The sequence below is a fragment of the Nycticebus coucang genome, chromosome 7 (genome assembly GCF_027406575.1).
Source record: "Nycticebus coucang isolate mNycCou1 chromosome 7, mNycCou1.pri, whole genome shotgun sequence".
Classification (NCBI taxonomy): domain Eukaryota; kingdom Metazoa; phylum Chordata; class Mammalia; order Primates; family Lorisidae; genus Nycticebus; species Nycticebus coucang.
Window position 1 is genome coordinate 83828212 of NC_069786.1, and position 144179 is coordinate 83972390.

Consider the following 144179-nt stretch of genomic DNA (forward strand, 5'->3'; position numbering starts at 1 on the left):
TTCAACTCTGAATTATCATTGGTATACCCTATATGTGAAAGCTCATTATTGAGTAAAATTAACTCATCCCAATTTTTAAAAATTTCCATAAAGGCAAATATATGAAATGCTTTTCCCTTTCTCTTGGGGGAAAAATGAAACCAAGTTACTTTATTTTTTATTCTTTACTATTCAACGTGGAAGCAACACTGGGACCCAAACCCCATAAACAAGTTGAAAGAACCATAATAGCCACATTAGCTTTAGTAAAAATGTAGATAAATGTACAATGAAAGACAACAGTTTTTTTCCCTAAGATGGTAGACTTCAGCAACTTTTCCACTAACCACTTCTGAAACATGTCTCATCAGGTAATTCTCCTACCTTTCTATATTAACCCAAAGAACATAAAGACCTAGGTGAAACATTTGCTATGTATTGCCCCAATTCATAGAAAAAAATAAACATTTTATGTAATATCTAGGCTTGTTATTATTTGAGTAGTGATAAGGCTCATAATTAAAGGAGACTTCTTACTGGTCTTAAACAAAAAGATACATCAAAAGCAGCATGTATGAAAATGATTTGGAAAAGGTTCAAAAGTTAGTGCTCTGCTAAAGTGCCTTTGACCTAGACCTGCATTATTAGAGGGATATAACAACATCTTAAGTGTGCTTTTTCTGTTAGCTAAATTACACAGATGTGCAGTTTTACTAGTGAATAAATAAAGACACAGTGTTTCATGTTGGAACAATGAATTTTGCATGTAAGTAACATTTCTCTCTTCCTTTTGTGTGTTTAATCCTTTTCTGAATACAGTATATATTGATAAATTATTTATGTTGGCTTGAGTTAGAAACTATATAGCAAAATGTGTACCTCCTTAATATTTTAAGTGTATATGTTTTCCCATCTTTAAATAAAAACGTTTCAGCTTGGTAATGAAATACATCTATTGGTATAAGGGTATCTCATTTTATCATTTAGGTATGGCACTTATTTTATTTATTTTTGTGTAAGGGAAAATGAGACTATGTATCCCAATATCCCAAGGGCTTTTTTAGAACTACTTGTCTGGTTTAAGACTAAGACTTTTTTTTCCCTTAACACTGCACATGCTGTTGTCAATTGGGAATTATAGGCGATTTCTCTTGTCTAATAATCAAAACTTATTTGTGAGTAGTTCACAAATTTCCTATTAAAAAGCTGAAGCCATCTTCTTTTAACCCAAGTGATAATAAACCAACAATATTCGCAACTTTGTTACATTTTTAAATTGAAAGCCAACACAATTTTTCTGCAAATGTAAATCTAGATAATTTTGGTCACAGATTATGAACATTTGTGGATCCTTTGTATATACTTTGGATATATTGTAAAGGCAAAATTGTCTCAACTAACTGATGAATTCATTTACTAAAGCACAGCTATATGTATTTTTGAGTACATACTATGATCTTGAGACTTTATAAAATCAATTTTTATGACTTACGCAGTTGTATAGGGATTATACCCTTTTATAATACATAGTATGCCATGAAGATCACAAAAGTTGGGGACGAAAGGCACTTCTTTGCTTTGGCAATCATCTTCGGATCACTTCTCATGTGTTTGAATTCCCTGGCATCAATATATATCATAGGATTTTTGAGATCTGTGGGTCAAATAACATCCTTCAAAACTGCTCAGAAAGATGGAGCTAAAAGTTAAACATTCATTTATAAGGTATGAGTTACTCATCTCCACATGTACCAGCACTGAAAAGGAATTCAACTGTATTTGTTTCTATTTCAGATCTAGAGTTCACATTTGCCCCGTTTCCAAGTGTTTCTATCTTTTGTATTCTTTCAGAGAAATCTCATATTTCAATGTATTTATTGCTGTTACTACTATATTTACTGCTGAAAACTGTAACAATCTGAAGATTTGTAAAATGTTAAACATAGTTCATTAAAAATAATAAAGTAAACCTAAAATGTTCTTGTTGCATTATTTACTTTTGGGTAAACTATAAAACATTCCTCTCTAAATTATCATTTAATTTAGTAAATATTCAATTATTATTACTTTTTATTCATTATGCTCCCTACAGTAAAATAAACCCTTTGTTTATATATCTTTATGCTTCATATCTTTGATGTTCATATTTGTACTATTAAAACTGAGCATAGACAAATTGTTTTCCACTCAGGACATTTATTAAGATAATCTGATAGAATGTAAAATAAACTACAATTTCCAAAACATCTTAGAAAGAAAATGATACAATATTCCCTTCACTCTCTTTCAAAATACTCTTTGGACTTTAAGCCTTAAATGATAACACGGGGCCTGTTTGGATTTAAAGTGTTAGATCTCCAAGAGCCTTTCTGCTTGGTCAATTGAACTATATTTAAGTTCAGGCAGTTTGTATTTGGGAGCTTTAGAACGCTTTTTAGAGTCATCATAGCTGCCATGTTTTTAAACACTTCTTATAACTTTTCTAAACTAATATGGTACTTGAAATAGCTTTGATCAGTTCTGATGAGAATTTGGCTCTGAATCCACTCACAAATGCAGCAGAGTTTATGACCCCCAACATTGATGGGCATGATAGATGTTTCCATTTGGAGCTCCAAAGGTGCCAGCCAAGCCCTTTGTTCTGGGGCCTGGTCTCTATCTAAGAGAGTCTTAGAGTGTCCTCAGAAATGACAGTCCCTGGAGGAGTCACAGGAGACTCAAACTCTCAAGGAACTGGCTTGTAACAAAACATTTCATCAATCAGAAACATAACTGCCAAACATACAATGTTCATGTGCTGGTCATCACTTTCTCATTTCAGAAGGCAAACTAATATGGAAAATCTCAGATGTAAGATCATGGGAAAGGTAACTGGATGGTGTTATGTTTTTTAAATCAATTTTTCAAAAGTGACTCACCTATTGGTACTTAATTGTGTCAGATACTCTGGGCCCTTCCCTTGAACTACACATTGGAAAAATCTTTATACCACAGGGTTGCTTTATCTGGACTCCATAAAATCACCTTTTCATCCTTTTATAGATGTATTTCTTGATAGGTAGATACAAAGTGAGTCTACTCAGTTTCATTAGTAAGCACTCTCTAAATCAGTTGGAGGGCTAATTTCTTCTGAGGAAACTGCCCTGTTGTCTTAGATTTGAATTTGTTTGCTTCAGCAAGATAAAGCAAGTCTTTCTTTGACTTTTTTTCCTTCTTTTTATTTTGAGCCTCAACTTGTTTTGGAACTATAGATTTCTGTTTGTTGAATTAAGATTTTTTTGCATAAAAATATCATTAGAGTTTGACTAAATAGAATTAGTCTAGAAATAAATCATAATTTATAATTTTAAATACCCCAATGTTAATAAACCCAAGCACAAATGATGGAAAAACGTTTTCAAACGTACATGGCAAATTACTTAAGTAAAAAAATGACAGTAACTATTTTCTTTACAAGATAACTAAGCTTAAAGATAACATCTTGTTTCTATTTGTCATGTCCATCAAAACACTGCAATAACTAACCTTCCTCTGCGTTGTTACCTAAAGTAGATGAATATCTTCCTATTTCTTTCAGGAAAGCTACCACCTGGAGAAGTATATGCTATTTGGTTTTCTTGGTTGCTGTTGGTGTTCTTTTTTTGTGACAAAACCTTTTTTAGTTGAACGCCATGTTTCCTGGTTTTCAAGCCTACACCTGCTATAGTTGTAACATTTCATAGTCCTGTGGGGATAGCACAGTTTCCCATATGAGTTGATCTTTTTTTCTTCTGTTCTTCGGGTTGACTAGAGATTTCATAATTCATATGTTGACTAGTTCTAATCCTTGTAGACCTTATTAAAATACTAGACTAACTGCAGACAGACTGATTCAAAACAAACTAGATAATTACATTCCCGGAAGTCTTTGGGCTCATTACACTTGAATGTCTTAGTTAAAAACCTTTCCTAAATACGATACTGAAAAGCATAATTGTGCCTATTAAGCAACATGTAGTGAGTATCTTAGAATTATTTTATGTATTTTCCTAATTTCAGTCCAGACAGTATAGATTTTTGTTTCACATAGAAGGTACTTTATAAAATAACTATTCAGTTTAAATTTATCTCTAATACATGATTGCAAGAGGGACTTTACCTAACAATTGCAATCAGTGTAACTGGCTTATTGTAGGCTTATTGTACCCTCAATGAATCCCCAACAATAAAAAAAAAAATAAAAAAATAAATAAATAAATTTATCTCTAATATCCAACATTTTGCATAAATACTATTTAGAAACCCCAATTTCTAATTATATAACTTGTGAAACATACGTCCCTTAAATCAGAAAAATTTAATTATTAACATGTACTTTTACAGATATTTTCTCATTGTTCCTTTTTGAAATTTAGTATTTATTTCTTATTTTTAAAAAGTGAGTTGCTAGTCATTCCATGGATTTTTTTTTTTTTAACAAAACACTTAATTTGAATCCTAGCCATTTAAGAGGTTGTTAATGACAAGTAGATGAGGTTTATAGTTTAAGAGTTTACCGTTTACTTCTAGGGAGTGCTTACATTTATAAAATAAAAAGAAAAATTACTTCCCTGGCCAGTACTATTTTTTTCTTAATGTTTAGATACGATGGCAAGAAAAGGATCTCAAAAATGAATTTTATGGTAATGATTGTTAAAAAATACCTGTGTTTGGAAACCTTGGTTTTTCAAAAAGTGATCCTTGCTAATGATCTATTATTTTCTTTTTCCATGATAAAATATAAGAACAAGCTGTAATAAGTTATAAAGAGAACTATTCTTGATATTGGAAACTATTCTTGCCTTTTTTAAGTAGTAAAGGCAAGATTTGAACTATTAAAATTAGTCTTTGTAAAGCAACTTAAATTTGAATTAGAGCATTTCTGAAATTTTGTCTGCTCTAAGATGGGCTCCTCGATGCACTTCTAAAGAAAAGAATGTCTGTTAATCATGTACAAGGTTGAACAATTAAGTTCACAAACTTATCCTAGAAAATGTGCTACATTACCTCATTGCTGCATATCACTATGGTCACTATGAAGTACTCCCCTTGGGAAGCTAGGTACCCATGCTAGCACCTAGTCCAACCTTCAAAGCAATTTTGGAACTTGTTTTTCTGAAATGGCCATTAGAACTGTTGTCATATGAGGTCTGACAATAAGTTTGTGAACTCATCCTAGGAAAAGTGCTACATACTTTACTTTTTTTTGACTTAATTTTTATTAAATCATAACTGTATACATTTATGGGGTAGAATGTGATGATTTGATATACAATGTGGAATGCTTAAATCAAACTAATTAACATAATCATCACATTATTTTTTGTGGTAAGACATTTATAATATACTTTTAGTTGTTTTGAAATGTACCCTTGCATTGTGCACATTAGGTGAGATCCTGCCAAATACTCTCCTTCCACTTGCCCTCCCCCACCCCTCTTTCTTTCTGGACTATATGTGTGTTTTATCATTTGTATGAATGTGTAAGTGTTTATATATTTGTTTCATAATAATTCTGAGTACATTGGATACTTTTTTACCCATTCTTGAGATACTTTACTAACAAGACTATGTTGCATCTCCATTCAGGTAAACATAAAAGATGTAAAGTCACCGTCTTTTTTATGGCTGCATAGTATTCCATGGTTTACATATATCACAATTTGTTTATCCATTCATGGGTTGACGGGCACTTGGGCTGCTTCCACAACTTGGCTATTATGAACCTGGCTGCAATAAACATTCTGGTATTTGTTGTAAAAATTTTTTTTGTTCATCTGGGTAGATACTTAGCAATGACATTCAGGATCAAATGGTACGTCAACTTTTAGATCCTTGAGAATTCTCCATACTTCTTTCTGCAAAGGCAGTATTAGTTTGCAATCCCACCAGTAGCGTAGAAGTGTTCCCTTCTCTTCTCATCCATACCAACATCTGCAGTTTTGGGATATTGTGATGTGGGCTAATTTTACTGGAGTTAGTTGATACCTCAAAGTGGTTTTGATTTGCATTTCTCTGATGATTAAATATGATGAGCATTTTTTCATGTGTTTGTTGGCCATTTGCCTGGCATCATCAGAGAAGTTTCTGTTCAAGTCTCTTGCCCACAAAGAAATGGGGTTGTTTGTTCTTTGCTTATTGATTAATTTGAGTTCTCTGTAGATTCTAGTTACCAGACCTTTGTCAGAAACATAACCTGAAAAATCTTCTCCCATTCTGAGGACTGTCTGTTTGCTCTACTCACATTGCCTTTAGCTTGCAGAAGCTTTTTAGCTTGATAAGATCCCAGTAAAATATTTTTGGTGTTCCTTCTACTGCCAGGGGGGTGTCCTCCTCATAAAATATTTTCCTAGGCCAATTTCTTCAAGCGTTTTCCCTGCATTCTCTTCTAGTATTTTATAGTTTCATGTCTTAAGTTTAAATCTTTTATCCAGTGAGAGTCTATCTTAGTTAATGGTGAAAGGTGGGGGCCCAGTTTCAGTCTTCTACAAGTCTCTAGCCAGTTCACCCAGCACCATTTGTTAAATAGGGAATCTTTTCCCCAATATATGTTTTTTGTTTGGCCTATCAAAGATCAGATGATGATATGTGGCTGGGTTCATCTCGAGGTTCTCTATTCTGTTCCATATATCTACATCTCTATTTTTGTGCCAGTACTATGCTGTTTTGATCACTATAGATTTATAGTATAATCTGAAGTCTGATAACATAATGCCTCATGATTTGTTTTTATTTCTAAGTAATGAATTGGCTATTCAAGTTTTCTTCTGATTCCAGGTAAAACAAAGTACTATTTTCTGAAGTTCTTTAAAATATAACATTGGTGCTTTGATAAGGATTGCATTGAATCTCTGTATTGCTTTGGGTAGTATGGGTATTTTAACAATGTTGATTCTTCCCAGACATGAGCATGGCATATTTTTCCATTTGTTAACATCTTCAGCTATTTCTTTTCTCAGGGTTTCAAAATTCTTATCATAGAGAGAGATCTTTCACTTCTTGTTAGAGAAATTCCCAGGTATTTCACCTTCTTTGGCACTACTGTAAAAGGAATAGAGTTCTTGACTATATTTTTGGCTTGACTATTGTTGGCATATATAAAACTACTGATTTGTAAGTATTGATTTTGTAATCTGAGACTCTGCTATATTCTTTGATCACTTCTAAGAGCTTTGTTGTTGAGTCTCTGAGGTTTTCCAGGTATAAGATCATGTTATCCATGAAGAGTGAGAATTTGATCTCCTCTGACCCTATTTGGATACCCGTGATCACCTTCTCTTGCCTGATTGCGATAGCTAGGACTTCCATTACTATGTTGAACAGCAGTGGTGACACTGGCATCCTTTTCTAGTTCCAGATCTGAGTGGAAACATTTTCAGTTTTACTCCAATCAACATGATATTGGCTGTGGGTTTGCTGTAGATAGCCTCTAGCAGTTTAAGAAAGGCCCCATCCAAGACTATTAAGCGTTGTAATCAGGAAAGTATGCTGGATATTATCAAAAGCTTTTTCTGCATCAATTGATAGAATCATATGGTCTTTATTTTTTATTTTATTTATGTGGTGTATTACATTTATAGATTTACGTAGGTTGAACCAACCTTGTAATCCTAGCATAAAACCAACTTGATCGTGGTATATAACATACTTTACTATTGAATATCATTAAAGTTACTAGATGGCCAAGGGGAGTGCTTTGAAGGTGACTATAATGATATTCAGCAATGAGTATCTTTTGTAGCACTTTTTCTTGGATGAGTTCATGAACTTAATTGTCTGACCTCATATGTTTTGCCTATGGCATGTACTAAATTGCTATATTGAACTGATACTTACGCATCTTACTTATGTTCATCTCCTTGGATCATGAGATCTTTTTGGATAGAAACCATGCTTTATATCCCTGTAATTTCCAAAGAAAACTTTGTTTTGGTGTGTGTTCAATAACTACTATTTAATGGAGTTATGAATTGAGTGAATGATACTGGATTTTGTTTAATGGAAAAATATCTCAAATGCTTTAAGAAATAGGAAGAGTGACATCAGTAGGATGGCAGAATAGCAGCTTCCCTGCACGTATATCCCCATAACAACAATAATTTTTCATCCAATTACAGACACATTCTGGGATTCAGATAGGAGGTTATGAAACTCTAGTGGAGATCAAGACATAGCAGGGCCATTTATAGAGGGAAGAACTGCACTCAAGTGCAGGTTGTAGACTGTGGTCCTGGTAGTATCCTCAGAAGTGGTTGTATTCTCCCATGGACTCAACTGCCCATGTTTGGCCTTGATTCTATTATCAGCATCATCTACCAAAAAACCTAAGAGGAGTCATGTCCGCTTGTGTATTGGATGATAGTCTGATAATCTTGGTCCTAGCTTTGGCCCCTGAAATGGGCATATGACTCACCTTTAGTCCCTTTCAGGAGTGGACTGAGAGAGAGTCTGTCTTCAGTGAGAGACTGAGGGGAAGACATGCTTATTTGAACCCCCATAAGCAGACCTGCAGACCTTGGTCTTAGTGGAACCTGAATCATCCCTGTGACTCAGTTTCAGCCCTTTTTACACATGGACAGGGGTCAATAATGGGTGCCCAGGGATTTACCCTATGAACAAGTGGGAGCCCTCCCAGAGACCCAAAGGAATCCATGCTAGTCTGCATATTTAGTGAAAAGCCAGTCATTTGAAGACCCTCAAAAAGACCCTCATCTCAGTGCCAGCCCTACTACCAACGTGCTAGTGGCAGCCTAGTCCATGCAGGGACCAGATAGATTCTATACCCAATTAGCCTCTGGTAACATAATTACCAACTATGGACCTAACAACAGCCATGTGTGATCCAGTTCCAATCCTACTTGACCACAATCCTCTATGTAATATCATCATCCTGGGGACTCAACAGAAAGACTGTTCCACATCAATGTAAGGTCACACAGATAATGAAGAATAAGGCAAACATGACATCATTAAAGGGAATCAATAAAGCTAAAAGAAATAACCAATCCCAAAGAAAGGGAAATCTACACATTGATTGAAAAGAGAATTAAAATGATCATCTTAAAGCTCAATGAGAAGCAAGAAAACAGAGACAAACGAAATTAGGAAAACAACGAATGTGGGGACAAAGAAAGAGAAACCATAAAAAGACTAAATAAATTCTAGAGCTAAAGAAGACAGTGACAAAACTGAAAAATTCAATGAAGAACTTAACCATCAGATTCAATGATGCAAAAGATATAATGAATGCAAAGAAAAGTCATTTGAATTAGCCAACTAGAAGAACAAACACAAAAAAGAATGAAAAAAGCAAAGAAAGCATCAGGGACTTATGGGACTCCATCAAGTGTACAAATATATTAATTATGGGAGTTTCAGAAGGACAAGAGAGATGGAAAAGGGCAAAAGATTATTTAAAAACTTGCTAAAAATCTTCCCATATATTGGAAGGGATATAGACATCCAGACTCAGGGGAGCTCAAAGAACTCTAAGCAAAATTGACCCAAAGAGGAATATTCTGAGACACTTTGGCAGCAAGAGAAAAGTGACTCATCATATACAAAGAAACCTCAATAAGGCTATCAGTGAATGTCTCAAGAGAAATCTTATAAGCCAGCAGTGTATGGAATGACACTTTCAAAAGGGGCTGAAAGAAGGAAAAGAAGGGTCTTCAAAGAATTCTATACCCAGTAAACCTGTCCTGCATAAATGAAAGACAAAAACTTTCCCAGACAAACAAAAACAAAGAATTTATCACCTCTGGACCTGCCTTATAAGAAATGATCAAGTTCTTTGAGTCAAAAGAAAAAAATGCTAAATAACATGAAAACCCATAAAATATATTGATAGATGCCCCTCAATTCATGATGGAGTTATATCCTGAAAATACCATTGTAGAATCAAAAAATCATAAGTCAAATCATTGTAATTTGGGGACTATCTGTATAAACTTCACTGGTAAAAGTAAATACTTAGTCAAATTCAGGCTGTTCTAATAGTGTATTGATGGTATATAAATCACTTTTAAATCTAGTACAAAAGTTAGAAGATCATAGTCTTAAAAATAAATGTAGCTAAAATGATTGTATAATGGTTAAACAAAAAGATGTAAAGTGTAACATCAGTACCATAAAAATGGTAGTAGAAAGGGAAGCAAAAATAGAGTTTTGTATGCTATTGAACTTAAGTTATTAGCTTTAAGTAGAATATTATGTTTCATGTGAGTCCCATGGTAATCACAAAGAAAACAACCTCTAGTAGTTACACAAAAGATACAGGAAAAGGAATTAAATTATAGAAGTACAAAAATTTAGGCCAAGCACAATAGCTCACACTTGTAATCCCTATTTGGGAGGCCAAGGATCAGCCTGGGCAACATAGTGAGACCCTGTCTCTTAAAAAACAAACAAAAATAAATTAACAAATCACATAGGTAAGTAGAAAGATTGGAAGAAAGTAGAAAAGGAATAACAACACAATCAGTAGCAGCTAAAAAAAATGGCTAAGGTAGTTACATACCAATCATTGCTTTAAATGCAAATGAATAAATTTTCTAATCAAAGGACACAGAGTGGATGAATGGATTGAAATAAGAATCTAACAATTTATTGATTTACACACCTAGAGCTATAGAATTAAAAGGTTAGTAAGAGACTACTATGGCCAATTATATGCCAATAAGTTGGATAACCTACAAGGAATGGATAGATCTCTGAACACATACAAGCTACCAAGACTGCATCACAAAGAAAGAGAAACTACAAACAGACAAACAACAAGCAAAGAGATTGAATCAGTAATAAAACAAAAACAAAATCTATCATAATGAAAAGCCCAGGAACTGATGGCTTCACTGCTGAATTCTACCACACATTAAAGCACAATTACTACCAATTCTTCTGAAACTTTTCTAAAAAATTGAAGAAAAGGAAATACTTCCAAATGCATTTTATGAAGCCAACATTACCCTGATATTAAAGCCAGACAAGGACACTACAAGAAAGAAAATTATATAAAATAATACCCCTGATGAACATAGATGCAAAAATTCTCACCAAAACACCAGCAACTCAAATTTAACAGCATATTAAAAGAATCATTCACCATAATCAAGAAGAATTTATTTATCCATGGGATGCAAGGGTGGTTCAACATGTGTAAATCAATAAATGTGATATGCCACATTAACAGAATGTAGGACAGAAATCACATGATCATCTCAAGGGATACAGAAAAAGCATTTCACAAAATATGACATTCTTTCATACTAAAAACTCTCAATAAATTAGGCATATAAGGAACATATCTCAACACAATGAAGTCCATCTATGATAAGCCCAAAGCTAACATCATACTGAACAGTGAAGACAAAAGACTTTCCTCTAAGATCAGGAGCAAGACAAGGATGCTCTCATTATTGCTTACTTCTATTCAACATAGTAGTAGAAGTCCTAGCCAGAGCAATTAGGCAAGAGAAAGAAACAAAAGACATCCACATTAGAAAGGAAGAAGTTAAATTGTCCTTGTTTGCAGATGAGATATATATATATATATATATCCTAACTACTTCACCCCCAAACTGTTATAAGTAATAAACAAATTAAGTAAGGTTTCAGGACATAAATCAGTATACAAAAGTCAGTAGTGTTTTAATATACTAACAATGAAATATTTTTGGATGAAATTGAGAAAATAATCCCATTTACAATAATTAAAAAATAATACTTAGGAATAAATTTAACCAAGGAGATAAAAGACCTGTACACATCAAACTATGAAGGAAAGTGAAGACACAAGTAAAAGATATCCTACATCCATGAATTGAAAGAACATTGTTAAAATGTCCATATTACTCAAAGTGATGTCTAGATTCAATGCAATCCCTATTAAATTTCAATTATTTTTTCACACAACAAAAAAATTCTAGAATTTTTATGGAAACAATACTGCAAATAGCCACAGCAATTTTCGCAAAGAGACAAAGCTAGAGTCAACAAACCACTAAATCTCTAAATATATCACAAAGCTACAGTAATCAAAAAAGCATAGTAAGAGCATAAAAACATGTATATATCTGTCAAATAAACAAAACGAAGAACCAGAAATAAAATCAAGCATTTGTGATCAACTGATTTTTGACAAAGTCACCAAGAACACACAAGAGGGAAAGGACAATCCCTTAAGTAAATATTATTGGGATGGGTGTTAGCCACATGCAGCAGAATGAAATTAGACTCAAATCTGATACAAAAATAAACTCAAATGGATTAAAGATAGAAATTTAAAACTTGAAAGTATAAAACTACTAGAAAAAGACATAGGGGAAAATCTCTGTGCCGTGGGTCTGGGTAATGATTTTGGGGTATGGGTTGTGATTCCAAAAGCACAGACTCCAAAAGCAAAAGTAGACCAATCACTCCCATGGTGGTGGTGAAAGAAGAACTTTACTGGTACTTTATTTGCATAACCTGAGAATTTATTGCCACTGCTGCCCCAGACATATTTAATTCACATTTGCATTTTAACAAGATTCTCCAGGTGATTTGTAAGCAGGATACATTTAGTGAAGTATAGCCCTAACAGTCTGTCTCTGCTGAGCAGTACCTTTGAGTATCTGAACTCCATGCCAAGGGAACTTGATTAACTATCGGGAAACAGCACTGCCTTTCTACCTGAACTCCATGGTCCTTTCTTTTCTTGGCCCAAATGAAAATCTATCATTCTGCCATTATTCCCTTCACTGAAATACTTTTCTAGGCTCAGTTCTTGAAACATCCAAGACTTTTCTTGCCTTGAAATGTTACATTTGCCCTTCCCTCTCTTGCAATGCCCTTGCCTATTTCTGGCCTTTCCTAGGCTCCTCAGACCTTCTTGCTCTGTCTAAATTGGTGTCTGGCCCTCAATCCCCAGGGACTTCCAAACATACTATTTGCCATTATTCTTTCTATTCTCTTTCACTATCTAAAATTATCTAGGTTGCTTTCTTGTTTCCCTTCTTCAGTAGATCATAAGTTCATTGAGGATAAAGACCCTCTCTGTCTTTCAGAATAGAAGTTTAAACTTTCTGAAATGATATGGTTCTAATCACAACAAAGATTTTGTAAAATTAAAACTAAAATAACCTATGACAATCCATGTTGTAAAGAAACAAAACCTGTGAAGCTCTTGTATACAAAGAAAGCTGATTTGTAGTGTCTCGTGTGGAAATTGGAATTTGGAATTATATAGCCAAATGCCCATATAATACATTAAAGATATAGTTTTTAAATCATTGGTCACTTTCTCCTCTACACATTTTTAAACTGTTATATAATTTTTATTAAATTGTAGGACTTTCTGGCTCCTAGTTAATCAGGTACTAACATTTTTGTGTTTTCCTATATAATAATGAAAGCATTTAGATAGCTAGAGAATACCAGTAGATATGATGGATTTCAGATTTAATTTTAAAACATGTTAAACACTGGATAAAACACTAGTTATCCAGAGAAAATTTGGGTTAATGTTATACACTTTATTATATAAAGTAATATAATCTAAAACTTCTTATTATCAAATTATTAATTAAAAAATATTACAATTGAGAATTATCACTATCATACTCCAGTTTTGTTTATATTTTTGTTCACAATTCCTTAGCACTCTATAGTTTATAATAAAATCATAAACTGAAATTTTTTTTTTTTTATTGTTGGGTATTCATTCAGGGTACAATAAGCCAGGTTACACTGATTGCAATTGTTAGGTAAAGTCCCTCTTGCAATCATGTCTTGCCCCCATAAAGTGTGACACACACCAAGGCCATAAACTGGAATTTTTAAAAGTTATATTTTTGAAAGGAATTTTTTTCTGAATGAAAGTTTACAAATCAGTGCTGGTTACCTATTTTCTTTATAATTGTTTTAATATGTAAATTAAAAACATATAAATATATATTTTGATCCAGATTATGTCAATAAATTTGTAATACTATTTTAATAATATGCATTGTTCTTTGAAATAATTTATTTTATGAAATTATGCATTTGAAAACTATTATCATTAGATTCTTATCTATTTCTTCTACAATGGATCTTTAGTATCTTAGCATCTTTAAATCCTTGGTTATGCATCTTAATGAAGAAAATCTTGTAAGAATAAAATTTTTATTTTAAAGGATCAGTGAAATGGGTAATGTAAAATTTTGGGAAATTATTATATTTTAGTGACTTTATAATGTATAAAAGGAACCTATTTTATTATTTTTAAATGGTACGTTTTTTTCTAAAGTTATATAAGTAAAAGTCTTAACTCAATGGAAGGAAGAACTTTTTTGTCAGTCTTGATTACCTAATTCATTATTAAAATATCACTGAAACATACCTGTAGTACATTATTGACAATTTTTAAATAAACACAACAAGACCAGACATAGTGACTCTCACCTGTAATCCTAGCACTCTGGGAGGCCGAGGCCGGTGGATTTCTTGAGCTCACGAATTTGAGACCAGCTTAAGCCAGAGTAAGACCTCATCTCTAGAAAAATAACTGGGCGGGTACCTGTAGTCCCAGCTATTTGGGAGGCTGAGGCAAGAGGATTGTTTAAGCCCCAGAGTTTGAGGTTGCTGTGAGCTGTGATGCTATGGCACTCTACCCAGGGCCACTGAGGGAGACTGTCTCAAAAAATAAATAAATCAATAAACACAACAGTTTAATTAAATACATCATTTTTAAAATATACTGATGTCACAGAAAACAAAAACAAGGAGGTTATGCAAGATGTGGTTTTGAGATTCATTTTAGCCCTAAGCCCTTTAGCCTTAGATTCTATCAAGCTAGGAGACTTGAAATGAGCACTGTACTCTGTACATAATTATATTAACCTGCTAAAAGCAAAAACAAATAAATAAACACAACTGCTTAAAATATTTAAATTTTCTTTGTTCTTTTGCTCCTTTGTACTGTAAGAATATACTGGCATGTAACAACTAACAAATTACATCTGTGGTTCAATTTGATTTTTAGTGTTGTATCTTCCAGTCCTTACTCTTAGGGTTTTAAATGTTTGAACAAGCAAACATCTTGAAAACATGTTTCAATTATAAAACAGCCATGAAACAATAAGGTTTATTTGTAAACTGAAATTAAACTTCCAAACATTGAGCCTCTCTAGTGATTTATACTTCTGGGATTATGCCCAATTGTCTTTTATGTGAATTAATGTTTTCTATTTGTGGCTTGAAAAATGCTCCCTCCACCCCTTCCCACTCACCCAATAATAATGACATCTTATAAAAATTCATGATCCTCCTCAAAGAACACATTAAAAGTAGAAATTGTTTCACAGTAGTCATCACTTTAAAAAAATAAAAAAGCAGTTCCATTAGTATTAAATCCTTTAATTGCTTTTGGAAATGTTCCTGCAAACATTACCTCTAAATATTTCATTAGAATGTCTTCTTTGAATAAAATATTTATTACCATATGTACAAGCAATGCACATTATATATGTAGTAATTAATCATGACAATAGCCATGAAGATATTTGCCAAGTATAATACTGACTATGAGTTAACTACACCCCATGTTAAAAACTATTTTTTGCCTTTATCAGCTTCATTCTCTAGTAAAATTCTCAACAAAAGATTAGTTTAAAATGGGATTATAGATACACCCCTGATTTAAAAGCTGAGTCAGACTAGGTGTAAGGAAATGTGAATTTTTTTCTGTAGTTTTGGGCTCCGTCCTGCTGTGTGGCCAGGGGTGAGAAGTTAGCACACTTCAAACCTCATTTTCTTCCTAAAGATAACAGAAAAATTCTTTTTTGTTTTGTTTTGAGAGAGAGTCTCACTCTGTCCCCTTGAGTTTCCTTATGTTCTCACCTGCCATTCTCTCTTCAACAGAATCCAATCCTGCCTTTCCTCCTATTATTTCTTACTGTCCTACAATGACTGATGTCTTCCTATTGCTAAAGCAAACTGCGTCCTTCAGTCCCAAATAAGAACATTGCTTACACTTTCTCAGCCTCCTTTGGTGGTATCTTCTAAGTCTTAAACATTGGAGTTCTTCAGATCTCTAGTGCCTCTCTATTTATTCAGGATACACTCCTTGGCTGCTATCATCTATTCACACAGCTTTTGTCTATGTGCCTGTGACCCCTAAATTTATGTTTGCATCCAAAACCCCTCCTCTGAGCACCCGACTTATATGTCCCTGCTTACCCCAAGGATGCAGGCTAATGGAGGCTCCACTATTTTATTGACATACCATCTTGAATATGTGGTGCCCCCAATCACTGTGGCTGGGGAAGAAAGACTGGATCATACAACAGCTTTTCATTGTCTCTGGCTGGAGAAGTGAAGTAACATTTTTCACTCTCTCCTGTGTTTCATTGGTCAAAGCTAGTCATAGGTCCAAAGCTAGTCATAGGCCCAACTCCAGTGGTGCTGGGAAATGTAGCATTTCATTGCCACAATCTAAGTGGATGTAATAATCCATAGAAAGGAAAATAATTCATCAAAGAGAGTGCCACTAGGACCAGAATAGATGGGGCTACAACAAGGGTATTCTACTTATCTTGCACCATCATAGGAAATCTGGGATAAATAATCAGGAGACCAAGTGCCAAGTTGCGAGGTAACATGTAATAGTTTTCAGACTGAGGACACGCTACTGACTGCAGAAGCAGCCAATCCTGAGTAGGAAGAAAACTGCAATACCATAGTAAACATACTGAGAAATGATTTCCCACTTCTTCCCCAAAAGTCATTTACTTGGTAACTGATCCAGTAACCAACCATCCTGATTTGCTCAGAATTGAGGGGCTTCATGGATCATGGGGCTTTTGTGAGCATACTGAGGTGAGTTAGTCACCTTAGTTCTGTGCATTTGGAAAAGGGGCAGAGTCAAACATTTTCAGGACTGTTTGATGACGTCTGAATTGACATTCGTCATACCCCTAAACCTGAAGCATTGTTATGGCCTTTCTATTAGAATAAAGGCCTACAGAGACTAGGTTATAAATACAGTCCTGAGAAACAGCTGACTTCTTAGGGGCCCACTGGTTCTTCAGATCTGTTAAGCGGTTACTTCCCCAGTCCCTGAAAGCATAATTGAGAATAACACACAAAATAATTGGTGCAAGCCTCAACATTGGGTTGTTGGCCTGTGAGATAAAAGTAATCATATTATATAGAGGGGGGCAAGTAGAAGCATCTGAAACTGTTCCCCAAAGTCATCCAAGACAATAAATCAACGACAATATTATGATATATCCCAAAGCAGATGGCGAAAATCAGTGCCACTCCCTTCAGAATTTAGCCGATGCACGGGTATTAGATCATATCAAATCTCCATCTAATTCATCTGTATGGCCCTTGCAAAAATTGGAAGGATCTTGGAAGAAAAGAGGAGACCACTGCAAATTCAGTGAAGCAGAACTCCAATTGCAGCCATAGCCCATGTTTTATTTTTGCTAGAGATCAACATATCCTCAAGTACATGATAAAATGCCATTAACATGGTCAGACAGAAAAGCGTTCTAATTCACATAGAGTAGGCCATCTCATACATGCTCAGTTTTGCTCTAGGACTTGGCTAACTCTCCTGTTCTATGGACCATTTGAGCATCGTACCCATCATCACATTGATTCACTTCGATACTGTTACATTAATTGAGCCAGCCGAGCAAAGAGTTGCTATCTTTCTCCTTGGTAAGACAAATGTGCTCAAGAGAGCAGAAGATAAATCCTGCAAAGATTCAGGGGCCTTTACATTATTAAAATTGGGGGATTCTTATGGATACTAGGATATGCACTTCAAAATAAAAGACAAATTATTACATTTTACACTTCTCATCACAAGGAAGGAAGCTCAATCAAGGAAGGTAGATATCTTTGTGTTACAGAGGCAGGGTATTCTACTATTCTGTACTTGGAAATATTGCTGTGGTCCATATGCTGAATGATACCAATGGCTGCCAGCTTTGGGAGGATGCAGAACAGGAAAAGTTTTGCCATAGGTCTAGACCAATGTTTTTCAACCATTTTTTTTTTTTTTAATCTCCTGGCACACTCGAACCAATAGGTAAGCTTCTACAGCACACTTGAATTATGTTGATCAAAAAAGAGAGTAAAAACAAGAATATACTTACTGTGTTTTGAACTTCTTTTGAAAATAATTTAATTAATGATCTTTAAAATTTTTCACAGCACATCTCAGGTCCTCTTATGGCACACCAGTTGAAAATCACCAGTCTGGACAGCAATATAAACAGCTCTGCTGTTTGGGCCATATAATATGGTAGATCCTATGGTTATTGATGGTAGGTAAAGATAATCTGTGGAGCTCTTGGCAAGCCCAAGTGGGAGAAATCACACACCTGTCCCTGAGGTTTTGAAACAAAGCCATGCAATTTACCTTTGAAAAACAAGTCATGGCATCCCCCTGGTAGAAATGGAGCACCTGATGATGGGATACCAGTTGATTGATCATTTTTCATAAATGCTCATGATGAGCAGGGTCTTTCAAATCTGTTGTTATCATGAACCTGGTTGAGCCTAGCATCAATCTATCATAACATAGAATGGGTAAATTCAGACTTGACCATGAACACTATCAGAAGTTAAGCTGTTTGAACAGAAAGCCAGCTCCCCATGTTATCCACCAATGTTGGGCATAGCCTCTTTTTAGGCTCAAACCTATGACTGGCTGATAAAGAAAGAAAAAACCTGAACTTGGTTTCTGAATGGGTCAGCTGAGTATGTGAATACAAACTGAAAATGGATGGTAATTGTTCTCTGTTACTAGGAGTGGCCTTAAAAGGGAGTGGTGATAAAGAATTTTCCCAATGGACAAAGCAGTGCCCTTATCCATATGTCTATGCACATGACTTTACCCAAGACCTACTTCTCTAAATCTTTCAATCTTTCTTCTTCTAGGCTCTGAGCAGCCCGCTCATTTACCACTGCCCTGAGTCTGTCTGTTTTATGCTGATCTGAAGCCATTTTTCTGTCCTTACAAATAAGATGGAATTTAATCTTAGAAAGCAGACCCTAATAACAAACTAAAAAGTGTTTAACTTTCTGTCTCTGAGTCATCTAATTCATATACCCAACTGGGGGCAAAGCTTGCTTCTGCAGGCAAGGGATTGTTAGGATTGTTAGTGTAACAGTGAACTTCTACTGTCCTTTTGTACAGTATGGGTATTTTATGGATAGTATATTACTGTAATATTAAAACTAAAGTAATAAATAACTGCAGAATGATCATTGACAAGTTTGACTCACATATGAATAGTGTCAATATTATCTTTCTTATAACTAAAGAATGAGTTTTACAGCATCATTGTTTTTCTTAACTAGCATCCCAATTTCTTACTGTTTTTGTTTGCTTGTTTTCAGTTTTTGGCCTGGGCTGGGTTTGAACCCACCACCTCCAACGTATGGAGCTGGTGCCCTACTCCTTTGAGCCATAGGTGCTGCCCTATCTTCTTACTGGTCTTTTATAGCTCTTTTATATGTTTTCTTTTCTAAAATATTTTTATCCTTCTTTTTTTGAAAGATAATTTTTTAAAGGATATTACAGTATCTATGAGAACATAAATAATATTTGATTAATTGGATAATTATTTTGCAGTTTCCTTAACTCTATCTTTCAAGACAAATAGGCTGATAATATTCTGGATTATTGAACACATACACTGGCCATCCATTAATACATCAAAAATATGTCAAACATGTATTCAACTTGTAAATGCAGCTTGTGTTTTAATTAAGTCTCGGTTACTATTTCTGAATCACATTTGGTAATTACTTTCTGTTTGTGATTGACCTCTAATTAATCATTTCTTTAAATTCAAAAGTAATTTTCAAAGAACATTTCTTGATATTTTAAAGATTGATTTCATAGAACTGTATATTCCATTACCACCATGACAAAAAATGTGAAATTTTTACCTTGTTATAGATAATAAAAATCGATATTATCAATGTTTTAGAACATAATATTTCAAAGGCTACTGAGCCATAGCATTTAAAAATAAACAACATAAGGTTAAGTGTAGTGGCTCATACCTGAAAGCTCAGAACTTTGGGCAGCCAAGGTGTGAGGATCCCTTGAGGCCAGGAGTTAAAGAGCAGCCTAGGCAACATAGTGAGACCTTGTCTTTACACAAAAGAAAAAAAAAATTAGCATCATGTGGTGGTACATGCCTGTAGTCCCAGCTACTTAGGAGACTGAGGAGGATTTCTTGAGCCCAGTGAGCTGTGATTATACAATTGCACTGTAGTATGGGCGACAGAGATCTTGTCTCTGTAAAAAAATAAAAATAAAAAAAAATAAGTGTTTAAGGGTTATATTTTTTTCTTTTTCTATTAGAGACAGAGTCTCACTTTGTCACCTTTGGTAGCATACCATGGCATGACAGCTCACAGCAACCTCCAGCTCTTGAGCTTAGGTGATTCTCTTGCTTCAGCCTCCTGAGAAGCTGGGACTATAGGCACCCACCACAATGCCCAGCTATTTTTTTGTTTTTGTTGCAATTTGACCAGGGCCAGGTTCAAACCCACCACCCTCAGCATATGGGGCTGGCACCCTACTCACTGAGCCACAGGTGTTACCCAGGGTTATATTTTTTTCAAATGAACATTTTGGAAGCAATGGTTAATTATTTTGAAAATAAAGCAGGCTTTGAAAAACAGATCCTTTAAGGGTGATTGCATCAAGAAATTTGGTAGTACTTATAAAATATAAGTTTCTTAAAAATAAAACAGTAAAACCATTATAAATGTGGCATAGCTTATAGTATTATATTTTAATTTCATGTATAAGAACTCCTTTAAGAGAATAAAATGGAAAAGAAAACCACTGTCTAGATTTTCCCATCAATTTGAGATAATTACAGGTGCAAGGAAAATGCAAAAAATATACAAATATTTTGAAATAATTGTGGCATGTTAAATATTATCAAGCAACATATTTGAAAACAGTGACTCGAAACAGGCAAAATCTATTTCCTTAAGTTTACAATGTAAAAATATCAGTGAAAAATAAGATACTAGAGCTGTAAAATTATTCATAATTTATAACGTCTTGAACATACTTATTAAGACACCCATGTTTTAGATTTTACAAGTAATGGGGATACTTCCTTAAAGTGTAGTAAATTACTCATAAACAAGCAGGCAAATGACAACAGAGAATTTTATATACATTTTTAGAGAATGTATATATGCTTTTATGTTCTACATATAATTTTCTACATTTTTAATATTTAATATTCAAATATTTTATGATAGTAATCAAAAATACTTTTTCACAACTGAACTCCTTCTAACAGTAAAGATAGCTCTGTACTTTTTTCATTTAAAGAGTGAGATCCAGGTTGTCTTGATAGCTGACTCCTTTTTTGTCTAATTTTTCCTATATAATTATTATATCTTTTAGACAAACAAAGTTTAGTTGTACCATAAATGACAGGAAGATTTAAATCCTCTGAAAGTAAAGTATTTGATCTCTTGTTGTCTTCTATTATTTTCATATCCAGAGTCTTTTTTGGATTGTGGTTAATACGTTTACAGACTTTAGTCATCTTCTGGATTTGACCAGTTTGGTGTTTTTCCCTGGTATGTGAGCTTTCCATTCCAGTGAGACATAAAATATTCTTATAACCAATAGGAGGAAGTAATGTTTGAGATGAAGTTTTCCCAAATGATCTAGTGGGTAAATCTTGAAAATACCTTGGGAAATGTTGACTAATTTTATATTTATAAATTAATTTTCTTGAATCTGAATCATCTAATTGGATAGAGCATAGATCGTCTACTGTTACATCCTGACAGGTATTTGTTGGAATCTGAGGTTTATTCAGTTTCTTGGAATTATGTTGAGATATGCTGGGCAAAATTCCAGGTTTATTTTGTTTTAAGATTAATCCAGTGCCAGGAATAAAAAGTTCTGATTCTTCCTGCTTTGATGAATGAGTGATATCTATGTTCAAAACAGACTGTTGGTTTTGTCCATTCTTTGTTTTATTTTTCCATATTAAAGGGTTATATATAACTTGCCCATCAATAGGACATGAATTGCACTTGTGGAATAACCAATTGTCAATACATTTCCTATGAAACTTAAAAAAATTAGAAGTTAATCAGAACTATTATATAATATCTTATTTGTAACATATATCATTTATATAATTTTTCCCCAGTTTCATAATTGTGTGATTATTAAAACTAGCAAAAATGAAAGATAATATTTTAAAGAAGTTCACTTCCAAACAGAATTGTTTATGAACTGATCTCCATTTTTAATATTAAAATGCAAAGCACTTTTATGGATATCACTTTTGTAATTTTAACTAATGACTTAATTAAGCTATTAATTTCATTGCTAATTATTTCTGAGTAAAAATTATTAAAAATTTAAAAAGCCATAACTAACTAGAGTTGCAAATGAATTTGATGACAGTAAGATAGAAAATAACAAATAATATATTTGGAAATAAAACAAGCAGTCATTTTAAATAAGGGTGACTCTAAAGCTATAAATGCTTATTTATTGAAACATCTTCATTTCCGAAAAAAGTTTGTTATAGATCAATTTTAGACTGCTTCTAGTTAGTTCGTATGACATAATAAACTAGTATGCCAATTGAGGCATTTCTATTTCCTCTAAAGAATCATAAAACACACAGAAAAACATTAGTATTTTATAAGCTTTTTCTCTCCACAGATAACTAAAGAACATGAAAGAATCTAATTTAAAGTGCCATTTTATCTTTCCTAGGCAGTTATATGTAGAGAAATGAGTCCTAATCAATAGGAGCGCAGAAAATGCCTTCTCAATAGTCTCTTCAGCAATGCTTTTGCCTACATTGTGCAATTTGAACATCTCTGTACATAGTATAACTAAAAAGTAAAGAAAGAGTCCTCAGTTCTCACTTCATTTGTTTAAACTGACCCTACAAGGAAAGTCAAACTAAAATGATGTGACTTTTACCTTGTGGGTACATGGTAGCCATCTTACATATTGACCAAGATGAAATGCCTTCAAACAAAGTCGACACTGGTAGCCTGGAGCAAGCAGCCTACTATTCTTGGTAATCAGCCTGAAAGGCAGTGACTTTACAACATGTTTTGGTGTGTAAACCTGGCTGAATGAGAACAAGCAGTGAGACAGGAATGTTTATATGTTACCAGGATATATTCAATAGCAAAGGCAAATAACCTTTACATAAATAATGTAACTGAACCCAAGTTTTTCTTGAACCAAAGATAATAAATATCATACATTATAAAGTTTAAAAATCTACTCTATTGATCCTGAGCAAAATGGATCAAACTTCACAAAGAACAAAATTTTAGTCATAGCAAATAAAACTACAAACCTGAAATTTTCTATTTGTACTTTAATGTCAATAAAACTAGACAAAATTTTGAAGGAGAACCACATCCTCAACTTATTTCAGACTAAGGCAATATTTAGGCATGTATTTAGAGAAATACCACCCAATTTACTCTGTCATCTGCTAGGAAATGAAGTATATAGTAAGCCACATTAAATATCTCAGGCTACTATGGTAAATTGGCAGATCATAATCTCAGAGGAAGTTCATTTTCCAGTGGGATATGGACTTGCAACTTCAATATTATTAGACTATACTAATATAACTCTAAAAGTACCAACCCACTTTTGCATCAAAAGTACTGACCAACATAACTAAGATGACAGAGTGTGCATTAATCGCTATTTAATGCCATTAGCAACTGGTAAAACAGATAAAACAAATATTAAAAACAAAAGCTTGGTTTAAAGTCAGATGTATTCCGATTACACGTGTACAAAAGTAATTCAAAACAAAGTACAGATATATTTTTCAGATAAGTTCATTCCTCTTGTTATTCTACAACTATATTCTAATTTCAATTAAAAATGTGTATTTTTAGGATTCATTTAAGGTTGTTATCCTTTTTTTTTAATCTTGAAACTCTCTCCTTTATTTATTCCATTTTCTATGCCTAGAATTTCCTACTTCCCCCAATGTTCTCCTTCCCAATTCCTTGCTAACATCTCTGTAAGGAGAGGATGGACACAGAGAAGTAAGACAGTCTTATGCAGAAAAACTTAGGAGGGGCCTTAAACCTGGGTCAAAAGGCAGCTTCCCTTACAATCTGGCGGCTTATGTAGCCTTGCTGAGGCAGGAAAGCACACTTGGGGCAGAGTTTGGGACCTATCTGGGAGATTTCGGAGAAATGGCCCTTACCCTACACATCAAAACTCAAGTACTATGAAGAGAGCCCCACATTGTGCTCCATCCCACAGTAGCCTGTCACCTTCAGTCTCTTAAATCTAATACGTAGTTATTAATTTATCATTCCAATAGGATGAAGTGTAATACCCAGCCAGGAAAAATGGAGTTTTAGAGGCTTTGTATAGGTTCATTTTATGCCCACAAATGCTATGATCTGCATTATGTGCAGAGTATCCTTAGGGCATGGGTTAAATATCCAATGAGGTTTGGATAGAAACTTACATATATGTGTGTATGCATAGGTATGTGTGGGGTGTGGATGTGGGTGCATTATGGATACCCATATTTGTTTAGTGAGAACAAGCACAATTTTTGTTTAGGTAATTCACTAATTTTTTTTGTTTCAAATTTATCCCGTTCTTTTAAAATGGAATCTTTTTCATATGTTTTATAAAGCACCTAATCTTTTAATAATACATAGCATGTTTAATTTTCTTTAATTGAAAAGGAGGGCATACAGCAAGAGGCCTGGAGGCCTATCCACTTTAGTAAGCAGTTCAATCAATGTTATGCAATAGGACCTGTCTGCCTTCACTCTTTCTCCTGAGGAGTGGGGAGTAGGAGATAGAAGGAGAGGGGAAAATGAAGCAGAAAAAGACTTACTTCCTCCAGAGATAATTATTACAAAGCACATCTCAAATCTCCCTCTTTTTTATATGTGTATAACTTATGTCAGTTTCAATTTCAGATTTATTTAGATGATTATTTGATTACTGAGGAAACTGCTATATCCTCTATTACCTAGTACAATCTCTGGTAAAACTAATAGTAATAACAGATAACATTATTTGACTCATTTCACACTCATAAAATTCCTATGAGGTTGATTTTATAAGTATCCCCATCTTAAAGATGAGGAAAAAGTGGCAGTTGTGGCAAAGAGAAATGAAATAATTAGCTAAAAAGTCAACATGTGGTTGAACTAGGATTGGATTCAGGCAGTCAGACTCCAGAGCCTTGCTTTTCACTTGCATACTGGACCCAAGGATGTGGATATATTCAATAAATATTTACTGAATGAAGAAATGAATAAAACTTATTAAAAGTGAAAAGTTATCCAAAGGTCCCAGGTCATAAAAGAAATAGAAATTCTTCTGAAAATCTCACCCTTGCTTTTCTTGAAAATGTGGCATCTTTTCTTCTATCTCATTTTCAGTATCTACATATTTTACAATTTCATCTGATCTTTTTTCCAGTAATCTCCATCTTTGGTTTCTCTTCTGTAAAATGTAAAAAGTAGATGCAACATTGAAAATCATAGAATTTTTATTCTATGGGTTAAAATTAATAGGCTGCATAACAAAACATAATATGATTAGTATTTATTTTTAACATGCCTATTATTTGTTTTTACTATGTTAAAATATTTACAAATTATTAGTCTCATATACTGCATAGGTATTATAATGGCATTATTTTTTAAGGTAAAAATATTAATGATAATTATGGATTTAAAATTTTATCTTGTATGGTAAGAAGAAAGTAGCATTATTATTTAGCTTCAGGAGATATTTTTTAAGTGTACACTTCAAATGATCTCAATGAAATTCTATGTTTAATTATTGTTGATTTCAAGAGAAAACCATAAATGTTTTGATATGTTCTAACAAGCTGATTCATAATGTTGAGAGCTTTTTAAAACTGATTTTAAAGTTTGATGGCTATATAATTCCTGTTCTTAAGATTTATTTATACTGTCATCAGATGTTTTTTACTGCACTGGATTTTATAAATTACTCATATAATAACTGATTGCCTTTGTATATCCCTATGAGAAAGAGTTCTCCTAAAAATATGGTTTTAGAGGCCAGACACGGTGGCTCACACCTATAATTCTAGCACTCTGGAATGTTGAGGCAGGAGGATTGCTTGAGCTTAGGAATTTGAGACCAACCTGAACAAGAGTAAGACCCCATCTCTACTAAAAAGTAGGAAAAACTAGCTGGGTGTTGAGGCAAGCACCTGTAGTCCCAGCCGCTGGGGAGGCTGAAGCAAGGGGATACTTGAGCCCAAGAGTTTGAGATTGCTGTGAGCTATGACACCAGGGCACTCTACCCAGCGTGACAGAGATACTCTGTCTCAAAAAAGAAAAATGTTTTTTAATTAATAACCAATCAGGTTTGTTCCAGTGTGTCATCTATTCTATTTTTAGATTTACCTATCTTTACAGTAGGACAAATATAAACACCATACTAGATTCAAAATGGATACTATACCTCCCGAAATGTAAATGTGTGAGAAAGATGGCAGCTGCCTTGAAAACATTGCTGGCATAAGTGATACTCTATACATTCGGTGCACCTGAAAATGCAAAACATCAAAACATGCAAGAGAAAAATCCAATTATTGTAATGGTTTTGGGTGATAATTCTGACCAAAGTTATCTAGGAACTATCCAAACACAAGCCTCATTTCAAATTACACTGTGTATTAGTTTCCTAATGCTACTGTAAAATATTACCACAGATTTATAAGATTAAACAACAAAAAATTATTATCTTACACTTCTGTAGGCTAGAAATCTGCCATGGGACTAAAACCAAGGGGTTGATAGGGCTGTATAACTTTTTGGAGGCTCTAAGGGAGAATCTATTTCCTTGTTGTCCTTTCTACCTGGCTAAATTTCTAAGCTTGTGGTCCTTTCCTCCACTTTTAAAGCAAAGAATATAGCATCTCTCTGCCTTTTTTCCATAGCCACATTCCCCTCTGACAGTCTTGCTCCTCTTTTCCACTTTTACGACTCCTTGTGATTGCACTGGGTCTATCCAAGCAATCCAAGATAACATCTTTATTTAAAGATCAGCTGATTAGAAACCTTAATTTCATCTGCAATCTTACATCCAGGTTCTGGACCTAAGCACGTGGATATGTTAGGGAGACCCATTATTTTGCTCATCACATACCCCTTCCATGATGCTTTCTCAGACTAGCTTGTCTTTTATTTATCTTTTCTCTAAATTCCTATAGGACCTATAGCTTATTATATATTCTGTCATTGATTATTCAGTGTTGCTTTCCAATTGTTTCGCAAATGCTAGAGGGTTTAGCAGTATACTTCTTGAAAACAGAAATTATATTTTCACTACTTCCCCACAGAATGGAAAAACAGTAAATACACAAAATGTCTCAATAAAAGCTATTGATAAGTTACAAAAAAGCACTTTCCAGAAAAGCATTTTCTCTGTCAAGCTTACATCATTTATATAAATTTTGCCACAAGCAGAGAATTTTAATTCAATTGCAGCAAAGTTTACCAAACAATATTCTGAGCACTAGTCAAATAAACTTATTTTCTTATTCAAGTTATCAAAGATTTAGAAGGCTATTTCCAAGAGAAATTTGAGAAAATATGTCCTTCAGACATCTTAGAAGAGGCAAGTGCTAATTTATTCATCATTATTATTTATACATAGAAGGAAGTTTCTTAATAATTAACATCAATGAGTTAGTGCAGTGGTGCAATTTATTCAATTTAGGACACCAGAGTATGGTAGGCTAGAAAAAGTCAAACATCTCCCTACATGAGGCTGTCCATAAAGTACCCAGCTAGGTATGTCTCTGTTTTTCATGGCACATGGCTGGATACTTTCCAGACAGCCCTAATATAATCTAATTTTTTTGGAATTAACCTTTGAAAAGATGAAGTAGCTAACTTATGAAACTCTAATGAAAAAGAACTGAAGCCAGGCATAGTGCTTATGCTTGTAACCCCAGTGACTCAGAAGGCTGAGGTGGGAGGATCTCTTGAACTTAGGAGTCTGAGGTTGTAATGAGCTGTGATCCTACCACTGAACTCTAGCCAAGGCAACAGAGAAACAGTTACCTCTAAAAAAAAGGAATAATAACTTAGAAGCTCCCTAGTTTATCTTGTCTCTTATTCAATCTATTCCTAAATTATTGGAAATAGTTTTCAGGCTGATTGTTGACTGTAATGCCAGTATTCAAGGGAATAGAGGAAAATGGAGTCATAAATGTTGAAAATGCATTATTTAATTTGTAAAAGAGGGTGAGACAGAGATGTGTAATTGTTAGCCAAATCCACAGAGGAGAAGTTATGAAAGAGAAGATATTCTCAAATGAGAATGTAGAGCAGTAGACAGGGAGCACAATAGTAGAGAATGTATTTACTTTGAGATGTCTGGAAGAATACTCCACCAAGGCAGAGAGAGCAGTGCCAGAGGAGTGTGCTGTCATCAACAAAGTCCTTAACAGCTAGATCTGACCATCTCTAAGATGATACACTGAAGCCATATTAAACGTTGGAGGAATATACTACTGTAAGGACTGAGAATTTTACACTGTGGCCCTTGAATGCCCTGTCCTTCACAGCTATTCCTCCTAGCTCCTCCTTTAACATGAGACCTTAGCCCCTTACTGTTCCTATCTACTTCTCTTGAGAACACTTAAATTGCTTTTTTTCTTTAATGATGGCTGCTGATACAAAAGATCAAGTCCTTCCTTTTCCTAGAACCCTTTAACTGACATTCCTAAAACTAGCTGAACACGTCCTGCTAGCACATCTATAGAAATCCTGCTTTTTTTCCTCTAGTTAAAATTCTCCTTTGGAGCCTTCTCAGGCTGTCCATTTCTTACTAAAGCCTGTCCTTAACAATTTTCTTTTGTGTAACTCACATAGGAAACAAGAGTAAATTCAAAGGAGAAAGTATAATTTGCTTTTGGAGGCAATAAAAAAGTTTTATGGTTTTATGAGGGAGTTTTACAAATATATATATAAAACTTAATTTTGGCTCATCATAATGTAATTTCAGAAAGATTAAAAGTAAACATACATTTTAGAAAAAATTTTTAAAAGACATCGAAGCAAGATATTTTCTTTTTAATGTACTGTTAACTTAAAATTTTAACTAGGAAAATACAATTTCCCAAAAATAGAAATTAATTAATACTTTATTGTGGAAATTGTGGTAAAGTTTGGAGGTTACTCATGAAAATTGTTTGCTCTAATAATTATCTTCTTTCTGTTGTTGTTGTTGAGGTATTAGACATGAAAGAAAACAAAACCCACACTCATGGAAATTTGAAGTAGGGGGTGGAGAATTGTGGGAAGATGGCTGACTAGAAGCAGCTTTCACCAGAGGCTCGTGCTCAAAGGGAGACATATTGGACTGAAGTGGATGGAAGCCAAATGAGAGGGGCTCTGCACTGAGAGGACTGCATGGGGTACATATCACCCAGGTTGAAACAAGTGATAGAAACAAGAAAGTGGAAGAAAAACAAGAGGTATGAGCCTAGCTCCCAAAGGAAGGGAGACTCGCTCCCCCCAAATGGGAGGTCTCCTGGTGGGGGACCATTCAGGCAGCAAACTGGGTTCAAAAGTCTCCTCACCTTATACCACAGGAGAGCAGTTGCTAAGTTCCAGTCCTCCTTCATTACTTGAGGTCCCACCACTGAGTCTAGGCCCCATTCTTTCTGGCACAAAAGACCAAATATTTTTCCTGCAATCCTGAGCACCCAGATGGCCCTTCCCCCACCTGCTGGAAGGAATGCCCCCTGTAGAGTCTGCAGTATTTGACAAGCTCACTGGGAAGCTCAGAAAGTCTGCTGGCCACCAAGCTGCAGCATGAGAACAGTAGCATGGCAGTCCAAGCTTTTGTGGGGAAAGGGTGAACTCCCCATCTCCAGCTCCTCAGGAATTCTCAGGCAGCTCTGTTTTGTACCCTTCAGGACAACTTCCGAGCTCCATTGGGTAGGCAAGGCCAGTGCTTAAATGACTTTGACTTATGACTGAACTTTGGACCTGACCCCTCCGGCAAGCCCGGCTCTCTGAGCTTGATTGGATGGGCAGGTAGGTGTCCAACTGACTTTGGACTGAACTTTGGACCTCTGGCCTCTGCCAGGCAAGGTTTTCTGAACTTGATTGGGGAGGCAGAGCTGGGTAAAAGTGACTTTGGACTAAACTTTTAGCCTTGGGCCTCCACCAGGCGGGGCTCTCTGAGCTCAATTGGATGGGCAGGGCTGGGTATAAGTGATTTTGAACTGAACTTTGGGCCTCTGGCCTCCACCAGGTAGGGCTCTGTGAACCCAACTGGGTGGGTGGGGCCATGGTTTAAGTGACTTTGGACTGAATTTTGAATTAGCACTCTCCACTCGGTGGAGGCTCTCTGAGCTCAATTGGGAAGGCTGTGCCTGAGTGACTCTTATGATCTTTAGACCTGTGCTCCCTGCTGGGCAGCAGCCCCCTGAACTTGACTGGGCAGGTGGCACTCAATTCCTGAGCAACACTGTCTCATCTCTGGGCCTATCCTGTCCACAGAGCTGCAGCCCTCAATGCGTGATTAGTAGGGTAGTGCCCAGTGCATAAGCATCTCTTCTGAACTCTGGGCCAGTGCTGTCAGATAGGCAGCCTCATGAACTTGATTTGGTAGATGGAACCAGGACTGGCAGAGTGACTTTGATTGGAACTCTGGACCAGTACTGCCTACTGATTCTTTTTCCCCTGCGCACACTGTTTGGGTCTGTGGATTTACCACTTGTCTGCCTTTCTTAGTACAGCAGTGGCACTGCAACAGTAAAGAGTGAACTCATCAGGGACAACCTATCAACTTGTGGGGTGACAGAGCTCCCCACATGAAGCACGTGAAGTGAGCCTGGTAAGGGTTAATTGGCTTTTGCTAACACAGAAGCAGTTCTGCAAACAACAAAAAGGCTGGACAGAGGGCTGGGCTCCCCTGAAACAAACATAAGGCTTGTTACCATGGAAACGAAAAATTCCAGGAACAATGGCTCTGAAGTCATGCATTCCCTCAGACATGGAGGTGGCAGGTGTTACAGCCTCACTCCTAGAATCACGGATCAGAGGTTGACAAATGTGAAAACATTATGTCGTAAGAAGCCTATAGATCTCTGTGCTGTGGAGAAACAAAGCCATAAATCTATCCTGGGTAAACTGAATGTGCTTATGAGGAGTTTCACTTCCTCATTTCCCTTGCAGTTTCTGTGTTATGTTTAACCAGATTTGTAGTTAGAGTTACCTGTAGTTAGAGTTGACACATGTCTGAGAGGAATGTAAAAAACAGAAGAAATTGTGTTAATGTGGAGATTTGATATTTACCCACAAGTTAATTTTAGATAGAGTAAGTTAGGTAAGATTTAGGTAATAGTAAAGTTTATAGATTAAATTTCTATGTGACCACCAATGTATATAAGGTGGCACAAAATAAAGTTTCTTTGCTACATGCCATCTCTTGTGTGTGTAGTCAATCATTCCTGGGCCCATCAACATTGCAGGTGCGAGCTCACACCTGTAGCAAAGCTGCTGATTCTCTCACGTCTCCAATCACACAACACAACTAAAAAAGTATAATTAACATACTAAAAAAGAGAAAAAGAGGAAGATGCTGAAAATACTCATGAGGAGGAATCAGCTGAAGAACTCTGTCAACGTGAAAAATCAGAGCAGATCAACACTTCCTGGAGTCATCAAAGAAAATACACCAGAGAATTCCATCCACAGAGAAATTGCTGAAATGTCAGAAATAGAATTTAGAATATGGATGGCAAATGAGATAATTGGAATAGAGGAAAAGATGGAAACAGAGAACCAAAAACAGTTCAGAAGTTATCTCAAGAAATTAATGAATTCAAAGACAAAGTCACCAAGGATATGGACATAATAAGGAAAGATGTCGCAGAGCTTAAGAATTTAAAAAGGTATTTGAGGAGCTTCAAAATACAGTAGAGTCCCTCAGAAATAGAGTTGAGCAGTGCAAAGAAAGAATCTCAGACAAAGACGACAAGACTTTTAAATTATCCCAAGCATTCAAAGAGGCAGAAAAATGGAGAAAAAGAATAGAACTTTCCCTGAGAGAGGTATAGGATCATTCCAAGAAACCAAACATCTGAATTATAGGGAAACCTTAAGGAGAAGAAGATGGTCCCAAAGGCACAAATCTCTGCTCCAAGGCATTATGGCAGAGAATTTCATAAGTATTGCAAGAGACACAGAAATTCAGATGGTAGACAGTTTAAGAACCCCAGCATGACTCAGTCCAAACAAAGCATCTCCTAGACACATTGTAATTAATTTTGCCAATGTTAATATGAAGGAGAAAGTTCTGCAAGCAGCCTGGCATAAGAAAAGTATTACTTACAAAGAGATAAATATAAGGATGACTGCAGATCTTTCAGTTGAAACTTTCCAAGCCAGAAAAGGATGGTCATCAACCTTCAACCTTCTTAAACAGAACAATTTCCAGCCCAGGATCCTATACCCTGCTAAACTGAGTTTAATTTGTGATGGAGAAATCGAATACTTCACTGACATACATTCTTCTCATTAGCCCATGGATCATCTCCCATAATCTACCATATCTTAATACTATTTAGCCATTAAAAAAAATGGAGACTTTACATCCTTTGTATTAACCTGGATGGAAGTGGAAGACATTATTCTTAGTAAAGCATCACAAGAATGGAGAAGCATGAATCCTATGTACTCAATTTTGATATGAGGACAATTAATGATAATTAAGGTCACAGTGGGCGTTGGGGAAGAGGATAGCAGAGAGAGAAAGAAGGAGGGAGGTGTGGGGAAAGGAAGAGCAGAGAGAGGAAAGGAAGAGCAGAGAGAGGAAAGGAGGGAGGGGGTTGGGGCCTTGGTGTGTGCCACACTTTTTGGGGGCAAGACATGATTGCAAGAGGTAAAGAGGGACTTTACCTAACAAATGCAATCAGTATAACCTGGTTTATTGTACCCCCAATGAATCCCCAACAATAATAAAATAAAAAAAAAAAAGAAATTATCCCCTGTATCTTCTCAGACCATTATAGAATAAAAGTTGAACTCAACAGCAACAGAAATTTTCATACTCAAATAAAATCATGGAAAGTAAATAATCTCATGCTGAATGGTAGTTTGGTCACAGACAAGATCAAGAAGGAGATCATTAGATTTTTGGGATAAAATGACAATGAAGCCACAAACTATCAAAACCTGTGGGATAGTGTAAAGGCAGTCCTTAGAGGGAAATTTATAACATTAAATGCCTTCATCAAGAAAACAGAAAGAGAGCAAGTTGACAACCTAATGGGCCATCTCCAGCAACCGGAAAAAGAAGAACAATCTAATCTCAAACCCAGCAGAAGAAAAGAAATAACCAAAATTAAAGCAGAATTAAATGAAATTGAAAATGATAGAATTATTCAGAAGATCAGCAAAACAAAAAATTGAGTCTTTCGAAAGATTAATAAAATTGATAAACCCTTGGCTAGCCTAACCAGAAACAGAAAAACAAGATCTCTAACTACAATCAGAAACGATAAAGGGGAAATAACAACAGATGCCACATAAATACAAAAGATTCTCAACAATTACTACAAAAAACTTTATTCCCAGAAATATGAAAATGTAGAGGAGATGGACCAATATCTAGAAGCACAATATTTCCAAAACTCAACCAGAAAGGTTTAGAAATCTTAAATAGACCAATATCAACTACTAAAATAGCATCAATTATACAAAATATCCCCCCAAAGAAAATCCCTGGACCTGATGGTTTCACACCAGAATTCTATCAAACCTTCAAAGAGGAACTAGTTTTTATAATGCATGAACTTTTCTAAAATATAGAGAAAGAAGTAATCCTCCTCAACACATTCTATGAAGCAAATATCATCATGATCCCCAAACAAGGAAAGGACCCAACAAAAAGAGAAAACTATAGACCAATATCAGTAATGAATATTGATGGAAAAATATTCAACAAGATATTAGCAAACAGAATACAACAACACATTAAAAGGGTTATACACCATGATGAAGTGGGTTTTAACCCAGAGACACAAGGTTGGTTCAACATATACAAATCTATAAATATAATATACCACATAGAATAAAAACCAAATATAATTCTTTCAACTGATGCAGAAAAGGCTTTTGACAATATCCAGCATCCTTTTATGATAAAAACATTCAAGAAAATAGGCTTAGAAGGAAGATTCCTTAAGCTTATAGAGGCTATCTACAGCAAACACACAGCCAATATCATATGGAATGGAGTAAAACTGAAAGCATTTCCATTCAAATCTGGAACCAGGGAAGGATGCCCACTATCTCCTCTGCTATTAGTGTTGGAAGTTCTAGCCACTGCAATCAGGCAAAAGAAGGAGATCAAAGGAATCCAAATAGGGACAGAGGAGGTTATACTGTCCCTCTTTGCAAATGAAATGCTCTCACACCGGAAAACCCTAGGGACTCAATTACAAAGCTCTTAGAAGTGATCAAGGAATACAGCAATGTCTCAGGTTCAAAATCAATACACACAAGCCAGTAGCCTTCTTACATGCCAACAATTGTCAAGTCAAGAACAAAATCAAAGACACCATTCCTTTTACAATAGCATCAAAGAAGATGAATTACCTGGGAATATATCTACAAAAGACATGAAAGATCTCTATACAGAGACTTACGAAACATTGAAAAGGAAATAGCAGATGTCAACAAATGAGCCTGAACATACCATTCTCATGGCTGGGAAGAATCAACATTATTAAAATGTTCATACTACCCAAAGCAATCTGTAGATTTAATGCAAACCCCATCAAAGCACCAATGTCATACTTTAAAGGTCTTGAAAAAATAGTGTTTTGATTCATATGGAACTAAAAAAAACCTCAAATAGCAAAGACAGTTCTTAGAAATAAAAACAAATCTGAAGGCATCACGCTGCCAGACTTCAGGTTATATTACAAGGCTATAGTGATCAAAACAGCATGGTATTGGCACAAAAATAGAGACATCTATGGAATAGGATAGAAAATCTAGAGATGAACTCAGTTGCATATTGTTATTTAATCTTTGATAAGCCTAACAAAAACAGGAATTGGGGAAAAGAATACTTATTTAACAAATTGTGCTGGAAGAACTGGTTATCCACATGCAGAAGACTGAAACTGAACTTGCACCTTTCACCATTGACAAAAATTGACTCGTGTTGGATAAAAGATTTAAATTTAAGACATGAAACTATAAAAATTCTAGAAAAAGAGCGTAGGGAAAATGCTTGAAGATATTTGCCTGGGAAAAACTTCATGAGGAAGACCCCCACATAGCAATTGCAGCAATACCAAAAATAAGTAACTGGTACTTGATCAAGCTATAAAGCTTTTGCACAAACAGAGCCAACAGACAGCCCTTGGAATGGGAGAAGATTTTTGCATGTTATGAATCTGACAAAGGCCTGATAACTAGAATATAAAAAGAACTGAAACTAAATAGTAAGAAAAGTGCAAGCAATACTCTGTATAAGTGGGAAAGAGATTTGAACAGAAACTTCTCTGAGGATGACAGATGAAAAAAAATAAACTTCTCTGAGGATGACAGACAAAAAAAACAAACACATGAAAAAATGCTCATCATCTTTAATCATCAGAGAAATGCAAATCAAAACCACTCTAAAATATTGCCTAACCCCAGCAACATTAGCCCACATCACAAAGTCCCAAAACACCAAATGCTGGCATGGATGTGGAAAGAAGGGAAGACCTCTACACTGCTGGTAGGATTGCAAACTAATACATCCTTTTTGGAGAGAAGTATGGAGAATCCTCAAAAGACCTTTCATTTGGCCCTGCAATCCCATTACTAGGTATCTACCCAGAAGAACAAAAATCATTTTACCACAAAGACATTTACATTAGAATGTTTATTGTGACTTAATTCATAATTGCCAAGTCGTGGAAGCAAGCTAAGTGACCATCAACTCATGAATGGATCAACAAACTTGTGGTGTATCTAACCATGGAATATTATTCAGCCATTAAAAAAGATGCAGACTTTACATCTTTTACATTTACCTGGATGGAGATGAAATACATTCTTCTTAGTAAAGTATCTCAAGAATGGAATAATAAATATCCAATGTATTCCACACTAATATGAAATAAACATATAAACAATTACATGTCCATAGGAACAATAAAACACTATTATAGTCCAGTTCAGGGGTAGAAGGAAGTGGGAATGGAAGGGGGAAGGACATATGATAGGAGGGAGGGCATGAAGCAGGATCTCACACATTGTGGGGGTATATAGCACACCCCCCGGGTGAGGGGCTCTTCTACAAATAAAACTTTACCCTGGAAGTGAGAACAATATAACCTAAATATTATACCCTCATATTAATTTTAATAAAGTTTAAAAAGAATTGAAGTAAAAAAAATTGAACTTGATTAAATATTCATTCAATCTAGTCAATATTCCTTGGGCTCAATCTTAGCAGCTCCTGGCTGTAACCTCATTGGTGGTTTGAAGAAATTTATAGGGCATGAGAGAGCAAGCAGGGCTCAGAGATTGGAAATTCTAGGCCAACGCAACAAAGCCTATGTCCAGAGGTTCTAGAAAGGATGCTACTTCAGACTCAACTTAGACCAAGTGCATAGCCAATCCCCTTGCACAAGTAAAGAAAATATAATGATGAGGTTCTTGAGAAACTGGACTTCTATAGATCACCACTCTGGTAGTGGTATTAAAGCAGTCATCACATAAGTTGAATACAATATATGTAGGAAGAGCCAGGATAAAGGACAGGTATCCTAATGCTCAGTTTCCTAATGTAAAAAAAATGTTTTTAATTTTACTTATAGCACTTACTTATAACATTTTCCCTCAATCGGAAACTGTTTACAGTTATTACAGGGAATTCCAAGGTGTTTGTCCAGTTTCTCTTTCTCAGCTGTAGCCACAAGTTTGCCTGAGTTTTTCAATTCTTCCAAAATAAGTTTGAATGGTGCAAACTCTTTCCTGCACAGAGGACATCTCAACATGGAAGTGTTTGATGTCATATTCTGATAATTAGCTAAGATCATCATGCATTTTATATGAAAATTATTGCCACAGCCAAACCTATTGGAAATAAAATTCAAGTTTACAACTTGTATACAGCAAAGTTTTATATATACAAACACTGTATACATTATACATATTTATATAAATAAAATTTCTTATGCTATTACCTTTATTCCCCAAAGATAGACTCTGAACTGCTTTTCCAGATATAGCTTAATTACACACATACAGACACAATCTACCAATTTGTCATCTTTAATACATCAGAATTCCAAACATTAGTGTTCCCCCATTTCAATGAAATGGTGAAATATTTTTCATCATTAAAATATTTTTCATTTGTAAAGTGAGAATGAATATAAACATAAAAGAAAATTATAAGGAGAACTATTTATTATTGCTCTTTAAATAAAATGCTTCAGTGAGAGTAGGGTGTTGCCTTATTTTCCTAGACATCACACATTACATGGTATGGTGGTACCTAAGTAATATCTGCTAAGAGAAACAATGTTTTGGGAAGTGGTTAATAATTTTACAATATACGATACAAAAAGACACATGAAAAACTAAAATGTGGATCAAAATTTTGTCAAATGATCAAGAGAAAAAAGAATAAAAAATTTCAGTAGCAAATGATTGCTTACATTTTCTAAGTCTAATTTTGTAGTGAAGAATAGTATGAATATAAGACTGTCAATAAATATTTGTGCACAGGAAAAATTCTGAATTATGTAGGTTTAAAGATAGAATTTTGAAAAACTAAAAATAATTCTTATAATTTCCAGTAAGATAATCTTTTTACTAGAAAACTCTTGGAAACTATAATGAGCCATGCCATTTATTCACGTGTGTAAAATAAAAACATGAAAATTATCTTCCATTACTTAAAAGTGGAGAGACGAATAATTTTGGAATTCTGTGTTAATTTTCACTGTTAAAGTGTAGCTCAGAATTGTTTAGAGTTAAGAACAGAACTTCTCACAACATGTGTGTTAGGAAACAAAAGAATGCTGATTTTGATAAATACAAATTGACTGTTGGTAAAGCTATTTTTTTCTATCAACAAATCTCATAAGGTAATCAATTACAAACACGTAGAATTTGAATTTTTCATCAGTTTCAAGAAGATGAAGGAAAAGTAAATCACCTGCAAAAGGTGACAGGAAGCTTTTTCTCTAAAAGTACCTCTTGACAAATAGAGCAGATATCCTCGGAGCCAATTTCCTTCTGTTTAATGTACTCATCTTCTTTAACATGTGCAGTTGCATCATTTGTTTCCGTTTGGGCAGTCTGAACTTGATGTATCCCCCGCAGCAAATCATTTATTTCTCCTTCTACAAGACCCAACTGGAAAGCAGCTAGTGAAAAATCCCAAAGTATTAAAATTAGTGGCAAAACTGGAGACACAGAGATGGAAAACTTATGCTGAAAGTTAGAATTTTCTTTCCTATATCAGAAACAGTTTGGGTTGAATTATTACACTGACACTGACTCCTTCTTTGTAATCCTTTTAGGGACAAAAAGTCAGATAAGAGTCACTTTTAAAAAGAATGAAAATTATCTTTTTTCCTTGTTACTGAAAAGGGTCAGTGAAAACAATGCATTAGAAGGGTTTTGGATGTGGTAGTGTTCATCCTTAGATTGGGATAATACTCATGTCTTACATTTTGATTTGTTCATTTGTACATAAACAAATATTTTATCAGTATAGAGTACTAAAATAAATAGGGCACAAATACATACAGAGGAAACAGGGATAATGAGTGTTTGTTAGATGAATAAACAAGTGAATGAGTAATAGAAGAACAAGACTTAATGATTGTTGTCTATTTTCCTGTTTTAATTTTGTGTTCCTATGAAAGAGTGTCTCAGTAGCCATGTCCATCACAGATTTGGTCAGTGTTCCTCAGGACAATCTATTAGTAACTATAATGCCTGTACCATTGGCATGTCATTCTTTGAATTCTTAATTTTCTTCATCTTGTTGTTCTTACAAGAAATTCTGTTCTAAGCTTCTAGAGTTTTGACCAGGGCATCTTAGATTCTTTATTCTCTGGTGCATCCCTACACTCCTTCCCTTCCTTTTTCCTTTTCCTTAATATATATAATTTAAATGCTGCCTGTTATTTGTTCCCTGGGTTCTAGTCATTGTAAGCATTCTTTAATATATATATAGATTAAAATTATTTTCAGGACAATGAAAAGCTCGATTTACCTGGAAAGATCCCCATTTAAATATTAAATATACTGAAAACATCACAAGTTACATTTAAATACAGAAACTTCTGTTTCTGTCTAAGGTGTTGTGGCAGGTGGACGGTGGGAAGGTCTCATACTTCGATTAATCATTACTTTGGAGGAGAGGGCTATTTCTCACAGATACTCAGTAACATCTACTCTCTAAAAAAGAGAGAGGAAAATAAAGAAAAAAGATTGTGCATTTGGGAAAGAAGATTCTCTGGGGCAGCAGAAATACTGAAGAATAAAATTTCATAAAAGGAGCTGGCCATAAACTGTTCTGTGGGCGGCGCCTGTGGCTCAAGGAGTAGGGCGCTGGTCCCATATGCCGGAGGTGACGGGTTCAAACCCAGCCCCGGCCAAAAAAAAAAAACCACAAAAAAAAAAAAAATAAATAAATAAACTGTTCTGTGTGGTATAGTATTAATTGAAAAATAAAAGGATTAAAAAAAACTTCTGAAATTAGTTTGGAAAGATTCATGTATGCGATTATATAAGAATATTTTTACAGAAAAGAGCAAGGCTTGTTAACATTTGACATCACACTATGTCAGAGAAATAATAAACATAATATACAAGAACGCTCTATTTAACAATCATTATTAAACAAAGAGAAAAAGAAGGGCTATTTAGTAAGTTACTAAGATAACTGCATAGCAATATGGAGAAAACTGAGAGCAAATATGAACCTCCAACTTATACCAACACAACTATATGTGGATGCTACAAGGAAGGACAAAAATAACAATTAAAAAGTGGAAAAAAACTCCAAAAGACTAAATACTATGAAAGAAAGACAAATTTTAAAGTTTGTTTTTTAAAGTTTGTCTCTACATACAAAGAAAAGATGGTCAGATTTAAAAACACAAAAGTGTATATATACAACAAAATTTAATAAAGCCATAGAGAATAAAGAAAAGATTTACAACAGATTTGAGAAACATTTGCAGAAAGGAATAATCTCTATAATATTTAGAGAGCTTTTGCAGTTTTATCCCAATAAATAGCCAAAGTAGAGTTCAAATGAAGAAGTACAATTAGTAAACAAGGCAATGGAAGATGTTTAATTTAATTGGCGTCAAAGAAAAGTGAGTTAAAGTAAGAATGAATCATAGACATTGAATAAAACCTACTGAATAACAATAATAAATAAAATTTTATGCCTTATTTTTCTTACGTTATTTCTTTTGTATTAAAAAAAGTTATTTGGAGGAATTTTAGATCTGCAGAAAATGTTAGATGTAGTGGAATTTGGAAACTATTTTCTCATTTAATTTATTAGGAGTGAACAGATTACCATGAAACTTGCATCTGGCATTCTTTCTGACTTCTAAGTATTTCTATATATTTTAATTATATATATATATTTCTATATATGTTAATTTTCTTTAGAGTCTTAAATATGCTGTTAATATCTTTTTTTGTATGCTTATGTACTATGGCCAAAATGTGCATAAAACATGAATCCAGAAAAGAAAACTTGAAGAAATTGATATATTATTGAAATCACTGCAAGTCAGAAAAAATATTTTGAAGTCCAATTTGGTAATACATGTGAGAAGCAGACATAAAAATATTGACACTTCTACTCCAAAATCCAATTAATGAGACTTTAGGCTAAAAAAATAATTGGAAAGAAGAAAAGGCTGCATGTACAAAGAATATAATAAGTAGTTAGAAATAAATGAAAGTTAGAATGCCTTAATGGAAGAATGTTAAATTACGTATGGTACAAAATATTGAGTGGAATATTAGCCATTGATGACTTTAATTAAACAGATTACATAGCATAAAAATATAACATTATGGGATAAAAGCAGAATGCGGAATTTCAATAGTCATATGTATACGCACACGCACACACACAAATGCAGAGAGTAGAACCTCTAGAGTTGACTACCTCGTGACATTGGTCATCTCCTTAAGTTGACCTCATTTTCATAGACTGGACATGTGCCACATATATGTATCAGTACAATAGGCCTAGTTCCTTATGTTGACTACCTCTGTATGTTGACCAGTTTGTTATAGTTCCTTGGGTGGTTAATGTACAGAGATTCTACTGCATACAAAATCCTAAAAGAAAAGTAGAAAATAGAAAATATCTTTGTGGTGAGAATTTAGGAAAAAGTTCTTTTGTGTGTTTTTATTTATCTATTTATGTCTTTATTTATTTACTTTTTGAGACAGAGTCTCACTATGTCACCCTCGGTAAAGTGCCACGGCATCACAGCTCACAGACACACCAAACTCTTGGGCTCAAATGATTCTTTTGCTTCAGCTGCTTAAGTAGTTGGGACTACTTATTGTTGTTTAGCAGGCCTGGGCTGGGTTTGAACCTACTCTCCTCAGTGTATGTAGCTGGCGGCATAATCACTGTACTATGGGCGCTGAGCCATGTTTTTAATTTTATTCATACATATTTCATTGACAAAAGGAACAGATGATATTTACTAGTCATTGTATTTAAAAGAAAGGATACGATGATAAATCTAGGTTTTGTTGGGAAAATATTGGTGAGAAAAAGAATATTCTGTGTTTAAAAACTGATATTTCTCATAATAAAATTCCCACAAAATAATCTTTAGCTCCTCAAAAAAAGAGAGGGTTTCAGAAATAATTGTTTCTAGATTTCTTTTAGAAAAGAATCTATGAATTATGTTCAATACACTCCTCCTTCATTACAAGTAACCATTCCCTCCATGCTTATTTACAAACATTATATGATCCTAATGAACCATTGCTTATTGCTTTCTTTAAATTACTTTCATTTTCAGTATGTTTGTTCTTTCATATAAATAATAAATTTCAAGATCATTAAGACTTCTATTTTGTTTGAATATCTCTATACTGCAGTGATATTAAACCAGTGTGCCCCAGCACTCTGGTGTGCCATGAGAGGGTCTTAGGTGTGCCATAAGAATTTTTAAAGATCATTAATCAAATTATTTTTGAAAGAAGTCCAAATCATAGTAAGTATATTCTGTTTTACTCTTTATCTTGATTAATAAAGTGTGCCACTGAGGTTTAACTATAGGTTCAAGTGTGCCATGAGGTAAAAAATGTCAAAAAATACTGCTATCCTGTCTAGTTTTATATTTTGCACATGAGATTTTCTCAATGTTAACTAAATAGAACTTATTTTAAATATAAAAGATATGAAAAATCTTTATTTTATAAAGAAATATAGATTTTCAAAATATTAAACATTAACTATGTGCCTATTGTAGATTGAATGGTTTCAAAAAATGCAAAGAATAATATGTCATAAAATATCAGATTGATTCATATAAAATTGCTGTTTGATTGATCTATATGAAATCATTCATATGATTCATTTGTAAAAATCATGCAGCAGAGCTCCTGGCTAATATGCAGTACAAGAAATACTTGTCTGTAATTGGGAGAGTTGCACTCTCCAATGTAGTAGCCATTTGCCACATGTAGTTATTGTGCACTAGTAATTTGGCTAATATGACTGAAACACTGATTTTTTAATTTTGACAGGATAATATTTTGATGTATTGGGCTAAGTTAAAATATATTATTAAAATTATTTCCCCATTTCTTTTTACTTCTTGTAATGTGGCTACTTACATAGCTCACATATGTCTCTATTGGACAGCCCTTAGTACAGAGGTTTGTGAAAATAATATGGAAAAGGGGCAGAGAATAACACAAGACTGGAGAGGAGGTCAACATTTAATTTAGGTGGATAAAATGGAAAAGCAACAAAGAAAACAATATGTATGGAATCATACAACCTAGTTATCACACAAGAACAGATTGGGACAAAGGATTTAGGAGAGGATGACATTTTAGAAAGAAGCTTTTGTTTTGTCTAGAGTATGAATGAGGAAGTACAAAGTGCAGGCACTGGAAACCAGAAGTCCGCACAGAATGGTATTAAGGACAGAGGAAGGTTGAATAAAAATGAGAAGGAGGATGTTGAAATGGAAACATTTGAGAGATTGGTAGCATGTAAAATAAGCAGGATTTTTTTACTATAGAAGGAGCAGATACATGGAAAAAGGAGATGAGAGGAAAAAAATAAGGAGAATCCCAAGGTTTATAGCTTTGGAGAGGAAATAAAAAGGAAAGCTAATATGTGAGGTAGGGAATATAAGAAGGGAGCATAGATGAGGGAAATTTGGTGTTTAAAATGCTTGTGGGGGAGGTGAGAGCAAGATGGTGGCTGATTAACAGCTTCCCTGCAACTGGGCACCATGAGTCTGGGGAGATAAGACTCCACGCATCTCTGGCTGGTGGTATCTGCCTATAGTCATCCCTTTGAGGATACTGGGAATTAGCGAGAGACTTCTGGACCTCAAGAGGAGGACAAAAACAGTGGAAAACTGGCAAGTGGTTTGCATGTGTTTGATAGGTCTAATCTCGCAGGCAGCTGTAAGTACAGTAGCAGTGAGACTGCAAACTGGAAAGGCCTTACCTGTGAACTGTTCTGGTGTTTTTGGACTTGGCACTCAGTTGAACTGCTTTGGGGAGAACTTGGGCAGGAATGCAGACAACTTTGGGCATTGTCTAGAGCCCCAGACTGAGCCGCTGAGCCGGACAGAGCTAATAGGGTTTGGCTGTGGGCCGCAGGGAGCCGTTGTGAGAGAACTGCCCTGGCAAGCTCTGCCCTCAGGGTCACAGAGCAAGGATAGGGTGGGCACTAGTAATCTAGTGACCGAGCAGCCTAAAGGTGGAGACTGAGCCGCCTTACAGCCTTAACCCTCAGGGGCAGAGTGAGACCAGTTGTGGCACACTGGGTAAGTGGAGAGCCACTTCAGCAGTGATCCCAGAAACAAGCACTTTCCTGGGAAAGCTTCTGCTTAGCCAAGTTTAGAAGTTTAAAGTGCCTTTTAAGAGAGCTGAAGAGACATTTAGGGTCTCCAACCTGTGGGGTTTGAGAAATCAGTGGAGGCTTCCAGTTGTATCAGCATTGTGATTAACATCTCATACCCCAGAAGACCACCTGTTGCCCAGACAATATTCAACAAGATATATATACTGCTTTTTTTTGTATGTTTGTTTTTTGATTATTTTTTGTTGTTGTTTTGTTTTGAATTTCAGCCTTTTCCCTACAGATTTTTTCTTTTCTTTTTTTTCCCTTTCTTTTCTTTCTCCATTTTTCTAGTTTAAATACAATTTCCCATTGCAGCCTTTTTCAATAATTAGAACTTCATTTTTGCTAGTGTTTCTACCCCTATTATTTGTTTTTTTTACCCAATTTTATCCTGCAATTTTTTTTTTTTTTTTTTTTTTGTAGAGACAGAGTCTCACTGTACCGCCCTCTGCTAGAGTGCCGTGGCATCAGATGGCTCACAGAAACCTCTAACTCTTAGGCTTACGCGATTCTCTTGCCTCAGCCTCCCAAGCAGCTGGGACTACAGGTGCCCGCCACAACACCCGGCTATTTTTTTTTTGTTGTTGTTGTTGCAGTTTGGCTGGGGCTGGGTTTGAGCCCGCCACCCTCCGAATATGGGGCCGGCACCCTACTCAATGAGCCACAGGCGCCAACCTCCTGCAATGTTTTCTGTTTGCTTGTTTTGGTTTGATTTATAGCATTTTTGTCTTTCCTCTCTACTTGGTGGAGGTGGAGTACTGTGTATGATCAGGCCAGCAAAGAGCTGCTGATGTCAAGGGAACCACCCAACCTGGCACCCCCACAGGTTGGGGTTTCTTTCAGGTTGTGTAAGTACCCTACTGTGCACCTATGTTGCTCTGTCTCCTTCTTTCTGTGACTCTCTTCTTTTTGTCAATATTCTCTTTTACTCCTTCCTTCCTTCCTTCCTTTCTTCCTTCCTTCCTTTCTTTCTTTGTCTTTCTTTTATCCCTTCTTGCTCTTCAACCTTCTCATCCTTTTGGTCCTGTACCAAAAGGACTCATCGAAATCCTAGTCCACAGGCACAGAAACTTAAAGAGCAAGAGGAAGGGAAAGGAAAATTAGGGCAAGGAAACAGATAAAAGAAATCACTCATGTGGAAGAATCAGCAGAAAGCTCCTGGTAACATGAAGAACCAGTCCAGAGCAACCCCTCCAAGGGACCATGAGGTAGCTACTGCAGAGGATTCCACCTATAAAAAATGTTAGGAATGACAGAAAGGGAATTTAGAATACATATGATGAAAATTAGGAAGGAAATGATGGAAACAATGAAGGAAACTGCTAATAAAGTGGAAAAAAAAACAGAAGGAAATCCAAAAACAGAATTAAATGAGATGAATGATATGAAGAATATAGAAAGGATATAGCAAAGCTGAAGGAACTGAAGCAATTAGGGAACTGAAAGATGCAATGGAAAGTATCAGCAACAGGTTAAACCATGCAGAAGAAAGAATTTCAGAGGTAGAGGACAAAGTTCTTGAGATAACTCAGATAGTTAAAGAGGCAGAAAAGAAGAGAGAGCAAGCAGAATGATCACTGTCAGAATTATGGGACTTTATGAACCGTTCCAACATACGAGCTATAGGAATCCCAGAAGGGGAAGAAGAATGCCCCTGAGGAATGGAAGCCATACTAGAGAATATTATAAAAGAAAATTTCCCAAATATCACCAAAGATTCTGACATACTCCTTTCAGAGGGATATTGGACCAAAGGTTACCACAACTCTAACCGAGCTTCTCCAAGACACATTGTGATGAACCTGTCCAAAGTCAAGACAAAAGAAAAGAATCTGCAAGCTGCCAGGAGTAAGCGCCAGTTGACCTACAGGGGCAAATCCATCAGAGTGACTGCAGACTTCTCTAATGAAACTTTCCAAGCAAGAAGACAATAGTCATCTACCTTTAATCTACTTAAAAAGAACAATTTCCAGCCCAGAATTCTATACCCTGCTAAACTAAGCTTTAAAATTGACAGAGAAATAAAATCATTTACAGATATACAAACATTGAGGAAATTCGCCACAACAAGATCAGCTCTACAGGAAATACTTCAACCTATTCTACACATTGACCATCACAATGGATCAGCAGCAAAGTAAGAACTCAGAAATTAAAGGACAGAACCTAACTTCCACACTGATGCAAAAGATAAAACTAAGCAATGGACTCTCGCAAAATAAGATGAATAGAATACTACCACACTTATCAATTATCTCAATAAATGTTAATGGCTTGAATTCCCCACTGAAGAGACATAGATTGGCTGACTGGATTAAAAAACACAAGCCATCCATTTGCTATCTGCAAGAAACACACTTGGCTTCAAAAGACAAATTAAAACTCTAAGTCAAGGGTTGGAAGACAATTTTTCAGGCAAATGGAATTCAGAAGAAAAGAGGAGTTGTAATCTTATTTTCAGATACATTTGGATTTAAAGCAACTAAAGTCAAAAAATACAAAGATGGTCACTTTATATTGGTCAAGGGAAAAATACAAGAAGACATTTCAATTATAAATATTTATGCACTCAATTTAAATGCTCTTAGTTTTTTGAAACAGACCTTACTCAGTCTGAGCAATATGATATCTGATAATACCATAATAACAGGGGACTTTAATACTCCTCTTACAGAGCTGGACAGATCCTCTAAACAGAAATTAAACAAAGATCTAAGAGATTTAAATGAGACCCTAGAACAACTGTGCTTGATAGACGCATATAGAACACTCCATCCCAAAGATAAAGAATATACATTCTTCTCATCACCCCATGGAACATTCTCCAAAATTGATCATATCCTGGGACACAAAACAAATATCAACAGAATCAAAAGAATTGAAATTTTACCTTGTATCTTTTCAGACCATAAGGCACTAAAGGTGGAACTCAACTCTAACAAAAATGTTCGACTCCACACAAAGGCATGGAAATTAAACAACCTTCCATTGAATGACAGATGGGTGCAGAAAGAAATAAAACAGGAAATCATGAACTTCCTCGAGCATAACAACAATTAATACACAAGCTATCAAAACCTGTGGGATACTGCAAAAGCAGTTTTGAGAGGAAAATTTATTGCTTTAGATGCCTACATTCGAAAAACAGAAAGAGAGCACATCAACAAACTCACAAGCCATCTTATGGAATTAGAAAAAGAAGAACAATCTAAGCCTAAATCCAGTAGAAGAAAAGAAATATTCAAAATCAAATCAGAGATCAATGAAATTAAAAACAAAAGAATCATACAGAAAATTAATGAAACAAGGAGTTGGTTTTTTGAAAAAATAAATAAAATAGATAAACCATTGGCCAGACTAACTAGAAATAGAAAAGTAAAATCTGTAGTAACCTCAATCAGAAATGATAAAGGGGAAATAACAACTGATCTCACAGAGATACAAGAGATCATCTCTGAATACTACCAGAAACTCTATGCACAGAAATTTAACAATGTGAAGGAAATGTATCAATATTGGAATCACACCCTCTCTCTAGACTTACCCAGGAAGAAATAGAGCTCCTGAACAGACCAATTTCAAGCACTGAGATCAAAGAAACAATAAAAAAGCTTCCAACCAAAAAATGCCCTGGTCCAGATGGCTTCACTCCAGAATTCTATCAAACCTTCAAGGAAGAGCTTATTCCTGTACTGCAGAAATTATTCCAAAAAATTGAGGAAGAAGGAATCTTCCCCAACACATTCTATAAAGCAAACATCACCCTGATACCAAAACCAGGAAAAGACCCAAACAAAAAGGAGAATTTCAGACCAATCTCACTCATGAATGTAGATGCAAAAATTCTCAACAAAATCCTAGCCAATAGATTACAGCTTATCATCAAAAAAGTCATTCATCATGATCAAGTAGGCTTCATCCCAGGGAGGCAAGGCTGGTTTAACATACACAAGTCCATAAACGTTATCCACTTTAGTAACAGAGGCAAAAATAAAGATCATATGATCCTCTCAATAGATGCAGAAAAAGCATTTGATAAAATCCAGCATCCGTTTCTAATTAGAACACTGAAGAGTATAGGCATAAGTGGTACATTTCTGAAACTTATTGAAGCTATCTATGACAAACCCACAGCTAATATTTTACTGAATGGAGTAAAACTGAAAGCTTTCCTCTTAGAACTGCAACCAGACAAGGTTGTCCTCTGTCATCTTTACTATTCAACACAGTGCTAGAAATTTTAGCCAATACAATTAGACAAGACAAGGAAATAAAGGGAATCCAAATGGGAGCAGAGGAGGTCAACCTCTCCCTCTTTGCTGACAACATGATCTTATACTTAGAGAATCTCAAAGACTCAACCACAAAACTCCTGTAAGTCATCAAAAAATATAGTAATGTCTCAGGATATAAAATCAATGTCCACAAGTCAGTAGCCTTTGTATATGCCAGTAACAGTCAAGATGAGAAGCTAATTAAGGACACAACTCCCTTCACCATAGTCTCAAAGAAAATGAAATACCTAGGAATATACCTAACGAAGGAGGTGAAGGACCTCTATAAAGAAAATTATGAAATCCTCAGAAAGGAAATAGCAGAGGATATTAACAAATGAAAGAACATACCATGCTCATGGATGGGAAGAATCAACATTGTTAAAATGTCTATACTTCCCAAAGCAATCTACCTATTCAATGCCATTCCTATTAAAATACCAACATCATACTTTGAAGATTTGGAAAAATTATTCTGCGTTATGTACGGAACCAGAAAAAAACCCCGTATAGCTATGGCAGTTCTTAGTAATAAAAATAAAGCTGGGGGCATCAGCATACCAGATTTTAGTCTGTACTACAAAACCATAGTTGTCAAGACAGCATGTATTGGCACAAAAATAGAGACATAGACACTTGGAATCAAATAGAAAACTAGGAAATGAAACTAACATCTTACAACCACCTAATCTTTGATAAACCAAATAAGAACATACCTGGGGGGAAAGACTCCCTGTTCAATAAGTGGTGTTGGGAGAACTGTATATCCACATGTAAAAGACTGAAACTAGACCCACACCTTTCTCCACTCACAAAAATTGATTCAAGATGGATAAAGGACTTAAATTTAAGGCATGAAACAATAAAAATCCTCAAAGTAAGTATAGGAAAAGCACTGGAAGATATTGGCCTGGGGAAAGACTTCATGAAGAAGACTGCCATGGCAATTGCAACAACAAAATTAAACAAATGGGACTTCATTAAACTGAAAAGCTTCTGTACAGCTAAGGAGACAACAACCAAAGCAAATAGACAACCTACACAATGGGAAAGGATATTTGCATATTTTGAATCAGACAAAAGCTTGATAATTAGGGTCTAGAGAGAACTCAAATTAATACACATGAAAAAAGCCGACAATCCCATTCTCTAAAGACGACAGATGAATGGCTAACAAACATATTAAAAAATATTCATCATCCCTATCTATTAGAGAAATGCAAATCAAAACCACCCCGAGATACCATCTAACCCCAGCGAGAATGGCCCACATCACAAAATCTCAAAATTGCAGATGCTGGAGTGGATGTGGAGAGAAGGAATCAGTTTTACACTGATGGTGGGACTGCAAACTAGTACAACCTTTTTGGAAGGAAGTATAGAGAAACCTTAAAGAACTCAAGCCAGAAGGAAAAAAATCGTTTTATCCTAAGGACACTTGTACTAGACTGTTTATTGCAGCTCAATTTCCAATCGCCAAAATGTGGAAACAGCCTAAATGCCCACCAACCTAGGAATGGATTAACAAGCTGTGGTATATGTACACCATGGGATACTATTCAGCCATTAAAAAAAAATGGAGACTTTATATCCTTTGTATTAACCTGGATGGAAGTGGAAGACATTGTTTTTAGTAAAGCATCACAAGAATGGAGAAGCATGAATTCTATGTACTCAATTTTGATATGAGGGCAATTAATAACAATTAAGGTCACGGTGGGGATGGGGGAAGGAAAAGCAGAGAGAGGGAAGGTCGGAGGGGGTGAGGCCTTGGTGTGTGCCATACCTTTTGGGGGCAAGACCTGATTGCAAGAGGAACTTTACCTAATAAATGCCATCAGTATAACCTGGCTTATTGTACCCTCAATGAATCCCCAACAACAACAATAACAACAACAACAACAACAACAAAAATAAAATGCTTGTGGGATCTTCCAATAGTGGTCTATTGATAAGATGTGGGAATTACTGATAGAGCATTAGCAGTTGGAGACATTGAAAATGAGAGATCTTTCCAAAAGCATATGCAGATATAAAAAAGAGAACAAAAGAAAAATCCCTGTGAAATATTAATACAAATTTTTTATCTGGTATAAGTATTTAAATATTAGGCATATTTAAAAAGGAGTTGTGACCCACCAGTTGCCTAATGTGAGAGTTGGAGTAAAATGAACCTGCCTAAACAAAACCAATATTCCTTGAATTGAAAAAAATTGAAAACTGCTTATCACTTTAATTCTTTATGAATATTACAAACATTTATTAATATATTTAAAAATAAAGTTCTTAGGTAGGTCTAGTATAGGTCAAACAACTTCTCAAGTATAGGTAACACTTGCATAATGACAGTATCTTTATTATAAAATGTATAAATTTAAGTGACCCACGATAAGATTATTTTTCTTTCTGTTCTAATTTAGGGACTTTGGAATTATAAACTTATACAACAATATGCCTGACCTTAAACTCAATGTAAGTACTGACCTAAAAAATAGTTTTTATGCTACAAACATTTTTCTTTGAAAAAAATTTGTCAACATTTTTGAATGAAATCATGTGCTGTGCCAACTGTCTATTTCTGAGATCTGAGATATGACATTTGTAATTTTTCTCACAATTAAAATAATTTAGTTGCAGAGACCACTTTAACCTTGTCTTAGAATACATAAGAAAAATAATTTTCTACTTAATAGCTAGCCATTAGTTAATTCTCAATTTTATTAAGTGCCTTTGAGTTACAAAATGACATAGAGCAGTGGTTCTCAACCTTCCTAATGCCTCCTAATGCTGCGACCCTTTAATAAAGTTTCTCATGTTGTAGTGATCCCTAACCATAAAATTATTTTTGTTGCTACTTCATAACTTTAATTTTGCTACTGTTATGAACCGTAATGTAAATATCTGATATGCAGGATGCATTTTCATTGTTACAAAGAGGTCGTGACCCACCGGTTGAGAACCGCTGACATAGTTACATTTTTTATTAATGAAAAAAAAAGGTTCCAGGTGTCTCAAGAGTAAAAAGCAGTGCTATGAATAGCTACTAGATTTTTTTTTAAGAAAATAAACATCTAAATTTATAATATATTTAAATAAAGCAGTCTTATATTTGTTAACTTCAAATTAGTTAAAAACCCGTAAAACTTACATTCATGATTTCTTGGAAGCTTGAACTTTTTCAATAATATCCTAACATGCACAAGTAGAAAAAAATAAAAACATTATTTTTGACATAACCTTAAAATACATTTTTTTTTAACTTTTAGAATAGGAATAGAATTATAGGATTTTCATTGCTCAAAGTGTTATGCATAAACTTAAAATTCATCAATTTTCTGTTGCAACTGCAGTTAAACTTGTATTTTCAAATTAGCATATGTGAAAAAAAGTATGATTAGTGAAATAGAGGATGTTTGTGGCAACGAGATCTGTCACAGAGAGTTTGTATATCTCTAATGACATATAGTCATTTATAGGGAGAAGATAATTAAGGTATGTGGTGTTAATAGTTCTTCCTAGAAACAGAATAATTTTCCAGATAGAGTGTCAAATAACTATTTTCTGACATATATCACTTTAATGTATGGTAGAAAAAATAATTTCATAAATCTCACTTTTTAAAAAAGTTATATGCCATTTTAATTAATGAGATTTGAAATTATTTAAATATATAAAAAGTATATTATAAACCATTGATTTGTTTTAGAAAGTAAGAAATAGACTTTAAATAATCAGTGTTATGTTAATAGCTAAAAAGAAAACACAGATTGATGGACAATGAGGTTATTATCTTACAGGTCCGGAAACCAGAGATGTGAAAAGTAAAACATCTCATCAAAATCTTCTTACCAAACCCAACACAAATGTCAAGGAACAGAGGGAGGAACTCACCTTGAGTTTTAAAATCCAAACTAGGGTCATTCTTGTCACAGAGGAAAAGTCCTCAGGAGGACTCATGTTGAGTAAATTTAGGGGTAGAATATAAACATGGCTTTTCTTTTTCAAGATTAACACAAGAACACATTTTTCTGCCCTATCTTTATTAATATGCATGTGTTCAATCTTACTCTTATAAATAAACATCTTAAAAATAGCCAACAGCTTTTTAGCGAAAGATGTTTAATCACATGGTGGAGGAATCTTAGGGAAAATCCAGAGACTAAATCCAATTTATTCCAAGAAAAAGGACAGGAAATCAAACTACTAAACAAAATCACTATTTTGTATCTGAAATTCTATTGGTTTTGCACATACTTTGCTCACTGGTGATACAGACATGTGTCCTGAAGATTAACGCAAAATTTTCTACCTGGTCTTACTACAGTATATTTGTTTTGAGAGGGAAAAATTTTACTTTGCCAGATTCTAGAAAATCCACATTATATTTCAATGTCTTCAATATGTGCAATTTTCTAAAGCATAATTATAGAGCATAAAACTGAGATATGAAGACTTCTCACAGCCCCTTCAATGACCCAATTATTTATTATGAGTTAAATTGGAAGATTATAAAAGAGCAATAGAGGGCTGGTGTCACTTGTTGATTGTTTAATAATAGGTTTGATTTTACTGTAGGCTCCACTTAAATCTTATTTCCTTTTCTAATAAAATAATGCCCATTTCTCCAACACCAAAAATAAATAAATAAATATATAAAGTATAACTGACTATATTAAACATTTGGATTATATTTCATTTAGTTCATGGTTAAAATTCTGTACAAAATAAGTTATATCACACAATAATTAGAACAGAATATCACTGCCTTGACATAAAATAAAAATGGAAAAAACCATTTTAAGTGTAATCAAAATACCAAATTGCAATTTTTGAAAGGACCATATTTTTATCTTTGTGTCAACTTTAGTAACTTTATGTCAATATGGTTTAGTAGATGCTTGATAAAGGTTGATCAAAATAAAACAGTAAGAAATTTAGTAAGTAAAAGCATTAGAAATAAGTTATATAGTATATTGGTTTTTATCTGTAAAGAAAAGCACAAGAACAATAATATACATGCTCTTTTCTTAGTTTATCACTTTATTTTCACTCAAATGTCATTTATAAATTATTTAAAATAATATGTTAACAATTTGTTGGTATGATTATAGGTAAGCAAAACAAAATGAGTTGAGTTGGGTTTAAACCAAATGGAGAGAATTTTTTTTTTCATTTCTGAGGATTACTTTACAAACAGATTCTGACATTGTAGGAAGAATTTCAGACTCTATAGACATTATCTTCAATGGAGTTAGTTCTACTTCCATCTTGAAAGATTCATAGTCAAATGTTCATTGAAAAGAAAAATTTTGACCAACATAGGCTAGTATGGAAAAGATGAACTCTTTCAATTCCTATGTCAGAATAAAATGAAATATTGAAAAATTTATTGGTAAGCCATGACCATTTTAATTTACATTCCCCCAGTACCAAATTTCTTTAATTTTGATGTGCTCAAACCACAAAAAAGACAAAATATGTTACACATCAAGATGTTCCTTGATGGAAGATCTTCATTAAAAAATCACTTACCAGCATATATGCTTGCAAAGTTCTCTTCCTTTCAGAAATGTGGGACAGTTACAAACATGAGGATTTCCTAGAAAAACCTTTAATAAGAAAAATGTACACTTTAAAATAAGTTCAGTTAATTTTTAGAGACAGTAAAACTCAGTTGACACATAATTGGTTTAAAAAAAACTTGAAGAGGTAATTTGGCTGATCCCAAAAGGTTAAATAAAATCCACTAGGCAATTTTAACTCTTTGTTAGCAGGCAGACTTCATACTCTCTAGGCTGATTTTTCTCTTCCTTATTCTTTGCCTTGGGTAACAACTTGCATTATCAATTAAGATAGATTTTAAGGGACCCGATCTCAGGCAGATGAAATAAATCAACTTTTAAAAGGTAAAACAAACAAAAAAGCCCCCAAACTATAAATTTCTCACTACAGAGAAATTCTACTCTGGTGTGGAACTAAACCCCTTTGCAAGGCAGCTCATTTGGATTTTTATTTATTTTATTTTTTATTTTTTTGTTATATAACAAAACAATTTATTAAAATGGGTGAGAACAATGTAGACTAGGCGTCACGTGGGTGAATTTTTATTTTTGTGCATTTGAATTGATGAATTTACCTTAAATCTAATCTTATGTAAGAGGGCAGATTGTATTCACACTAGACTATGTTGGTTAAAAAATTTATTAAATACAAGTTAAGTGTTGTAAGTAACCAAGTTTAAAAAGTGGGAGGGGTGTTTTAAGTAAGCACAGACTAGTAAATTATATTCAGGTCTTAAAATGCATGACCCAATTTTCTATGTTAACTCCCAGGAGATAGTGCGGTGGCTGATTTTTGGGTGGTGAGGATAAGCTATGTATATATTTGCTGTCTTTAATTTCTATTCATTTAGACCTTTTCAAGGTATTGCTATTTAAACCATCTTGTTAAAGGCCCTCAATATAGCTTCTGCGTGACTGAAGAGTAAAGGGAAACTAATTTTATTAAGTTAGCACATATTTACAGTGTGTAAGTGGAGTGTAGTATTTTCATTTCGTCTCACAGGGCTAGTGACTGCTAACCACGGATCCAAGAACGTTCATGTAAACCAAATATTCATATAAAGCCTCTGACATTTTCAAGCCTACATATCAAAAGCCATCATCTTACGGGAGATGGATGCAATTTGAGGTTCTAACTTCCAAAAGATTTTCTATTAAATAAATACTATTTCCTTCTGCAATTTGCGTGGCTTTCGCTTCTGGAACACTGAACGGAAAACGCCTTTGGGCCAGGGTAGCAAGTACCTGCAGGGATTGTCAGGGGGGCTAAATATCCCGGGTGGGCTTCGGGGGACCCACGGGCAGGCGGGGCTAGGGGCGGAGGCGCAGGGGGCAGTAGTTACTCGGATTTCTCGGTTTTCTGGCTCCTCCTCCCGCAGCAGGAAGCCGGTGGGGCCCATCTCTCGCAGCAGGTAGATGCTGCTGCTCAGCGCCTGTTCTTGTCGCCAGCTGAGGATGTTGGTCAAGTGTCGTCGCCTTTCAGAGGCCTTATTGCCTCGGCGAAGCATCCTAGCTGAGTGCGGGCCCAGGCGGCTGGTCACCTAGACTCTGGCAGGCGCCTGTCAGCGTCCATGACAACGGCGTGCCGTCTGGTTGCCATGGTGACGAGGGTTGGGCGCCGCGGTGTCCCGGCGTGCCTTGCGCCAAGCTCCAGCCCGCGACGAAGGCGCTGGCGGGCGTGGATTGTGAGGCTGGCGTCAGTCTCCCCTCCTTTCCCAGGTGATGCTTCCCACTCGGCTCGTGAGTGTTTCCGACAATTAACCTGCGGATTGGGAAGCTGGCGGCCGAGGGCATCGTTGTCAATTCTCTTTCCTTTCTTCTGCTAGTTCTTTCCAGGCAGGGATGGTGAAATCTGCATGTTAGAACCCTGGCAATGATAATTTTAATAGCAAAATTATCCTGTGGTGATTCGTCTTTATCGAAAGCCCAGAATGATAGTAGACGTTCAACAACATTCCACAGACATTTCCCAATTGCTCAGTGTGCGTACGCTGGACGAGTTGCTGGAGGAAGATGTAGGAGACAGGTCTAACTCCTAGAAGCCTCGATTCTTAAATCAGGGTATCTGTGTGTAGGGAGGAGGATGGTTTTAAAGCAAAGGAATGCTTCTTAATTGTGTAAGTGGGGGTTGAGTATCGAGGCTGGTGGCACGGAATTCATCCACTCTACCTGTATGTGAACCCTAAATGTACAAATCTCTGTTCTAAGGAAAAAGATTTTCAAGGTGCGCAATAGTCATAGCTTCAGTAATTAAAATTGTCCCTAAGCTTTGTTATCACTTTCTAGAGAAGAGCTGTAAAAAGTATGAGTCAACATTTTGAGCCATAATTATTTTAAAAAAGAAGCCATATTACTGGAATCTCTCTCAGAAATTGAAAGCAGGAGATAGTACCACTTGGGGGCCCGAGAACTTTGGCTTTGATAGAGAAGGAGAGATTTGTCCTGTTATATCATTGGAGGGAGCCACAATTAGGTTATGTCAAAAGCAGAAGAGAAACTGGCAAAGGCCACGATGTGAAAGAAGATAATGATACTGGCACTTTTCATATGTGAGATATCTGGATAAACACATCCAACCCTAGTTCTAAGGTTTTAATTTACTAAATTTTATTTCTACTCTCCTAATGCTTGTTAATAACAATTAAAATACATACTACCATATTCCCAGCATTAGCATTAATTTAATGGTGCTAGATGTTAGAGTAAAACATTACGTATTAGGGAAAAAACTTTCACATGGAGAGCAAAAGAAACTATAAATTGAATGAACTCATTTTATGTATTAATACTTAAATGATTTTAAAAACTAATGACAACCCTTTTTTTTGTATAACAAGATGATTTGGGTTTCAGAATGAAGGTGTTTTATTCAATCATTGTTTCTCTCTCCATGTGTATGTGTAATATATATGGTTATTAAATAATTTTGGAAAAAACAGCAAATAATTGTTAAAGTCGTGTTTTATTGCTAATTAGTGATACTTCATGAGTAACGATAAACATCATTTTTAAAACGTTACATCCTTAAGACACACCAGTCATTATGTCAATTGAATATAGGTTCATAAATCCATTTGGGGGATGGTAAAAGTAACAGTATTCATGCTTTCATGAAGTTAAAAAGAGAAAGCACAGATTGCTAGACAGAACTTCAGTTTAGCTGTAAGACATTTGTTTTTGTGTCTGTCAGTTAAGACTTCAAAAACATTTTTATGGCCGGGTAACTATCCCATATGCTTGCTTAATATCTTAAGAATACATAACAGGGGTAATATTTTGCAAATATTAAATTGGAGAATTTTAATTATTCCCTGCAATTAAGTGTTCCCTTCCAAGGTACATTTTGTGGCATATTGTCCCTAGTAAGAGGGGAATGGTTACTACTAGAAACAATTTATCTGAGTATCATGGATCAATAAATGTTAGTTTCATGAATTATTTTTTAACCTTTCTCGTAATACTATTGTAATGAAAGACAAGTATTAATAAATTAGAGTTGCTTCAGTTGAAGGTATAAAAAGCAGAACCTAGAGTATTAGACCACAGAATTGTGTGGAAGAGATGGCTCTAGCTCAGTGATTTTCAACCCACGTGCCATGAGAGGAACAAGGTATGCTTCAAAAATTTTAAAGATCATTGATTAAACTGTTTTCAAAAGAATTTCAGAGCACCGTGTTTTTTAGTCTTTTTGATTAACACAATTTAAGTGTGCCGTGGAAATTTAACGATAGCTGTGAGATAAAAATGGTTAAAAAACACAGCTGTAGGTAGTGGTAAAAAGAGTGACACTGTCAGTGGAAGAAGTAAGCTGGTAGTCTTAGCATGAGTGTGTTGGGGTGAGGTGAAGTGATGAACCGAACATTGAATGAGTTTGGGATAACAGAGAATACCTGGGGCAGGTGTGTATATGGAACATACTTTTGTAATGATTCTAGGGAGGTGCAGGCTGCTAGGAAACTTCAGATTTTGCCATGTGTAACACCTGGTGGATGAGCAATATGCAGAGGTGCCAGTTGAAGAAAGGTAAGTGACCTGGTTCTCAAGGATTAAAAACATGCTATGAATTCAGGAGTTTGTGTAGTCGTGGAATACAATTAGCACATACAGATAATCTAATCACATTGACCAACCTCCTCCCTAATAGTCTTCCACTACTTTTCCACTAGATTACTTTAAAAACTGACACCTTTTGTTTCAGTGTAATCTAGTTCAACCTCTCTCCCATATTGCAAGAGTCTTTAATAAAATCTTTTCTTGTTTAATTCCATCCAGTGCATTTTTTGACAATAAACAACACTTTTCTAAGAAGACTGTTTAGTTATGAAGTCAGACTAAATTATATTTCACTAATTTTTTCCCCTTGTGATCAAGGTGATTGAGATCTACCAAAGGTGATAAAATATACTCAACTTTTTTTTGTACATACAAGTATAATATAAATTTGGAACCCACTATGGGTTTGATTGAGATTTCTAGTTTAAGATGAAAGACTAAGCAGATAATGTCAGTTTCTCTTCCATCTGAAGAGCAGAATAATTAGAATATTAAAAATGTTCCAATCTCTTACAATGAAGAAAATTAGAGGGCTGAAGTAGGCAGAATTCTGAAAATGCCCCAATGACTCCTGCCTTTTATGAGTTCTCCTTCTGTGAATATGTAGTGTTATATGGTGAAAGAAATTTTTCAAATGTAATTAAGGTCACTAATCAGTTGACTTTGGACTAATTAAAAAGTTCGCCTAATGTAATCTTAGGAGCCCTTTCAAGGCAGTTTTCTTTGACAGGTGGCAGAAGAAGTCATAATGGAAGAATTTTTTGGTTGGCTTTGAAGATGGAAGGGACTATATGACAAGCAATTCTGTAAAAAGAAAGTGGCCTATGGCTGACCATCAGCAAGTAAATGGGGTCCTTAGATCCATATCAGCAAGGAACTGGATTTTTGCCAGCAGCTTGAATGGGCTTGTAAGCAGACTCTTCAGGAGCATATCCTGGCTGACACGTTGATTTCAACTTTGTGAGACACTGAGCATCGAACTCAGCTAACTTTGCCTGGACTTCTTATCTACTGACTTGTTAGCTGGTAAATGGGTACTGGTTTAAGTCACTTAGTTTGTGGTAATTTCTTATGTAGAAATAGAAATTGAATGTGAGGCCATAGACTGTTTAGTTATAAAATCAGACTAAATTATATTTCACTAAGTATTTTTTTCTTGTGATCAAGGTGAGTGAAATCTACCAAGTTTGCCTGGACTTCTGACCTACTGACTTGTTAGCTAGTAAATGGGTATTGGTTTAAGTCACTTACATTTGTGGTAATTTCTTATGCAGCAATAGAAAATTAATGTCAGGGCATATTAATAACTTCAACAAACTACTAACAGAACAAATATGGATGGAAAAATGCTGACTGATAAAAGGAAGAATAATTGAAGGTATGAACATGGAATAGTTTACTTCCTGTTATCTGCCAGCATTGGGTTGGACAGTAGACTCACTTTAGCTAGTTTTAAGCATAAAGGAATTTATTATATAAATTATAAATTATTATTATTTATATAATTTTTTTTTTTTTTTTTTTTTTGTGGTTTTTGGCTGGGGCTAGGTTTGAACCTGCCACCTCCGGCATATGGGACTGGCGCCCTACTCCTTGAGCCACAGGCGCCGCCTATTATTTATATAATTTATAAATTATAATTATAAATTAGCTTTCAGGGTGCCTAGAAGGGCACATAATTAAGCTTTGATCTCATTCTGAAGTGAAACGCTCAAATTGTTTACTCATATCATGAGAATTTTTTTATGGTGGAAATCCCTCTGAGTCATTAAAAAAGCTGGATACTAGACTGTTGTTGCTGCAGAAAAAAAGGACTTCATACTGAGATGGTTATTTGGGCTGCATGGTCTTCTGAACTCCTTCCTTTTAAGTCTTTGCAGAAGCTAGTCAGTTGTTTAAAATCTGGAGGATATATAAGATAAAATTTAAAAAAGGAACATGGAAAGGCAGTATAAAAAAATCGGAGAGCTACCAAAATGGATAAAGGAGCAGGAATGCTGAAACAATATGGCAAGCCACAAGGCCAAAATTTTAAAAGAACAATTGGAATAAGAAAGGCCTTTTTTGTTTTAGAAATGATTGTACAACGAAAAAAAGTCAATGGAAATGTTGAAAGATGAAGTCAATGATCCAGATATAGAGCAAAAAGAAGTACAAGTATTCAAAGAGGCTGGATGCAGTGGCTCATGCCTGTAATCCTAGCACTTTGGGAGACTGAGGCAGGAGGATTACATGAGCCCAGGAGTTTGCATCTAGCCTGCGCAATAGCCTGTGCCCACCTCTATAAAAAAAAGTAAAATAAAAAAAAATTGAAAATTAGCCCGGTGTGGTGGCACACACCTACCCACTCAGGAGGCTGAGGCAAGAATTAGACAGGAATTGGACACTACAGTGAAATATGGTGACACTACTGCACTCCAGCCTGGGGGATGGAGTAAGACTCTGTCCTAAAAAAAAAACAAAAAAGGAAAGAAAGAGAGAAAGTGAGTTAATCTAAGATTTCGGAAAGGCCAAATGAACGTAAGGCAGTTATCAAATATATAATAGAAAAAACTCCTAGAATAATGGAAGGAACTCTACCTTCAAATGGAAAAGGCATATCAAAAGCTGAGCAGTGATAATGATTGAATAATGATTGAAGACTAAAAATGAATAAAGACTGAATAATGATTCATACCTAGGTATGTGGCTGAGACATTGAAGATAAAAAGAGAAAAACCGAACCATTTACTGAATAAAAAAATAGTTTTAAAATAGACGAACATCAGATTTTTTATTAGCATCGGGGATATTAAAAGACTTGTAGAAATTCTGAAGGAAAAATGACAAGGACACTAGAATTTTATTTCTAGCTAATTTATCAAACAAATATGAGTACAAAATAATGTTCAGACATGTAGAATTCAGAAGGCTTATTTCCCATGTTGATTAATGAGTAAGGCACCAAAGGATATATACTAGAAAAACCAGGTTGTTTCATTTTAGTTTTTTGTTTAACTGATTCTTGTTATCACCACCTGTGCTTTTATATCATAGATTCTCCATTTTATTTATTTAGCTTATTCATTTCTTGGTTGGTTTGAATGACTGCTTGATAATTTTTCCAAGGAAAGAATGAGTAGTAATATACTTTCTTTTTTTTTTTTGTAGAGACAGAGTTTCACTTTATCGCTGTCAGTAGAGTGCCTGGAGTCACACAGCTCACAGCAACCTCCAACTCCTGGGCTTAGGCGATTCTCCTGCCTCAGCCTCCCGAGTAGCTGGGACTACAGGCGCCCGCCACAACGCCCAGCTATTTTTTTGTTGCAGTTTGGCCGGGGCTGGGTTTGAACCCGCCACCCTTGGTATATGGGGCCGGCGCTCTGCTCACTGAGCCACAGGTGCCGCCCATAGTCCTAAATTATCTTAAATTTGCTTTCCCAGGTGAATGACATGAAATACTTGGATTAAAACTTTCCTCTCAGAACTTTAAAGACGTTGCTACATATTTTGCAAGTGACTCATGAAATACAAGGTCTAATGCTGGTCAAAATTTTCATTTTTTATATGTTGGCAGCATGCTTCTTTCTGAAAGCTTTGAAATTCTGTGTATTTAGGACTTTAACCAGGATGATTTTACAGATTGTTTTCCATTAATCTTTCCTGGCACTTGGTCAACCCATTGTCTTAGTCTGTAATGTTATTGATTGTTGCTTCTGTTCTATTGCTTCAGATTCCTTTTAAGGAACCTAAATTGTCTTTTGTACCTGATTTATTTGCTTGTTTGTGGTTATCATTATCTATTATTTTATCTTTGCTTGTTTTTTTCTCAACTTTTCTTCTGCTTTCTAGAAGAATCTTTCATATTTTTTTCTCTCACTGTAATGAATTGAAAATTACATTATTGCATGTTTATTTCACAAGACTTAAAGAAAATTGTTTGGTTGCTATTTTTGCTTACTTTTGTTTCTTCTTTTTTAAACCTCAGCCACTTTTTTTTTTTTTTTTTTGTAGGGACAGAGTCTCACTTTATCGCCCTCGGTAGATGCCGTGGCATCACACAGATCACAGCAACCTCCAAATCCTTGGGCTTAGGCGATTCCCTTGACTCAGCCTCCCAAGTAGCTGGGACTACAGGCACCTGCCACAATGAGGGCTATTTTTTTTTTTTTTTTTGTAGAGACAGAGTTTCACTTTGTTGCCCTGGGTAGAGTGCCGTGGCATCACACAGCTCACAGCAACCTTCAACTCCTGGGCTTCCGCAATTCTCCTGCCTCAGCCTCCCGAGTAGCTGGGACTACAGGCGCCCGCCACAACACCCAGCTATTTTTTTGTTGCAGTTTGGCCAGGGCCGGGTTTGAATCCGCCACCCTCGGCATATGGGGCCAGCGCCCTACCCACTGAGCCACAGGCGCCGCCCCACTTCTTCTTTTATTGAAGACATTTATTATATCACCCTTTTTAATTGAGACCATGTTTTAGTGAATTTTACTAAGCATATAAAACAGATATGCTATCTAATATATAATTTCTTTCATAAAAGCATGTTTTTTCTACCTCTCGAGGGTTATGCCTTTTTGTTGTTGTTATAGGATCTCTTCTTAGTTGCACCTTTCTTTTTATTCACTTTTAGTGTGCTAGCATCTTATAGCCTTGGCATTTGTGCCTAAAAGGGGGTAAATGGATTCTTCTTTTCTGGTCCATTTCTACTTGGGAATGTTAGAATCCTCCTGTAACATTTTAGGCCTGCCGGATGACTCACAGTTCAGTGATCCAGGAATGAGAGGAAGCTGGGTTTGTGGTTGGTTCACTGGGGAAACTTGTCTCTTGAAGTTTCCTCTGGTGTTTTGTGAACAATTTCTTTTGGTGGCTTTACCTAGTTTGGCCCAAGCTCCTTTTCTAAGTCTGTTGCCCACAGCATCAAAGAAGAACCCCAATGTTAAAAGGAGAAACTTCTTACTAAAGACACTAGTTTTTATTTTATGTGGCTTTTTTATCTGTAGGTTTCCCAACACTGCTGTTCCTGCAGTCATATTGCTGTCACCACTGCCGCTGCAGCTCACATGGGGTTAGAGTTGATGTTTGTAGACAAGTTTCTTGATTATTAGCACAATCTACATGATGTATCTTCCTGGTTCTTTCACACAGTTCTCTCTGAATATTGTAGATCAGTGTTCCAAACTTTCTCCTATAGTTTTGCAGTTATTTCATCTTTATGTTACAAAGAAGTCAAGTAGAGTCAGACACTTTAGGAAGTCTCTGAACACTGCATTTTATGAGGGGTTCTTCGAATACTTCAGAGGAATGCTTTTTAAATAGGTACACATATGAAAGGGTAAAACTTCAATCCATGCCATTCGATGGAGCTTGATATTTTACAAAGGCAGATTTTGGCTCATTATAAAAAGGAATGTTTGGACAATTTCTGCTTTCTTATGATGTTTGGAGATTCTCATCACAGAAAACATTTAAGGGCATACTAAATGAGCAAATTTCAGGGATACTGTAGAAGGTTTGCTTACCAAAATGGAAGAGTGTTCTAAATACCTTCTGAGAGACATTTCAGCCTTAAGTTTCTATGATTATGAAGCTTTTGTTTTAAATTAAATAATAGTACGCTTTAAAGTTTGTTTTAAAGATTATTTGCATGCGTTGCCTCTCTCCTTGTTCATTTGCCATAGAAACTGTGTCTAATTTAAAACTTCTTATACAATTTTCAGTAGTATTCATTTATCTTTCCTATAAATATAATCTATGGAAGTATTATCTTAGTTATAATACTGAAGGAAAATCAACACAAAAACATTTTTAGAGTTCTCCATGCATATACACACTTACATTATTCCATGTGTAGATGTAAGTTTTTGTTCATTGAAGAATCTTTCTTGTCAATCTCATGAGCCTTAATATTCTAAGATTAGATTTTTGATGTTAGGGTCTTTGCAAATAAAAAATTAAATCAATATTAAATGAAATTATGTCTTTCTTTGTCTTGATTGCTTATTGACTAACTTGGGAAATATAGTCAGTCTATGCCTTCTCTTTAGCATTCCTATGGTGACTTTTCTATTGTACTTTTGGCACTATTCTCAACTATTCAGTGCAGCGGGAACTGAATTTAGTAGGTCTGTAATTTGAATACATTATTGAACATTGTCCTTTTAATAAATGGCAACACCTGTAATTCTCAGAGTAAAGCTGTAAGAATATGATTATAAATAGAAAATATAATATTCTCTAAGACAAAGGAATAAAAATGCATGTGTGTGTCTCTGTGAGTGTATGTGTATCTGTGTGTGCGTGCGTGTGTGTGTGTGTGTATTTTCAGAGTCAGACTAAGACTAAGGGGAAATCTTGAAGTGAGATGATGCCCAGGAGTAAATATACATGTGACTATTAACCTATCTTTTGCTTTCTAAAAGTTGTATCCTGAAATTCACCCATGTGGTTTTACACAGGCCTGGGCAATGCTAGCAAAAGTTAAGACAAAGGGAAAGAAAAGAGGACGCTACTGCACACCTATGCCTACTTCTCAGCGACTCTTTCCTTCTAAAAATCTCTAGTAAATAGAAGGTATCATGCATCATTGTTCTTCTGTGTATAGCTGTTTGGACTAGGAGTGGGCACTATATTTAACAAAGGTTCATAGACTAGTTTGACTTGAGTAGCTTGACTCATGAAGGTGATCTAGGGTTCCTTTGTTGGAAAGTGAATTAAGATTTGAAGAGAAGATTTTTGTTTGGGGGAGCTTGGAGTCATTGGGAAAGGATAGTAATAAGCATATCTCTGAAGTGCTTCATAGTCACACTAATATCAGAACCCTAGATAAAGCTTTGTGGATGCAGTCCCCAGCACTATCATCTATCTGTAAAACTCCCTAGCCTTAACCTCACTGAGGTCCATCTTTATTATAGTTCTTCCTCTCAGATTATTGTGTGTTTCCCGACTATTCATAAAAGTAAACCGTCTTGCTTCAACTAGCTTAAATGAATCTATGTTTTTTTGGTGTGTGTCATGTAGTAACCAAAATGAGTAATTTTTGAGTAATTGTGGAGATAATTGTGGAGATACAGAGAAAAAATGGATTTAAGGGATATATTAAAATGCCTTAGAAATCCACAGTATATGGATGATAGGGAGAGAGAAGGGTTAAAGATGAGTCCCAAGCCCCGGGGATAGATAACATAGAAGAAAGAACAAGATTGGGAAGAAAGATGGTAAATCCAGGTTAGACATGTTAAGATTGTGGTGTCTGTGGGATTTTCAATGGAGACACATGTTAAACAGTTGACTATATCAGTTTGGACTCATCTTAATGCAATATCCTTTTTTTTTTTTTTTCCAGAAAAGAAGGCTTAGTTGACATGAGACTTTTTATATTTAAAATTAAGAATTTTGCCAATTTAATAGATTGGCAAATTGTCATAGAGTGCATCAAACTAGTACATTATGCAATTATTAAGGTTTCATTTTCTTAAAATAACCTGTTATTCATTTTGGTCTTATATACTTTGAGCACAGAATTGCAGGTCACAAAACTTATTTACTTTTATTATTTGATAGTATATTTCTTATTTGAAGTCAGTAGTCTATCATCTTTTTTTTTTTTTTTAATATAATAGTCCTTTGTGAACTACTTGCCAAAGGAGTAAACAACTCTAAGCCACCCATACAAATCATGTTTTTGGAGGCACAAATTTGAGGAATCTTGCATTGAACACTTACATGCCAATATCTTTAGTATATTTTATCTTTTCTTCTCAGTGACTCAGGTGACAAAAAACAAAAAATTTATTAGCTGAAGAGAAAAATAAAATTGCTTCTTTGGTAAATTAAATTTATGACTGTAATTAAGCTGCATTCCCGACCCCCAAAGAAGCTATAATAAAAGAATGTTATGAAAGGTATGATCCAACAAGTACAAAGGAATCAGAGTGGAGACAACAACAGCACAATTGTGGATTATGGAGTGACAGATGAGTAGTGGGTGACACAGCAAACTGGGAAAAGCTCTATACTGAGCTTGTGTTGCCAAAGGTGAGAACCAGTCCAGTTCACCCTGAAAAATTCCAAGGGAGCCAGGGGTTTATGGGATCAGGAGCTCTGGCAATTGGCGGGTACAGTGGGATGATATTCTCCAATAAGGAAAAGTGAGTGAAAGCTCCCTAGGTACACATTACAGTCTCTGTTCTCCTTCCTCCCTCTGAACGTTAAGGTGACTGCCCTGCCCCAGGTAAATCAGTAGAGGTTTATTTTCTGAAGGAGGTGAAACAAAAGAGTTCTACAGTGAGGGGCACCAAGCATAACTGACAGTATTATATGGAAGAAAGTGCTGTCATGTAACCATATGCAGAGTAGGGAATGAATCCTCGGCTCTTCCTCCTCTCCACAAGGAGATCATTGGACGTTAGGCATTTGCCTTCCAAGAAGAAGAAAGAAAAAGTCTAATTTAAGAATATGATGAAGAGTTTAAATGTTAATAGTAGGGGCTGTTTGATGATGTGGCCTGGCTGGACCACTTACACTGACGGATACTCAGAAAGCCCCACCTGCCCACTCAAAGTTTCAAACAGGGGTTCTTCATAGCCCTCTCTAAAATATGGGCTAGAAATCAAGGAATAGAAACTTAAAGGTGACCTGTAACATAAAAGATAGAAATAAAATAGTAAAAGCAAAAAATTGTGAAGAAGAAACAGATTCTGGACAGAGAAAAATATGAATATTTTTGCATACTTTTCTGAGAGACATGTCTCTTGAAACTGTAAAAAAGAAGAGAAGGCTATAATAAACAAGTAAGAGACCAGAAAAGAGCTTTTAGCAGTTTATAACAGAAACAAACTCAAGAGGACTATAAAAGCTAATAAAACAAAACAATGACAAATACTAACCATCACCACCATCATAGAAAATATTATAAGAATATAGCCAGAATCTCTCTTTCTCTCTCTACTGGGTCCTTGGTCTCAGAGATTCAAAGAATGAATTCATGGATTATGGAAGTAAGTGAAAGGACAGATTTTATTGATAGATAAAAGGGGGAAAGAAAGAGACTTTGGCAAGCCAAAGCAGGGGGGTTCACTAGCAGGTACCCCATGTCAGCCTTATGTCTAGGGAATTACATACTGATTTTCCTATCCTGGGGAGATGGAATATCACAACTGTTTGTTGTCAGGGCTTAGGTGCAAAATTTAATTAAAGCTGTCCTTGTGCAGGAATGTGGTCCTGCCTGGGTGTTCTCTGTGCTCTGGGAGGGACAGCCTCTTGTTTTGGATATGTGCACTACTCAGGGTGGGGTGGCCCAGATGAGATACTGGTTGGGCTGGTTTTTACAAGCTTGTTTGTGCCTAGAGATGTGGTCTCTGATGAGCCCGATCTCTGAGCTCACCCAGACCTAAAAAGTGGGGTGGGAGGGTCCCTGTATAGCCCTGAGTGGAGGAATTGTGTCAAGAGTATACAAGTGATCCAAATCATTTATTTCATGTTCTCTTCCCTTTATTTTCTCTGGTCTTTTTGAAAATATATAATAAACAATATAATTATTTATTTTTGAAATAAATAATTTTTAAAAATACTATGAAACTGAAAGGCATGTGTTGACTGGTCAAAGGGTTTCTCAAGTGCAATAAGCCTGCAGAGTGTGAGTGCAGGTTGGGCATTGAACCACTCCAAGGAGGTGCCCTGTGTGCATAAGTGGGGCTATGCAGGACACACCTGTGTGCTATAGGCAGTGCCTCTGAGTCCGTGGTACTGAGTTGCAGACAGATAGAAAATCCTACACTGAGTGTGTGTGTGTGTGTGTGTGAATGCATGACAGAGTGAGAGAGAGAGGGCAAGAAAAAGAAAGAAGAGAAGAGAAAGAAGAGTGAGAAAAGGAAAGAGGGAGAAAGAGGGAGAGTGAGAGAGAGAGAGAGGAATACAGGGTGAAATGGGGTGGGGGGAGAGAAATAGAGGACAGAGATACCAAAGTAGCTAGAATCTGAATTGTGTTTTCTCATCAACAACAATGAAACTAAGGAGACAAGAAGCAATGCCTTAAAAATTCTAAGGAAGAGCATGTTATGAGGAGTGAGAGCAAGATGGCGGCCTAGTAACAGCTTCCCTGCAACTGGGCACCATGAGTCTGGGGAGATAAGATTCCAGGCATCTCTGGCTGGGGGGATCTGCCTATAATCATCCCTTTGAGGACACAGGGAGTCAGCAAGAGACTTTTGTACCCTAAGAGGAGGACAAAAACAGTGGAAAACTGGCAAGTGGTTTGCGTGTGTTCTATCGGTCTAATCCCACCAGCAGCTCTAAGTACAGCAGCAGTAAGACTGCAAACTGGAAAGGCCTTACCTGTGATCTATTTTGGTGTTTTTGGATTTGTCACTCAGCTGAACTACCTTGGGGAGCTTGAGCAGGAGTGCGGAGAACTTTGGTGTTGTCTAGGGCCCCAAAATGAGCCGCTGAGCCGGACGGAGCTAATAGTGTTTAGCTGTGGGCCACAGGAAGCCATTGTGAGAGAACTGCCCCGGCAAGCTCCGCCCTCAGGGTCGCAGAGCAAGGATCAGGCGGGAGCTAGTAACCTAGTAACTGAGCAGCCTAAAGGTGGGGACCAAGCTGCCTTACAGACTTAACCCTCAGGGACAGAGTGAGACCAGTTGTGGCACACTGGGTAAGTGGAGAGCCACTTCAGCAGTGATCCCAGTGACAAGCACTTTCCTGGGAATGCTTCTGCTTAGCCAAGTTTAGAAGTTAAAAGTGCCTTTTAAGAGGGCTAAAGAGAGATTTAGGGTCTCCACCCTGTGGGGTTTGAGAAATCAGCAGAGGCCTCCAGTCATATCAGCATTATGATTAACATCTCATATCCCAGAAGACCAGCTGTTGCCCAGACAATATTCAACAAGATACATATACTGCTTTGTTTTTTGTTTATTTTTTTATTGTTTTGTTTTTTAATTTCAATCTTTTCTGTACAGATTTTTTCTTTTCTTTTTTCTTTTCTTTCTCCATTTTTCTAGTTTAAATACAATTTCCCATTTCTGCCTTTTTAAATAATTAGAACTTTATTTTTGCTAGTGTTTCTACCCCTATTATTTGGTTTTTCACCCAATTTTATCCTATGAAGTTTTCTGTTTGCTTGTTTTGGTTTGATTAATAGCATTTTTGTCTTTCCGTTCTATTTGGTGGAGGTGGGGTACTGGGTCCAATCAGATTAGCAAAGAGCTGCTGACCTCAAGGGAATCACCCAAATGGGCACCCCCACAGGTTGTGTCAAAGTACCCTACTGTACAACTATATTGCTCTGTCTCCCTCTTTCTGTGCCTCTCTTCATTTTGTCAATATTCCCTTTTACACACCCTATTTCCTTTCTCTATTTTCTTTCTTTCTCTTTCTTTTATCCCTTCTTGCTCTTCAACCTTCTCATTCTTCTGGTCCTGTACCAAAAGGACTCATTGAAACCTTAGTTCAGAGGCACAGGAACTTAAAGAGCAAGAGAAAGTGAAACGAAAATTAGTGCAAGGAAACAGATAAAAGAAATCACTCATGAGGAAGAATCAGCAGAAAACTCCTGGCAACATGAAGAACCAGTCCAGAGCAACCCCTCCAAGGGACCATGAAGTACCTACTGCAGAGGATTCCACCTATAAAGAAATGTTAGGAATGACAGAAAGGGAATTTAGAATACACATGATGAAAACAATGAAGGAAATGATGGAAACAATGAAGGAAACTGCTAATAAAGGAATTAACCAAAAGAAAATCCAAAAACGAAATCAAATAAGAGATGAATAATATGAACATAGAAAGGATATAGTGGAGCTGAAGGAACTGAAGCAGTCAATTAGGGAACTTAAAGATGCACTTGAAAGTATCAGCAACAGGTTAGACCATGCAGAAGAAAGAATTTTGGAGGTAGAGGACAAAGTTCTTAAGATAACTCAGACAGTTTAAGAGGCAGAAAAGAAGAGAGAGAAAGCAGAACATTCACTATCAGAATGACTTTATGAAGCGTTCCAACATACAAGTTATAGGAATCCCAGAAGGGGAAGAAGAATGCCCCTGAGGAATGGAAGCCATACTAGAGAAAATTATAAAAGAAAATTTCCCAAATATCACCAAAGATTCTGACACACTGCTTTCAGAGGGCTATCGGACCCCAGGTTGCCTCAACTCTAACCGAGCTTCTCCAAGACACATTGTGATGAACATGTTCAAAGTCAAGACAAAAGAAACGATTCTGCAAGCTGCCAGGAGTAAGCACCAATTGACCTACAGGAGCAAGTCCAGCAGAGTGACCGCAGACTTCTCTAATGAATTTCCAAGCAAGAAGAAAATGGTCATCTACCTTTAATCTACTTAAACAGAACAATTTCCAGCCCAGAATTCTATACCCTGCTAAGCTAAGCTTTAAAATTGATGGAGAAATAAAATCAGTAACAGATATACAAACATTGAGGAAATTCACCACAAGAAGACCAGCTCTACAGGAAATACTTCAACCTGTTCTACACACTGACCATCACAATGGATCAGCAGCAAAGTAAGAACTCAGAAATTAAAGGACAGAACCTAACTTCCACACTGATCCAAAAGATAAAACTAAGCAATGGATTCTCACAAAATAAGATGAATAGAATACTACCACACTTATCAATTATCTCAATAAATGTTAATGGCTTGAATTCCACACTGAAGAGACATAGATTGGCTGACTGGATTAAAAAACACAACCCGGGCGTTGTGGAGGGTGCCTGTAGTCCCAGCTACTCAGGAGGCTGAGGCAATAGAATCGCTTAAGCCCAGGAGTTGGAGGTTGCTGTGAGCTGTGTGAGGCCACGGCACTCTACTGAGGGCCATAAAGTGAGACTGTCTCTACAAAAAAAAAACACAAGCCATCCATTTGCTATCTGCAAGAAACACACTTGGCTTCAAAAGACAAATTAAAACTCTTAGTCAAGGGTTGGAAGACAATTTTTCAGGCAAATGGAATTCAGAAGAAAAGAGGAGTTGTAATCTTATTTTCAGATACATTTGGATTTAAAGCAACTAAGGTCAAAAAAGACAAAGATGGTCACTTTATATTGGTCAAGGGAAAAATACAAGAAGACATTTCAATTAAAAATATTTATGCACTCAATTTAAATGCTCTTAGTTTTTTGAAACAGACCTTACTCAGTCTGAGCAATATGATATCTGATAATACCATAATAACAGGGGACTTTAATACTCCTCTTACAGAGCTGGACAGATCCTCAAATTAAACAAAGATATAAGAGATTTAAATGAGACCCTAGAACAACTGTGCTTGAGAGACACATATAGAACACTCCATCCCAAAGATAAAGAATATACATTCTTCTCATCACCCCATGGAACATTCTCAAAAATTGATCATTACCTGGGACACAAAACAAATATCAATAGAATCAAAAGAATTGAAATTTTACCTTGTATCTTCTCAGACCATAAGGCACTAAAGATGGAACTCAACTATAACAAAAACATTCAACCCCACACAAAGGCATGGAAATTAAACAACCTTCCATTGAATGACAGATGGGTGCAGGAAGAAATAAAACAGGAAATCATTAACTTCCTTTAGCATAACAACAATGAAGACATGTAAGCTACCAAAACCTGTGGGATACTGCAAAAGCAGTTTTGAGAGGAAAATTTATTGCTTTAGATGCCTACATTCGAAAACCAGAAAGAGAGCACGTCAACAAACTCACAAGCCGTCTTATGGAATTGGAAAAAGAAGAACAATCTAAGCCTAAATCCAGTAGAAGAAAAGAAATATCCAAAATCAAATCAGAGATCAATGAAATTGAAAACCAAAGAATCATACAGAAAATTCATGAAACAAGGAGTTGGGTTTTTGAAAAAACAAATAAAATAGATAAACCATTGGCCAGAATAACTAGAAATGGAAAAGTAAATCTCTAGTAACCTCAATCAGAAATGATAAAGGGGAAATAACAACTGATCTCACAGAGATACAAGAGATCATCTCTGAATATTACCAGAAACACTATGCACAGAAATTTGACAATGTGAAGGAAATGGATCAATATTTGGAATCACACCCTCTCCCTAGACTTACCTAGGAAGAAATAGAGCTCCTGAACAGACCAATTTCAAGCACTGAGATTAAAGAAACAATAAAAAAGCTTCCAATCAAAAAATGCCCTGGTCCAGATGGCTTCACTCCAGAATTCTATCAAACCTTCAAGGAAGCGCTTATTCCTATATTGCAGAAATTATTCCAAAAAACTGAGGAAGAAGGAATCTTCCCCAACACCTTTTGTGAAGCAAACATCACCCTGATACCAAAACCAAGAAAAGACCCAAACAAAAAGGAGAATTTCAGACCAATTTCACTCATGAATATAGATGCAAAAATCTCAACAAAATCCTATCAATAGATTACAGCTTATTATCAAAAAAGTCATACATCCTAATCAAGTAGGTTTCATCCCAGGGATGCAAGGCTGGTTTAACATAAGCAAGTCCATAAACGTTATCCACCATATTAACAGATGAAAAAATAAAGATCATATAATCCTCTCAATAGATGCAGAAAAAGCATTCGATATAATCCAGCATCCTTTTCTAATTAGAACACTAAAGAGTATAGGCCTAGGTGGCACATTTCTAAAACTGATGGAAGCTAACTATGACAAACCCACAGCTAATATTTTACTGAATGGAGTAAAACTGAAAGCTTTTCCTCTTACAACTGGAACCAGACAAGGCTGTCCTCTGTCTTTACTATTCAACATAGTGCTGGAAGTTCTAGCCAATACAATTAGGCAAAACAAGGAAATAAAGGGAATCTAAATGGAAGCAGAGGAGGTCAAACTCTCCCTCTTTGCTGATGACATGATCTTATACTTAGAGAATCCCAAAGACTCAACCACACAACTCCTAGAAGTCATCAAAAAATATAGTAATGTTTCAGGATATAAAATCAATGTCCACAAGTCAGTAGCCTTTGTATGCGCCAATAACAGTCAAGATGAGAAGCTAATTAAGGACACAACTCCCTTCACCATAGTTTCAAAGAAAATGAAATACCTAGGAATATACCTAACGAAGGAGGTGAAGGACATCTATAAAGAAAATTATGAAATCCTCAGAAAGGAAATAGCAGAGGATATTAACAAATGAAAGATACCATGCTCATGGCTGGAAAGAATCAACATTGTTAAAATGTCTATACTTCCCAAAGCAATCTACCTATTCAATGCCATTCCTATTAAAATACCAACATCATACTTTCAAGATTTGGAAAAATGATTCTGCGTTATATATGGAACCAGAAAAAAACCCCGTATAGCTATGGCAGTTCTTAGTAATAAAAATAAAGCTGGGGGCATCAGCATACCAGATTTTAGTCTGTACTACAAAACCATAGTTGTCAACACAGCATGTACTGGCACAAAAATAGACATAGACACTTGGAATCAAATAGAAAACCAGGAAATGAAACTAACATCTTACAACCACCTAATCTTTGATAAACCAAACAAGAACATACCTGGGGGGAAAGAATACCTATTCAATAAGTAGTGTTGGGAGAACTGGATATCCACATGTAAAAGACTGAAACTGGACCCACACCTTTCCCCACTCACAAAAATTGATGCAAGATGGATAAAGGACTTAAATCTAAGGCATGAAACAATAAAAATCCTCAAAGAAGCATAGGAAAAGCACTGGAAGATATTCACCTAGGGAAAGACTTCATGAGGAAGACTGCCATGGCAATTGCAACAACAACAAAAATAAACAAATGGGACTTCATTAAACTGAAAAGCTTCTGTACAGCCAAGGAGACAACAACCAAAGCAAAGAGACAACCTACACAATGGGAAAGGATATTTGCATATTTTCAATCAGACAAAAGCTTGATAACTAGGATCTAGAGAGAACTCAAATTAAGCCACATGAAAAAAGCCAACAATCCTATATATCAATGAGCAAGAGATATGAATAGAACCTTCTCTAAAGAAGACAGATGAATGGCTAACAAACACATGAAAAAATGTTCATCATCTCTATATATTAGAGAAATGCAAATCAAAACCACCCTGAGATACCATCTAACACCAGCAAGAATGGCCTACATCATAAAATCTCAAAACTGCAGATGCTGGTGTGGATGTGGAGAGAAGGGAACACTTTTACACTGCTGGTGGGACTGCAAACTCATACAACCTTTTTGGAAGGAAGTATGGAGAAACCTCAAAACACTCAAGCTAGACCTCCCATTTGATCCCGCAATCCCATTACTGGGCATCTACTCAGAAGGAAAAAAAAATCCTTTTATCTTAAGGACACTTGTACTAGAATGTTTATTGCAGCTCAATTTGCAGTTGCCAAAATGTGGAAACAGCCTAAATGCCCACCAACCCAGGAATGGATTAACAAGCTGTGGTATATGTATACCGTGGAATACTATTCAGCCATTAAAAAAATGGAGACTTTACATCCTTCGTATTAACCTGGATGGAAGTGGAAGACATTATTCTTAGTAAAGCATCACAAGAATGGAGAAGCATGAATCCTATGTACTCAATTTTGATATGAGGACAATTAATGACAATTAAGGTCAAGGTGGGGGTGGGGGAAGGGGAAAGCAGAGAGAAAAAGGAGGGAGGGGTGGGGAAAGGAAGAGCAGAGAGAGGGAAGGAGGGAGGGGAATGGGGCCTTGGTGTGTGCCACACCTTTTGGGGGCAAGACACAATTGCAAGGAGGACTTTACTAACAAATGCAATCAGTGTAACCTGGCTTATTGTACCCTCAATGAATCCCCAAAATGAAAAAACAAGTTCTAAGGAAAAGTAATTTCTAAGCTAGAATTATATACCCAGCCAAACTTATTATGCAGATAAGATTAAAAACATTTCCCAGCTCACATACTTTAAAAATATTAAGTTTCTATCATCTGTTTTCCTCTCAGGAAGTTAACTGAATTATGTGCTCCACCACAACACCGAGGTAAACTAACAAAGAGAAAGACACAAGACTCAGAGAATCTCACAGAAAATAGAGGTAGAGGATTTAAGTCCAGGATACTTACTGTATACACAGAGAAGAACAGTCCAGACTCAGCAGTTCAGAAAACTAAGAGATTTGTTCATTTGCAAGAAGATGCAATTGATAGCATATGTGATGTGTCTGAAAGTTTTTGAGGGAATTTTTTTGCTGTATTTTTCAGGGTTTCTGGTTGAATCAGTGAAAGAAATAGAAAATTAAGAAACAGACTATATCAGATACCTCTTATAAACTGCCTCAGATTATCTTGGCCACAACTCTTCTATTGATCTTCTGACACTTTTATCATCTCAACAGCACTGGCACTGACGGACCCAGGGGCCCAAGCTGACAGTGCTGTGTGTTGGTCTCTGTGCCGCAGGGTGACCTATCACTGCCAGGTGTGAAATGTTGCTCAGGTGACCCATCCGGGTTTGTCCAGTAGTGAGAAGGGCAGCCCAGAAGCAGGACTCTCAATGCTGAACCTGCTAAGATCACAGCAAAGCAGTACAACTAGGCCCCGAAAATGATAGGGATTTGCCAGTCTTGGGAGACTCATGGGTGAGAGGAATTAGTGGATACATAGTCTTCTTGCTCCTACCCAAAGCTGTTCTGAAATATAGACTCTGGAGATGGTGTGCAAGACAGAGCCATCAACTGTGCTTGATGCCAAGTGAAGGCCAACTCAGTAATTCCTTCTTGATATTTGGCTGTACTGTTTCCTTACCTGTCTCGCCTTTTCTTTGTTCCTGCTGCCCTGGGCTTCCCCCTATTCCAGTAAAATCCTGGCATACAAGTTTTACCGTAGGGCCTTTTACCTGGGGAACCGAGGCTTAGCAGCAAATAGATAAATGAATACTTCTTCAACAATGATTAATTCTAGGGGTAAAATATTGTACATAAATGTTAAATGTAATCATAGTTTTCTACAAGGCTTCACTCTGATTACTGTTAACTTATTCGTAATACAGGTATTTTAGATGTTGAACAGTGACCTAACTGAATGTATGATGTAATTCTTTCATGAGAATGAGAGGATGGGAAGGATGAGAGGTGGTAGAGAACTGTGAAAAAGTTCAATCTCTAACTTCCATGGTGGGGGGTAAATAGAAAAATTAAAACGTTGTTTGACAATATAGACATAAAAATAAGCATCAGTTAAAATAATTAGAAAGTATTGGCCTCTGGGGAAGGAAAAGTGGGGTGCAGAGGAGCAGGACGGTTTTTGTTTTAATAAACATTGATTCCCTAAGTCACATTCATTAAAAACTTTGGTTACAATAAAAATTAAAAAAACTACCGATTGCTTTTAAATAGCCTAATTTTCACAGAATTTGATGAGATATTGTTTAAGAACCAATGACATCTGGTTTCATTTGTTACAAGTAATTTCCTACTAACTTGGCACCAAGGCCAGTGAGTCTTTCGGCGTATATTTGTGATGTGTGTGTTGCGCCCGTGTATGTACATGTGTAACAGCAGGTTTCTTGGAAACATTGGGATGCTGTTTTTCTTCCACTAGAGGTCAGCATAGCGCCACAACCTGAATTTTGTTGGGCTTAACAATTACTAAATTACTGCTTGTTCATAAACATCTTTATCTTTCCCAGGATGATGATGTGAAATTCAGATTTAACAATGTAAGCACCTTGTGCATTGTAATAATTATTCTCTACTCAAATGTTTTTACTTTTCACTTATTCAGGTGAATGCCAGCTGCTTACATTAAATTAGTTAAGTTTTGATGCTAACTTACATCAAAGGAATACAAAGCAATCACAGATGGGAATGACAGCAATGAGTATGTTTCCTGCATCTGCGTTTTGGGTTTTCAGACAGTGGCATTTTTCTTCAGTAGGTTATGAAAGACATTTGGTCACTGGGGAAGATCAAAGTATATTTCCATCTTCCGTTGTCTAGTTTATAAATATGCTTTAAAGGATATGAGCAATAATTGACTAGCTTAGTGTCACAGCAATTGACAAGCTTTCTTGTTCAGAGGACAGGTTTGGTAATTTATAATTTAGATATTTTTAACTTTTCCCCCCTTCTGACTCATCATTGGCTTTGGGCTTACGTTGATTTGACCTTGATTCATTTTAACATCAACTTCATATTTCACTAAATAGAGAAAACATGCCTTGGGTCATATTTTCCTAGGCCAGACATAGATGAATACTTGTGCAAGTTGTTTCATTTTTGTCTTCCTTGGAATATAAAAGATTTTTCATTTTATTTAATATAACCCTTATTACATTTTAAAGGGAAAATTACATGTTAAAGTGTTTTTCAAATAACAGTACATAAAAATATATTAAAGTGTGTTGTTTGGGACACTTGTTTTTATTTTTATTTGTTTTTACTTTATTTACTTATTTTTTTGACACAGGATCTCCCTGTTACCTAGGCTACAGTGCAGTGGTACGACCATAGCTCACTGCAGTCTGAAACTCCTGGGCTCAGGTGATCCTCCTGTCTCAGCCGCCTCCGCAGATGTGTGCTACCATCATGGTTAATTTAAAAAAACTTTTTTTTTTTTTTTTTTTTAAGAGACAGGGTCTCATTCTGTTGCTCAGGCTGATTTTGAACTTCTGGCCTCAAGCTATCTTCTTGCCTTGTCCTCCCAAAGTGCTTAGATTACCAGTGTGAGCTACTGTGGCTAGCCGGAACATTTGTTTTTAATGTGATTAACATTTTTAATAAGTTTTCAGCCTTAAAATGTAGGAGAAAATTTATTGGCAAGTTATTCTGATTTTAATGACCTATTGTAAACCTTCTTATTAATTAGTGATTTTTCAGTTATAATATTGTATTTTTCTTTGAATTTTTCCCTTAATATTCACAGAAAAATTCCATTTCTTTATGCTATTTTTCATAGTAAAGGACTAATTTTAAAGTTTAAGTTACAATTAATCAACTACACAATAAAAAACTAATTGTAAACAATACAAACGATAGAAATTTGGAGATACTGATTAATTCCATGCCAAGTAAAGAGTATAGAGAAATGTTAGGTAAATTGTTAACTCTAAAGTCCTCCCCTTATTTTTTTGAAATTTAATCTTTAAAAAATTTATCCTGAAGAGTTTTTATATGGTTCAACTCTAAGATAGAGAATATATGTACACACAAATATGTAAGAACATCTAAAAATACAAGGAGCATGTTTATCTCTATCTTCTCTTATTACCTTTAAGTGTTTGGGGGACCAGGTATTAGTCCCTGTGTTTCATGGTTCTTGGTTACCAGTACTGAAGAAAGGTTGCTGGTATTGAGTCTATGGAGTAAATGAGCAGAGTGAGCAGGTGTGAGCAGGCAAAGTGTCAAAGTTTATTAAAGCATAGTACATTGCAGAGAAGGAACGTGTCAGCCCCCGACAGTGGACAAGATTTCTTACCAGCCTTGATTTTAACAAGATTTCTCTTTTTATGCGGATTCCTTAATATTATGCTAAGCAGGGAGTGGGATATTCATGGTTTTTCTTGGAGAAGAATGGGAAATTACTGGAACTGGGAATCCTCCCCTTTTATTTCCTTATAAAGAAATTTCCAGTAGTTGCCATGGTATTTGTAAGCTGTCATGGCACTGGTGGGTGTAATTTTTACTATGTTAATGAGGGTAGGTCTTTTAGGGCCACTGTTATCCCAAAGACCCTCTATTAAGGCCTTGATAATAGCTTCGCTTTGTGGTATCTCTGTCTCCTTTTGTTTGGTCAGTCTTTGGAGACCTTCTTTTGTAGGCTAAACTTCTGGTTAGTCATTGGGGACCTCCTTGACAGGTCATCTGTTCTTCTTGGGAACTCTCTGAAGTTAATTTGTTCCTTCTAGTAAACTAAGCATCTGCCAGCATCATCTGTTTCTCAGTGGATACCGCTAGACAAAGCATCTCTTCCCCTTCCTCCTTATCCTACCTAACATTATTTTTTAAAAATTTTTTCCAATTGTAAGACTAAAATATTTTAATATATAACTTTTCTTCTAGTGTTAATCATGTTTATAAGCTTAGAAAATATGAAAAATCTTTACTAGAAAGCAGGTGGCAAAGTAGTGGTGTCTGCTTTTTTAGGAGTAGTCCCTTTTTCTTTAAGGCTAGTAATGTTAGTTAATAACAGAGGTTAAAAAATACAAAACATCGATAAGATTTAAGTCGGACGAGCCTGTCATTATACACAAGTTGACATGATAATAATATCTGTTAGTAACAACTACCTATTCATGTCTCTAATTTATCCTTTTAATGAGTATTTCTGGCACATCTGCCTACCTAACATTATTATTAGAACAATGCCTGGAATGGAATACGTATGCAATAAATACTCGTTAAAAGAAAAAATTAGAGACATGAATAGTAAGATATATGTATATTAGATTTAATCAATAATATGTGGTCTTTTGCTTCACTTATGGAAGCAAAGGATTAGAAAATAACAAAAACTCTTGAGGTTTCTAATTTAGAAGTCTTGGTGGCATTCAGAGTTTTGGGGACTCCAGAAAGGGGCACACGCTTGGCAGGAAAGATAATGAGTTCAGATTTTGGCTTTCTGAGACAGTGAATCAGACAGAAAAGTTAAGCTTTGTGATAGGCACTGGACATAAAGCATGTGCCTTCAGTAAAAATATTTGAACTGATACGAAAATCACCAAACCATTGGTCAATGAGAGAAGGCTAAGGACATAACCCTTGGGGAACGTTTTTGAGTACCATACAATAAAAGAGGATCTTGAAAAACAGGATGGAAAGGAAGAAATAAAGTGATAGGTATAGGAATAACGAATTAAAAAAAGCACAGAGTGGTCAGCAAAGTCAAATGCTGCATATCTTTTATTGCTCCCGAGAGCAATAAAAGATACGCCTGAAAAAATTGTTGGTGACTTCTACGTGGGCTGATTCTGTGGCGCTATGAAAATGGATTACTGGTTACAGTGTGGCTTAGGACCAAGTAGGAGGGGAGAAAGTGAAGATGGTGAATAGGGACTATACATTGTATTTTGATGGAGTATGAATATTTAAAGAGAGGGAGAAAAACAGCATGGCAGCTCAAGACTTGCTAAAGCAGCTGCCCCAAGGTTGGGATTTTATGGGGCAGTGGATAAGCATTCTTCAAACTGAGATGCACCTGAATTCCTTGAGGTCCACAAAGACTATACCAAATACACAGGCTTGGGAAAGTCAGTGTCTAGATCCTCAACTCCCATATTCACTCGTTCCTAAAATTAGTCAGCCTGAGAAGTTCAGTTAAAAAATCATGCTTATTTTTATTTCCCACTGTGTTTTTGCAATCACACTTCTCTCATTTTATAAAGCAAAATCACATATCCCATCTAATTTCATGTTGGTCACCTCAGGGTGTAAAACCACAGGGACAGCAAAGAAAAGAAAAATTTGTATCGATGATAAGAAAGTAAATTTCTCAATGACTCACAAACAAATCATTTTAAGTCAGGGGGTTTCTGATTCTTTGCTTCCAAAACCATTGAAGGAACTGATCATCGAAATATAATTTTTGATAATAGGTCCCTATGTAATGTTTGGTATATAAACTGAAAGGACTTTAGTAGTTGAATTATAGTGGTAATATCCAGACTTCCATTCCCATTTGTCTCATCCCACTTTGTTATGTGAACAATTTTTTCTCAGTATTTACAAAAACAACAAACTGGGAAGTAAATTCATGCTGAAGCCTATCTTCCACCATAAGTAATATTAGGTTATTATTACATACACTAATTAAAAAACAAAAGAAAAAAAGAATCTCAGAGGGAAATAGAGCACTTGCCCTGAGAGGTGAAGAAAAGGTGAGCGGTATGAGATGACAATACATGAGAGAAAAAGGTCAACAAGGGTCTGAGATTTTGTTTTGAACTGGGTAAGGGTGAAGATTCTAAGTAGATGTAGGCAGAGGCCTCAGGTGATGTCAGCTGTCCAGTGATGCTGATTATCTATGACCCTAGTTTTCCCCCAGAATTCCTGATGTTTAGAAAGGCACTCAAGACAATGACTGTGATGAATAGATTCAAATATATATACACACACATACATATATTTATATATATATAAATATTTAACCACCATTAATATTTTACCATCATTTTTAAATTTTTTATTTATCTATTTTTTTCAGACAGTGACAGGAACATTTTCTTTTTCATTTTCTTTTTCATTCAGTTCACACAATGCATTACAGTGACCTTTTTTTTTTGAAGTAAATTTATTTCAGTTTAATGTGAGGGTACAAGCAACCAGGTCAAAATATTTGATTTTGTTAGGTAGAGTTCATCTTGCAGTTATGTCCCCCACACGAAAGGTGTGTCAACCTCCACACTCCATGCCCATTCAGTGAGAGCACACTACCCCTGCCCCTCTTTTGTTACCCCTCCTCCTAACTTGAATTGAAATGAGTGTTTCTCCTATGTGGACATGCATTGGATCATCTACTGGCTTCATATTAGAAGTGAGTATATTGGATATTTGCTTTTCCATTCTTGTGATACATTACTAAGAAGAATATATTTCAACTCTATCCAGGGTATTACAAAAGATGTGAAGTTACCATCTTTTTATGGCTGTGCATGTACCACAATTTGTTAATCCATTCATGAGTTGATGGGTATTTAGGTTATTTCCATATCCTGGTGACTGTAAACTGAGCTGCAATAAACAATCTAGTGCAATGTTCTTATGGTAAAATGATTTTTTTTTCCTTCTGGGTAGTAGTGGGATTGTGGGGTCAAATGGGAGATCTAATTTGAGATCTTTGAGGATTCTCCATATTTCTTTCCAAAGAAGCTATATGAGATTGCATTTCCACCAACAGTGTAAAAATGTTCCCTTCTTTCCACATCCATGCCAGCATCTGCAACTTTGGGACTTGTGATGTGAGCTAATCTTACTGGGGTTATGTGATATCTCAGGGTGGTTTTGATTTGCATTTCTCTGATGAATAGGGACAATAAGCATTTTTTCATAGTTTTTTAGCCATTTGTCTGTCTTCCTCCTCAGGGAAGGTTCTGTTCATATCTCTTGCCTAGTGATGGGGGATTGTTGGCTCTTTTTTTGTTGATTAATTTGAGTTCTCTGTAGATCCTAGTTATCAAGCCTTCATCTGATTCATAATATGCAAATATATTTTCCCATTTTGAAGGTTGTCTATTTGCTTTGTTGTCTCCTTAGCTATACCAAAGCTTTTCAGTTTAATTATGTCCCATTTGTTTATATTTGTTGTTGCAATTGCCATGGAAGTCTTCTTCATAAAAATCTTTCCCCAGGCTGACATCTTCAAGTGTTTTCTCCACACTTTCTCTGAGGAGTTTTATTGTTTTATGCCTTAGATTTAAATCTTTTATCCATCTTGAATCAATTTTTATAAGTGGTGAAAGGTGTAGATCTAGTTTCAGTCTTTTACATGTGGTTATCCAGTTGTCTTAGCACCATTTATTGAATAGGGATTCTTTTTCCCAGTTTGTGTTCTTGTTTAGTTTATCAAAGGTCAGGTGGCTGTATGATGTTAATTTCATTTCATGTTTTTTTATTCGATTCCAAATGTCTGTGTCTCTATTTTTATGCCAATACCATGCTGTTTTGGCCACTAAGGCCTTGTAGTATAGCTTAAAGTCTGGTAGGGTGATGTCCCTGGCTTTGCTTCTATTACTAAGAATTGCCTTGTCTATACAGAGTTTTTTTCTGGTTCCATACAAAATGAAAGTATGATGATGGTATTTTAATGGGGATTGCATTGAATCTGTAGATTGCTTCTTTGGGAATAGATTCTTTTTTTTCTTTTTGTAGAGACAAAGTCTCACTTTACCGCCTTCAGTAGAGTGACATGATGTCACAGGACTCACAGCAACCTCTAGCTCTTGGGCTTCCGCGATTCTCCTGCCTCAGCCTCCCGAGCAGCTGGGATTACAGGTGTCTGCCACAACGCCCGGCTATTTTTTGGTTGCAGTTCAGCCGAGGCTGGGTTTGAACCCGCTACCCTCGGTATATGGGGCCGGCGCCCTACTCACTGAGCCACAGGCGCCACCCGGGAATAGATTCCTAAGAGAACCCTCCCATCAGTGGGTGGTGGGAGGAAATTGCACTGAAAAATCTCACTTATTAGAAAAAAGAGCTTGATTGGTTTCTTCCATGCAGTATTCTGAATACTTAGATTGCTGCCTGACTCAGCACCTGAGAGTGCTCAAATATTTTCTGTTGAGTGAATTTTTGGGCAGTGATTAAAGGAGTCAAGAGCCCCTAGTCTTCATTTACTGGAACTAGTTTGAGTGGGCAATTTTTTTTTTTAGATGGCTTATAAATTTATTTATTATTATTATTTTTTTTTTTGTAGAGACAGAGTCTCACTTTACTGCCCTCGGTAGAGTGCCGTGGCGTCACACGGCTCACAGCAAACTCTAACTCTTGGGCTTAAGTGATTATCTTGCCTCAGTCTCCCGAGCAGCTGGGACTACAGGCGCCCGCAACAACGCCCAGCAATTTTTTTGTTGCAGTTTGGCCGGGGCTGGGTTTGAACCCGCCACCCTCAGCATATGGGGCCAGGTGTCCTACTCACTGAGCCACAGGCGCCGCCCAATATTTTTTTATTGTTAAATCATAGCTGTGTACATTAGTGCAATCGCCTGTACCCATTCTAAGATGCACCATAGATGTGGCCCCACCCATTACCCTCCCTCCACCAAAACCTCCCCCCTCCTTTCCCCTTCTTTGGCTCTTTCCCCATAGTCTTGTGCTATAGTTGGGTTATAGTCTTCATGTGAAAACTATAATTTAGCTTCATAGTAGGGCTGAGTACATTGAATACTTTTTCTTCCATTCCTGAGATACTTTGCTAAGAAGAGTATGTTCCAGCTCCATCCATGTAAACATGAAAGAGGTAAAGTCTCCATCTTTCTTTGAGGCTGCATAATATTCCATGGTATACATGTACCACAATTTGCTAGTCCATTCGTGGGTCGATGGGCACTTGGGCTTCTTCCATGACTTAGCAATTATGAATTGGGCTGCAATAAACATTCTGGTACAGATGTCTTTGTTATATTGTGACTTTTGGTCTTCTGGGTATAAACCTAGTAAAGGAATTATAGGATCGAATGGCAGGTCTATTTTTAGGTCTCTAAGTGTTCTCCAAACGTCCTTCCAGAAGGAACTTATTAGTGGGCATTCCCACCAGCAGTGTAGAAGTGTGCCCTTTCCTCCACATCCACGCCAACATTTCTGGTTTTGGGATTTTGTTATGTGGGCTACTCTTACTGGGGTTAGGTGATATCTCAGAGTAGTTTTGATTTGCATTTCTCTGATGATTAAGGATGATGAGCTTTTTTCCATGTGTTTGTAGATCTTACGTCGGTCTTCTTTAGAGAAGTTTCTCTTCAAGTCCCTTGAGTGGGCAATTTTAATGAAACCTGTGAAATTATTTAAGTAAATACTAGTTAGAATTTTATTAATGTACATTTTAAAACATATCAAATTGAAGTTCTTGAATGCAGGCTTACTTGATAACAGCTAAATCAGCACAGCCTTCCAACATGAAAAAGTTTCCCAGCCCGGGGTAAAGCTATCATGAAAAAGCACATATCCTTTAGTGCTTCAAGTACTCACAGTACGTATAACAATGAACTTAGATTCCTGAGCCTCTCTGGGCCACCAACTGGGGAAAATCTGCCTAGAAACAAATGCAACACAGACACACACCCACCCAAGGCCAAGAGAGGAAGAAGAGGGTGGTTTTGATGTCATTTAACCCAGTACATCCAGCTATGCTAAACTATATTACATCTTTAGCCTCTCAGTTTATGGGTCAATAAAGTTCCACTTGTGATTAAAACTAATTAAAATTGGATTTCTATAAATTACATCTCAACAATTTTTGACCAAAATCACTGTGAATTGTAGCCATTTTAACTGATAGAAAATATCAAGAATTTTACTCTAAAAATGATCTTCACTTCAAAATCATCTCCATGTTTCTAAGAATGTCAGTTGAAAATCATTGCTAATCTTATTTTAGGTAATCACTCTGGCATATTAAAAGATAAATCGTGACAGTTTCAACTCATGATACCACATCTAATGGACACTTTTAGCATTTTGTTTCTCTGTTATTGCCCCTAATATACACTCTTTTCCTTTTATATACTGTGATAAACAAATAATTTATTCTATTATATAGAATTTAATTTAATTTCTAATATTATCATTTGTAGGGTATTTATTTATTGTTATATGTAACTCATCTATGGGAAAGGTGAGATTTATTTGGAAGAGAATTACATAAACATGAATATACAAAGGGCTATCTGGAAAGTATTCTGCTATATATGTCTGTTTTTTTTAAATAATACATGGCTGGATACTTTCCAGATAGCCTCATAAAATTGAGCCTTGTTTCTGTTCTACCCTCATGGAGTGAACACATAATGTATAAATTCAGATAAAACTGTCTCTATAGAAACATTCCAGAGATAGGTAAGCAGTTCAGGGAATATAAGTGGCTCTTTTCTTCAAGGTCAACCAGAATTTGAGATTCCTTCCATTTTGTTCTTTCAGTTTTTTAATGCTGAAACTTATTCATTGGCAGCAGCCTGCAGGAAACAGGAAAAAGGAAACAAGAAAACAAGAGGAAAGTAACTTCCATTTAAGGTAATAATCTGGAAGCTGCTCATGTCACTTTTCCTCTTATCCTATTGGCCAGAACATAGTCATGTGACTATTCATGGTGACAAAAGAGGCCAGGAAAAAATAGCATTCTGTTACTGAAAGGATGGAGGTAATAATGTACAACAGGACAGGGAGTAGTCTCTCTAAAACTTTCTTATATTGACTTTTAAATATACAAACATTCAAAGAGCAAATTTAAGGTTACTTTTACTATGGAAAACATTGCTTCATTGTGTCTCAATATAGGAAAGTGGAAAAGAAAATTTCTGTTGTATATTAAAAAAAAGTTGTAGTATAAATATTTAGTGCATTTTAAAGTCCTTCACATATAGTATTGGAGGATGCTCTTTGATATTATGATGCACATTTTCAAAATAATATTGACATATATTTGTATTTAAAAAATGGATCTTAGAGCTCTCAGAAGGATTATAAATCTTTTGTTTTGTACATTTAATGTCATTGGCTAGTATATCGGTATTTTTATAAAACATGAAGTTTACTATCTTGGTTTTGCAAGGAATCAATTGTTATAATATTTACCATAACTGGGTAGATTAAAAACTCAAGTCCAATTGCAAGATTATATCTCTTTTTAATGCTAAAAAGTTACTGAACTGGAAAAAGTATAATTTAACATGTTGCCAGCTTGCCCTCCCCCCCCCCCAAAAAGAAGATGCCTGGCTTGGATTTTATCCAGGAAGACATCTGTTTGCCTGAAACTAATAATAGCACAATCCTAATGATGTGCCAAACAAGTTATTTTAATAGAAATGCTTTGTTTTGAGAGGTTAAGTTTGGTTACTCAGCAGAACTGCTGTGTTTATAAGAGTATTATATTTAAATTTTCAACTAGAGAAGCTTGGGAAACTTCTGTAAGAAATGCCACATTTTAAAGCTCAAACTAAACTGATGGGGTGCACTTGATCTTTAAATGACCTTTTTAGGTTAGAGAATGGATGCAGGGTAGTAGTAAATCACTATTCAAGTTTAAGAATCGATTTTAGAGATTGTCCATTGTTTCAAAAGGCACAAATATTAATTCAAATGTCTAGTGATTGCTTCTGAAATTTACTCAAAATACAAATTCTAGTTGATACATTTTGTCCCATTATTTCTCACCCTTAATTTTCCTCTAAAATTCCAAAACATTTGGATGAAGTGAAGAAGACATATTTAAATATTTGAATGTTCAGTCTGTGAAACTTAAATTTCTGGATGTTTAAAATCATAGAAATGATTGAATTTCTGATTTTTTAAAAAACTTGCTATTGTATAGACTTAGCACATTAGTAACTGTAAAAAGCACTGCCGTGTGAACCAAACTAAAGAAACAATATCCTAAGGAAAGCCATTGATAAGCCTTTTTGGCGCGTTGCATGATTTTAGCGATTACTCTGTTCAATTCTTACGGTGCCATTTAAGCTTTAGACCAATGGTTTTTATGCTGAAATGTGCTTGCTATTATGTGTGTTTGACTACCGTTTTTTACTAATTAGCCATCCTCTGAAGGGACATGGGATCTTGAGTGCTGTGTGTGGAGAGCATGGCCAGAGGAACATGTTCTGGCCAAGTCTGGCTCTCCATGTTGCTGATGATCATGGGAAATAGGCTTGGGCTAAAACAAATGGTAAGATTCCAGGAACTTTCTGGAGCACCTATATATTTTTTTTCTTACTTAACTAGTCTTTACTGAAATAATTTTCTAGGCCTAGGCTACTTCTGTGGTAGGGTCTTTAAAAAATTATTTAATTCTAGGTCTCCAGAGGGAGCTTCAGAATATAAGGGTGTCTGGAAGAAGTATTAATAAAGGGAGTTGTAATAAATTAGTGGCCTTTGCTAGAGAAATCCCTCAAACTTCTTCTCTTTATGTAAATATAATATGCATGCAGTGAAAGCAACCTTTTTTTGTAGGTGTACAGTTCTATCAATCCTGGGACATTTATGCAGTTGTGTAACTATTCCCATAATCAAGATGGAGAGCATTTTCTTTATCTGAAAAATCTCCTTCATGCCTCTTTGTAGTCAGTTCCTTTTCCCCTTCCTGAGTCTCTGACAACCAGTGATCTTATTTCTGTTCCTAATGCTTTGTGTATTTTTAAAAGGCCATAAATCAAACCACACAGTGTATGTCATCTTTAGGTCTGGTTTCTTTCACTTAGCATGACGTTCTTGAGATTCATCCACGTTATTGCGTGTATCAGTAGTTTATTCCTTTTTTTCCTGAAGACTCATCCCCTTTTAATGCTAATGGAATCCAAGATTTATTTGTACAGATTTAGAAATAGTCTGAGCCAATCATAACAATCCCATTTTCCTTAGCCAAGTAGTCCATTTCTCATAATCCTTTGAACTAGGACTGGTCATGTGACTGCTCAGACAAAGGAGGAGCAAAGGGAAATCTGTTGGAGAACATTTAGAGAAGATGTGTCTCTCTATTATAAGAAGTAAGAATAAACAGAAATTTATCATACTTCCCACTAGTTTTTCCCTCCCATTTCAGATTCCTGCCTTTAGACCAATTACATCTGGAGCTGCGGCAGCCATCTTGCAAAACCTGAGGGAAAGGCCAGGTGAAGAAAAGTGTAAAAAGTCCCAGAATCTTGAAACTTGAAGACTGCCCACCTTCAGATTTCTTATTATGTGGGATAATGGAAAGTGTTTGTTATGCGAGTCACTTTGGTATGTTCCTTGCGGACTACACTGGGATGGCATTCCTTGCTGAGAAAAGTATCATCCACTCTAGTAACGTCCACTCAGTTTAGGTTGGAAATGAGACTCAAAGTTTTAGAATTTTTATTTCCATAATTAGAAAATCTCTTCCACTACTTCTAAAGTAACTTCATGTTGTACTTGAAATGTGTTGGCACCTAAGCATTTTCTTGGGGAATGTTTATCCCTTTGGGATTTTCCTCAAGATCTATTTTTTAGGCTTGCTCTAATATATTCTGGATTGGTTTCAGATCTATGAAAACTAATTGTTCACTGATCAAGATACTGGAATTCTCTCCTACAGTCAAATTTAAGCATGAGTTTCATATCATTCTCTTAAAAAAGAGATAGAATTAACTAGAAAATGTAATGTGTTTAGATTAGAATGTGTTGGCCAGGCTCTCATGGTAGTCTTGCAGTGATTACTACTGATTTGCTCAAAGGATATATATATGTATATGTATGTATTTTTTTAAATTATTAAATCATAACTGTGTACACTGATGCCTTTATGGGTTTCAGTGTACTGATTTGATATACAATGTGAAATACTTACATTGAACTGATTAACACATCCATCACAATTATACCCTTTTCTTAGTTTTGAAATGTATCATTGCATCATGCACATTAGGTGAGGTCCCCCAAAATGCCCTACCTCCTCCCCCATACCTCCTCCTCTCTCCTATCTCTCCTCTTCCCTTCTACTTTCTGGACTATAGTTATGTTTTGCCATTCATATGAATGTGTAGGTGATTATATATTGATTTCATAGTAGTATTGAGTAGATTGGATACTTCCCCGCCCCCATTCTTGTGATACTACTAAGAAGAATATGTTCCAGCTTCATACAGGTAAACACAAAAGATGTGAAGTCTCCATCTTTTTTATGGCTGCATAGTATTCCATGGTGTACATATACCACAATTTGTTAATCCATTCATGAGTCGATGGGCATTTAGGCTGTTTCCATGTCTTGATAATTATGAATTGGGCTGCAGTAAAAATTCTGGTGCAAATGTCTTTCTTGTAAAATAATTTTTGATCATCTGGGTATATACCTAGTAGAGGAATTGCAGGATCTAATGGTAGATCTACTTTTAGTTTCTTGAGTATTCTCCAAACTTCTTTCCAAAAAGGTTTTATTAACTTGCATTCCCACCAACAGTGTACAAGTGTTCCCTTCTTTCCGCATCCATGCCAACATCTGTAGTTTTGGGATTTTGTGATGTGGGCTAATCTTACTGGAGTTAGATGATATCTCAGAGTGGTTTTGATTTATATTTCTCTGACGATTAAGGATGATGAGCATTTTTTCATGTGTTTGTAGGCTGTGCACCTGGATTTTTCTTTTAACGAATTTTATTTTTTTATTAAAACATAACTGTGTACATTGATGCATTTATGGGTTTCAGTGTACTGATTTGATATACAATGTGAAATGCTTACATTGGACTAAGTAATACATCCATCACATCATAGTTTTGAAATGTACCATTGCATCATGCACATTAGGTGAGGTCCCCCCAAATATCATCTCTTCTCCCATCTCCCCCCCTCCTTCCCTCTCTCTCCTCTTGCCTTCTATTTTCTGGACTATAGTTATGTTTTGCCATTCATATGAATGTGTAGGTGATTATATATTGATTTCATCTGTCTTCATCAGAGATAGTTTGAGTTCTCTATGGATTCTAGTTATCAGATCTTTGTCAGAAGCATAACCTGCAAAAATCTTCTCCCATTCTGAAGGTTGTCTGTTTGCTTTACTTACTGTGCTCTTGGCTATGCAAAAGCTTTTTAGTTTGATCAGATCCCAGTAATGTATTTTTGGTGTTGCTTCAATTTCCTGGGGGGGGTCCTCCTCATAAAATATTCTCCCAGGCCAATTTCTTCAAGTGTTTTCCCTGCTCTCTCTTCTAGTATTTTTATAGTTTCATGTCTTAAGTTTAAATCTTTTACCCAGTGAGAATCAATTTTTGTTAATAGTGAAAGGTGGGGGTCCAGTTTCTTTCTTCTACAGGTTGCCAGCCAGTTCACCCTGCACCATTTGTTAAATAGGGAGTCTTTCCTCCACTGAATGTTTTTGATAGGCTTGTCAAAGATCAAATGATGATAAGTAGCTGGGTTCATCTCTTGGTTTTCTATCTGTTCCATAAATCTACCTCTCTGTTTTTGTGCCAGTACCAATGCTATTTTGATTACTGTAGATTTATAGTATAGCCTGAAGTCTGTTAATGTGATATCTTCTGATTTTTTTTTATTTCTGAGTAACGTATTGGCTATTCAAGGTTTTTTTCTGATTCCATATAAAATGAAACACTAGTTTTTCCAATGCTTTAAAGTATGACAATAGTGCTTTAATGGGGATTGCATTAAATCTGTAGATTGCTTTGGGTAGTATGGACATTTTAAACAATGTTGATTCTTCCCAGCCATGAGCATGGTATGTTTTTCCATTTGTTAACATCTTCAGCTATTTCTTTTCTCAGAGTTTCATAATTCTCCTTATAGAGATCTTTCATGCCCTCAAAGGATATATTTTATTATCTTAGGTTAGGTGTGTATAACCTTAAAATAAATAGTAGAATATATTATTTATTTTGTGGAACTGAGGAAATACAAGTTATCATCTTTAAAACAAAATAGGAAAGGAATGAAAATAATTATTTCTGTAGATAGACCCACATTTTTATTCGGAGTAGGTCAAATATAGGCTATTCTTACTTACTATTAAATATTTGGCTCAAAGTTATTTCAAACCAAGGTCCTTGTAATTTTGCAGCAACTAGGCAGGAAATCCTGTTCTTAAAGAATTGTTCTTTCTGCCATTAATGTAGGGATGTGCCCCCTGAAAATAGCCTGAGAGAGTAATTGGCCCTGCAGAAATATTGGAATGAGGTAATACAAAACTATGAAGTGTTTTTGTTAATAAAACATATTTATACTAATAAAGGGTATATAATTCTAGATTTTTCTGTTTTATGTCAAACTCTTTTGCAAAGACAGCCAAAGTTTTTGACTGAAGCAAGTGTCCATATTCAATTATGACCCCAAAATAAACTTGAAAAATTCTAGAAATGAATTATTCTTTTATATTTAAAATATTCTGTAAATTATTTTTTGAATTAGAGAATAAGACAGTAGGCCAAGTTTTGGAATAAATAATGAACTCCACACATCTTTGTTAATATTTCATAAAATAATCCTGCAAATGTTAATAGACAAGGAATAATTTTGTGATTTTATTAGTCTTTCAAGTAGTCCAAAGGACAACCAGTTTGTTTTTTTCTAGTATCTGTGAAATGCTATCATAGTCATTCTTGTGAAAATTTACATAAATCCTTTTTCATTTAATGTAATAAGGCTACTAGATTACTAGAGAAGTATAATAAATTTACACTACTTTAGATTATCTGAAGAATTGTCTTTGAATTTATCTTGAGCTTATCTTGAGTTATAACTCAAAACACCGCAGGTCTTAGAATATCTATTTATGGTGTTTTAAGTGGCCACTGACGTGTAGTTTTTTTTTTTTTTTTGAGTTAGAGGAAATGGGTGAAGTTACAAAGAAAGTACCAAGAATTGTCCATAACTTATTGTTGATCTCATCTGTACTGCAGTCCACCCCAAGCGTCACACCTGTGAGCCACCATTTGCCATGGTTACATGGAGACAGAATTTGGGAAACACTGATCTATGTATATTACATTATATATTTGAGAAAGTCAGTGGTTTTAGATAACTTATTTAATATAAAATAGCTAGCTAGAAGTATAGCACAGAGGAAAAAGTCCTCAAGTAGAAATAAATGCACATTGGAGCTATTTCTTGGAAATAGCAGCAGAAAAATGATTGTTAACTGTGACCCGTAACTTCCCAAGAGTATGGAGTATAGATTTAGCACACCGTGTCCAAGACAGGTTCCATTACCAGTATGAATTTAGCATGCTTGTATCTCCTGTCTTACAATTCTGGCTGTCGTCAACAATTGTTTAAGTCATTGGAGGAGTTAATACTAACAGCATCCTTGTTTGTGTTGCATGAGTCAAATAGAATGATGATCCAATCAAAGAGAAGGGTCAGGTGATTGAGAATATAGAGTTTGGGGGTGGCAGCAATGCTGAACCAGAGTACTTCAGTGTAGACACAGAAAGAAGCAGAGATAATATGATAGCTTACATGTATGGAGCACTTACTACATATTACAGACATTATTCTAAGAAGTTTACACCTCTAATGTAACAGCCGCTTTATTCAGAAGGTACTATTTTGATCCCCATTTTTCAGATGTGGAGAATATGGCTTACCTATCTTAAATTATTTATTCACAATCATATAGCTGTGGTAGAGCAAGATTTTGGACTTTATCTGACTCAAGGCCCACATTCTTGAGTAGTGAGAGAAGCAGCGATATGGAGAAAACTAAAAACTAATAACTCTTCAGTTTCTAGGTCTGGTCTTCCTTGAAGACTATGTATTTACACTTTTGGGTTCTATGAGATTCACACTATGCTATCTTCTCCACTTTCTTATATAAGCTAAGTTTGTTTCTTAAACTAAAAGAGCCTTTACTAAATGTTGGGAATTTAGGAGAGAAGAGACTGAAGAGAGGCTTATCGGCATGCTATTGGAGCTATTTACACAGAATGTGAACTGCCAGACAGCGTAGCATTTTAACAAAGATATCTCCAACTAGAGGTGAGAGATATGGAGTACAGACATGATGCCTAGATGGCAAAAATGAACATCTATAAATAATAACATCGAAACCCTGGAACTTCTGAGAATGGTTATGTGACAGATTTAGGTTTAGAATTTTAACACTATTTTGATATTAAAGAGAAAGTTGCTTTACTATTATTATATGACACTAATAATGTGGTCAAAATATAATGAGAACTATAAAATCATGACATAGGATTATATTTTACCTGAATAATTTCTTTTAAGAAAAAATAGACAAGTTGATGCAAATGCTATTCTAATGAGTGTTCTTTGAATTCCATCATTGTATTGCAATTGTATCATCAAGAAGAATGATTTGTGTGCTATGCAACTCGGGTGCTCTTTTTTTGGCCCTCTTAAATAAGTACTCAATATAGCATTGTTGTCTACAAGCACAATGTCATATAATAGGTCTTTAGAACATTTTCTTTTCCTTTTTTTTTTCTCTTTCTTTCTTTTTGGATATGGAGTCTCTCTCTGTTGCTCAGGCTAGAATGCCATTGTGTCAGCCTAGCTCACAGCAACCTCTAACTCCTGGGTTCAAGGGATCCTCCTGCCTCAGCTTCTCAAGTAGCTGGGACTACAGGTTCCCATTAAGACACCTGATTAATATTCTGTTTTTTTTTTTTAGGTGAGATGGGGGGTCTCACTCTTTCTCAGACTGGCCTTGAATTCCTGAGCTCAAGCAATCCTCCCACCTCAGCTTTGCAGAGTGAAGGATTGCAGTTGTGAGCCACTATGCCTGGCGTAGAACATTTTCATAGGGTGTAACTAAAACATTATACCCATTGAACAGCAACTCTCTGTTTTTCTCTCCCCCCAGTCCCTGGTGAATTTCTTCTTTGATGAATTTGACTACTTTAGATTCCTCAAACAAGTGGAATCATGTGATACTTGTCCTGTGACTGGCTTATTTCACTTGGCATAATGTCCTCAAGATTCATCCATAACAAAAGAAGGAATATCTGCCACATATAACAGACGTGATTTCCTTTGTTATGGCTGAATACTATTACATTATAGGCATATATCATATTTTAATTAATTAAATAATTTAAATGGAAAAATACAAAGTGTGCATATTTATCATGTACAACATGTTTTGAAATGTGTATACATTGTGGAACGGCTAAAACTAGCTAATTAACATATGCATTACCTCACATAACTTATTTTCCTGTTGAGAACCCTCAAACTCTGCTCTCAGTAATTTTCGAGAATACAGTGCACTGTTATTGATATAGAAACCATGCTGTACACCATGTATTTCTCTTGACAGTATTTTTTCTATCTCACATTTTGTACCCTTTGACCAAGATCTCCCGTCATCCTCCACACATGGTAACCACTATTCAACTCTCTATTCTACAAGTTCAACTTTTTTAGGTTTCACATGTAAGTGAGATCATGCAGTATTTGTCTTTCTGTGCCTGGCTTATTTCATGTAACACAGTGTCCTTCAGGTTAATCCTTGTTATTGCAAATGACAAGATTTCCTTCTTTTTTAAAACTCTGAATGGTATTTATTTCATTGTGTGTGTATATGCCACATTTTCTTTATTCGTTCATTCTTTGAGGGACCCTTAGCTTGATTCTATGTCTTAGCTGTAGTGAATAATGCAATGAACATGGGAGTGCTGATTATCTCTTCAACATACTGATTTCATTTCCTTTATGTATAGGCCCCCAAATGGAATTGCTGGATCACAACCACTTCTTTTTCTTAGTTTTTTTTTAAAGGAAACTTTATAAACAAACAGTTATGTTTTCCTTAATGACTGTAACTAATTTATATTCTTGCCAACAGTGTGCAAGTGTTGCCTTTTCTCCACATTCTTGCCAATACTAATCGTTTGTCGTTTTGACAATGGCCTTTCTAACATGTGTGATGTGATGTGTCATTGTGATTTTAATTTGCATCTCTCTGATGAATAATGATTTCGACCATTTTTAAAATAAATATGTTGGCCATATTTGTAAGTCTTCTTTTGAGAAACGTCTATTCAGGTCCTCTGCCTATTCTTTAATGTGGTTATTTGTTTTCTTACTATTGAGTTGTTTTAGTTCCTCTTATGTTTTAGATACTAATCGCTTATCAGATGTATGATTTGCAAATATTTTCTCCCATTCTGTAGGCTATCATTTGGATCTGTTGATTGTTTCCATGGTTGTGCAAAGCATAATTCATTTGTTGTTATCACACATGTTTATTTTTACTTTCATTGCCTATGTGTTTGGCTTTATATCCTTTCCTAAGGCAATACCATGGAGCTTTTTTTTTTTTTTTTTTTTTTGTAGAGACAGAGTTTCACTTTATTGCCCTCGGTAGAGTGCCGTGGCATCACACAGCTCACAGCAACCTCCAACTCCTGGGTTTAGGCGATTCTCCTGCCTCAGCCTCCCGAGTAGCTGGAACTACAGGCGCCCACCACAACGCCTAGCTATTTTTTGTTGCAGTTTGGCTGGGGCTGGGCTCGAACCCACCACCCTCTGTATATGGGGCTGGCGCTCTGCTCACTGAGCCACAGGCGCTGCCCTATTCTGTTTTTCTATATGTATTTTTTTCGACCAGTTTTGCAGTTTCAGGTCTTACCTTTGAAGTCTCTAATCCATCTTGAGATAATTTTTTGTATCTGGTATGAGATAAGGGTTTCATTTCTTTCTTCTGAATGTGAATAATCAATTGTCCCAAGACCATTTATTGAAAATAATGACTTTATTGTATATTCTTGGGAACTTTATCAAAAATCAATTGACTATGAATATGTGAATTTTTTCTGAGCTCTCTATTATATTCCATTGGTATATGCATGCATTTTAATGCTAGTACTATACTGGTAGATTTGCTATATATGTAATTTCTTTTTTTTTTTTTAGAGACAGAGTCTCGCTTTATTGCCCTCAGTAGAGTGCTATGGTGTCACACAGCTCACAGCAACCTCCAGCTTCTGGGCTTAGGTGATTCTCTTGCTTCAGCCTCCCAAGTAGCTGGGACTACAGGCGCCTGCCACAATGCCCAGCTATTTTATGTTGCAGTTTGGCCGGGGCGGGGTTTGAACCCACCACCCTCAGTATATGGAGCTGGCACCCTACCCACTGAGCCAAAGCGCTGCCCTCATTTTTTTTTTTTTTTGAGACAGAGTTTCAAGCTGTTACCCTGGGTAGAGTGTCATAATGTCATCAAAGCTCACAGCAACTTCCAACTCTTGGGCTCAAGTGATCCTCTTACCTCAGTTTTTCTGTTTTTAGTATAGATGGGTCTTCCTCTTGCTAAGGCTGTTCTTGAACTTGTGAGCTCAAGCAGTTCACCTGCCTCAGCCTCCCAGAGTGCTAGGATTACAGGTGTGAGTCAGTACACCCAGGCTGTAGTGTATTTTGAAGTCAGATAGTGTGATGCCTTCATTGTTTTTCTTTCTGCTCAAGACTGCTTTGGGGTCTTTTATGGTTCCATAAACAGTTTTTTTTTTTTTGGAATCTGTAGATAACTTTGAGTAGTATGGACATTTTAACAGTATTAGTTCTTCTAATCTCTGAACACAAAATCTCTTTTCATTTATCTGTCTTCATCAGTGTTTTACAGTTTTTTGTGTGCAGGTCTTTTACCTCCTTGGTTAAATTTATTCGTAAGTATTTTATTTTATTTTTAGCTATTTTAAATGGGATTGGTTTCTTGATTTCCTTTTTAGATAATTTGATGTTGGTCTATAGAAACTACTACTTTTTGTATGTTGATTTTATATTTTGCAACTTTACTGAATTTATTTATTAGTTGTAGAGTTTTTAGGGTTTTCTAGTTCATATCATATGCAAAGAGGGGACAATTTAACTTCTTTCTTTCCAATGTGCATAATTTTATTTCTTTCTCTTGCCCAGTTGCTCTGGCTGAGACTTCCAGTAGCATGTGGGAATAGAAGTAATGAGAGTGAGCATTCTTGTTTTACTCCCAATTTTAGAGGAAAAGCCTCCTCAAAAGTATGATGTTAGCTGTGGATTTATCATAGATGGCCTTTATTGTGTTATATTCCTTCTAAACTTAATTTGCTGAGAGTTTATATCATTAAAGAATATTGTATTTTGTCAAATGCCTTTTCTGCATCATTTGAGATGATCATGTGATTTTTGTCCTTCCTTCTATTAATATGATGAATCACATTTATAAGTTTGTATATGTTGAACCACCTTTGCATCTCTGGAATAAAACACACTTTATCAACATTAATGATCCTTTTAATGTGCTGTTGAATTCAGTTATTGTAGTATTTTGTTGAAAAAATTTATACAGCTGTATTCATCAGAGATATTAGCCTATATATTTTTCCCGTGGAGTGTCTTTGTCTAGCTTTGATATCAGGGTAATGCTGGCCTCATGGCATGAGTTGTGAAGCATTCCATCTTCTTCAACTTTTTGAAAGAGTTTGAGAATAATTGTTATTAATTGTTTATATATTTGGTAGAATTCAGCTGTGAAGTTGTCAAGTGCTAAGCTTTTCATAGACAAGAGACTTTTTACTATTGATTAAATCTCTTTACTAGTTATAGGTCTGTTCATATTTCTATCGGTATTTCAGTCTTTGTAGGTTGTATGTGTCTAGGAATTTAACCATTTCTTCTAGGTTATTCAATTTGTTGGTATATAATATTTCATTGTATTTTTTGTATTTCTGCAGTATCAGCTGTACTGTCTTTTCTTTCTGATTTTATTTATTTTGGGTCTACGTTTTCTCATATTTATTCTAGCTGAAAGTTTGTCAATTTTATCTTTTAAAAACCCAACTCTTCTTCTGTTAATATTTTCTATTGTTTTTCTAGTCTCTATTTTATTTATGTTTTCTCTGACCTACATTGTTTCCTTACTTCTTCTACCTTTGGATTTAATGTTTGTTTCATAGTTTCTTGCAATTTTGAGTAAAGCTTTTCGTTTGAATTTCTTCTTCTTTTCTTGATGTAGACATTTATTGCTATAAAATTCTCTCTTAGTACTGCTGTTATTGCATCCCAAATTTTTAGTATTCTGTTTTTGTTTTCACCTATCTAAGACATTTTCTAATTTCCAGTTTTTTCTTCTTTGACCTGTTAGTTGTTAAAGAGTATGTATTCAATTTCCATATCTTTGTGAAATTTATAGTTTTTCATCTATTAACATCAAGTTTCATTCTACTGTGGTTGGAAAAAATGTTTTGGTATAATTTAAATCTTCATAAATTTGTTAAGGCTTTGGTTGGGTTTTGTGATCCAACATGTGGTCTATCCCAGATAATGTTCATGGGAACTTCTGAAGAATATGTGTTCTGATGCTGTTGGGTGGAATGCTTTATGTATGCATGTATTGGGTTCATTTGGTCTTCAGTGTTGTTTAAGTCCTCTGTTTCTTTATTGATTTTCTGTATGAGTATTATATCCATGGTTGAAAGTAGGGGATTGGAGTCTCATATTACTATAGTATTGTTTATTTTCCTCACCCTTCAGTTCCATCAGTGTGTGCTTAATGTATTTATGTGCTCTGATAATGGATATATATATATATAATATATAATATAATATATATACACATATGTATGTATATATATAAAATATATATCTTCCTGGTGAGTTAATCCTGTTTTTATTGTATGATATCCTTGTTTGTTTTTTGTGATAGTTTTTGAGTTAAATTCTTTTTTGTCTGATATAAGCATGTTATGGTGTTTTTTGGCTACCACTTGCCTAGAATATCGTCTTTTACTTTATTACTTTCAGCCTATGTGTGTCATTACATCTAAAGTGAGTCTCTTGTAGACAGTAGATAGTTGAATCTTTTAAAAAAAATCTATATAGCTACTCCATGTCTTTTTACTAGTGAGTTTAATACATTTACATTAAAATAATTATTGATAGTGAAGGACTTACTATTGCAATTTTATTCCTTGTTTTCAGACTTGTAGTTCTTTTGTTCTTTTTCTCCTTTGCTGCTTCCTCTGTTTCTTTTTTTTGTTGTTGTTGTTTGTTTGTTTTTGTTTTTTTGTAGAGACATGCTTTGATTCCTTTTCAAATTTTCTTCTGTGTATCATGTAGTGGTATTTTCCTTGTGATGGGATTTACACAAACTATCTAGTTATAATAATCTATTTTAAGCTAATATCACTTTAAGTTCAATTGCATATAAAAACTACACTTTTGCTCACCATTCCATTTGTTATTAATGTCACAAATTACATCATTTTATATTGTGCATCTATTAACATCTTTATGGTTACAGTTTTTTATACTTTAGTTTCTTAACTCTATACCAGAATTATTAAAAGTAATTTATGCACCACCACTACAGTATTATAGTATTTTGTATTTTTCTACATATTTACCTTTGCCGGCAAGTTTTATACTTTCATATGCTTTCCTATTTCTGTTTGGCTTCTTTTAGTTTCAACTTGAAGGACTCCTTTTAGCATTTCTGGTACAGCAGGTTTATTAGTGATGAATTCCCTCAGCTTTTGTTATCTGGTAGAAGTTATCTCTCTTTTATTTTTCAAAGGTAGTTTTGCTAAACATAGCATTGCTCATTGGCAGGTTTAAAAAAATTTAAATTTATTATTATTATTATTGCACTTTAACTGTATTGTCACACTCCCTTCTAGTCTGCAAGGTTTCTGCAGAGAAACCCACTGAGTGTCTAATGGGGCGGTTTTTTGTATATCACACATTGTATGTCTTGCTGCTTTCAAAATTATCTCTTTATCTTTTAAGTTGACAATTTGATTATAATGTGGCTTGGTGTGGACTTCTTTGAGTTATCTTACTTTTAGTATATCAGCCATTATATATGTAAATAAATTTTATGCCCTTCTGTCTTTCTCTTCTTTTCCATCTTCCATAATACATATATTAGTTCACTTGATGGTGTTTCATAAGTCCTTTAGGCCTTTTTTTCCCCTTTGTTCCTCTGGGTAATTTCGAATGGCCTATCTTAAGTTTGCTTATTCTTTCTTCTGCTTGAGTAAGCCTGCTATTGAAACTCTTTAGTGAAGTTTTCAGTTCATTTATTGTAATCATCAGCTCCCAGATTTCTGTTTGATTACTTTTTATATTTTCTATCTGTTCATTGAAATTCTCATTATGTCCATTTATTTCTTTCCTCAAGTAAGAAAATATCTTTGTAAAGATTATTTTGAATTCTTGGTCAGGTAGTTGTCATACCTCCATTTCTTCATGGTTGGCTTTGGAGGTTTATTTTGTATCATTGGGCCATTCTTTGTGTTCCTTGTAACATTGTGTTGGCACTTCGGACCTCTACCAGTCTTTATCTATAGGCCTTATGTAGGGAAAGACTTTATCAGTTGGTTTGGCTAGAGATTTTGAGACTCTCTGATGTGTCTTCTCTTAACATGTTTCCCAGTTTGTTGTTGTTTCCAGTAGCCCCTAGGCATCTAGAATGTGTTGTGTTTTATCAGCATTCTGAGTAGGGCTGTAGAAACCAGTCCCTCAGACATCCATCCAAAAAGCTGAAACTTTGGATGCATGTTCCACTCTCCTGAAGTAGAGACCACCAAACTATATTGAATTCTGTCTGCTTTATTATGGGCCCTCTACGGTAGCAGCACACTGCCCAGTTTTTTTTTGTTTTTTTTTTTTCCTCATTGGTGCTGAGGCATCTAGAGTATACCACATCCTATTTGAGACAGAAGAGACAAAAACCAATCCCTTGGCAGCTCTGAAAAGTTAAAACACATGCCCCACTCTTTTCTTGTCCCCTGATGGAGGGGACACTAAGCCTTATTAGCCCCTGCTGTGCTGTACTTTGGTCTCACTAAAGCAACAGACTGTTTCCCAGCTCTTTTGTTCTGCAGTGGCTTCCAGGCATTTAGAGTTTTCTGACTCCCATCAGCATTCCAAGACAGATTACACAGAAGCTAAGTCCCTCAGGTAGCTTCCCAGGGTCAGAACAGGTGATGCATAGTTCAGTCTTCTCTTTAACTCTTTAGGGAGAAGCTAGTAGCTTAGAGTTTCCTCTTGATTATGTGGCACTGTTCCAGAAAGAAGGACTATAGCATAAGAGGAGAGGTACTGGCTTGGTACAACTGATTTCATGCATTGCTGGGATACAAAAGCTTCTTGTCTGGTTTCTGAGTTTCTCATAAAGGCAGTTGGTTTAGGTATTGTTAAATTAGTATTTCTATCAGAGGAAGGAGGATCTTGGACTTCTTATTCTGACATCTTGCCGATGTCATCTATACTCTATTTGATTGAATTTTTTCATGTATTAAATATAGAAATACTGTAATCCTCCTCTGAGAGGCTGAGGCAGGTAGATTGCCTAAGGTCACAGGTTTGAGACCAGCCTGAGGGAGAGAAAGACCTGGTCTCTAAAAATAGCTGGGCATTGGCAAGACATGATTGCAAGAGGGACTTTACCTAACAATTGCAATCAGTGTAACCTGGCTTATTGTACCCTCAATGAATCCCCAACAATAAAAAAAGAAAAAAGAAAAAAAAATAGCTGGGCATTGTGGCTGGCGCCTGTAGTTCCAGCTACTTGGGAGGCTGAGACAAAAGAATTGCTTGTGCCCAAGAGTTTGAGGTTGCTGTGAGTCATGATGCTACAGCACTCTACTGAGGGCAACAAGCAAGACTCTGTCTCTCTCTCTTTCTGTCTCTCTCTCTCTCTATATATAAACTATCATTTATATATATATATATATATATATATACCTTTTGTCCTTTATCCTAGAATGCAGACCAGATTTAGCCTAAACTCCCCACTCTCTACTTCCTTCACACTAGAGTTTTCTCTAGTTTCACCGGCCTCAATCCATGTAGGAGGAACCTCTAGAGTTTATCTTCCCCATTAGCTTCAGAATACAAAAAACACACACACACAAAAAAAAAAGTAGGGACACTATTTACTCACCACAAATTCATGTAATCTTGGAAAGCTAACTAATCATGAGGTATTTAGTTCATGCTGGACTACAAGGTACAGTAGTCTAATGGGCAAGTTCAGCTGAAACATGTTTTATTTGTCTAACCCAGTATTTCTAAATTTTTAAAAATATATTGCCATACTTAAAAATTTGGTTGTTTTATATAAAAATCTAGATTCTTGGCTTCTCCTAAATAACCTAAAGTTCTGCAATAGTGGATCCAAATTTCCTTAAGGTAAACAATAGCTTAAGATTGAATAAAACTGCCTTTTTTTTTACTTAGGAAATATGTTCTTCATTTATTCCCAGTTGTGCCTGTCTACTATATCCATTTATGCTACCTTTTCAGTGTGGGAGGGATTTTGATTTCATGATCCTGATATACTACAGTAGTATAGTTCTTTCCCTTGGACAGTTTGGGTGGGAGGGTATCCATTAAAAATGAGGAGAAGACAAGGAGATTTGAAGATATGAGTATCAATATTCTCTCTGACAGAATCTTTTAAGAGATTGAATAAACTCAATTGGGAATACACTTGTTTCAGTTTAGAAGTACATAATTTATCCTTTTGTATTTGATTAAAAAATTCATAAAATTTTGCATTAGTTCTTGACTTTCCAAACATGTAATGGAGTTCAGCCTCTATTCTAAATGATCACAGTGAGTAAATTCTTTTGGTGAAGAACATCAGCCTTAGTAACTACAAGAGGGTTATTTATTGCCTGTTATGCTTTTCTTGTTACTTTCTTCAGTTTACCTTGGTATATGGTTTCATTGTCTAGAAGGACTGAAATTTGCAGAAGTGATTTTCTAGTGCCATAACAAAAAAGATTAATAGTGACAGTTTTCTAAAATATGTGTTTCCTACCAGAGGCAGCGTTCTCAGCCCATTTCCTTTAATGATATCTGGTAAGGATCTGATAAGCTTTATTCTACTTTGCAGAGGTCAAAGGTCATTGTCTTCCCCTTCATTCCAGCAGCCAACAACAAAATCAGGCAAATGTTATCACCATCATGCAGGAAGCTGTGGGCTTGCTTGTGTTAAACAGAGCACAAATACAGGAAAAGTGTCAGGCAGGTTAAAAGCTGGGAGAGCTATGCTAGGAGAATATTATGCTAATAATGTTACAGACATACTGGAGATATGTGATTAGATTTCAGTAAAAAGTATGTAGAAATCCTTAAGCATTAAAAAAACATAAAAAGTGGCCATATTATCTTACTTTTTCTGGACTGATGATCCCCTACTTTTAAAAATAGAAAAATAACAGCTAAATTGAAAGCAGTTATATTAGGAAATAGCACAATTTCTCAGAACATGCAATTAAAAGTTCTGAATTTTAAAATTGTTCCCTTCTGTTTTGTGTAATAAAAATTCCTAATTATATTCTCATATTTCAAAAGAAAGGGGTATCTCCATTTTGTGGTTAAAGCTTTGTGATAAATACAAATTTGTGCCTTTTGAAAACTAAAGAACTCATTTTACTAAAAGGTTTTATTTTGTATATTTCAATAGGGGGTATGCATCTTTTGAGTCAAGGTGGGTATATTTTACAGATATCTACCAATATAGTTTTATATACTATAGCATATTTGCTAAAAAATTATCTGAAGAGTTTTCATAATATTTTGCAAATCCATTCTATTGAAAGATTAAAAGCAATATGAATTGTAAAAACTTTAGGAGAAGAGAAACAAAAATAATAATATACAGACCTTCACTTTGATACAGCTGCGGTGAACATTTTGATTCATTTTCTCTCTATACTTTTCAACATATTTTCAAGCTTGCAGTCAAATGTATATGTATACATATAAGTATACATAGACATCTTATGTGTATATATATATATTTATAACATGGAATATCACCTTTTCTTAAAAATTGACTTTATGTCATACATATTTTCATGTTTTTTATTTCTAATAATCTTCATTTTCAATATCTGCATCTCGTATCATTGACTAAACGTCATAATTTATTTATTCAGTGAGCAATTGTAGAGGCATACAAAAGATTTTCTTTTTATTGAGACTCTTAAAACTTATGGTTACTGCGGGGACAGCACCTCTTTATATCTTGTGTCTTCTTATGCCCATGATCAAGAAGCACCATGTCAGTTTTGCTGCTAGTGGCCAGCTAGGATCTGGGGGGCCGCCAGCCATGATTTTGGTTTCGGTGCTGGATGCATTAGCAGCTGTGGCTTGGGGGATTCATCCAGAAGGAGTGGAATTGCTGCAGACATTTTTGGGGTTTGGTGAGCAGTAGATAATCAGGGACCCTGTGCTGCGATGGCAGAGCCCCACAGGGAAGATTCAGGAGCATCCCAGCCTATCTGACAGCAAACAGCAGCGGAATCAAGATGCCGCGGACCTGCGGGAGAGCTTTGTCTCCCGAGCGCTGCAGTTGGACCTGACTGCACTGTGTGACGAGAAGAGTTGGGAAGAGCCCGCTCTGCCTTCTCTTCCTGGCAGAGGGAGACCATCGAGGCTGACCAAGCCTGCCCCTCCCCGCACGCCGGGCGCCAGATGGGTCAGCTGCGGGGTGAAGATAGAGACCCCCTGCTCTCACCTGGGTTCTACGCTTACCAGCAGGGCAGGCAATACTTGGATGACACAGAAGTGCCTCCTTCTCCCCCAAATTCCTATTCTTTCCTGAGGTGACGAAGCTCCTCTTTGGGACCCTACGGCGAGGAGCAAGGAAGACCTGACCCCCGTCCAGCTCACACCCAGGATTCAGAGCCTCAGAAAGAAGATCCGGAAGTTTGAGGATAGATTTGAAGAAGAGAGAAAATACAGAGTTCCCACAGCTACAAAGCAGCCAGCCCAGAGGTTCTGAAATGAACAGATGACCTTGCCAAATTCTGCAAACAACTTAGAGTCCAAACTCAAGATATCTGAAGAGGACCTAACTCCCCAGGATGCGGCAGCGAAGCAACACACTCCCCCAGAGTTTTGGTTCCCAACTCGAGAAAGAAGATAAGCAGCAGGAGCTGGTAGACAAAGCAGCAGAGCCCCGCCTGGAAGCCACACTGGACAGCGCCCTGCAGAACCTGCAAGAGGAGTGGGCACAGGCCAGCTGTCCCGACGACATTAAGGATGTGATCAAAGACCAAAGTGCTAACGGGAAAGTAGCCCTACGTAAGGCCCTGTTATGTTACGAAAGCATTCTCAGACGGCCGGTAACAAAGGATGAACGTCAGGTTACGAAACCACTGTATGACAGGTGCCAGCTGGTGAAACAGATCCTGTCCTGAGACCGCACCATCCCCATCATCGGTTCCCCTCGAGCAAGCGCAGAAGCCCTTTGCTGCAACCAATTATCCAGGACGAAACTGCTTCCTTCTTCACGGAGATGAAGGTGAAGACCTCCAGCTGCTGACTGGTCACTAAATCTGTGTCACTCACCTGCCTCCCCTGCCCTCCTGCGAATGCAAAGCGGTTGTGATTGGGCCCGGGGTGAAGGCTTCTCTTAGGGTCCCCTAAAACCAGCAGCTGCATATAACCAACTTTGGGCAACACCCTTTTATTTATATTATGTGCTAGTGGAATGCCTTAGTTTTATTTCATTCCATCTTTCTTTTTTGTAAGTTTTGTTTGTTGTTTGTTTTGTTTTTACTTTCTTTTCAGGGACTATTATTTTGTTTGATTTTGTTTCCCAGACTGTCTTTTGTTGGGGTTTTGTTTTCTGTCTTTGGGGAGTGTATTTTCTATATTCTGAAAACTTGAATTAGCTCACTGGACCAATAAAAATAAATCTCATATACTGAGTTTATTGAAACATCAAAAGTAACAAAGACAAAAAAAAAAAAAAGAAGGACCAAGGACCGTGTCATCTATATAAATTATTGGATGTTGTGCACCTATTGTAACAGGCACATGCCCTTGGTACAAGGTAATTAAATAGAAAAACATGAAGTTGCTATTTGTAGGGGATAGTTAATGGTGTTGCGTAGGATTTGCTGTAATTCTCTCCAAATTCAGGATCCATTTCCAGTTTGGATTCAAGCAATGTCTTTTGAAGAGGCTTAAAATATGTATCATCTAGGCATCAGAGAAGAATTAGGCTGGTCCTTCTGCCAAAGTGCAGACAGTGAGAACCAGCATTTGAGATAACATCTGGGTCGATAAGGAAAAATAGTGCAGAAAAAACTCTTGTCTTAAAGAGCATTTTATTTTTTGGATGTGTTTCATACTACACTTGGGCTAAATGTGATATTTACATGCCTATTTGTACTGGGAAAACTATACTGGTTGGGAACTTTTGATCTTAGGACCCCAGGAAAATTCTAATAGTCATACATTGTTTGATTATCTTCTCTGTTGCTCATAAAGAAAAAAACACCAAAGTCCTAAAGCTCAGCACACCTTTATCAGAGAGCAGTTGCCATAATTATCGGGAACAATACTGTGTACGCTCTGACACTAGAGAAAGAATAGATATCAGTGCTTAACTCACCTCTTTCTCAACTTCTTTCTCTTCTTCCTTCCTACCTTTCTTTTCTCCCCCTATTTACATTTCTTTTCTCTGTACCCCAACCTCACTCATCTCTTTCTTTGTTTAAAGGAGATAACTTGACAACTAGATATTTTAAAAAACCAGATAGATTGAAGCTGTTGAGTATCTTTTGCTACAGAGTACAGTATGAAATAAAGGATCATTTTTATCTTCATAGGAATAATGATGTTTTTAATAATGCTATTAAAAGTCTAAAATTTCTATCATGAAATCCCCAAACTACAGATGTTGGTGAGGATGCAGAAAGAAGGGAACACTTCTACACTGCTGGTGGGAATGCAAGCTAATTCGACCTTTTAGGAAAGAAGTTTGGAGAACACTCAAGGAACTAAAAGTAAACATATTGTTCGATCCTGCAATTTCTCTACTAGGTATATACCCAGATGATCAAAAATTATTTTACAACAAAGATGTTTGCACCAGAATTTTATTTCAGCCCAATTCATAATAGCCAAGACATGGAAACAGCCCAAGTGCCCATCGACCCATGAATGGATTAACAAATTGTGATATATGTACACCATGGAATACTAGGCAGCCATAAAAAAGAAAGAGACTTCACATTTTTTATGTTTACCTGGATGGAGCTGGAACATATTCTTCTTAGTAAAGTATCTCAAGAATGGAAAAAAAAGTATCCAATGTACTCAATACTACTATGAAATCAATATATAATCACCTACACACTCATACGCATGGCAAAACATAACTATAGTCCAGAAAGTAGAAGGGAAGAGGAGAGAGAGGGGAGGGGGGATATGGGAGGAGGGAGAGCATTAGGGGGAACCTCACCTAATGTGCATGATGCAATGGTACATTTCAAAACTATTAAGAAATGAGTATAATTGTGATGTAAGTGTTATTTAGTTCGATGTTAGCATTTCACATTGTATATTGAAGCAATACCCTGAACTCCATAAATGCATCAATGTACAAAGTTATGATTTAATAAAAAAAAGTTTAAAAAAAGTCTAAAATTTCAGTTGACATTATCAGTTTCTAACCATTGGAGAATTCCATGTTTTCTTATTTATACCTTTGCTTTCAAATATTCTACCATTGAAGAAATATATTTAATGTTTTTTCACAAATAAATTTTCTTAAAAAACCACATTATAAAGAAAAAAAGAAACCTACTGACACAGCTTGATTAAAAACAACTCTGCCCTGTTTTTATTTATGAAAATCATACATGGGAATATCAAAAGAAAGACAGAAATGATTTAGCTAGTTTAGTTTTGTGTTGGGCTGTTGCTGGACACAACAACAAAGAGAAGAGTCTTTCTCTGCTGCATCCCAGATGTTACGAAGCTGTTGAACTTGGGTTTAACTGACCCAGGAGAATCACTTGGCTGCTAGTGTGGCCCTGCTTCTGGCTTGGGGGAGATCAAGGAAAGCCCTTTCAGCATGTCTGAGAGCCAGATCCAGGGTGTCTCCGGCAAGCTGGGGAGCACTTTGGCAAAAATCTCTGGAATTGTGCAATCTCTCTGTTTTTTTCCAACTTTTCCCTCTCAAGATCACATGCTTAAATTGGGCCATGCAGCTGTGTGTGGGTGGAGTGCTTACACTTACAGCTCTTAGGTCTGAGGGTGCCGGTCAATGGTACATTATTTCCTCTACCCGCCCCCATTCTGAGAAATTTTCCCTTGAGAAAATATTTCCTTGAGGTTTGTTGGTGATCTGATCTGTTCACCTTCAATGTTAAAATAGGGTTTTCCTTTTCTTTTATCTTTATCTTTTTTTTTTTTTTTTTTTTTTTTTGGCAGAGTCTCATTCTGTTGCCCAGGCTGGAGTGCCATGGTGTCAGTTTAGCTCACAGCAACTTCAAATTCCAGGGCTCTAGCAATCCTCCTGCTTCGGCCTCCAAGAAGCTGGGACTTTAGGCACCTGCCATGATGTAGAGGATTTTTTTTTTTCTATTTTATCCCTACTACTAAAAGTAGAAAAACCTGGTCTCGCTTTTGCTCAGGTTAGTCTTAAAGTCCTGAGCTCAAGGGATCCTCCCTCCTTGGCCTCCCAGAGTACTTACAGGTATTAGCCATCACCCCTCCCGGTTTGTGTATGTAGTTAGTGGCTGTCTGACAGTTTAAAAAATGTTTCACTTGCTTTTAGAAGTCTAATGAATAGTGACAAATGGTATATCAATAGTTTTATTTCAAAGAATAATCTCAAACTTAGTTTTTAGTTTAAAGAAGTCTGGGCGGCGCCTGCGGCTCAGTCGGTAGGGCGCCAGCCCTGTATACCGAGGGTGGCGGGTTCGAGCCTGGCCCCAGCCAAACTGCAACCAAAAAATAGCCGGGTGTTGTGGCGGGCGCCTGTAGTCTCAGCTGCTCGGGAGGCTGAGGCAAGAGAATCGCTTAAGCCCAGGAGCTGGAGGTTGCTGTGAGCTGTGTGATGCCATGGCACGAGGGCCATAAAGTGAGACTCTGTCTCTACAAAAAAAAAAAAAAAAGAAGAAGTCTACACTTCTGCAATATTATTTTAAAATCCAGATATTATATTAATCGGAATATTGATTATAATAATTGCAGAAAACATACAATTTTTTTGTTTAAAAACATATTTGGAATATTCTTAATCATACTTACCATTGGTTTTCTTTGAATTACAGAGTGGATGTTTTAGTATACTTAAGGAAGAACTTGGTCCTTAGGACAAAGTTAATTTTGCAAGCTCAAGGAACAATTTGTTAGAGTACTTACTTATCATGATCCCTGCAAACATGATTCTGTGCTTGCCTGGATTCCAAGACATTGCCTTCATTATTGCTGAGCCTACTAGATGCCTCCTCCTTCCCCTTTCCTCCTCTTCCTTTCTTCCATTTCCTGTTCTTCCTTTTGCTCTTTCATCTCCTCCTCTTCCCCCTCCTCCTCCTCTTCTCTTTCCCTTCTTTCCCCCCCCACCCCCATTAAAGAAAAGTCTTGACAATTAGATTACAATTTTCACGTAGGATTGATGTAGGGCCCCTTCACGTAGGGCTGGAAATGAGTTTGATCAATGTTCCATCTAAAATGCCATATCCCAAACAAGACCTCATTCCTACACAGTGGCAGTTTGTAAATTAACTTCTGCCCACAGTCCTTTGGTGTCAGTAGCTGTGACAAATTTTAGACATACATTCCATTTCTCCAAACCCTCCACTGCCTGAGGGAAGGAGAAACCGCATATAAATCTCTAGACAGAAAGCCTAAATCGACAACCCATTTGGGAACCCTCTCTGCTGCACCAGAGGGTTTGCTTTTCCTCTTATCTGTAATAAAATCTGTCCTGTTGCTTACTCATGGTGGTGTGTGAATTCATTCTTGGATTTCCCAGACCAAGAGAAATTCTGGTAACACAATGATACTATTGAGTTACAAAGTCTTTTTTTTTTTTTTTGAGTTACAAAGTCTTTTAACAGGAGTAGTAGAATGTTACAATAAGAATAAACAAAACCTAACAGGAACATTGTTGATAATTTATGAACGTTTATGAAATTACTATAGATGAGATTATTTAAGCTAATATAGCTCTATTTTTATAACTATAAGCCAAGCTTTAGATATTTTTCCAGCAATTCATGTTCTATTGGTACATTGACATCCATAAATGGAAAAAGTAATTGCTGCAATTGTGTTTTTGGAGTGGTGCATAAAGAATATTTGAAACCAAAAGTGAAGGATGTGAAATGAAGGATTAATCCCAATAAATTCACTTCTTGACTTCTTAGGAATATGAGGAATATTTGTGTGTGTGTGTGTGTGTGTGTGTGTGTGTAATAAAACCAGCCAAGCACATTCACTTTCGTCGTTCACTAAGTCTTTAACGAGCCCTCTTTGACCACTTGAATTGCCAGGTGCAGAGATGCTTCAAGGAACTAACAGTCTTTTTAACAAGCTCTCTTTCCTCAACCTCACAACTCTTGAAGATATACAATGCCTCTCTGTAACCAAGATGTATTAGAATTCGACATGAATGAAAACTGATGGAATGTTGGTCAAAATTGTGTTTTTAATTTGTCTTCCTTAAATTGATCATATCCTTACTATTCTAAAATCAGCTGTAAAGTAGCAAGATAGTTATTATTATTGTTGAAGGGGAAGAAAAGATGGGAGAAGGAATATAGTGACTTAGCATTTGATGAGTACCTATTAGAGGTGAAACTCTTTACGGAGGTTTTATCCTGTTCTCTCCACAGTTCTGAGAGGTATATATGATTTACATTTTCCGCATGAAAAATTGAAGCTGAATGTGGTTAGGTAGCTTACCAAAGTCACAAAATTAGAATTTGTTGGAACTAGAGATGTACCTCACATTTTAAATTATAAATCCTGTGACCTTTGTTTATATTATACAGATTTTTCTTTTGAGATCTCTTTGTATACAAATGCAAATGTGAGAGAAATGACAATAATAAAGAATGCACACTAGGTAAAAATTCTACTGTGAATTAAGGTGTGCTCAAATTTAATTGCACAGTGACATTCTGCACTGCTATCTTAAAAAACAAGCTATTAAGGACATACACTAGTAAGAAAGGATTGAATTTCACCATATACTGTCTACCAGGAGGCTCTGGCAGAACAATTCTTCATTTCACAATTCCATGATGAAATAATCTGATGCTATGCAACCTTTGGCATGATTTTGAATCCCAAGGGATGGTGATGTTGAATAAAATTAATATTTAGAAAATGAAAAAAGGCTTGTATATATTGTCATGACAAAGAAATACACGAGCTAAGACTAACAAGATTTACCTCTCTGAATATAGCAAGGTGAACATGTAGTTAGCACGGATAGATCAATCCCAATAAATATTCTTAGAAACTCCTAAGGATCAATAGAAATGGCTGCACAGGAGAGAATAAGTCAGTCCTTAGATAATTACAGAGAAAAGTTACTAGTTATTAGGATGATTTAAAAGTTCTTTTTAGAATAGAAGAAAATGCTAAATAAATGATTATCAGGCCTCACAAATCAAAGGGCTCTGGCTCTTTACCTTTTACACTTAGCTAAACTCTTTGAATGAGTACGAACATGCTCTACGAATTTCTCATAATATTTAATAATAATAACCGTCATTTGTTGAGGATCTACTCTGTGTCAGTCTCTATTTTTTGATATAGATTTACTCTTCTTACTATCCCTCATAGAAATTACTATCCACATTTCACAAATAGGTAATTGAGGATCATATAGAATCCTTAAAGCTAATAAGGGATAAACTAATATCAAACTCAGACTTCTCTGATGCTAAAGCTTGACATTTGTCCCTTTATACTGTAGCATCAGGAAAATTTTAACTCCCCAACCCTGCCTCTATGTGCTCCCTGACTGCCCAGCACCCTCCTCATCACTGCCATACCCTGTTTGGCCACAGTTAAGTGGGCAGGGTCACCGTGCCTTACACTCTACTCTTTCACTTTATAAACTTGTATAGCAAGGGCACTGAAAACAACTCATTTTCTCAACTTTTATCTATACAGTAATAGGATTGAGAATGTGATTAGACTTCAAGCTTTATGTTCAAGTTTGTTTGCATGAGTGGAGGATGAGGATCATGGTAGGGAATGGTAGGAGCTTTCCTGCACTGAGAGAACTCTATTGGATTCAACAGTTTTATTTCTCTGCTACTAACAAGGTCATCCTTCGATTCTCATTTTCTCTTTGGTCCTGGTGTTCATTTTCCTATTTTATTCCTGCCAACCAAACAAGGGAGGAAGGATGCCATGAAGTGTACACAGGTTTGTTTACACCTGACTATTATGAGGTCTAACAATTAAGTTCTGAACTTGTCAGCATGCACTTATGCTGGCAGCACTGTGCAAACAATTTGGTAAGGCCTCACAGACCTGGTATACAGTGCAGAGTGTCTCACAGCTGTGTTTATGCTGACAAATATGGTAGTGTCTTGCTGAGTGGTGTTCATCATTCTTGTTGCGTGTTTTGTGTGCCCTGCAATGACAGCACTGATGGCCATTCCAGAAAAAGAGTTCTGAAATTGCTTTGAAGGGTGGAGGGATAGTAAGAAGAGTAAATCTATATCAAAAAATAGAGACTGACACAGAGTAGATCCTCAACGAATGACGGTTATTATTATTAAATATTATGAGAAATTCGTAGAGCATGTTCGTACTCATTCAAAGAGTGGGCACTGGCATCCATGCTTAACTTCCCAAGGCGAGTACTTCAAAACTGACTATAGTGATGTTCAGTAATGAGATATGTAGCACTTTTTCCAGGCTGAGTACTCGAACTTGTCAGCTTTATGTACTGTAGTATCATTTTCATATCTTAAAAAGTTTGCTTCAGTACACCATATTCTCTCCCTTTCTTTATCATGCTTGAAATGCTTTTCCTTTTGAAAACACAATACATTTGTTTATTGTAAAGTCATTGTTAGAATGAAAAAATCTATAACTACGGTAATTTCTTTGATTTTTTTTTCCTGTGTAAACAAGTTGTGGGAGGAAAAAGTCTTGATATAACTTCAATTACAATGTTCATATGTTGATCACATGGAGACATCTTGGTTGACAGAAGGAGAGCATATCTACTATTTTTGTTGTATCTAATCTCTTCTTGTAAACAAAGAATTTTATTATGAAAGTGTTGAGTTTGAGGAAGCCAGTCAAATTCCAAGAGGTCAACAGGCCACACGAAGTAGAATTACAACATTGATGACTTCATTTTGGTCCGACTTGACAGGGCCAGAGGCTCAATCCTGTGAATACCCTATAATTCATCAGATGTGTTTGATGACTCACACTACCTGAACTCACAGGAGACTGAAGTATATAAATTAGAAAGTCAGTGTGTTATTTGATAATAAGGAATGTATCAGCCAACATAACCCAACACCCCTGTATTCTGGAGTGTTCTTTTCCACATATAACCAGAAATAGAAATGGCACACGTGGAATCAGAATAAGCTACATTTTTGACCTGAGAGTTTAGTAGCATTTCTGCAGTAGAAAGAAGTTTGGACTAGTAAACCTCTTCTACTTAATACTGCTCGGATGGGCCAGAGCCACCACTTGTCTTACTGGTCCTATTGCTGCCACTTTCCTCATTAATAACATATTTTTTCTTTGTATTTCTACATTTATGCTGATTACAATCTAATCTCTTTTGGTGCTTCTTAAATAACATTTCATTTTTTGCTGAATATAGAAATAAGAGTTTTGTTTGGCTACTGTAGGGGAAGGTTGGTGTTGAGTTAGTTTTTAACAATAATATTTACACACAAAAAACTAATTGTAACATAATTTAGAAAATGAAGCAGTCATCACGCATCTACTAGAAATCCAAACAAGAGTATGTTATTTTAAAATTTAAAGAGAAAATTTCCAGTATTACATCAATTACATAAGAATTTCGGTGTAAGATGAATCAGTCTTGAACTCCAACCAAAGGGATTTATTTACCAGAATGCCTTCATCATGACAGTCTGACTGAATGGAATGGTTCTGCGAAGAGCCACACAGTTAGATTCTAACCTAATTATAAGCAGTCGCTATTGTACCACTATCACACAATACCCAGTGTTCTGTTTTTCCCTCCTGTGGACCAACTGGTGGGAACTAGGACAGTGAGTGTATTTTGGAAGTATGAAAAAATTGCTAGAAATACTCTGCTTTCCTAATGTCAGCCCAGACAAAGGTAGGTATGTAAACTTGTGGGAAAGGCATAGTCTGTTTCTTATTAGGTGAATAAGAATGTAACTGTGGCTCTTCATAGGACCATTCCATTCAGTAAGTAAGACCGGCATAATGAGGTCCTCTAGGCATTCTGGTAAATAAATTCCTTTGAACCCTGAAAAATACACACCCACAAAATGTCATTTGTCATTTGCCTGTATTTTATCTCCCCTCCTCCCTTTTCTTTTTTGACATTCTGTGTTTATAGGTCACTGATATCATACTATATTTTTCTGCCCTGGAGAGGTCAATGAAGTCACCTGAATTGATTTTATGAATATGACAGGTTTCGCTTTATATGTTATTTCACTATATATTTTATACGTTGAACTATGAAGTGTATAAATATTTTATAAATACACATACAATATTAATTTTTAGATTTATTTTAGGAGTTATGTTGTATAATTAGTAAAGTGAATCCCCAACATCTGGCTTACATATTTTTTAAGTCTAGTATTAACTTAAACTAGACAACTGACTCATAATCTTCTCCACGCCAGGTTCTGCCATCACCTTGTGTAACTTTAGTGTCGATGTGGATGACCTACATGCTTCTCTGTTCAGTCTTTGATTTAGACATCTGTAGTGACCTTTACTGTCAGAGCACTTCAGCCAGACGTTCCCTCAGCTAAACTCTGAGACTTTTTATCACTCATTACTTCTTCCCCCTCCATATGGTAGAGTCAAACAACCAATTCTTAAACCCATATCTTTAAACTATATAGCTCAATGGTTCTCAGCCTTGTTTGCACATTAGAATACCTGAAGAAATTTTCAAAATCCTGCTGCCCAGACTGGGCCAGATTCCAGATTAATTAAGTCAGGATCTATAGAGGTGGGATCCAAGAATCAGTAATTTTAAAAGATCCCCAGGTGATGCCGATATGGCCAAGCTTGAGAACCAGTTCTAATCCTTCCCTTCAGTTACTGTATTATACTTGTTCTTAAAACTTTAAACCCTCATTTCTCTACTCTTCATTTTCCTCCTTCTTTGTGTTAGGTAGTTAGCTAGATATGAGCAGGGTGGACAATGGATGTGGTTATGCTATTTTGGACTGGTCTGGGTCAGGCTGATCTGGGCCATTATGGGAATGAGGCTGGTTGAAACCCTCCAGGTGGGTTGTTATTAAGACTTTGCCGGGGGCTTGTTTTCAAGACCTAACATGTGGGCTATTTTGAAAATAGAGTTAATTAAGACCCTGGGAGACCTCCAAGAGGAGACTGGTACTCCTCAAAGTTGTGTATAAAATCTTCTAGAGGCTTCACTTTTCACAGTATCTACAGTCACTAGGACAGGACCTGGCTTGCTGTGCAGGTAGGTCATTAAGAAATACTTTCTTTTTCTTAATGGTTTTCATCAATTATTTTGGTGACTGCCTCAAGCCACACTGCCACTCTACCACTTGCCCCATTACCTTTTTGCTTTGTTTACCAGTAGAGCACCAATTCTGGGTCAACACGCTGGTCCTCTGAATGCCTCAATGGGTGGATGGCTGAGCAATGGTGAAAATCACAAAATAGGTCAGGAAGGGGTCGGCCCTACCTATTCATTTTCAGTTGCACCTGGATTGTCTGTGATGCCACATGAAGCCTATTTTGCTAGTTATTTCATGATCCTGTCTCAATATTTATTTAAAATGTGCTTCACATTTCTTAAACTCAAACCACCTAAATCTAAGAATTCAAACTAACTTCATTTCTCTGGAAACATCAGTTGTTCTCATTTGTCTTTGCTTCCCTTAAATTGTCTTTATTATTATGTGCCTAACAAATAGTGTTTTCATTTAGTTGGCAGAAATTTGAACATCTCCTCTAAGTTCTCCTTCTTTCTCTCTCATATTAATCATGTCAAACATCCTGTGAGATATATTTAAATTTTTTTTTGTCTTTCAGTAGTGCTACAGCTATAATTTTCCAGATGGGAAGCCACTTGTTCCTTTGATTGCTGAAACAGGTGAAATAGCCTGATAGATCTTCCTGCCTCCAATTTAACCTCTTTTGGTGGTTCTTTAGTGTGATATGTCTAAAATGTACATCATTACATAGTATCTTTCTCTTGCTAATAAGTTTATCACATTTACACTTACGATATAGTCCAAATTCTTGAATTTGGCTTAATGGCCCTCTGTATTCTGTCCCTCTGCATCTGCCTCATAGCCAGCATCTCAAACTCCTGTTGCTTACATATGTAGTTTAAATATTTGTCCACTTCTTAGTACTGTTCCGTTGGCCTGAAACATCCTTTCCTGCCTTCTTTCGCTGGCTCAGTTTGAAGAAGCCCTGAGAAGCCATTCCCTAAATTCATCAGGGACTAGTGGCCTCTACTCTGTCCCCTTTCTCCTTTATTTTGCCACCTCTACTGTAGCACTTCACCTCATTGTTTTGAATTTTTTTCATCCTTGTATGTAATCTCCACCAAACTTTACACTAAGTGTAGGAACCATGAAAATCATGTTCATTATGTCTCCTATGTTTAGCACAAAATTAGTTCATACTGGGTTTCAATAAGTAATTAGTGAATAAAATCAAATGAATGTTCAATTGCTTTTATAATAAAGGTCAATGAAAACTCCACAGAATTTAATAATGCAATGCAACACTCAATAAAGGACTGTAAATAGTAATGAAAATCTGTGAACTTAAATGAAAATTAGTTTAGTGACCTACATTTATGTTTATTTTGAGAACTTTTTTCATACTTAATGCACTGAGCATGGTTCACCACTGACCAGAAAGATCATTAGATGTGGACAGAAACTATAGCAGCCTTTATTTGAAGTCTGAAAGTCACCAGAAAAATCTTCTGAACCCCAAATATGTCCTTATTTGCTAAATTTAAGCAACATGGGCTTTGAAGGTAGACAAACCTGGTTGTTAAAATCCAGCTATCATGTAACCTTGGGTGAGTTACTTCTTATGCCTTAGTTTGTTTAATCTGTAAGCTGAATGTAATTAAGCTTATGTCACAGGGCCATCTTGAAAGTTAACTGAGATAATGCATATGAAATTCTAAATTTAGTACTTGCTACAGTAAATGCTCAATATTTTTTTTTCTTTTAGAATGGTATCCTAAAATGCTCTTTTATTTTGGGTTAAAGTATCATATCACCAGGAATCCACTATTAAATAAAATTATTGAATGAAGAAGAAAACACTTACACGTTGGCTTCAGTTAGTGTCTGCATGTGTGTGAGTGTGTAAAACAAGGCAGAGATGGTCACTGAAGGAAAGGATGGAGAGTGTTATGAGCTTTTGACAAGGACTGAGGGATGCTGTGATAAGACATTGACTATGTCGGGGTTCAAGCCTGTGTGTTGATGCTTGGCCTCTATGGAGAACACTGGATTATCGGAAAAGAGGGAGATAAGGTTCAATGCTGAAGAGCGGGACTATAGAAAAGGGAATAACACATCTAACACATCTAAGTTTTTACTCCTTTTATTTTAATTTAGGGCAGTTTCAACTGCTTTATCTCTGAGAACCCAAAAGGAAGCCCTTATTTTGAGGTTCCTGAATTGCTGCTTCCTGGAGCATTTCTCTGAATCTGGGCCTTTCAAGTGTCTGTAGGTTAACAATTATATATCATCTCTCTTTGGTCATATCAAAGTGCCAATGTATGTGGAAACTATTCTTAAAAAATGTGGATCTTTGAAAAAAGTCCTTTCTAGTTAAATCCATCTGAAAAATTTTGCTGCCTATTTTTCATTTGGCACTCTAATGAGTTTTTGTGTGTCAAAAATTCAGACATTTTAAGATATGCATGTTGAGTTAAAGTAAAATGGAGGAAACACAAAAAATTCTTCTTTATGTTGTCCCTGAATCATGATAGATTTCTCTTTCAAGGAATTCTTTTAAGAAGTGCAAAATGTTTTATATTAGCCGAATTCTATTTAATAGTTATAGTCTAGCTATGTTTGGGAAATTTTCATGAAGAACCCCACTGAAATTCTTATGCAGTACTTAATATTTCATTTAGCTGTCACAAGAGGGAGTAAGAGCCCCGCTAAAATCACATATTGTCAACTTTTCCAAGACAAATTTTATGAAAAGAACTTCTTGCTTTCTAATGATAAATCCTTTCCCATATCCATCCAGAAACTCCTTTTGCAGCACTTAATTTAGAACTGACATGACGAGGTATCCCAATAATAAAAGTTAAATTTGTAAAAATATTTGACTTTTTACATTTAGTACAAGATCATTTGCAAAAGGTCTGAAAGATCTGAATATTGTTATACTATCATATTATACTAATCAGCATGTAAGTTATTGGAACAAAGTTGGTTATTCTTGATAATGTTGCAACAGAACAACAAACTATGTTGTATAAGTGGAAAATAAGCTTTTAGGAGAAAATATAAAATTCTTTTCCTAGAATTTTAAAATCAACCATTTCCTTTTGTAAGCTTATTCTTTTATTAAGAAAGCTGTGTGCTGAAATGCTCTTAATTGTTTCATGTACCTTGATGTGTAGTTCAGATGAAAAATGTTAAAATATCTCCTGTGGAAAGTACAATATTGCTGACCTGTGTAAAATTTCTTAAGAATGGAAATTTATAAAATCTCCTCTTCAGAGTTTAGGTCTTCAGATCACATCTGGATGTTTGTCTTATACTTTTTAATAGAATATAATTTCCCCTGAAAATAGTTTCTTCCAATTTAGAGATAGAATAAAGGGCTAAGACTCACAAATCTAGTATCCTTAAGGAAAGAACTCCCCAAACTTGGTATTGAATGGGTCCTGTAAATGTATTGCTTCATGAATGTAAGACAGACATTCTGATGAACTGACGCAGCAACATATTTACCACTAGCTACTGAATTTTTCCTTTATCTGAAATTCTCATAAGGATAAACTGTGTAAAGACTAGTTATTAAAATAAATTATGTAGCTTAATATATAAAATCTTTCTCACTTCTGGTTAAATTTACGGATGTTAAGTGGTGTAGAAATTTTGTTCTTTGGGATGTTTGTGGAAAACTTTTTTTTTTTTTGGTGGTTTTTGGCCAGGGCTAGGTTTTTGAACCCACCACCTCCGGCATATGGGACCAGCGCCCTACTCCTTGAGCCACAGGCACCGCCCTGTGGAAAACATTTAATAAAAATGTAGCTTTGTCTACAAGTCATTTCTAGTTGAATTCATCTTAAGAATTGTGCTGCCTACTTTTCATTTTTCAGCTTGATTTTATAGTAGGAACTATGAATTTCCAAAGAAGCACTTGTTGTTGTTTCTAACGCCTTAGCTCTTACACATGTTAGCTGGCTCCACGCAAACTTCTGGGAATCCTGAAGAAATGCCAGTGCTTTTCTGCCCCACCCACTACTCCCTACTCCCAAAGTTTCCCACAGTTTTTTTTCCTCATGTGTTTTAAACTCATTAGAGTATGAATACTATGTGTCATTTGTAATAAAAATTCAAAAGAAGTGATTCTAAATACATAGCTTCAGAGCAGTTATACCCCAGTTATTTTATATGAAAAAATACAGATTTTATTTTAAGTAAAATAAGTAGCAGAATTCTAAAATCTCATATTATTTTGTTTAATTCCAAAAATGACTAGAATTATCCTCTGGAAGAAGTTTCTTTCCATGTATCATATTACGAACGTAGAATACAACATCTATGAAGAGTAGTTCTGCACTTGGTTTTGGTCATGTTTATTACTTTTGTTGTTAACTTGTACTAATAAGAGAATTCAAGTAATGCATGCTAATTTAATGTAAGGCAAGTACATTTTATGAGGAAAAGTATAGGTCTAACGTCAATTTAATTTTAAATTCAGTCATTTATTCTATTCTTTAATTATTGAAAAGGTATTTGTTGTACACCTGGCATTTGATTAATTATTTTAGTTTGTTTAAAGTGAATTTAAGGTGATTTGCATACATTTAGATGACTGAAGAAGATAAATTAGTAAAAAAAGGTGAAACAAGTAGAAATATGAAAGAAAAATAAGAATAAAACAGGAATTGAGTACAGTATATGAAATAAATGCCCTGGAATTGTACTTATCAGAGACTATAATTTTGTTTGTTTTCTAACAGTCAATAGGGATGAAGGAAACACAAATAGTCAAAAAGTTTTATGCTAATAAATTAAAAATAATCCAATTTGTTTAGAAAAACCCAACTATTTTTTACACAGAGGGCAGAGAAAGTGTTTCTCTTTTGGGCTCTCACAGAGGCAATATTGTGTACATGAATGAATAACACCTTAGCAACATTTTTAGAGTCAAGTATACACACTCACAGTCACGCCTTAAAACACTGGAGGTTCAAAGATGATTTCAACTCAGCACCTGCCCTCAAAGAAGTCATGATTTTGTTACAAAGATAGATACAAATATATAAGTAGAATACAACACTGTAAGTTACCTGATACAGGTAAAGTAAAAATATTGTGAGTCCAAAAAGTCCTGTGGGAGAAAACGTCTGCAATGAGGAGTTAAAAGATTTTTGTTCCTCTTCAATACCGTATCACGACACAAAGTTCTTGTAAGTCACTGTTTTGCTATCTTTAATATTTAACCATTCACCACTGATCTTCATTGCTTTATTCTTTTTTATATTATTATTATTAAATCATAGCTGTGTACATTAGTACAACAATCAAGGGGTATGATGTGCTGGTTTCATATACAATCTGAAATATTCTCATCAAACTGTTCAATGTAGCCTTCATGGCATTTTCTTAGTTATTGTATGAAGACATTTGTATTCTGCATTTAGTAAGTATCTGTACCCATTCTAAGATGTACCGTAGGTGTGGCCCCACTAATTACCGTCCCTACATCCTAACCTCCCCCCACCCCTCCCCTCCCTTGCCCTTTCCCCATATTTTTGTGCTATAGTTGAGTTATAGCCCTCATATGAAAGCTATAAATTAGCTTCATAGTAGGGCTGAGATACTTCTTCCGTTCTTGAGATACTTTGCTAAGAAGAATATGTTCCAGCTCCATCCATGTAAACATGAAAGAGGTAAAGTCTCCACGTTTCTTTAAGGCTGCATAATATTCCATGGTATACATGTACCACAATTTATTAATCCATTCATGGGTCGATAGGCACTTGGGCTTCTTCCATGACTTAGCAATTATGAATTGGGCTACAATAAACATTCTGGTCCAGATGTCTTTGTTATATTGTGATTTTGGTTTCCTGGGTATATACTTAGTAAAGGAATTATATACCTAGTAAAGGAATGGCAGGTCTATTTTTAGGTCTCTGAGTATTCTCCAAACATCCTTCCAAAAGGAACGTATTAGTTTGCATTCCCACCAGCAGTGTAGGAGTGTGCCCTTTTCTCCACATCCATGCCAACATCTCTGGTTTTGGGATTTTGTTATGTGGGCCAATCTTACTGGAGTTAGGTGATATCTCAAAGTAGTTTTGATTTGCATTTCTCTGATGATTAAAGATGATGAGCATTTTTTCATGTGTCTGAAGGCCGTGTGCCTGTCTTCTTTAGAGAAGTTTCTCTTTAAGTCCTTTGCCCACCCTGAGATGGGATCACTTGTTCTTTTCTTGCTAATATGTTTGAGTTCTCTGTGGATTCTGATTATTAAACCTTTGTGGGGGGTATAGCCTGCAAAGATTTTCTCCCATTCCAAGGGCTGTCTGCTTGCTATACTTATTATGTTCTTGGCTATACAGAAGCTTTTTAGTTTGATCAGGTCCCAGTAGTGTATTTTTGATATGGCTTCAATTGCCTGAGGAGTCCCCCAGGCTGATTCCTTCAAGAGTTTTCCCTGCATTTTCTTCTAGTATTTTTATAGTTTCATGTCTTAAGTTTAAATCCTTTATCCAGTAAGAGTCTATGTAGTTATGGTGAAAGGTGTGGGTCCAGTTTCAGTCTTCTACAGGTCACCAGCCAGTTCACCCAGCACCATTTGTTAAATAGGAAATCTTTTCCCCACTGAATGTTTTTAATTGGCTTGTCAAAGATCAAATAACGGTAAGTAGCTGGATTCATCTCTTGGGTCTCTATTCTGTTCCAGACATCTACCCCTCTGTTCTTGTGCAAGTACCATGCTGTTTTGATCACTACTGATTTATATAGTACAGTCTGAGGCCTGGTAGTGTGATTCCTCCTGCTTTATTTTTATTTCTAAGTAATGTCTTGGCTATTCAAGGTTTTTTTTGATTCCATATAAAACTAAGTATTACTTTTTTGAGATCTTTAAAATATGACAATGGAGCTTTAATACGAATTGCATTAAAATTATATATTGCTTTGGGTAGTATAGACATTTTAACAATGTTGATTCTTCCCAGCCATGAGTATGGTATGTTTTTCCATTTGTTAACATTTACAGCTATTTCTTTTCTTAAAGTTTCATAGTTCTCTTTATAGAGATCTCTCACGTCGTTTGTTAGGTAAATTCCCAAATATTTCATCTTCTTTGGCACTACTGTGAAAGGAATAGAGTCCTTGACTATTTTTTCAGCTTGGCTATTGTTGGTATATGTAAAGGCTACAGATTTATGGGTGTTGATTTTGTAGCCTGAGACATTACTGTATTTCTTGATCAATTCTAAAAGTTTTTCAGCAGAATCCCTGTTTTTTTCCAGATATACGATCATATCATCTGCGAAGAGTGAAAGTTTGATCTCTTCTGACCCAATGTATATACCCTTGATCACCTTTTCTTCCCTAATTGCAATGGCTAAAACTGCCATTACAATCTTAAAGAGCAATAGAGACAATGGGCAACCTTGCCTGGTACCTGATCTAAGTGGAAATGATTTCGATTTAACTTCATTCAATACGATATTGGCTGTGGGTTTGCTGTAGATGGCCTCTATTAGTTTAAGAAATGTCCTTCTATATCAATTTTCTTAAGTGCTCTGATCATGAAGGGATGCTGGATATTATCAAAAGCTTTGCCTTCATCAGTTGAGAGAATCACATGGTCTTTATTTTTTAGTTTGTTTATGTGCTGAATTACATTTATAGATTTATGTATATTGAACCAGCCTTGAGATCCTAGGATAAATCCCACTTGGTCATGGTGTATAATTTTTTTGATGTGTTGTTGGGTTCTGTTTGTTAGGATGTTATTGAATATTTTTGCATCAATATTCATTAGTGATATTGGTCTATAATTTTCTTTTCTTGTTGTGTCTTTCCCTGGTTTAGGGTTCAAGGTGATGTTTGCTTCATAGAACAGGTTGGGTAGTATTTCTTCTTTTTCTATATTTTGGAAGAGGTTTAGTAATATAGGCACTATTTCTTCTTTAAAGGTTTGGTAGAATTCTGACATGAAGCCATCTGGTCCCAGGCTTTTCTTTTTAAGGAGATTTTGTATAGTTGATGCTATTTCAGAACTTGATATAGGCCTGTTCGACATTTCCACTTCGTTCTGGCTAAGTTTTGTTAGGTGGCGTGCTTCCAAGTAATGGTCAATTTTCTTCAGATTTTCATATTTCTGAGAGTAAAGTTTCTTGTAATATTCGTTAAGGATTTTTTGAATCTGAGGGGTCTGTTGTTATTTCATCGTTACCATTTCTGATTGATGAAATTAGAGATTTTACTCTTTTTTTACTGGTTAGGCTGCCAAAGGTTTATCTATTTTATTGAGCTTTTCAAAAAACCAACTTTTTGATTTATTGAACTGTTGTATCATTCTTTTTTTTTTGTAGAGACAGAGTCTCACTTTATGGCCCTTGGTAGAGTGCCGTGGCCTCACACAGCTCACAGCAACCTCCAACTCCTGGGCTTAAGCGATTCTCCTGCCTCAGCCTCCCGAGCAGCTGGGACCACAGGTGCCCACCACAACACCTGGCTATCTTTTGGTTGCAGTTTGGCCGGGGCTGGGCCTGAACCCGCCACCCTCGGCATATGGGGCCGGCGCCCCACGGACTGAGCCACAGGCGCCTCCCTGTTGTATAATTCTTTTGTTTTCAATTTCATTTAATTCAGCTCTAATTTTGGTTATTTCTTTTCTTCTGCTGGGTTTAGGGTTGGAACGTTCTTCCTTCTCCAGTTGCTTGAGATGTCCCATTAAGTTGTTAACTTCCTCTCTTTCCGTTTTCTTGAGGAAGGCTTTCAGTGCTATAAATTTCCCTCTTAGGACTGCCTTTGCAGTATCCCAGAGGTTATGATAATTCATGTTTTCATTGTCATTTTGTTCCAAAAATTTGGTAATTTCCTTCTTAGTCTCATCTCTGACCCATCTATCCCTAGCATAAGGTTATTTAGCTTCCATGTTTTTGTATGAGTATGCAGATTCCTGTTGTTATTGAGTTCAACTTTTATTCCACGATGGTATGAGAAGACGCAAAGAATACTTTCTATTTTTTAAAATTTGCTGAGGTTAGATTTGTGACCCAGGATGTGATCGATTTTGGTGCATGTTCTGTGGGCTGATGAGAAGAATGTGTACTCAGTTTTGTTGAGATGATATATTCTGTAGATGTCTGTTAAATCCAGATGTTGAATGGTTAAGTTTAAAATTTCTTTGCTTAGCTTCTTTTTGGAGGATCTATCCAAAACTGCTAAAGGGGTGTTAAAAATCTCTGACTATTATGGAACTGGAGGAAATCAAGTTGCTCTTGTCTGTTAGAGTTTCTGTTATAAGTTGAGGCACATTCTCGTTGGGTACATAAGTATTAATAATTGAAATCTCATCATACTGAGTATTACCCTTAACAAATATGAAGTGTCCATCCTTATCTTTCCTTATTTTGGTTGGTTTAAAGCCTATTGTATCTGTGAATAGGATTGCAACACCTGCTTTTCTCTGCTTTCCATTTGCCTGGAATATAGATGACCATCCTTCACCTTGAGTCTATATTTATCTTTTAAGGTAAGATGAGGTTCTTGTATGCAGCAGATATCTGGCCCGAGTTTTTGTATCCAGTCAGCTGACCTGTGCCTCTTTAGAGGACAGTTTAAACCATTCACATTAATTGAGAATATTGATAAGCCTTTCAAAAGTCTGGTGGACATTTTTAATCCTTTTGTGACTGTGGAAGTTGGAATTTGATCAAAATTTTCTGGGTGAGTTTACTTTTGTGGTGGAGGATTATGCTGGTCTTTATGGAGGATAGGTCTGAGAATATCCTGGAGAGCTGCTTTAGTTATGGCAAATTTCTTCAACATGTGAATGTCATTAAAGTATTTAATTTCTTCATCATAAATGAAACTCAGTTTAGCTGGATACAGGATCGTGGGTTGAAAGTTATTTTGTTTTAGTAGATTAAAAGTCGATGACAATTCTCTTCTAGCTCGAAAGGTTTCAGCAGAGAGATTTGCAGTTATTCTAATATTCTTCCCCATGTTGGTTATGTTTTTCATACGTCTGGGTGCTTTCAGAATTTTCTCCTTCATATTAACTTTAATGAAATTGATTATGAGGTGTCTGGGGGATGTCTTATTCAGGTTGAGTTGTGTTGGAGTTCTGAAACTGTCTGCTATCTGAATTTCAGAATCTCTTGGCATGTCTGGAAAGTTCTCTTTCATCATCTCATGGAGAAGAGACTCTGTGCCTTGTGAAGCCACTTCATCGTTTTCACGGATCCCTGTAAGGTGAATATTAGTTTTCTTTGAATTATCCCAGAAGTCTCTGAGAGAGTGATCAGTTTTTGCCCTCCATTTCTCTTCCTCTTTGAAAGTTTGGTAGCATTTGAAAGCTTTGTCTTCAATGTCAGAAATCCTTTCTTCTGCTTACTCCATTCTGTTACTGAGGGATTCTACTGTATTTCTCAGATCTTTGAGGGCTGCAACTTCTTGTCTCAATGTGTCAAAATATTTGGTAATTTTGTGTTTGAATTTGTTGAATTCTTGAGATATCTTTTGGACTGCTGCTTGAAATTCTAATTCAATCGTATTTGCTATCCAGATTCTAATTTTGATTTCTGACATCTCGGCCATTTGTTTATGCATGGGATCTTTTGCTGTGTCTGCTTTGTTGTTCCTTGGGGGAGTTGATCTACTCTGATTATTCATATTGCTGGAGTTTTTCCGTTGATTCCACCCCATTATTTTTCACCGTTGCCTCTAGCTATCCTCAGAGTTGGAGAGGTGTCTCTCCAAGATTAGACTCCAGCAGGATCACTCTATTGTTGCTGGATCTTTGTAGGAAGTGACCCTGTGTAGCTCCTCTACTGCCCCTGCCAGGGAGTTCTAGCTGTGAGAGTAGCTCTGGAGTGTGGCACACCCGGATTCAGTAACAGGGCGGGGGATGGTGTACCTGGTGCCCAGTGACTTTGTCACAGAGGGCCCAGGACTCCAGCAGTCTCTGGCCAGGAAGAGGGCTCTGCACAGAGGCAGGAGGGCTCTGGAGGGAGGGTACGGGTCACCCATCTTCCAGAGTTCCTGGCCAGACAGGCAGGGCCGGTGCAGAGGCAGGGAGCATACAGGAGGGAGGATGTGGGTTGCGTGACTCCTGGAGTTCCTCGCCAGGGCGGGTGGAGGCCCAGTGGGCACGGGGCATGGGACATGGGGCCTTGCGGTTGCTGGCAGAGTCCCTGGCTGGGGCGGCGTGTGGAGGCCTGGTGGGCGGAGGAGTGGACCATTGCTTTATTCTGCTAGTGCAACTTGTTCTGCCCAGTCTTGTCCCCTTCAAAATATTTTCTATATTGCTTTTAAATATTCATTAAACTCCAGGCCAAAAATAATCTGTGATTTAAAATTCATTACAAAATTAGTTTCAAACTCCTGCACTATAGAATTTTGTATATGATCAGGATACAAACAATATACCTAAAATTATAAACATTTTTGGAAACAGAAACTATTCAAAAAGATAATGAAGGAAACATAGTCAAGAAATAAACAGTCAAGATAATCTTTCTATTTCTTCTATTTCCATTGTCTACTCCAGTACTTTGCACATAATAGATGATCAGAATTATTTTATATATAAAATATAAAATATTTATAAAAATATATTATATCCAATATAAATAGCATTGGATAAATGAGTAAAGGCAGTGTTCCTTTAACCTTTCTGTTAAGTAGGTGTTTTGAGAAAATGCAAAAATGCATTTATGCTCTTTAATTTTGTATTGAAAAATGTACCCATTGGTAATAAAACTCCTTTATTAATATTGCAGTTGGTGACTACTTAGAATAGAAATTAATACTAAGTTCAAATTTACTTGGAAGTCATTATTCTCTTACAAATGAAAGTACCCTGTAAGGTCTGTCATTTATATAATTATAATTATAGTGTGCTTGTAGCATTTATATATAACCACTTACTATAGAATTAAAAGACTTAAGCATGGGCGTGGCACCCATTGCACAGTGGTTACTGTGCTAGCCACATACACCGAGGCTGGTGGGTTCCAACTGGCCCGGGCCTGCTAAACAACAATGACAACTGCAACAAAAATAGCTGGGCATTGTGGCAGGCATCTGTATTCCCAGCTACTTGGGAGGCTGAGGCAAGAGAATGTCTTAAGCCCAAGACTTTGAGGTTGCCGTGAGCTATGATGCTATGGCACTCTACCGAGGGTGACACAGTGAGACTCTGTCTCAAAAAAAAAAAGACTTCAGCATGAATCCCAAGTCCATGTAGAATGCTGTGTGTATCCTGAATCCATGATTATCAGAGCAGCCAAATAAAGATCACATTTATACATTTGATACATGAAAGACATATATCCAAAGCAATCATGATTGAGAGGATATTATTGCCTTTATTTCATAGCATTTTTAAAATTATCTTTTTAAAAATGATATAATTACCATAGAGATAGTTTGTGTGGTACTGACCAAGACAGAGGTGGAAAATTTTTGACAAAAATTTGATTGTGAGAAATCAAAACCTGGCAACTTATTTTTGAAGGTGTTAAATCAGAATTTAAGCATTTAATTATGTTTTGTAGAATGCTACAATTTTATGAAGAAACAGATTTGGTAGATTTCAGCTATATAATATTGAAAAAGATATGTATGTGTGTGTGTGTATATACGTATATAAGTATATATATGTGTATATATAAATAAACTCCACACACATATATCTGATATTCAGATTAAAATTTCTCATCCTTCCATTACATAGCAGCTACAGCTATTGCGTGCCTTCCATGTTTTAGACATGAGACAACTGTTGGGAATGAGAATGTGATTTATAAATTCTGTCTTCTTCAGTTTAGTTATTAAGATTTTTCTCGGGGTATTTTGGGAGCCCAGTTGAAGCGAGTAGGATTTGAGGAAAGCTTCCGGGAGTAGCTGGTGTTCCAGGTTCATATTAAAGGAAAACTGAGGCAAAGAACTAGGGGAAGAAACTGCGCGGTGGAGCAGCCTGGACTGTGTGGGAAGTTAGAGGCCCTTTGGTCTTGCTGGAGAACAAATTGCTAAACAGGGAATGGCAGAAATGAGAGCAACAAAATTATTCATTTATGCATATATTGTGTCGACAAAATTTATTAAGTAATATTTATTTTTAATGGGCCCAGCACGCTTCTGCTCTGCAACTTTGCTGACTGAGATTTATTTTTAAATGGGTTTAATGTAAGTGATGTTTATTTTTCTTCAGGAACTTTACTGGGCACAAAAAAGAGAGAGAGTGAGAGAAAAGAGAGAGAGACAGTATCTGCCATCACGGGAGTCAGAAAGGCCTTTGAGTAACACATTGAAGAGGTGATTTATTCTGTTGGCAGTGGGAAGTCATTCACATTAATTCCATCAGGGCTTCTAGTGGGTCAGACTGGTGTTTGGGATGAATTACTGTGGTAGTTGTGTAAAGTGAGCAAATGCAGAAAAAAATAATTTACTCGTGTAAATACAATTGAGATATAATGAAGACTTAACTAGGGCCGTGGAAAGAGTAAGAATGAGGAAGTACTCTATTTGAGAATTAGAATAGAGAATGACAAGCTGATTTGCTAGGTTATGTGGTATGATGGAGAGGGAGAGTTGATCAGACCTGTGTGTTTCTAGCTTGTTTGGTGAAATGGATTAAGGATGGTACTACCTACTAATACAGGATAGGAGAAGAATTCCATCTAGAAAAAAAATTTTTTTCTTAATAGTACACCAATGGAAATCAAAAGGATATTCTTATATCCTTAAATAACGACATGCTGTTTATTTTCAAGCAGACTGAATGTTTGTGACATGTTTACTTTAATTCTCCAACTCCATTAAACAATGTGACATAGAATGGCAAAAATTGGATAAGAGCAAACATAAATGATAAATGGACATCTTAGACTTTCTATTACCACTCCTGCAAAATTCACTTATTAGTTTGACAATTATTTAACCAGGCCTTCAAAACAAGCATTTACTATTAAATAGTAATTTGTTTATAGAATGTGATTTTGCATTAAAATCATAAGATAATACTCAGTTCACTTTAAAAGCCAGAAAGTGGGAAAAAACATATATTCTGCAGGTTAAGGATATAGCTTTTGAGCGATTTACTTGGGATCAGAATTCAAGTGGCTTGATTTCTGCTTCATTTCCTTTTCCAATCAAAATTTGCTGTCTCTTTACCTCATGAACTGCGTATCTCTGCTTGCTTTATGTAATTTTTGCATAAATTAATTAACCAGCTTGGTATTTGCAATCCTTACGTTTTGATAAGTGACATAGAACTATTTAAAAGTTCAATCTTGTGTTTCATGACTTCAGTTCAAAACAACTACAACACAAAACCTTTGCACAGCTTTCTTTTTAACCTATAATTAACTTGCTTCTGTATAAGGCTTTATTTACATAGTGCTTATTCAATAATTAATTACTCTGTGTAGCTTCTATATATAAAATATTTTGAAATGTTCTTTTAATTTCTGGAACAGCATTGATAATCTGGTTGCAGTTACATAATTCAGTTGTGAGTTTAAATTTGAGATTGGGAAAACATTTCCATCTTTCATCTCCTCCTTCCTACCATAGAAATGTTTCTGGAAGGGGTTCCTGGTACTATTTCTGCCATTTGCTGATATATATTTTGTTCCAAGAGGGCACACCCTGTGAGTGTGGGAATAAAACTCTTCTGGGCAGAGACTCCAGTGCTGTAATTATCTTACATGAGGTTACTGGGTTGCTTGATTTCTCCAGGGAATGTGGCAATGTAGCTCAAGAGTGCTCCCTCTTGTACTTCTAATGACACTTGTTTTCCAATGCACCATCCTATTGTAATTATCTCACCTCTAAGCTTGAATCACATAAACTTTCTCATTCTGAACTGACACTGAAACCAAGTTGGGAAAGACTTCATAATAATATTTTTAGAGGAGAATTTATGCTTTCATTGCTTGTAAGTTGCAATATTTCTAGAACTGACTCAAATAGTTGGAGATAACTACAAGAAACCTTGCTGCATTATAGAAAAGGGAAAAAGTTGGTTAAACAGAACCAATCGATGCTTTGGCTTATGTTTTCCATTTAAATTATTTAGATTTAATTTATTTTTATTTTTATTTTTTGTAGAGACAGAGTCTCACTTTATCACCCTTGGTAGAGTGCCGTGGCGTCACACAGCTCACAGCAACCTCCAAATCCTTGGGCTTAGGCAATTCTCTTGACTCAGCCTCCCAAGTAGCTGTGACTACAGGCGCCCGCCACGACGCCGGGCTATTTTTTTGTTGCAGTTTGGCTGGGGCTGGGTTTGAACCCGCCACCCTAGGCATATGGGGCGGGCGCCCTACCTGCTGAGCCACAGGCGCCGCCCCTTAGATTTAATTTAAATTGATTTGACATAGTTTAAATAAGGTGCATGTATGAATTGCTTTTAGGGCCAACTTTATTATTAGCAATTCTGAATTCATTATTTTTAGCATTAAATAAAAATGCAGAATTATCAATATTTGGTATTGGTGCTCAGAAGCAAAACTGAACTGTTTAACATGACAAACATAATCTGCATCAATGGAGAGCTCACTACGTACCTTTTATTTGCTGCGTGCTTGCTGATTTCCTTTACTCTTCATAGTATGGAAATATTATAGTAAAGAATCAGTATATTATCGAATTTAAGTGATGGGCTCTAGAGCCTTTCTGCTTCAGCTAGACTTCCAGCTCTACCAATTATAAGCTCTATGGCCTTGATGAAGTAATCCAACCTCTTTGTGCTTTAGTTTTCTCCCCTATAATATAGGATAAGAACACTTAGTTCACAAAGTTATTGGGAGGATTACATGTTAACGAGTTAATGAACGAGCAGTGCCCAGAATATAGTAAATAATAAATACTACTGATTACATTTTTGTTATTTTACTGATTAAATAGTTTAGGTACCTTACTTGAGATTAGATATTTTATAAATGTTGATGCTGGGATAGGAAATCTGAGCTCTTAGACTTCACAGTCAGTGTACTTCACCGCTAGGCTTTGTTACAGTATCAAAGAATTTTTTTAAGAGCACCTTCTGGTATAAAATTAAGAGATGCTGCAAAGGGAAAGAACAGATGAGCAAGGCTAGCCTTTTCCAGTTACAATCTACTTGACTTCTCTGACATAATGTGGAGGAGTCTCTCTTTTCTACAGAGCAGTACATCAAATACGCATCTCAGATACTCTTGCATAAAACTTGAATGGTGAGGAGCAATTATGCAATTGCACTATGCTGAAGTCAAACACCATTGTGGCTGTAGAACTTTACTAGTTCCAGAAAAATGGAACTAGTAAGCTGACCAAGAGTTTATGCTGAACACACTTATCTACCAAAAAACCCCTGCAATAGTGGGGATGTACTGATAGAGATGTACATCCTTTTTTTCATTTTATAAGGATTCTTTCAATTGGGTTTTTCATTTCAAATGAGCACCAAATGTTCTCATCTTTCTCGCCCATGAATGAATTTTCACTTGTCTCTGTCAAATTATGTTGCTTTTCCTCAAAAATAATCAAAATTTTCAGATTAAATCCATGACTGGATTGTGTCTTCTTCAATAAAGGATTCAACATTAATATTTATGGGAGTATGCCGGCTTATTATTCACCTTACTTTTGGTATTTTGTTGAACTGTAGAAGTTTTTCCTTTCCTTTGATTGAAATCTTCCTAGAAGAGATTTGCATATTCTGATATAATAATGTTCATGGTTCTCATCCATGCTCATCAGCTTCCAGATTTTATACATTTATGAAGTTTTAATGATGTGGTGATAAAGAAACACTCATAGAACCACCAGACAGGAAGAAACATTTTAGAAGACTTTCCATTTACTATGGGTGTATGAGTAACGAAGCCAGAAAAAAAAACAAGATAAATGGACAAATAGAATCAATTTAAGTCTTTAACCATCAGACACATGAAAAAATGGTATCTCAGAGATTAGCATATCTCTTCTTATGGGAGAGCATGAATATCTTTTCCTACTTTTAAGAGCCATCTATATTTCTTTTTTTGTGTGAACTATATATGTTTGTGTCCTTAGTTATTTTAATATTATTTTCCTATTGAATGTCACAATGATTTCAATCTGAATGATATGTGAGGTATGAACACATTACTCAGTATTCGACCTTTTGACTATTCTCATGGAATTTTTTGTCATGTACCTTTTTTTTTAATATCATCAAATCTTTGTGACAGACATATTTTATGTTTTCTGTCACAGGAAGGTTTCTCTTACTCTGACTTTAAAATTATTATAAAATGGACTTTTCTTACAATTTTATAGTTTCATTTTCCTCATTTAAACTTATATTTGTTCTGAATTGATCATCTATAAGATGTGAGGTGTGAGTCGAACTTTGTTACTCTTTTTCTAGATGACTATTCTTTTGTCCCAACTCATTGTTGTATAATTCATTCCCCTATTAATCTGAGATACTTTCTACACTATACCCTAAATTTTTTCATGTATCTAGTTATGCTATTTGACTTTCTATTCTGTTCTTCCTATTATCCTATTTTAGTTTTAAAAAAATGATGCTTTGTGGTTTACTTTAATATCAGGTAATTAGTTCTCCACTGAGGAGTTTTTCTGAATTGGGATTTGCTGAGACACAGGAAATTTCCACTCACCATCTGATACACTGGAAATTTCCAAAGACTTGATACCACATAAACTCTGAATAGTAGCACATGAGAGCTTTTTACCTCCTCATCTAAAGATTTTTGACTTATTTTTGACAATCTGATAAGAACAACATTATTTCTTATTGTGGTTTTAATTGATAGTTTAAAGGTAACTAATGAGATTGAGTATTGTATGTATTTTTTAACTTTTGGGCTCCCTTTTCCATAAATGTCTGTTCATGGATGCTATACATTTTTCTTTTCTTTTCTTTCTTTTTTTTTTTTTTTTTTTTTGAGACAGAGTCTCACTTTGTCATCCTTGGTAGAGTCCCATGGCGTCACAGCTCACAGCAACCTCAAACTCTTGGGCTTAAGCAATTTTCTTGCTTCAGCTTCCCAAGTAGCTGGGACTACCAGGTGCCCACCACAAAGCCGAGCTATTTTTTTTAGAGAGGAGGTCTTGCCCTGGCTCAGGCTGGTCTCAAACCTGTGAGCTCAGGCAATCCACCTGCCTCTGGCTCCCAAGTGCTAGGATTATAGGTGTGAGCTGCAGCACTCGGCCTGCTGTACAATTTTTCAATTCATATTTTTCCCCAAGTAGGATTTCTCTTTACTTTTACTGGGGACCAAGGAGGTACCAACCTGTAACTAGATTTAGAGATTCCCTGAGTGAAATGGTGGTATAAATTCAAATCACAAACCCATTTGAAATTAGGTCTACTGTTAACCAGCTATTCAGAAAAACTATTTTTATTATTTCTCATCAGCTAAGACAATGATGAGTACTATAAAGAAATTATCCCCCTGGTTTTAGCTTGATAATTGAGGATTTCATATACTTGCTTTTGTGTTTGCTATCATGAAAATTTCTCTTAATTTTTATAAACTCAAAAAAGCTAATTTTTTTCTTTTTCTTTCTTTCTCTCTCTCTTTTTTTTTACTGAGTCTCACTTTGGACACAAGTGCAATGGCATCATCATAGCTCATTGCAACTTCAGACTCCTGGGTTCAAGCAATCCTCCTGCCTCAGCCTCCCTAGTTGCTGGCACTACAGGTGCACACACCAAGCCTGGCTAATTTTTTAATTTTTTGTAGAAACAGGATCTTACTGTTGCCAAGACTGGTCTAAATCTCCTGGCCTCAAGCAATCCTTTTACCTTGGCCTCTCAAAGTGCTTGGCTTATAGACATGAACCACCATGCCCAACCAAAAGAGTCGACTTAAAATTATATTTATAGTAATTTTTCCAGGATCCAGATGTTTGTAACAGAAAGCTTGTCAGAATAAGTATTCTATCATAGTGCTCTCAGTGTTACAATATTAATCTGCTTTCCCTTTGTCCTTCTGCCTGACAGACACTATTCAGTTTTAGAGTTGAACATGCTTTTTAAAAATAAGCTTTTAACCTTTAAATTTTTTTACGGAAACAATGTAATAAAAGTAGAAAGTTCTTGTCTACCTTTACCCACTGCCTCTCATGTTGGCATCTTACATGATCATGCTGTATTTGTAAAACTAAGCCACCAACATTGGTGCATTAGTTTTAACTCAGTTCCAGACTGTATTTAGATTTTGTTAGCATACTTTTTTGACTTTGACATGTGGTATTTAGTTGCTATGGCTCCTTTGTCCCCTCAGGTCTGTGACAGTTTCTCAAACTTGTTTTTTCTGATGTGGACCCTTTTGAAGAGTGCTCATTAAAGATTTTGTAGGATATCCCTCATTTGATACAACGTTTTCCTCATTAGACGAGAACTATAATTTTTCTAAAGAATGCTATAGAGGCAAAGTGTCCGTCTCATCACAGCATTTCAAGGAATACCTGCTAACACATGTCTCTACACTGGCGCTGCTTACCCTGATCTCCTGGCCGGGAAAAGCTTACCAGTGTTTTCCATTATAAACTATAATGCATAACTACTTTTTAATATCTAAATCCTTCAGTTGATGCTTTTTTATGGAAGCAATATTATTTCTCATTTTTCTGAGGATATGAATTAACATCTTCAAAGTACTATTATGTGTGTTTTAAAGTTTTAATTGTAATTATCATGGGTACATAATAGCTGTGTGTCTTTCTGCTTACCTTGCTGTCATCTCTACTTTGGGGGAAGAAGGGTGTCGGTGTCGCAGGGCCGCTGACCAGCAGGGACGAGGACACCAACGGAAGGATCAAAGGCACTTTATTGTAGAGATGATACAGCTCGGGAAAAACAGCAAGCTCTCCTCTTCCTTCCTCTTCTTTCTCCTATCAATCGATCCTCCCCCGTTACAAACTCTCTGGTACTTATATCCCCCGGGCTTCCGCCTCCCCCGCATCCGGTGCTAGCTCTCGGGACTTTCCAGCCACTCCACCTAATGGGAACCCTAGGGGAGGCAACCTCAACAGTTGCTAGGGAAGGGGCTCCGTTATAGGTTGCCTAATGTAGTACAAGCAGTTAGCGCGTCATCTGTTTCTGGGGAGCAGCTATCTCTACAGGTTAGGTTTTTCCCATCCCTCCGCCATTTTAGGCCAGCGGCCGTCGCTGTCCTACAGGTCTCTCCACAGAAGGGTACATCTCTCTTTTGGCTTTGATTTCCTCAATTGCTTTGTCATTCTTTTCTGTGGGCTCTTATATTTAGTTTCAATTCTTAGGCTGGTTGCTCCTTCTATTATTGTTGCTGGCTTGTTGTGGGGAGGGGCAGGGTAGGATCTGCAGGGAGTGCCCTTTGCTTCTTGTGTTTTCAGTCACCAGGTCACTATCCTCCCTTCTGAACCAACTACCTGAAATCAGATTTGTCTCCTGTGCTCTGGCCTCCGTAAGGGGAATGGTGGCATAACACTGCACCTGCTGCTCACCCCAGGCTGCCCTTCTCTGCATTTGAAATCCTTGCTGTTTGTAGCAGTTTGAGCTGCTGCCATCTTAAAAAACAAAATGAGACAGGAACCCAAAACCTCTTCATGTGTTTTGTTTTCAAATTTCTTCAGTATAATTTAGTCTTTTTCTGAGATATATGTTAATTTTACCAGTTTAGTTGCTATATAACAACACAAACAGGAAAGAAGAAAGAGAATGAGAATGCATGCACTCGTACACACTCATACACATGCACCCAAATACACTCATACACATGCACCCATGTACACTCATACACATGCACCTGTATACACGCATACACATGCACCCGTGTATACTTATACACATGCACCCAAATACACTCCTACACATGCACCCATGTACACTCATACATATGCACCTGTCTACTCATACACATGCACCCAAATACACTCATACACATGCACCCATGTACACTCATACATATGCACCTGTGTACTCATACACATGCACCCAAATACACTCATACACATGTACCCATGTACACTTATACACATGCACCCAAATACACTCATACACATGCACCTGTGTACACTCATACACATGCACCCAAATACACTCATACACATGCACCCGTGTACACTCATACACATGCACCCGTGTACACTCATACACATGCAACCATGTACACTCATACACATGCACCTGTATACACGCATACACATACACCTGTATATACTTATACACATGCACCCAAATACACTCCTACACATGCACCCATGTACACTCATACACATGCACCCGTGTATACTCATACACATGTACCCAAATATACTGCTACACATGCACCCATGTACACTCATACATATGCACCTGTGTACACTCATACACAAGCACCCAAATACACTCATACACATGCACACGTGTACACTCATACACATGCACCCATGTACACTCATACATATGCAACCATGTACACTCATACACATGCACCTGTGTACACTCATACACATGCACCCGTGTATACTCATACACATGTACCCAAATACACTGCTACACATGCACCCATATACACTCATACACATACACCCATGTACACTCATACATATGCACCTGTGTACACTCATACACAAGCACCCAAATATACTCATACACATGCACCCGTGTACACTCATACACATGCACCTGTATACACGCATACACATGCACCCGTGTATACTTATACACATGCACCCACATACACTCCTACACATGCACCCATGTACACTCATACATATGCACCTGTCTACTCATACACATGCACCCAAATACACTCATACACATGCACCCGTGTACACTTATACACATGCACCCAAATACACTCATACACATGCACCCGTGTACACTCATACACATGCACCTGTATACATGCATACACATGCACCCATGTATACTCATACACATGCACCCAAATACACTCCTACACATGCACCCATATACACTCATACACATGCACCCAAATACACTCATACACATGCACCCGTGTACACTCATACACATGCACCTGTATACACAAATACACATGCACCCGTGTATACTCATACACATGCACCCAAATACACTCCTACACATGCACCCATGTACACTCATACATATGCACCTGTCTACTCATACACATGCACCCAAATACACTCATACACATGCACCCATGTACACTCATACATATGCACCCATATACACTCATACACATGCACCCAAATACACTCATACACATGTACCCGTGTACACTCATACACAAGCACCCAAATATACTCATACACATGCACCCAAATACACTCATACACATGCACCCAAATACACTCATACACATGCACCCGTGTACACTCATACACATGCACCCGTGTACACTCATACACATGCACCTGTATACACAAATACACATGCACCCGTGTATACTTATACACATGCACCCAAATACACTCCTACACATGCACCCATGTACACTCATACATATGCACCTGTCTACTCATACACATGCACCCAAATACACTCATACACATGCACCCGTGTACACTCATACACATGCACCTGTATACATGCATACACATGCACCCATGTATACTTATACACATGCACCCAAATACACTCCTACACATGCACCCATATACACTCATACACATGCACCCAAATACACTCATACACATGCACCCGTGTACACTCATACACATGCACCTGTATACACGCATACACATGCACCCGTGTATACTTATACACATGCACCCAAATACACTCCTACACATGCACTCATATACACTCATACACATGCACCCCATACACTCATACATATGCACTTGTCTACTCATACACATGCACCCAAATACACTCATACACATGCACCTGTATACACGCATACACATGCACCTGAATACACACATACACATGCACCCGAATACACTCATATACATGCACCCGTATACACGCATACACATGTACCCGTCTACACACATACACGTGCACCCGTACACACTCATATACATGCACCCATATACACGCATACACATGCACAGATGCATTTGAAGATACGTATTTGGAAAGCAAGGAATTATATGTAGAGGGAGGCTAGAGTTCTCCTCTCCACATATACAGCAGGTCCTTGAATAGAATCATTTTATTTAATGTCATTTTGTTATAAGGTCGATTAAAAAAAAAAACAACAATTCATTTCTGCCAGGGTTACTGTTCACATGGAGTCTGCATGTCCCCCTGAAGACATGTTTTTTGTCCAAGTACTCCAGTTTCCTCCCATGTCCCCAAACTGTGCATGTGAGGTTCACTGACATGGCTAAATGGTCCCATTATGAGGGTGTGTGTATGTGTGGGTGTGTGTCTGTGAGAGAAAGAGAGAGAGAGACAGAGAGAGACAGTGAGTGAGAGCAAGCCCTATAGTAGAATGGCATGCAGGCCAGGGTCGATTCCTGCCTTCTGCCCTGAGCTGCATGGACATGTTCTAACTACCTATGACCCTAAACTAGAATAAGTGGGTTGGAAAAGAATAAATGTATACAAATGATTGTAAATTAAAAATTAATCAAGTATACAATAAGCAGAAAAATGCATGACAATAAACAATGTTGTATTAAAGTGTCTGTCTTATTGGTAATTGTTTTTGAATTACTAGACAGTAGGAGACACTCAACAATTTTCATTTTGCAAGCATTTATTCCCTCATTTAAACCACTACTGTTATGACTTGCTGTCATTCATTGATTGGCCAAAATGTGAGTCAATAATTATCTTACTTATTTTTTTTAAGTTTTCTTAAATGAATAGCTTATTTAACTTCAATATTTAGTATTAGAAATGTTTGGTCTTTATTTAGAAGTTATGTGATATATTTGCGGCCTGAAATCTGCCGTTGAAACTAACTCTTGTTTATGTCAATGAGCCTATGGTAAAATTGATTTAGTTATATGTCATTTGGTTTGATGTTGCAGTTTCTAAGAACCATGGACAATGCTAAGTGTAGGTGGTGACTCTCCTTTTTCATGCTCCTCTTGCATTTGGACAGAATTCATAGTTTTTTCTTAGTTGATGTGATCCAGTCCTTTGTCTTTTATAAGACTTAGTAGCTCTTTCTATAAAGGCTTGAAGCATTCATAGTGATTTTCATTATTTTATAGCATAGAACCCTCCTGGGGTTCTATCCTAACACTTCTAGCCTCTTATTTAGCAGAAATTCTATTTGCACTTGATAGTCAAGGTTGATGTGGCCGACCAATAGTATAGTTGCAATTTTTAGCTCTTAGAGATAAGATGAAATAAAAATATTAAAATGCAGCCTCTTTTTCTAATTGAGATAAAATTTTATTGTGTTTACTGGTAGGCACAAGCTTCCTTGGGTACTAGCATTTATAAAAAAAGCAAATTCCTGTGCTCAAAATCAAATAATTTATAAGCAGATCATTAAATGTAATGTAATTATAAAGTCTCATGTGCACCTTTTCTCCTTCATACAAAAATCTGTATATTTTTGAAGAAACAGAACCATATATTGAATCAGAAAATACCACATCTAGCAAGTTAGCAACCTAACACGGTCAGTCTTGTCTGCACATTGGTAATGCAGATAAGTTCTGAAGAGGCATTTGACTACTCCATAAGGATTATTGCCTTTGCACGTGAACTCAGTTTTAAGATGTAAAACTAGTACCTTGATTGGAGGCAATATGTTTGGGGTGTTCAAAGGCCACAATTAAGTTGATTATTCACCAGGTAGCTAACTAGTTCCCTTACAGTATGATGTTTGGACACTATTGCTGGCAAATTGGACATTCAGTAGTAGCAGTAGTTATCTGATCTCATGCGTAACCACCCTCCTTGTCACCATAACAGCTTTGGTTAAATGCCTGAAATCTTGGTCAACCACTGAAGGGAATGACTCATACTCACATTCAGCCTATACGTTTGGATTATTAAGTTTCTTCTTAGTGGGGTGGGGTGCATTATGGTTAGAATCCACATGGGGTACAAACACTTCTTAAAATTTCAGATTAATATAAGGGTACAGTTGAAGCTTTTACTACAAAACTAACAGAAACAGTTACCTTCCTTACCTATGACTTTGTTTTAAACTAACTCCTCACTCAAAGTATATGGGTGGCACTTATATTTCAGAAATATATTTTCTACTGAAATGGAGTAATATGCTCACTAATTCTATCAACCATACAACAAGAAAGTTGAAGTTCATGACAATTGACAGATTATCAGTCTAGTTTTATATATGGTAGATTCCTTTGGCCTCAGCCTTCTATGTCTGTCCTAGGTGGGTTGAAGGGAGGAGAAGAAGCATCTGAATATTTTGAGAAAATTAAGTTCATGTGAATGATCTTAGACAATCCTTTCATGATTTTCTTTTTCTGCAAGGAAAAGAGGTCAGTGATAATAGACACATTCCTAGTTCAGACACCAACATTAATGCATCCTTACTGTGTGAGGCTGAGAAGCCTAAACTCTTTAGAACTAGTTTCCATGGGACCAGAAACCACAAGGTCCTATTGGCCCAGGTGTGAGTGAGTAAATTTTGCCTCCTAAGAAAAAAATGGGCTCAACCAAGGGAGTATCTCTTCCATGCAATTGATTTCAAAGATTTCTTCCTTAAACACAAGCTTCAATATGAAAACATTTCCTGCTATCCCGAGACTTTAGTTTATGGCTATGACCCATTCTCTTGCTTCCAGAACCATATGTTGATAACTCTGGGAGGCTATTCTTTGCTATTCCAAACCAAATATGCCAATTTTTTTTTTCTGACAGTTTTTAGAAAAGTGAACCCATTAGGAAAATGTTAGTAAAGTGATAAAATAAACCTTTTTTTGGTTTCACTAAACCAAGAGCTCTTCCTATTGAAAAGCACATTATTTGTATATTTACATTTATGCCTTAAAAAATAAAATTAAAATAATTATCATACTCAAATCTCCTTTTCTTGGGATTCTATTATTTAGTTTAAAAATTTGAAATTAAATACAGAATAAATTAATATGAATAAATTAATAAATTAATATGAAATATATTTCCATGTTAACAAATTAATAATCTGATACTTAGGTCAATTTTTTGAGACTTTCAGTTGGAATGTGATTTTATATAATTTTAGTAGAGAAATTAATATTTAAGTTAAATGAAAAAATTAGTTTAAATTTTGGAAAATCAACTAGATTAATCAATGTAGATAACTTTCTCTTAAAAGCTTAATATAATTTAAAAATTGTGTATTAAAGTTATATTTTAAAAATTACACTTAAATTTATATTTGAGAGGTATCTATATTTAATTACATGTATAGCACTTGTTTTGCTCTCAAGGAAATATTGGTACATAAATCTCATGTTTATAAAAATTTTCATACTTATAAAGTTCAAAGAAGTTATAAAAGTATATCTTATTTGTTATAAAGAAAGCAATGCAAGCAAATTACCCTGCAATAAAAAGAAAAATTATGTATAACTATCCTGATATAATCAAACAAAGGAGAAAATTCCAAAGGTTACAGTTTAATTGATTTTAGAAATATAAGTTGCTGTCTACACATATGCAACATACAGGGAACAGCAAAGTCTTGACTTTATAAGTCAAGAGTTACAGAGATGAGATGCCTGAAAGAAAACTGCTATAGCTTTAAATAATTTACATAAACTCCGTGAAAATCTGCTGCTGCTTTCAGCTCTACTTACTTACCAGTAAAGTGTAAAGTGTGGCAGCTCCATGTTCAAAAATGGAGAGTGTGAGAGGGACACGTTTGTTTCATCTTTGTATCCACAATTACTGTGCCTGGCTCAAACTCACTCATAAAATATGTTTAGTGGATTAGTGAATAAGTTGGGAATGAATTCCAAGAACTCGTGACAATTAGATTTGAGTTACCTATTAAAAAGAAACAGGCTTTGAAGTACGTACTTGGCCTCATCCTTGAAGAGAAATATATTTTAAAAATGCTTAAAGATGTTTCTTTTTAATAAAAGAAAGCCTGTAAAATTTGTATAATTTTCTAACACATGATTTATTATGTCTATGATTATTAACTAGTAAAGTCAATAAAATAAGGTTTATAACTTTAAATTTGATAAAAATCTTAAAAGTTAGGATATCTACTTGCTCTGTTATTAAAATTTAAATCACTGCTGTGACAAACAAATATACCCTGTATTTAAAATTTTAACCAACTTTCTTCTCACCCAGTGGCGCAACTGTTCTTTATCGTAATTTTACTCGGTTGAGTAATGAATTCACTTATGTGTATCTTTCCACTTCCTAAGGCCCTGTCCTTTCTCTTACAGTTTCTTATCAAAGCCAGCAGACATCCTACATCTGTCTTTAAACCCCTAACAAGAGTTTTGAAGTTTAGGAGGAGCTACATATGGGGTTATCTCTCTTTGCTTCTTGTAGCCTCAAGTCAAGTAATTTGAGCATAAGAAACACAAAAACAAATAATATATTGTCTCATGCCTTTGGTTTGTCTTCCTTTTCTAAATAAGAGCCACATTGTATAGTGTGTCTATGGAATTTTACAGTTTCCTACGGCGAAAGAAATGCTGAGCAATTCATCGCTCTTCAGACATTCTGGACTCTAAAGATAAATGTGGCACGTGTACCTAGAGGATGCTACAGTTTGGCGTGAGTGAGGTGATTTGACAAAGTACTTTGTAAAATTCAAAGTGTTTTGTTATTATTTGACACGGGTCATTCTTTCTGCCACTGAATTAAGGGTGAGAAACTGAGGGGAAGGCAGCTTGAGCCAAAGCACTTTCACGGGTCCCTGTTTTGTTTGGGATTATTCAGTGCTGGGTAGTGCCTTGCACATTTTAAATCAGTCTACCTAGTTGAGTAATTTAATCTTAGAAATCATTCAGGAAAAAAGCAAGGAAACACAATTGATCATTTTACAAATGACTTCTTTTCCCTTTTATTTTCCTTTTGTTTTCTGTGGAATTTTATTATGAGGAGCATTTATTTCTTTGATTAGTACAAGCATCTCTAAGACATGAATAAATATCCAGGGTAGTCTTAGGAAAGGTAAAAACACTGACTTGGGGGAAAGTCTCACCTAGTCCCTCTCCTCAGCCATGGTAGCGTTAGAACACCTTAGCGTTTACCTTAGACTGTGTCTCAGTCAGGTGGATAAAATACCCTTTCTGATTCCATCACACAGTTATCACAGTGCAACTGTACATATTATGAGATGTAAATTTCTCTGAAAATTTTAGTAAATGGTATTTCCTAAGCAAGATGAGGGCTATCTCTGTTCACAAGGATCTACTAGTAAGGCACAAATAACTTCAGGCTGTTTGAGGAAGAGTGTGATAAACTCACATAAGAAGAATGAAGTCACTTATCATTCCATAAAGGCTCCCCTCAGGAATGCAGGGCCGGAAACTCATCCCTGACTTTGGGGAAACATGCAAGAAAGAACTAATTGAAAAACGATCTTAAGAAAGACCACCCTATCTCCTAAAGTGCAAAGTAAGCTGGTTTAGATTTTTCTTTTTCTTCCCTTTTCTTCACAGCGCCCCCCGCCCCACCCCGCCACCTGCCAGCCCATTGTAGGTTGTTTGTAGAAACAAACTTACACTTCTATACTTTCTTTAAATAGGAAAAATTATCCCAGTTATATCTCTTGATTTGTGCAAAATTCTGATG

At 36.0% G+C, this 144179-nt stretch overlaps 1 protein-coding gene and 1 pseudogene across 1 annotated transcript; one reads left to right on the plus strand and one right to left on the minus strand.

The window, feature by feature from the left end:
• Positions 1 to 20891: 20891 nt before the first annotated feature.
• On the minus strand, positions 20892 to 55593 carry ZSWIM2 (zinc finger SWIM-type containing 2). Its single transcript, XM_053597806.1, has 9 exons — positions 55355 to 55593; positions 53983 to 54059; positions 51599 to 51639; positions 38240 to 38450; positions 36898 to 37149; positions 26504 to 26588; positions 25395 to 25507; positions 22976 to 23129; positions 20892 to 22103 (listed from the first exon to the last, which is right to left on the minus strand). Exons 1-9 carry the CDS (start codon positions 55517 to 55519, stop codon positions 21291 to 21293), a joined length of 1911 nt encoding a protein of 636 aa, XP_053453781.1. The 5' UTR covers positions 55520 to 55593; the 3' UTR covers positions 20892 to 21290.
• Positions 55594 to 55942: 349 nt separating this feature from the next.
• Positions 55943 to 105435, plus strand: LOC128589741 (protein FAM13A-like; annotated as a pseudogene).
• Positions 105436 to 144179: the final 38744 nt, after the last annotated feature.

Bases quoted from the DNA above. Each gene is read 5' to 3' on its own strand.
- ZSWIM2 (XM_053597806.1), bottom strand. From the start codon at position 55,519: ATGCTTCGCCGAGGCAATAAGGCCTCTGAAAGGCGACGACACTTGACC. The intron at 26,589-36,897 runs GTAAGTGCTATA...TTGCATTTTCAG, and splicing joins ATTGAGGGAAAATGTTATAA to GTGCACCGAATGTATAGAGT. The intron at 25,508-26,503 runs GTATAGTATCCA...TACATTTTACAG, and splicing joins ACACATTTACATTTCGGGAG to AAGAGAAACCAAAGATGGAG.